Raw genomic sequence first — 144,179 nt, 5'->3', positions numbered from 1 at the left:
TCTGCCACTGGAGCTTGTTCAGCATCTCCGTAACGCTCTCGCGCTGACTAAATGTCCCCATGACGAATCGCGCTGCTTTTCGCTGGATCATGTCTATCTCTTCTATTAATCCAACCTGTTAAGGGTCCCATACTGATGAGCAATACTCAAGAATCGGACGAACAAGCGTTTTGTAAGCTACTTCTTTCGTCGATGAGTCACATTTTCTTAGAATTCTTCCTATGAATCTCAACCTGGCGCCTGCTTTTCCCACTATTTGTTTTATGTGATCATTCCACTTCAGATCGCTCCGGATAGTAACTCCTAAGTATTTTACGGTCGTTACCGCTTCCAATGATTTACCACCTATGGCATAATCGTACTGGAATGGATTTCTGCCCCTATGTATGCGCATTATATTACATTTATCTACGTTTAGGGAAAGCTGCCAGCTGTCGCACCATGCATTAATCCTCTGCAGGTCCTCCTGGAGTACGTACGAGTCTTCTGATGTTGCTACTTTCTTGTAGACAACCGTGTCATCTGCAAATAGCCTCACGGAGCTACCGATGTTGTCAACTAAGTCATTTATGTATATTGTAAACAATAAAGGTCCTATCACGCTTCCCTGCGGTACTCCCGAAATTACCTCTACATCTGCAGATTTTGAACCGTTAAGAATGACATGTTGTGTTCTTTCTTCTAGGAAATCCTGAATCCAATCACAAACCTGGTCCGATATTCCGTAAGCTCGTATTTTTTCACTAAACGTAAGTGCGGAACCGTATCAAATGCCTTCCTGAAGTCCAGGAATACGGCATCAATCTGCTCGCCAGTGTCTACGGCACTGTGAATTTCTTGGGCAAATAGGGCGAGCTGAGTTTCACATGATCTCTGTTTGCGGAATCCATGTTGGTTATGATGAAGGAGATTTGTATTATCTAAGAACGTCATAATACGAGAACACAAAACATGTTCCATTATTCTACAACAGATTGACGTAAGCGAAATAGGCCTATAATTATTCGCATCTGATTTATGACCCTTCTTGAAAATGGGAACGACCTGCGCTTTCTTCCAGTCGCTAGGTACTTTACGTTCTTCCAGCGATCTACGATAAATTGCTGATAGAAAGGGGGCAAGTTCTTTAGCATAATCACTGTAGAATCTTAAGGGTATCTCGTCTGGTCCGGATGCTTTTCCGCTACTAAGTGATAGCAGTTGTTTTTCAATTCCGATATCGTTTATTTCAATATTTTCCATTTTGGCGTCCGTGCGACGGCTGAAGTCAGGGACCGTGTTACGATTTTCCGCAGTGAAACAGTTTCGGAACACTGAATTCAGTATTTCTGCCTTTCTTCGGTCGTCCTCTGTTTCGGTGCCATCGTGGTCAACGAGTGACTGAATAGGGGATTTAGATCCGCTTACCGATTTTACATATGACCAAAACTTTTTAGGGTTCTTGTTTAGATTGTTTGCCAATGTTTTATGTTCGAATTCGTTGAATGCTTCTCTCATTGCTCTCTTTACGCTCTTTTTCGCTTCGTTCAGCTTTTCCTTATCAGCTATGATTCGACTACTCTTAAACCTATGATGAAGCTTTCTTTGTTTCCGTAGTACCTTTCGTACATGATTGTTATACCACGGTGGATCTTTCCCCTCGCTTTGGACCTTAGTCGGAACGAACTTATCTAAGGCGTACTGGACGATGTTTCTGAATTTTTTCCATTTTTGTTCCACATCCTCTTCCTCAGAAATGAACGTTTGATGGTGGTCACTCAGATATTCTGCGATTTGTGCCCTATCACTCTTGTTAAGCAAATATATTTTCCTTCCTTTCTTGGCATTTCTTATTACACTTGTAGTCATTGATGCAACCACTGACTTATGATCACTGATACCCTCTTCTACATTCACGGAGTCGAAAAGTTCCGGTCTATTTGTTGCTATGAGGTCTAAAACGTTAGCTTCACGAGTTGGTTCTCTAACTATCTGCTCGAAGTAATTCTCGGACAAGGCAGTCAGGATAATGTCACAAGAGTCTCTGTCCCTGGCTCCAGTTCTGATTGTGTGACTATCCCATTCTATACCTGGTAGATTGAAGTCTCCCCCTATTACAATAGTATGATCACGAAACTTCTTCACGACGTTCTGCAGGTTCTCTCTGAGGCGCTCAACTACTACGGTTGCTTATGCAGGTGGTCTATAGAAGCATCCGACTATCATATCTGACCCACCTTTGATACTTAACTTAACCCAGATTATTTCACCCTCGCATTCGCTAATAACTTCACTGGATATTATTGAATTCTTTACTGCTATAAATACTCCTCCACCAATGGCGTTTATCCTATCCTTGCGGTATATATTCCATTCTGTGTCTAGGATTTCGTTATTGTTCACTTCCGGTTTTAACCAACTTTCCGTTCCTAATACTATATGCGCACTATTTCCTTCAATAAGAGATACTAATTCAGGAACCTTGCCCTGGATACTCCTGCAGTTTACCAATATTACGTTTACTTTTCCTGTTTTTGGTCTCTGAGGACGGACGTTCTTTATCAACGATGATAACGTCCTCTCTGGTAAGCCGTCAGGTATTTTATCGTTTCGCCCAAGGGGGGGTCCCTCTAACCTAAAAAACCCCCGTGTGCACGCCACACGTACTCTGCTACCCTAGTAGCTGCTTCCGGTGTGTAGTGCACGCCTGACCTGTCTAGGGGGGCCCTACAGTTCTCCACCCAATAACGGAGGTCGATGAATTTGCAACCATTATAGTCGCAGAGTCGTCTGAGCCTCTGGTTTAGACCCTCCACACGGCTCCAAACCAGAGGACCGCGATCGACTCTGGGCACTATGCTGCAGATATTAAGCTCAGCTTGCACTCCGCGTGCGATGCTGGTTGTCTTCACCAAATCAGCCAGCCGCCGGAAGGAACCAAGGATGGCCTCAGAACCCAAGCGGCAGGCGTCATTCGTTCCGACATGTGCTACTATCTGCAGCCGGTCACACCCAGTGCGTTCAATAGCTGCCGGAAGGGCCTCCTCCACATTACGGACGAGACCCCCCGGCAAGCACACCGAGTGCACACTGGCATTCTTCCCCGACCTACCCGCTATTTTCCTAATGGGCTCCATAACCCGCCTAACGTTGGAGCTCCCTATAACTAATAGGCCCGCCCTCTGTGACTGTCGGGACCTTGCCGGAGAATCGGCCACTGGCCCAACAGGCGAGGCATCCTGTGGTGGCTCGGAAACGATGTCATCACCACTAGGAAGCACCCCGTACCTGTTGGAAAGGGGTAAGGCAGCTGCCACGCGGCCAGATCCCACCTTCGCCTTTCGGCCAGGCACGCGCGAGCCCACCACTGTCCGCCATTCACCCTGGAGTGATGGCTGACCGGTAAGATGCTCACTGCCGGAAGACGCAGCGACATCAGGGGTTCCATGCGATTCCAAGGCCACCGAAGTAGGCATAGGTCTCACCACAGTTGCCCCAACGCCACTACGAGCCGACGCCTGCGCCTCGAGCTCGATGAGCCTAACAGACAAAGCCTCCACCTGCCCCCGAAGAGTGGCCAATTCTCCTTGCGTCCGCTCACAACAGCCACAGTCCCTACACATGACTATGTTTACCCTACAAGCGAACGGTGTACTCGCCTTATTAGCAGCAGGAAATCGAAGTGCTCTCTCACTGACGGTCTAACCGACACTGAGCTGTTCTAACCAAACAAACAAAAGCCTGTACGATACGAGGGTCGATAGCAACGGCGATAGTGTACACTACACTGTTATTAAAATAAACGGTTGTGTCTAGTAGGCACTCAAACACGCAAGAAATTACAAAAATAAAATAGTAACTACCCAGATAACTGAAAATAAGTTGTACCTGTTTGAAGCTCGTAAAAATGTGTAACAAGCGAACGGTGTACTCGCCTTATTAGCAGCAGGAAATCGAAGTGCTCTCTCACTGACGGTCTAACCGACACTGAGCTGTTCTAACCAAACAAACAAAAGCCTGTACGATACGAGGGTCAGTAGCAACGGCGATACTGTACACTACACTGTTATTAAAATAAACGGTTGTGTCTAGTAGGCACTCAAACACGCAAGAAATTACAAAAATAAAATAGTAACTACCCAGATAACTGAAAATAAGTTGTACCTGTTTGAAGCTCGTAAAAATGTGTAACAAGCGAACGGTGTACTCGCCCTATTAGCAGCAGGAAATCGAAGTGCTCTCTCACTGACGGTCTAACCGACACTGAGCTGTTCTAACCAAACAAACAAAAGCCTGTACGATACGAGGGTCAGTAGCAACGGCGATACTGTACACTACACTGTTATTAAAATAAAAGGTTGTGTCTAGTAGGCACTCAAACACGCAAGAAATTACAAAAATAAAATAGTAACTACCCAGATAACTGAAAATAAGTTGTACCTGTTTGAAGCTCGTAAAAATGTGTAACAAGCGAACGGTGTACTCGCCTTATTAGCAGCAGGAAATCGAAGTGCTCTCTCACTGACGGTCTAACCGAAGCATATTTACTGTGGATGCTGATGGTGCCAAGTCCGTCAGATTCAGCAGAGCCAACGACGGAGTGCGTCCACCCGCACCTACAGGCACAGAAGACTTGACACCACGACGCTGGCGAGTATCTCATAAGTCTTTTACTGAAACCTCACGACTTTATGTTAATTTCAGTTTTGCGTTTTTGTGAGGTGACAAGCTTCTTTCAGTCATATTTGGTATCCTCCTTACCAGTTGTTACAAGACTGATATTTAGTGACCAGTTGGTCTTATTATCGATTTTAGCATGAGTTGGCACCATGTGTGATCAAAACTTGTATACCTGGAGGCCGCGAAGGCGCGAATTCGGACGCTGCATCTGCCGTTGGCTTGCCTGCGTCGGGCAACTGACTGTGTAACAAATCGTGACCTCAGCCTTCGCAGGAGCTATCGGCACACATAAGAGCTTTGTCTTATCACTCAATAGAGTATATGCACGGTGATTATTTGGGAAATTAATGGTATTATTATCACTTTCTTTTTAATCTGAACCGTGTGTATTCTAACTATATTGTAACTAAACAAGGAATGCCGTCAACTACTAATTCCGAACTAACTAGGGAATATAGAGGGTCGATAGTACATGTCCCTAACTGTAACAAAAGACACTGGCTTAAATGGAACTCTGCCTACCTTCGATATCTTTCTGATACTATAATTACGTCCACCAGTTAAACATCTTCATGTTGGAACCACAGGAAAAAGAGATGTTTGACTGACATTATTAATCTCCTCTGAAATTAATGTTATGATTGCGTTCTTGAGGTCGACAAACTCTGGAGGAGCTAATTTCATTTTGATTAACTCCGAAATTTCCTGTGAATTTATGAAGCAGTTCCGTTAACTGTGCTTTCTACTTACAAATGAAATACGGCATCAAGGAATAATGACAGTAACGCCACTTGCAGGCAGCCATCTTTAAATTATTTTTACTTACTTAATTACAGAAAATTGTTACTTGAATTATGAACTCACTTTCAGAAAAAAATTATGTCAACAAACGGAAAAGTAAATGCGACTAGTGCAAGTATTTTAGGTTTACAGCCTTGTAAATGAACTGCAAAATTATCAACGTCTTTTTCAAATACCAAATTTTCTGAAACAGTAATTTCTGAGAACATTTCTCGAGGAGAAACAGCAATCTAGCTAAAAATACTTTAAAACTGCATTAAAAACAGTCTCGGATCGAAAATTATTTATTTAGGTGGTAGTTGATTCGGCCAGTGTTTGACCATCCTCAGACACTTATACTATGATGGTAGGCGGTAGCCGTGACTGGAGCGGATGTTGAGCAGTTGACGGTCGTGGAATTACATCACGCGGGACTGTTTTGTAACGTATTTTTGATGTTTCTGAAAATGTAATTACGATACTGGAGATCATAAACCTGACATAAGTTATACTTCGTGCTTGAATGACAAATGAAGCTGTCAGGATACGCCGTGAGTCATTCTTGTGTAACTCAGCCTGTATAGTACTTGCTTGCGAAAGGAAGGGTCCCGAGTTAGAGTCTCGGCCTGGCATACAGTTGTAATCTGCCAGAAAGTTGCAATTTTAAAGTTGCTTTATTTCTATTATTTGTGGCTAGTGTTAAATCACTTTTATTGGAACATGCCAATTCCATTTGTATCGTGTCTCGTACTGAATGATTAATTTATGTCAATTAACAGTTTTTTGTTTTTGCTACAGGAGCGCCTGAGCATACGTTTGTTACTGAGAGGCATCATAAAGGTTGTAGTGGTGCTGTCTTTTGACCTGTCTCAGGTTTCTCTTTCGATATCACAGCCGACTTTTAGTGCTACCGACCAGCTTAAATCAGCACCTTGATGTCTGGACACAGGCATCAAACGCATTAGAAGAGTCAACCATCCTTTTAGGCTGCATGTGCTGAAAAAATTTTAACTCGGTTAATGTCAGGAATTGTTATAGTCAATCCCTTTAATTTCTGGCTGTGAAAGAATGGTGTCGTTCATTTTAATGATGAATGATGTTTTAAATTACCCGAGGTCCATTCCTTCCACTCAACAGAATTTTCTGACGCCGGCAGTTACCAGGCTATCTTGTAGTTGTATTTAGCGTACAATATGAATAAAAGTGCATCTTCACAACACACTCCTTTACGGTATAATGAATATGAATGATGTAAACTCTCATAACACAATCGTTTCGCTGCAAACAGAACGTCAGTTGCTTCATCAGTATCAAAAGGTTAGAAAAGAAATCATCTTCAGTACATCCATACTCGATTATTGACCACAGTCGAAAGCTAAAGTCTGTTGTAATGGTTTATATGGTTTCAACCTAGAGCCAACTGCTGCAGGGCAACACCAGGACGAAATGCTTGAACGCGTTGTGTAGTAAAATAGTTTGTCTCCCCGAAACATTTGCTTTTTGGGACATTACTTTTTTTGCAACCCACCGATCCATTTAACGTCATTCACACACTACTCAGAAAAATTTAAGGACGACATCGGTAAATTACTACAATAGGACTGTTGACATTTTTTAAAAAAAGTCAGGAATCCGAGATATCTATGTTTGAAAAGGTAGTACTCACGGCTCTATATATATGGAAAAATGTATCGATATATCGGCGGAAAAAGATCGATGTACCTGCCTATAAAAATATCGGCTGCACGTTGTAGATACACTGCCGGTTTTAGACTTGTATATTTAAGTATTGATGTATTACCAGATATTCTGCAACTCAACAAGCTAGCCGGCTGCCTATCCTCCTGAGAGTAAGAATTGAAACGAAAGCGATGCAAGCTAAAGGTTGGTGATAACCACTTTGCCAACAATGATAGCTGCGTATAGGTGGCACAATAAAAGGTGTTTAGTGGGTCCATGATTCGGTTTCGTCACATATAGCATTTGTCCGGAAAACTTCATGTTGACATCCCCGTTTTTTCATTTCTGAAAACGCCAGCGACTTACCAGTTGTAGTGTCAAAATTGCTTGGTGAAGTTAAACGTTGCAGTTTCTGTTAATGGCGCCGAGGCCGTTTGAGTCACCATTTCCTCTACCATGTCTCCTCCACCCTTAAAGACCAAACTTGTCATTTAGATTTTTATTCATCATTTTCAGCTCCTGTTTTTCAAGGATGTCGATGTGAAGAAATAGTACAATAGATGCGTTAAAACTGTTTAACGCAACTGTTATACTGTTCCCTCACACCGGAAGTCTTGTTCTTCCATCCACACTGCCCCCCACCCCCCTCCCCCTCCACTCGCCCAGTGGAGTTGTAGTTCTTCTTTTGAGCCGATGTAGCAGGACTATACTAAAATTGTAACTCTTTTTTTTGTTTCCTATTCGTTTCTTGATTGTCTCTTGATAGCCGAAGCTTAAGGCAGACGTGATCTGATGAACACGTTAAAAAAAACTTATTACCTAGTCTTGATCTGATTTTAATGTGTAGACATATTGTGGAAGTTCTTAAGAATTTCGGAGGATGGAAGTAGCAAAGTAAACTAAATTGCATACAGTATCAAGATGATTTTAATTGGTATAAATTAGTGATTCCTGGACGATTGCAAGATTTCGGAGCACACTTTTCAGGCAGAAATGAAGGAGATTTTTGAAGACCTGGACGCCGTACGAAAGAAGACAAGTTAACCTGGTAAAGGATGAACGCTTATCTACGCAACTTCCCTCTGTCAGTTACATTTTGGTATTCTCTGTTTCTTTTCAATAATTTTTGTAGTGGAAATTGGTTTAACTTTTGCTCAAAACCGCCACAAGGACCACCCCAACAATAGCATTTCCGAATCACGAAGTCCGATAGTTTTTCTGTAATACGAAGTCCGATCTGCATTTCTTTCTTTATTTCCCTTTTTTTTTACGGTCAATAACGATTTTTTTTAAAAAAAAACATTGTCACTTACGATTTCTTCCCACATTTTCAACCTTTTTCTTTTTCTTTTCTTCTCTCTTCTCTTTTTTTATTAACCACTACAACTGGCGACCGTGACAGGACGCAATTTTCGGATGTGTCGTTTTTGAGCAAATTTGAAACTTTATTTTGTATTTTTTCCCAACAGAGAATATCCAAAAATCCTGAAGTTTAAAGGGTAACGAAAACACCAACTTTATTGTACCTAAGCAAATGATTATACAACAATATTGTAAAGAATTTTTGTAACTAATTCAATCTGTTTTTCCTTTCATGGCATATACTGATGCAAAACGGTTATTTTGAGACCTTTAGGTGATTATCCGATGGAGAAGTATTAAGAAAATCCATATTTTGACGAATACGATTTACGCAGAAGTGTTTGACCAGCCGCTGCAGGACAGAAAATGTAATGGTGAGTCACACAATTATGTTTTATTCAAACATTCAATAGCCAACTGCAGAATCTATTTTTCCCTTTCCACGCATCCTGTAGTTTTCTTCTAGATTTTTCCTAAATTATCCATCTCTATTGTAGTTTGTGGTAATTATAGTATTGTTGTAGCATATGAAGATCGAGAATTTGCCCGCCAAACAGTCATTTGTTACGAAAAATTTTGTCCGCCCTGCTGCATCTTTCTCAACCATTGTTTGCAATAGAGCAATCATTTACATTGACGAGAAAATAATTCAACCTAAATTTGAGTCAAATCTTTATTAATCAGACTTATATTATTCCCTCTTTGACTTACGATTATACGTCCTATTAGAATGGAACGCGGTTACGTAGAGATAGTTTCGGCAAATGAGTTAAGTGAAGTAGATTATTCATCGTTCAACCAACAAGAAAGTCCGCGTTTCCCTCCGTGAACGAGTTCACAGATCATTGCAATGATTTCGCCTCAAACTCGCAACATTTGTGATAATACAGAGATGGCGACTTTAAATGACGAAATGTGGAATGGACGCGAGACTAGACCGTTAGCGCCATTCTTAACATCAATTTCAGAACCAAATATGAGACAAATTCAGCAATGTGACACAAATCGGACACAGGAAACTGACAAACGGGACCGACTATTAGAGTTATTGGCAGACATGAAACGAGACGTTAGTCAGAAAATTGACATGTTAAACCATACTGTGACCGAAAATTTTGAACGAACGACAAAACAGATGACAGAATTAAGTAACACCACTCAACAGCTCAGCCAGCGATTTGAGACATTGTCCGACCGAGTCACTAAACAGGAAGAAACTTTGGTTACATTCACACATGAAACAAAAAACAATATCACCCGATGTGAGAATCAGTTAACTCAAATAGTTAATGTGCAGCAGGAAGTGAACACCCGTGTGGAAGAGTTAGCTCAGGCCCACACTTCGGCAAGCTCCACCCAAGAAAAGCTGACTGAAGAAGTGGGAAATATTACCCAACAACTCACAATGGTAGTTCTTGAACAAACCCACCTCAAAGAAAAGATAGAAATATTAGAAAACCGAGCGGACCTCGCGTCACTAAACAACGACACCGACATGGCCGAGAGAACTGTACATGAATATAAATTGTGTGACGACTATCTGGACAAAAAACTTGAAACAATTACACAGGACATACTTTCAAAAACAAAGACACATGTTAAAGACGAGACAAAACACATAGAAGACGAAGTGACAAAATTACGAGACATTGTTGTGCCGTGTTAGGCGATTGGTGTAAACGACAAAACAGCTAAAACCAAGGCTAATGACACACAGAACACCTATTGTGGAATCACCTATTTCCAATCAAAATATTGCACCAAACGAGCAATATTACGATACGACACCTAGAGTAGCAAGTGACACAATCCACGTCAATACAGTTATGCCAACCGGCATGGCCGATGACACGTTTGTAAGGCATGGGTATTTCCAGACATTTTCCAGTGAGGACAAGCGCAAAGTCCACCTATTGTTAGATCATTTGACGGTGTTTTTCCACGTAGTTGGTCAGAAGTCGATAAAATCAGATACGTCACCAATCTCATGAGAGGACGAGCAGCTAAGTGGGGTGCCGCTATGAAGCGGCGGTGCCTTACGTTTGAAAAGTTCGAACAAGCCTTCTTGGACGAATTCTGGTCCGAGAATGAGCAACAGAGTCTAAGGAGAGAAGTGTGCAACCCCGAGGCCTATGACCCTAAAAAAGAGACATTAAGACTTTACTTTGAGAGGTACCTAGACAAGACACTGTACTGGTCCAAACCAGCCGACTTGCCAGCGATAATTGACACTTTAAAGAGACACTTACCCTTTCCATACCGAGACAGATTAATAAGAGTACTGGAGAATTACGTTAAGACTTTCTTAAACTTCTTAGATCAAATGGACGTAGTTTACAGAGGCGATTCACGCCATTCAAATTTTACTCATATTAGTAACCAAATTCAGCAACCACCCCCAAGGAACCGTAGTGACGGTGATTGATGGAACCATCCCTCCGCGCCGCGACGCAGTACGATGCCTGCGCGCGAAACATATTCAAATGGAAACGTGTATGACGGTAGGAACAACTGCAGAAATTCGTGGAATAATAATAACAACAATAATTATCACTGATATCAAAATGGTAACTACATGCAAAATGAAAATCACAGACAGTGCAACAACAACCGCAATGGGAGACGTGAGAATAACCGGTACAACCCGGGCGACTTTGACAGGAACATGCCATATAACAGACATAATTACCATCAAAACAATAACAATGCCATCAATCACCGACCGAATATGTGGAACACACAACATTGACGCATGACAAATCATAACCCTCCACGAAATCCGCCGCCCTTCCCCAGCACAGTCATGCACTCCCCGCCACGAAGTAGCAATAACAATTGCGGCACGCCATCAGCTGACGCGTGGGCGCCAACGGGCCAGAATGTAAACATAGTGGAGCTGGTCAATGAACCCGGCCAAACACAGGAGACGACGGAAAACAGTCGACGACCGAGCTAAGCGCTCGTGCTTCGGTCGTGAGGTGTTGTAAGAGCTGAGACGGTTTGTTTCCTCAGATACGACGAAAAAATGTCAGCAGAACAGGATTTAACAAACCTATCAGGTTGATGACCTTGTTATTTAGCGTTCACGTCCCAAGTCTACAAAATTAAAACAACTGAACAGAAAATGGCAGCTATTATATTCAGGTCCTTTCAGAATAGCAAGCATACCTCACCCAGGTTGTTAATCCCTAGAATACCCGTTATCTCAAAAGCCGAAGGTGCTGCATCCCCACAGACATTTGAAACCCTTTGTGTACTAAAACAACATAATATAATGATAACTAAGTTGAACATGAGCATGTTGCTGTGAGAATGAGATCATAAATATTTGTACTGAATATACGAACATTAAGTTATACAGCCTAAGAAAACAAACATTAATTTATGGAAATTATATACTGCAGTTACACTTGTACACATAATTATGAAGAGAATGTAAACCCAGGTGAGTACACTTACTGAATGAGAAAAGATATTCATATAGGAATGAGGTCTACGCAGGTTAAATTGGTTGTTAATTGTAAATTATAAGGTGAATCAACAGCTAGTTATTTCAAGGCACTATAATGAGAGGAAATAATAGCTATTGAGATCAGTAATCACGTAGGTATGTAGCAGAATGAATGAGGACGTGAGAATGAATGATAAGTATGAATGAGTTAATATTTGGGTTAATATAAGAAGGTAAGTTACTGTGAAGTAGTTGATGGAAAAAGAGATTATTTGAGGATGATGATATTGGAGTTGTATGAGAATGGAAGTGCCAGATGGCCCCACGTATGTGATATATTAATGTTTGATGAGGAATATGTTTAATTTATAAGGATATATATATATATATATATATATATATATATATATATATATATATATATATATATATTATGATGAATATGTGAGTAAGGAATGAGTGAGAATGTTTTGGTAATATTGTGCTACATAGAGAAGTGAGTAAGCAGTCTACATCTTTAAGATTACATAAGAATTTCAGTTTGAAAGAATGCATTTGTGATGAGCTAGAACACGTGAGTACAAGGCGTTAAAGGTGAATCTATTTACAGTGCCCTTGAAAATGAACGAATGCAAGAAAAGCAGAGCGAACGTAATGATGATTACAGCTGTTGAAAGAAGTGTAATAAGAATGTGACTCGGAAACACATAAGCTTTAATTTATTTCAGAAGTGTAACTTAGTAACCTTTCGTTAAGTTTTGTTAAGCCATTGTGCGGAAGAAAACATTTATAGTTCGTGTTCAGACAGGAGATCGATATTTTAAGGAACTTAAGTTGAAATATAGTTATTACACATCCCTCATGTGAATACATTTGTATAAATTTTTTTTTTTTACAAAAGTGAAATTTAGTGCCATGTTAGCCTTTATTATACTTACACACAACAGAAAACCCTGAGGAAGCAAAAGATAGGAGAGTTATTAAGGCTGTTTTAGCGACTCGTACAACACCTCCACTTAAGCGAACAGATGACAAAATTAACTCTACTTTGAAGACAACATTTGACTTTTCAGGTAACGCAAGGCAAGTGCAAAGGAGCAGTGACCACCCGTGCAACCAACGTCGAGCAACAGACACTGAGAAAGAGACATTTTACTGTCAATTATAATACTATGTTCTTTATTTATGCTTTATAGAAAGAAATGATATATATATGTATATATATATATATATACAACATACACGATGTTTAACCTTCATTAAAGTAGAAGAAAGTTCATGGTTGAACTCTTGAGAGAGAATTTGATATGTTATTATATGATACACGTTATGGGTGAGAGAATCTGTGTGAGATATATTTTCCATTTGTATTGACGGTATCCACAAGAAGTGGAGATATTGAGGAAGTACTGAGCAAATATGCGATTTACTCATGCTAGGATTTGTTAAGGTGTAATACACTAAGTCATATGAACAATCACAACACAAACAGAGAATCTGTCATGATGTTACACTACACAGACTTGACGTAAGGACACTTACATTTACCCATGATTTGGTAAATTGTAAGCACCTCCTTTCACACACCCCTTGAAGGTGATGCAAACATTATAATGTATTGTGTTCTCTTTTTATGTATTAGCTGTAGGATTTCGTAGTTTATAGGTAGTGAGTAGTTTCTTCCAGTCTATCTTTCTTTCGCCATTATCCTACCACCTCCTGCAGCCGGGTATTGTTTGTTTATGGAATGTAAGAATATATTGTGTGACAGTAAACTTTCAGGTATGAATAAAAAGGCATGAATATTGATGGCATTACAAGCCTGGTCAACCACTAGCCAGCCAAGATATGGAATCAAAAGAAATAAATAAATAATAAATGAAGGAAAGCCCGTGCTTTAAACGTTAAGTCTTATATCCCTTGGCACGCCAAAACCTTAATAAAGAAAATCAAAATGACCATTATCACCAACAAAAGAAAGTACCCAATGGGACTTAGTATAATTTTTAGTGTAAATATTTCTCATGCATATTCTCGCAAATTTTTATATATTTGTGTATGTGTTAAAACTTTGCATATTTTCAACATATTTTGAAATGTGACCACCAAATGTAAGCTTTCATAATTAACGATGTAAACATGCTGGGACACAGTGAACTTTATTAGAATGTAAATATTGCAAAAAGTGTTGCAAACTGTGTACGTTATAAAAGACGAAATTTGTGAAACTTATGGTGCATAAATCAAATAACAGTTTGTAAACCGATATAAACTGCAATTTACCTCGACGATAATGAGGATTTTCACATTGCAAATGAACGTTTGTTCGCAAGTGTAAACAACGTGATGAAACACCTACCTTTGCGAACATCGACGCCGTTGTTCCTGTCCGGCCTTCAGATGCTTTGGAGACAAGAAACTCAGCACCTGTTGTAGGCGATGTGGACGCTAAAAACTACATCGACCATATGTGCCCCGGGAACAATAGTCATGAAAACGCACAAGGACCTGGAGTGTTGTGTCGTAAGAGAAGACATAGACGTTGCTTCAGATCACGCACCCGCTCAATCTTACGGTGTCACCGGACTTAACACGCCATTTATGCTGGAATAACAACTTGTAATGAACACTATGTGAAAGTGAGTACTGTGCAAGATTGTCATAACACAGCGATTTTGAAACTGCCGCACGCGCAATTCAGTGATGCTATTGCGCATGCGCAAAGACTACGTGCTGCCAGAGATGCATTGGGAAACCAACGCTGGAAGCGCACAACATTAACTGCGCTGGCGAGCAGCTTGTTCAAACAAACTGTATATAAATATATATATATTGTGTAAAAAGGATCAAAACTGTAACAATTGTATGTAGCATATACACTCCTGGAAATGGAAAAAAGAACACATTGACACCGGTGTGTCAGACCCACCATACTTGCTCCGGACACTGCGAGAGGGCTGTACAAGCAATGATCACACGCACGGCACAGCGGACACACCAGGAAACGCGGTATTGGCCGTCTAATGGCGCTAGCTGCGCAGCATTTGTGCACCGCCACCGTCAGTGTCAACCAGTTTGCCGTGGCATTCGGAGCTCCATCGCAGTCTTTAACACTGGTAGCATGCCGCGACAGAGTGGACGTGAACCGTATGTGCAGTTGACGGACTTTGAGCGAGGGCGTATAGTGGGCATGCGGGAGGCCGGGTGGACGTACCGCCGAATTGCTCAAGACGTGGGGCGTGAGGTCTCCACAGTACATCGATGTTGTCGCCAGTGATCTGCGGAAGATGCACGTGCCCGTCGACCTGGGACCGGACCGCAGCGACGCACGGATGCACGCCAAGACCGTAGGATCCTACGCAGTGCCGTAGGGGACCGCACCGCCACTTCCCAGCAAATTAGGGACACTGTTGCTCCTGGGGTATCGGCGAGGACCATTCGCAACCGTCTCCATGAAGCTGGGCTACGGTCCGCAGACCGTTAGGCCGTCTTCCGCTCACGCCCCAACATCGTGCAGCCCGCCTCCAGTGGTGTCGCGACAGGCGTGAATGGAGGGACGAATGGAGACGTGTCGTCTTCAGCGATGAGAGTCGCTTCTGCCTTGGTGCCAATGATGGTCGAATGCGTGTTTGGCGCCGTGCAGGTGAGCGCCACAATCAGGACTGCATACGACCGAGGCACACAGGGCCAACACCCGGCATCATGGTGTGGGGAGCGATCTCCTACACTGGCCGTACACCATTGGTGATCGTCGAGGGGACACTGAATAGTGCACGGTACATCCAAACCGTCATCGAACCCATCGTTCTACCATTCCTAGACCGGCAAGGGAACTTGCTGTTCCAACAGGACAATGCACGTCCGCATGTATCCCGTGCCACCCAACGTGCTCTAGAAGGTATAAGTCAACTACCCTGGCCAGCAAGATCTCCGGATCTGACCCCCATTGAGCATGTTTGGGACTGGATGAAGCGTCGTCTCACGCGGTCTGCACGTCCAGCACGAACGCTGGTCCAACTGAGGCGCCAGGTGGAAATGGCATGGCAAGCCGTTCCACAGGACTACATCCAGCATCTCTACGATCGTCTCCATGGGAGAATAGCAGCCTGCATTGCTGCGACAGGTGGATATACACTGTACTAGAGCCGACATGTGCATGCTCTGTTGCCTGTGTCTATGTGCCTGTGGTTCTGTCAGTGTGATCATGTGATGTATCTGTCCCCAGGAATGTGTCAATAAAGTTTCCCCTTCCTGGGACAATGAATTCACGGTGTTCTTATTTCAATTTCCAGGAGTGTAGATTTAGAAAGTAAGTATTGACAAAGATAATCCCCTATGAATGCATGTGGCCTTTCCTAAGAAAATATGTATAATTGACATTTAGGTATATCTATTCTATTGTTTGCTATCCTGCCACTCTAAATGTTTTAGCGTGACAGTCGAGGGGGCGATGTAGCGGGACTTTGAATTTCACCGCGCTACACACGTTCTCTCAGATAAAAAATATCCCGTCGCAGCGGTATGAGCGCTCGACGGCAGAGAAAATATTAAAATTGTAACTCTTCCTGGACGATTGCAAGATTTCGGAGCAGACTTTTCACGCAGAAATGAAGGAGATTTTAGAAGACCTGGACGCCGCACGAAAGAAGACAAGTTAACCTGGTAAAGGATGAACTCTTATCTACGCCACTTCGCTCTGTCAGTTACATTTTGTTATTCTCTGTTTCCTTTCAATAATTTTTGTAGTGGAAATTGGTTTAACTTTTGCTCAAAACCGCCACAAGGACCACCCCCACAATAGCTTTTCCGAATCACGAAGTCCGATAGCTTTTCTATTATACGAAGTCCAATCTGCATTTCTTTCTTTCTTTCCCTTTTTTTACGGTCATTAACGATTTAAAAAAAAATTTCACTTACGATTTCTTCCCACATTTTCAACCTTTCTCTTTTTCTTTTCTTCTCTCTTCTCTTTTTTTATTAACCACTACACCAAATATACTTGGGCTACACAGGGTCAAACATTGGAAGTGATGAAAGCTCAAAACGTAGTAAGACTCCTTCACACAGTGAAAGTAGAACTATGGCCTGCTTCATCAACATCTTCACCCTCGTAGATACTCCTTACCATTTCATTTCCTTTCCACTCGCAAATAGAGCGAGCCTACGTATGAGCCCTAATTTCTCGTATCTTATCTTTGTGGTCCTTACTCGAAGTCTATATTGGCGGCAGTAGAATCTTTCGGCAATCAGTTTCAAATGCCAGGTGTCTAAATTTTCTCAATAGTGTTTCTCAAATAACAAGACAACCTCGCCTTCCCCCCAGGAATTCCCATCTGACTTCCCGAAACATCTCCATAACACTAACGTGTTGTCAGAACCTACCGGTAACAAATCTATCTGCCCGCCTCTGAACAGCTTCGGTGTCTTTCTTTAATCCGAACTGGTACGGATGCCAAACACTCGAGCAATATCAAATACACGTGGCACCAATGTCCTATATGCGGTCTCCTTTACAGGTGAACCACTCTTTCCTGAAATTCTCCCAATAAACTGAAATTAACATTCACCTTCCCTACCATAGTTCTTACATGTTCGTTCCACCTCATAGCGCTTTGCAACGTTACACCAGATATTTAAACGACTTGACCGCGTAAAGCAGGACTCTAGTAATACTGCTACCGAACATTACAGCTTTGTTCTTCTTACTCATCCACATTAACTTACATTCTTTCCACATTTAGAACCGGTTGACATTCATCACGGCACCTAGAAATTGTGTCTAAGTTGTCTTCTAAGATCCTACAGTCACTCAATTTCGACACCTTACCGTGCACCACGGCATCATCAGGAAATAACCACAGATTGCCGCCTACCCTGTACGGCAAATCATTTATTCATATAGAGAACAACAGAGGTCCTGATACACTTCCTTTGTCCCTGATGAACACTCGCTGTCGAGGACAACATACTGTGTTATGTTATTTAAGAAGTCTTCGAGACACTCTCATGTCTGTGAACTTATTCCATATGCTCATATCTTCGTTTACAGCCTGCAATGGGGCAACGTGTCAAACGCTTTCCGAAAATCTAGAAATATGGCATCTGCATGTTGCCCTTCATCCATAATTCTCCGTATATCATGTGAGAAAAGAACAAACTAAGTTTTTCACGAGCGATGCTTTCAAGAACCGTGGTGATTAGTGGAAATAAGCTTCTCACTCTCAAAGAAGTATGTTATATTCGAACTGAGAATATGTTCAAGGATACTGCAGCAAACAGACGTAAGGGATGTTGGTCTGTGATTTTACGGGTCCGTTCTTTTACGTTTCTTATAGACTGGAGTCATCTCCACTTTTTTCCTGTCACTCGCGACTTCGTGCTGGGCAAGACACTCACGATAAATACAAGCTAGGTAAGTGGCCTACGCCGTAGAGCACTCTTTGTAAAATCGAACTGGAATTAGATCCGGACATTGTGATTTATTTATTTTCAGATCTCTACGCCAGGCTTGCTTATTACTGTATCCTCCACACCTGAGTCTGTCCGATGTATGACTATATTTGTACGATTCTCCTGTATGAACGATTTCTTGAATCTGAAATTTAAAACTTCGACTTTCGTTTTGATATCTTCAACTGTGACAAAAAATGGTTCAAATGGCTCTGAGCACTATGGGACTTAACTTCTGAGGTCATCAGTCCCCTAGAACTTAAAAATACTTCAACCTCACTAACCTAAGGACATCACACACATCCATGCCCGAGGCAGGATCGAACCTGCGACCGTGGCGGTCGCGCGGTTCCAGACTGTAGCGCCTAGAACTGCTCGACCACTCCGGCCGACTCAACTGCCATACCACACCGGTTAACATGGGACTGAACGGAAGCCATAGACCCCCTTAGCCTTTTAACATACGACGAGAACTATCTCGGGTTCACTGCCAGCTCTTTTGCTTAGGTGTGACGCTGATAATTGCATGCTTCGCGCGTAGTTCTTTCCACAGACGCAAGAATCTCTACTAACCTTCGCTTGTCATCATTTATGCATTCCCTTTTGAACCGAGAGTGCAACAGCCTCTGGCCTCAGTATCTTCCGAATGTCGTTATGGAACCGTGGTGGGTGTTTTCCTTCCTTTATCCAGTTACTAGGCAGATAACTCTCCAGAACACGATTTAAAATCTGCTTTCTCTACATATATCTTAATGGGACTACAATTCCTGAGGATCAACTAGAATATTTTCCGAAAGTTGTGAAAAATATATAATATAAAATAAAAATATCTGCGCTCAATATTGGCGTATTGACATCGATATACCGATATAAGGGGGAAAGATGTTGCTCACGTGTATCGATGGTTTATAAAAAAAATATCGACATAAAGATATTTTATCAACAGGCCTACACCACGACATGTTAGCTAATCGTCTGAAGTGAATGAAAGTGCAGAAGCGTTATGTAAGAGATCTCGCAGTCGTGCATGGAGAGCTGACCGCCACAGGGTGTGTGGTTAGGTTGACTATAGAGCCAACTGATGCTTTTGCCACAACACGAGGCAGTGGAGGGAACGCGAAAAGGCAGTGTGTTAATCAGCGAGCAGTTATGGTGTACTGAGGTAGTGTTCTTAATTACTTCATTTCACTGAATCGCTTTTCGATGACTTCATCCTGGAAGAAGGACGAAATGTGACATGCGTAGTCCAGGAGTTCATAATTCCCCACAGCATTGTTTTATATGCTTGGGGAGCGTTTCGAACCACAGGAACCGCTGTCCGCAGCAGAGAAGATGGTCGGCCACGATCGGTGTACAGCACAAGTGACCACTACATTATCCGACGGGCAAGAGGCGACCCACGTCTAACTCCAGGTGTCGTTGCAACCATATTTATCAGGACGGCAGGACACGTAATATCGCACTCGAAGACGAGTACGTTGTTTTCCGTTGCCACCCGCACTTTGTCCACACCGTTCGCAATGGTCCCTGGAGTGTAGGGATTGGACCAGCGATAAGTGGGGGCGCGTGTTCTTGTCGGATGAAAGCAGGTTCGGTCTGAGAAGTGATTCTCGATGTACCCATATATGGTAAGAGGTGGGAACACGTAATGCATCCAGGAATATTGCCGATCGTGGTTGTTCTGGTGATCCAAGTGTTATGGTGTAGGGGGTTTAATGTTGAATGGGCGTACTAACCTATAAATCTTTGGACGTGGATCACTCCTGCACGTCTTTTGACTGGTGCATTCAATCCTAGCTAAATAATTATGGATGCCAATGCGCGACCGCACCTATCTGCGCAGGTCGAGGAGGTATGGAAACTGATTGGCCTGCCGGTTTGCCAGATTTAAGTGGAATGAGTTGTGGAGAGCTACTGTTGCATGTCTACATGCACCTTTGATCATCTAGATGCTATCAATCAAGCTGGTGGAGGAATGGAACGCCGAATCACGAGCATTCCTTGACTAATCAGGTAATCATCATACGAGCATGTTCCAGAGCATGCATTGTAGTCAGCGGTGATCACACACCCTATGGATGACCAACCATGTCCCGCCTTTCGATTAGTCCAAGGGACCATCGTAAACCACTTTGACTTCAGTGTTATTATTCTCTTTGAAGCAAACTGGTAGATATGTTTGTGTCATTGCGCATTTCAAAAATGGTTCAAATGGCTCTGAGCACCATGGGACTTAACATATGAGGTCATCAGTCCCCTAGAAGTTAGAACTACTTAATCCTAACTAACCTTGTAACCTCCCCACAAAAAAATTTAAAAGAAAAGACAATATTTAATAGAAATGAAATTTAAAGATATTATTTTAATAGAAATGGAGCCAAGCGTAACCTCTCTAGCAATTAAATTTAAGGACAATAAAAAATGAGAATCGCAATCTGACTCAAAGTATAAGCTGTCACGAAAATGATGAAAAACAATTCAGTGCTAATGAGATTTCAGTAACAATGAAAATTCAATTAAACCGAAATATCGGTCTTTGGCCCTGTGCAAAAATCAGATTAATTTCTTACCTCAGTATAACTGCATGTCAAATTTCTGCTCTCATTGTTGGCCACGGCTTGGAGGAAATGCATCGCAAATAATATATATATATATTTTTTTTGAAATTTAACTGAAACTTTTCTTTAAAGGAAATGAAGGAGATCGTTGGTTCAATTAAAAGGTTTCTTTTGCAAAAAATTGCTTTGAAATCAACATTATTATTGGGGCGATTATTGCACAAATTAGTTACAGTTAATTTACATTATTAGCTGAGCGCATTTAAAAATAATATACCTCATCCTGAATCTTGACCAGAATGCCGTGTCGACGCCCGCCGACTCCTCACACACAACTGCACTCGACTGCTACTACCGACATACTGCACTGCTCACAGACTGCCCACTGACAGACTGCTCGCAACTGTACTGCACGACTACTACTGACCGACTACTGGACGCAACTGCACTGAGCTACTGCTACCGACAGAGTGCTGCTCGTAACACTCGCGCGGTCAAGCGCAGACTAACTACGATAAAAGGCTCTCTGGTCAAAGATTTTATCATGCCTCACCATCGCTGCTACGTTACATACGTGTTTCATAACCCTCCACTGGGGGGGCAAAAATTTGGCAGCGATGGTGAGTCATTTGGACTTGCCATCGCAAGAAATTTTTACAATTTACAGAATATTCAGATGTAGTACATAAATTAAATGTGGTGCACACGCACCAAGCACAAAATATATCAGACAAAGACAAAATGTGAGTACAAAACATAGTAGCAAATCAGAAAAATGTATATACAAATTATTTGACAGATAACAGAGTGCATACGCACTGAAAAAATTCTGTAGCATTTTCAGAACAAATAAACATAATGGCAGAAAATCATGTTGACAAGTGACATGAGTGCACATGCACTGCAGTTGAGGACATATCAGCAAATGACGAAATGTATATACAATGAGTAACAAATGACATAAGTGCATAATGAACATATCAGGAAATCATAAAAGGTATACAGAATGAGTACAAATCATATTGAAAAATGAGAAAAGAGCACAGGCACTAAAGTTCAGTAGAAAACATATTAACACATAATATAAGTGCACATGCACTGTAGTTCAGAACATATAATCAAAATAAAAATGTATATACAATATAAAAGACAAGAGTGCACATATACTGTACGTCAGAACAAATCGAAAAAATGTTTTTAGCATTTTCACAACAAATAAACATAATGGCAAAAAATCATGTCGACAAGTGACATAAGTGTACTCGCACTGGAGTTCAGCGAATCGAAAAAAAATGTATAACCCATGAACATAAATGATGTTAGAAAAAAACTGATCTTCACTATGTGACAAGAATTAGGATAGGAAAGGGCAGGATTGCATCATGGTTGTAGCACTTTAGATTGCACACAGCTGTTCTGAAAGTCCATATCTTTCCACAGAAGTACAACACCAAGTGACACAATTTGAAGTTCTTTTCCCATCAGAATTTATCAGCGTGCCCAAGACACTGAACTGTCGTAGTAATGTTCCATGTTTTCATTTTGGCAGTACACTAGGTACACCAAACAGTGCGACCATAATAACGTCTTCATCGCTCACGGTGGTGGACAGCATGTCGTGTCAACACCACGCTCTTACAAGGCACACCAACGTAGAATTGGTGCAAGGATGGACAGGACAAATCGACATTGCAGTAATTTAGGGTAGTTAGCTCATAAGGTGAAGGATGTTAAGTCACATAATATTGAGAATTACAGTAGTAGTTTGTGGCATTCATAGCCTAGTTATTGAACATTTCTGTACCATGTATTTAGTATTACAGAATAATGTTCATAAAATTAAATTATTGGCATCATGGGTAATCGTATTACAATAAACAGTGGCAGTCCTTGGCCAGTTACAAAGCATATTTAGTATGACAGAATAATGTTCATCAGAAGTCGTAATTGAAAAGGAGAGTCAATTATTGGCCTAGCATTAACATAATACATTGAGTGATACAAATTATTGGCACTCATTGGCCATTTGCCAAAACATGAAAAGTCAACATTGAAAACAAGAGCTAATTAATGGCATAACTAATAACATAATTCATTTAGTGACATTAATTATTGGCACTCAATGGCCAGTAATAGAACATGAAAAATCATCATTGAAAACAGGAGCTAATTAATGGCATAATTAATAACGTAATTCATTTAGTGACATTAATTATTGGCACTCAGTGGCCAGTAATAGAACATGAAAAATCATCATTGAAAACAGGAGCTAATTAATGGCATAATTAATAACATAATTCATTTAGTGACATTAATTATTGGCACTCAATGGGCAGTAATAGAACATGAAAAATCATCATTGAAAACAGAAGCTAATTAATGGCATAATTAATAACGTAATTCATTTAGTGACATTAATTATTGGAACTCAATGGCCAGTAATAGAACATGAAAAATCATCATTGAAAACATTAGCTAATTAATGGCATAATTAATAACGTAATTCATTTAGTGACATTAATTATTGGCACTCAGTGGCCAGTAATAGAAAATGAAAAATCATCATTGAAAACAGGAGCTAATTAACGGCATAATTAATAACGTAATTCATTTAGTGACATTAATTATTGGCACTCAGTGGCCAGCAAGTATTGAATAGAATAAAACATTGTTCATCACTCAGTATTATTCAGATCATTAAGAAGTCATTATTAAAAATCAGTGAATTACAGTCATAGCATTAACAATCACGGGCATTATAAGTAGTCTCATTACAATAAACAGTGGCAGTTATTAGCCAGTTACAAAGCATTATTTTATATATATACTTTTTTTTGTCTCATTAAGAAGTCATTACTCAAGTGACATACTATCCAGAGCTTATCAGTATTATTCAGAATTATCATAAACTAGTGACATTATGTGGGACTGGTAATACATTTTTTTGTTAGCAATGCATTGCGTTGGGATCGATAATTAATTGCTGAGGCACAACAGTATTTGCTTTTGACCTATTGCTGCAAATGAGGATAGGTAACGTCATTCGTCATGAGTCAGCTGTAGCAAGGTTATGTAACAAGGTAGTATATGTGATCACATTTATAAATGATAGACACAAATGGGTAAAAAAAATAAAATAAAAATGCAAGTACTAGAACAGGTATAATAAGTAACAGGTTTAGTAAGTATCATGAAAAGCTTCTCCTGGAAAAAATACAAAATGGATTATTGACCTGAAAGAAGAAACGCATACTATGCTGAAAAGTAGTGAACTTCGAATTAACAGGTAGTGAAATGTGTATAAAAAATGTGTTCCATAGCTGTCCTTTCCAAAACTTTCCGTCATCCTACTATGCAATATAACACCTGCTATCAAAGCAAACTGCAACAAATACTTAAATAACTACATAGCATAAATACATAACTTCAACATTATCCTCATCTGTAAAAAAAAAACTTCATTATCAATCACTTCATTATCCATATTATCATAACTTCATTATTATCATCACCTATAAAGAAAAACTTCATTATTCATAACAGCATATCCTTCATCATTATTCATCATTATCATTATCATCTGCAAAAAAAAAAAAAAAATCACTTCATTACTCACTACACAACTATTCCTTATCTCTAGCATATTTCATCACTAAAACTAAGATGTGTAGTTCTGTCTGACAGCCTGCATCAATCACCTTGTATTCTGAAAGAAAAAATTAGTTAAGATTGCTATTCTATGATGAGTATAGTATATTCTTGTTAATGCTTGTTAATCTTGATCCATTTACTCTTCCTCATAAAGTTATTGCATCTTCTTTCGTTTATTCCGAAGGTGAAATTCCCATTTATGTTGAATTTATTTCTTACACGCATCATTTCTTTCTGAAATTGATGAACAAAGATTAATGTCTTGCATTTAAATCATATACCCACTAAATAATGACTGGCTTATGGTGACATAATTAACCATACAGCATAACATGACAGAAAACGTAATATGTCAAAGACATTGACAGTGTTCAGATGCAAAAATGTACAGGGAATATCACAATGCAGCAGCAAAAAGAAAAATGTAAAACAGTCACGATGTTTAGATATCATAGGGCAACAAAAACGTCAAAGTCAACTGGTGTGTGTTATATGTTAACTATTTCACAGTGCATACAAACAAAACTGGAATGCAATCATATACACAAAAAAAATGGAAAATGTGCACGGTCTGATGTGTAACGACAAGAAAAGCGACCTGCTAACCTTACCTTATCGGGCACTTGCCAAAAAAGATACGATAATCATCAGTAATTAGTCATGTGAATATAATTGCATAAGTGGTCATAAAAAAATTAGTAAATGGCATCATAGTGTGTCGAATCATAAAGTGTCTTCATTCAATAAAGGGTTTAATATTTGACCAATGGTGGTTGCCTTTCGATTTTCTGGTTCTCAAAGTTTCGACGTGTACAACATTGGGATGAGGAATGCTGCGAATCCGATATGGACCTGCGTATAGAAATTCAAATTTGCTGCACCTACCTTTTAATTTGCTGGATAAATAGTGTGTACGTACTAATATCTTCTGTCCAATGTGAAAGTCGCGGCGTGTACAAACCTGTTTTTGCTGTCTTCTCCGGCGCTCTGCGGCACGTTTGATGTTGTTCAGCGCAATGTCAATTATTTCGTGGTGTCTTAGTCGACGACATTTAGGGAAGTTTACTAATTCTTTAATTTTGTTTGGTGGTTCAACGCTTTTCAGTATAACAGACGGAGATAGCATAGTGGATTCATTTGGAATAGAATTAATTACATCTTGGAATGAGAGTATGTGTGTATCCCAATCAATATGTCTTTTGTGGTAGTATATTCGGCACAGCTTACCAATTTCTTTCATTAACCGTTCACAAGGGTTCCAAGAAGCATGGTACTTGGATATATAAATCGGAGAAAGGTTTCTAGCTCGTAACATGCGTGTCCATATGCCACAACGAAATTGAGATCCATTGTCATAAATTACTTTCATCATATGCCCTACATGAAATAGAAAATGTTTTACAAATGCATTCGAAACAGTTTTAGCAGTAGCTTTGCGTAACGGAGTAAAAGTAACAAATTTTGAAGTGAGCTCAACAGCGACAAAGATGTAACAAATACCTCTGTTAGTTCTCGGAATTGGACCAAAAATGTCTACTGCGGCCATATGTCTTAATTTAACAGGTACAATGGGATATAAAGGAGGAATATGTGAAGTGGTGTCTGATTTAGCTTTCTGGCAAATTTTACAAGACGCTAAAACTCGTCGTATACGTTTCTCCATGTTGGTAAAATAACAGTTCTGTCTCAGTATAAGAAAACATTTTCGTGCTCCGTAATGTGCGTAACTTAAATGAGTGTACCAGATTAGTTTGTTAACCAGTTCGTCAGGAATGCATAATAACCAATTGTTGCTGTCAGGATGAGAGCGGCGAAACAGAATGTCATTGCGTACAGTGTAATGGTTTCTAATCGTAACATTATTCTTATTTTGCCAAAGGTGTTTAATTTCTTTCCACACGTTGTCTTTATTTTGCTCCTTTGCTATGTCCTGTAATGACGATGAAGTAAAGTTTTCAAATGCAACTTGCTGAATGTACATGATACTGAAATTTGCTTTGCAGAAGTTGGTTGCTACGTCTTGCTGATTGTTGCTCAGAGAACGCGATAGTGCGTCTGCTGTAACATTTTGTGTGCCGGGAATGTGAGCTATTGTAAAATTAAATTCCTGTAAATAAAGTTTCCATCTACTTAATCTGTCGTGAGTAAATTTGGCCGAAAGTAAAAATTGTATCGCCCTGTGGTCTGTTTAAACGGTGGTATGTCTGCCATAAAGAAAGTGCCTAAATCTCGTGAAAGCCCATACAACACATAATGTTTCCAATTCTGTAACGGAGTAATTTCGTTCAGCAGGTGACAGAAGGCGGCTTGCAAATGCGATGTTTTTAATTACTGTAGAGCCATCTTCCTCAATTTCCTGAAAAATGTGTACGCCTAAAGCGGTATTGGAACTGTCGGTGGCAATGAAATAATTTCTAGTAAGATCTGGGTGCGATAAAAGTGGAGCATTCAACAAAGCATGTTTCAAATAACATTCTCGTGAACAAAATTCTGCGTGTCAAAAGTAATGTTTGCGTTACTGGAATATGAAACCTGTACTGTATATGGTCAAATTCTATCGTACGTACTGTTATTTACGGGAGAATGTTGTGGCATATCCACTATATGAACTGCTCTCTTATTTCTTCCTGACGTATTATACTATACATACCACCTATTGCCTGGTTCATTCATCATAATATGTTGTTGCTGATGTTCTTGTTGCTGAAAAGATCGACTGTTATTAAATGTACGCTGAAAATTGTGCTCATCATTTTTACGTCTGTCATGATAGTAATTTCTATACGGCGCATTGCGATACGAGTTGAAATAATGTGTTGTCTGTACGTAGTTATTTCTTTGCTACCATGCGTTACTATTTGTTGGAGCTGGGACTATACGTGCACGCGGCGAAACATTAAAGTTTGGTTGACCTTGTAGACTGCACTGTTGGTTACGTATGCTAAGCGGCTGACTTTCATGCTGTTGTGGTGAAAAACGTCTATTGTTACCAAAATGTGCTTCCTGTTACTGAAAATTTTGCACATACTGATGATTACAATTTTATCTGTTATTAAAATTCTCGTGATTCTGGAGTGCCTAATGAAAATTGTCACTTTCGGTAAAAATTTGTCATATCCGGTTTTCATTACAACGTTTCTCAATTCTACAAAGAGCAATAGTTAAAGAGCAGTTTTGATAGATATAAAGGATAGTAGAAGATAAGTCAGCAGTGCAGAAAACTAAAGATGAAACAGCACTACTACAGCTCGGGGCCCTATGCTCGCTACGGCACATATTCATTAAAGCGTAATGAATCCCCTGAGGTCAATTACGCACTGCAAATAGATTTTAGCTTTTGCGTTGCAGGCAATGGCGGTAAAAATCCAAAAGCAAATTGTTGTATTCTTGCTAATTCAAGTTTCTGCATTACAGGCAATACTGATGAAAGTACAATAGCAAATTGTCGTAACAGGTTCAAAGCTCGTTTCTGCATTACAGGTAATAGCGGTGAAAGTACAAAAATAAATTGTCTTATACAGTGCAAATCGTGTATCTGTGCTCTGTCATTATTAAATTCCTTAGATTTTGTTACAAATGCAAATTGCTTATTATTAACGTTCTCGTCACTGAATTTGAGAACACGTTCAGGTTTGTGTGTGAATCTGTTCGCCTGTGTCATTTCGGATTTCAAGTTGCGTAGCTTTTCAGATTTTAAGTCACGTGGCTTTTCGGATTTTACGTCTCGTAGTCTCTGTAAATTGTTCACATTATACACGTTGCGCCAGTCTGACAAATGTTCGCAAAGTGGCGTCTGCTGTGATGTGTTATTAACTGAAATACTTTTCATCTCTGTTATTTCTTGTTGTAAACTTGACAACTTTCTACGCAACGTGTTATTAGACGAATCGATCTCATTAACTGTCTGCTGTAAATTTTGAAATTCAGGTGTTTGGTTAAATGAAACCGGTGCAGTATCGTCTGATTTATTATCATTATTACTTTCAATAGCATCAATACGACTGGCTAATTCATCATATTTTTCAGTCAGTATTTTTGCCTGATCATCGGTTTTAGAATCGGACACATTAATCTGTTTTTGCAACTTACGCGTAGTTTCACTCAGTTTTTTAACATCAGCTTTGATGACATCGCAATCTTGTGTTAGTTCTAATTGTTCGAATCTGTCTGTCACTGTTTGAATATTTACTGTGTGTGTATCTGTTTTTGATTTAAGATCAGAAATTTCATCACGTAATTCCGCGTTCAACTGTTCTATGGTATTAATTTTGTCGGACACTGTAGTAATATTATTGTCTACATACGTCTTCGCTTTCGCGAACATTTTACGTTTGTCTTCTTGTCTTTGTGCAGTGATTGTTTCCATGACTTGTCGTTTTACTTTGTTTTGATCCTGAATAAATTTGCGGAAACGCGTATCACTGTTTTGTATGTGAAGATTAAAGCGTTCGTCAATTTGAGAGTTCTGTTGGTCGAATTTCGCGTCTATCTTTTCATCCATTGCGCGCGAAAGTTCTGCAGTCATTGTTCTAAACTCATCACGTAATTGTGTAGCCTTTTCTGAGCATTGTTTAGCGACTCCGTTAATTTCATCTCTAAGTGTTTCTGTTGCGGCTGTTTGCATTTCCCTTAATTCCTGAGCAACAGACCTAATTTCTTCGCTACTTTTTTTTGAACAAGCCTCAATTTCCACGCGCAATTGTTCCTTAGTGTCATGGCACTGCGCAGCCACGGCTCTAATTTGTTCACTAAGGTGTCTGGAATTGTTATCTAATTTTTCATTCTGTTGTCTGACCTGTTCACTAAGTTGTTTGAGATTCTCGTCATTATTGTCAAGTTTTTCATTTAAGTGCTGTTTGAGATTTTCGTTATCCTGTTTGATCTGTTCACTAAGTTGTTGTTTGAGATTTTCACTCTGTTGTTTGTAATTGTTGTCTTGTCTTTCATTCTGTTGTTTGAAATTCTCATTAATTTGTTGTAGCAATATTGCCATAATTTGATCCAAGTCATTATTGCCTACTCTATTCACTGTGCTGTTTAATGGTGGCTCTGGAATTGTCTCGCTTTCTGTAACCATTTGGTTATTCTGAGATTTACAAAAAGATTTGCCAGTCGAATGTACACTGTCGGTCACTATTTCGGAATTAAATGGATCCGTCGTACTTTCAGTACCCTGTCCATTTTCATTAGAAAAATTTGTCTGTACGTTACTTGAATTTTCCAAACCGGGTGTGTTAAGCTGGGTATCGCTCATTACAATAGGGTGTCCCGCGTCATCAATTGTCGTCAAATTAACAGATGAGACAATTGAGTTCGTTTGTTCATCATTAAGATAAAAGTCATCACTAGTGGTTGGAATGCACTGATTGTCAGTGAACGCAGGATTGTCATCATTACACTGCGTGTCACAAGTCCTATCGGTAAAGTTGTTTGAGTCGTTAATTTCATTCATAATACCTCGCGATACACTATTCACAGTCTTTCGCGGCATTTTTACAGTAGTCAATTATTCACAAAACAAATAATCACAAATGCAAAAGCAACACACAAATACAACAGAGCAAAGAATTGCCGTTGACCCGTAGAAAGAAAGTCACAAGTTAGTAAAAGCGTTGCGCCAAATCCTAATTATATTTAAGCAAATAAGAGCAGATATCTGACTGTTTTTTCAAAAGACTCTCAACGAAATTCGATCCTGGACTGGGTGTCGCCAAGTGTAACCTCACCACAAAAATTTTACAAGAATATTATTTATGACTGCTAATGATCATTGAGGTAAGTGTAACCTCTCCACCGAAATTTTAAAAGACAATATTTAATAGAAATGGAATTTAAAGATATTATTTTAATAGAAATGGAGCCAAGCGTAACCTCTCTAGCAATTAAATTTAATGACAATAAAAAATGAGAATCGCAATCTGACTCAAAGTATAAGCTGTCACGAAAATAATGAAAAACAATTCAGTGCTAATGAGACTTCAGTGACAATGAAAATTCAATTAAACCGAAATATCGGTCTTTGGCCCTGTGCAAAAATCAGAATTAATTTCTTACCTCAGTATAACTGCATGTCAAATTTCTGCTCTCATTGTTGGCCACAGCTTGGAGGAAATGCATCGCAAATAATATATATATATATATATTTTTTTTTGAAATTTAACTGAAACTTTTCTTTAAAGGAAATGAAGGAGATCGTTGGTTCAATTAAAAGGTTTCTTTTGCAAAAAATTGCTTTGAAATCAACATTATTATTGGGGCGATTATTGCACAAATTAGTTACAGTTAATTTACATTATTATCTGAGCGCATTTAAAAGTAATATACCTCATCCTGAATCTTGACCAGAATGCCGTGTCGACTACTACTGACCGACTACTGGACGCAACTGCACTGAGCTACTGCTACCGACAGAGTGCTGCTCGTAACACTCGCGCGGTCAAGTGCAGACTAACTACGATAAAAGGCTCTCTGGTCAAAGATTTTATCATGCCTCACCATCGCTGCTACGTTACATACGTGTTTCAACCTAAGGGCATCAAACACATCCATGCCCGAGGCAGGATTCGAACCTGCGACCGTAGCAGTCACGCGGTTCGGTGCTGAAGCGCCTAGAACCGCTTGTCCACCGCGGCCGGCTTGCGTATTTCTGTCAGTTACCTTCTGTAATATACTGTAGCTGTTCCTTCTATATCTGATCCATTGCTCCATCGAGCTATGTGGCTTGGGGAGTGACACATTATGCGAAAGTTACTATCGTTCTTAAAATCTACTCACTAGTGTATGTGAGATGGTACAGTAATTTCTTCGTAATTAATAACGATGAGGCAATATTTAATGGAGAAAATAAGTGACAGTGAAACGATTTGAGATGTATAACTTTTATAAAAACTGTATTATAGGCTCAAAATATTTGTCGCCACCCTAAAAGCGCCCACTGGCCGCTTTGCAGTTCAACGGAACTGACACAAGTCCATCATGCGATGTTGTAATGCAATGATGCAGCAAGATGGACCGAATTGGATGCTTGCAAAGGAAACGTTTTTGATAATGCCCGTGGGCACAACGAGTATAAAGCTGCCGAATTTGTTGGTGTAACAGTTCGGACGCCTTTGTCCCCCATTTTCTCAGGGTCGGCATGGTTATGGTCTGAATTGGCTGGGTTACTGCAAGGGATTCCCATCCTGTCACCACCCACTTTGATTAGATGACAATGATGAAGATAACACAGAACCCAGTCCCTGAGCGGAGAAAATCTCCGACCCTGCTGGGAATCGAACCCGGGCCCCTTTGCACGGCATCTATGTAACATGGTACCATGTGCTATAATTAAAATTTAGCTACTCACAGAGCTGGACTGTAATTATCGCATGGCAGCGAAACTCGGTAGGTTTTTTAGTATGTTAATGAAGAGACGATTTACGCTGGAAGAGAATTAGTTCCAGTCTTGGCCACCAGGAGCAAATCTTACGCCGTACGCTATCGCCGACTGAAAGATATGAGGAGAGGTCCGCACCATGCAGAGCAATGCTCTAAACTATAGTTTCGTAAATTCTCAAATTTATTAACATAATTTTATTTGGAATAATGGAGTGCAGCTGATTCAGTGTCGCCTTTCCTTTCCCTACCCTGTGCTTTATTTCCTCGTTGCTTCTGCCTTTATCCGAAATGATTGTCTCTAAATATCATCCGTAGATAGATCCCTTCTTACTTCTTTACCTCCAACAACCAAGTATTCAGGCTCTTCGCAACTTCATCTCTTTAACGCTGTAGATTTCCCACTGCTCATATTCATCTTTAAGCTTCATCTCCAAAACTCCTTTCCATTTCCTTTAACTTCGTGGAAGTTACGGAGAACAGGATGTCATCATCTGCTGTAATTCCCAAGTTTTTGCACTTATCCAGTTATCAAGTGCTTCGTTCAAAAGTATTTTAAAGATGGCAGACGCCGAGCAACATCTTTTTCTCAGCTTTACACCTGGTGGCCACAAGTGGAACTAACGTTTTTCCACCGTAAACCGGTTTCGCACTAGCGCAGTAGAATATATACCACGTTTCCGTGGCATACGATAATTGCAGCCCATGCTGGACCTCTGTGAGCAGCAACCTTTAATTGTAACCACCCTGTAGAAGAATAGTTGTACAAAAATGATCGTAACAGTCAGGCACCGGAGATGAGTTATGGGCCTGTTCAGAAAAGGCAGGAATTGTTGCTTTTAGTGAATGTAGCTATATCTTAACCAGTTTCTGAGAGAACAGTACGATGGGACTGGCATACAGTGGATGTTTGGTGTCGTGTAACTCTCAGAAGGTAACACATCAATGAGACGTAAAAGCAAGACGTCTTCCATGGGCCAAACATTGCAGACACTGGCCAGCGGCTGACTGGAGGCATATTGGATGAGGTGGGTCACCCTGATTTCAACTGCTTTCAAATGATGCAAGTGGTCGAGCACAGCGACTGCCCAGTAATGCATTTCCCCTCACGTCACGATGCACGTCAGTACTTACTTCCGATGAACATCGCGCTAAATGCAATCTAGCAGTTCAGTGGTCTGACCCACTTAGAACAGTAGCAAACAGCTCCAACATCTGGCGACAATGATTTACTCTTTTTAAGAGACTGAGCCTTGATCTGAAATGTCAGTGGAAAAAAAATGTGACTCTATTAAAGTAATCATGCAAATGCCTCGGAGATATGCGCCAGTAGGCACCATGTACAACAAGCGCAAGAGGCGCCATGTGCAATAAAGGCAATGAGTAGAGTAAATATACCATCCGAAGTTCTCACTTTTTTGGCTGGGTAATAAAGGCAAATTAATATTCTAGGGGAGAGAGGAAATTAATTACAGTATAATATGGAAAAAGCATAATTAAAAAAGTCCACACGGAACTGCCATTTAATTAATAATCTCTCTTAACGCGCCATGTATTTTCTCACAGAGGAAACGTATCTATCATTGGACACCGAGCCAATCACGTTTCCAAACAAATATTTAATTGAATATTACACTATTATATATAGCACTGAAAAACATTAATTTTGCCCAAGACCTCGCCTCTATTAAAGAGAATGAACGTATTCACGTGCTCGCTACATCATGGCGTTCTGTGATGCCTCTCGAAAATAGCGCGTTTGTATCTACTTGTGTAGCCTCGAATAAAATTGAGATCCGCGAAGATGTTGTTAATATGGGAAGTAAACATGAAAAAGGTACATCGCAAGAGAATGGCATTGCATTACGCACATATGCCAAAATATGAAAATTCTGATTTATTCAAACTTCACATGACCAGATATATAACACAATAACTAACTGTAACATCTGTTGCATGGAATATTAAGGTTCCTATTCAAAATCGAACTAAAGTATATCAAGCAAGACACATTACTTTCATTTCTATTTTTAACAGTAGTTCAAAAAATGGTTCAAATGGCTCTGAGCACTATGGGACTCAACTGCTGAGGTCAGTAGTCCCCTAAAACTTAGAACTAGTCAAACCTAACTAACCTAAGGACATCACAAACATCCATGCCCGAGGCAGGATTCGAACCTGCGACCGTAGCGGTCTTGCGGTTCCAGACTGCAGCGCCTTTAACCGCACGGCCACTTCGGCCGGCTAACAGTAGTTCATTCTAACCACAATATATTCCTTAACTCACTATTGTCCATATAAATTCTCAATCTGACCGTAAGCCCACGCATTTTTAGAAATGGGAAAGGGCCTCATTTTTACACCTACAAAACTGTGTTGAGACCACAGAATTGCAGAACCTAGGAGGAAATACAAATGAATGCCGGGCTTTTAATTATAGTTAAACAAGGCAGTTCATATGACTATACTCCAGTTTTTATGCCCTGATCCATGAATGAATAAACGCAGTCCGACTGAACTTTAAGTTTAGGGCTGTCCAGGACTTTCACGCTGCGCAACTGTGGGGTTCAACCGGAGTTAACTAAGACAAAACTTAAATTACAATTTTCCTTTATCCCTCATCGAATAACTAACTACGCCTGTGAAGGAAGTGCATCTTACACATGAAATTTCTGTAATGTTAATGTGTTTGCTATCTGTGCCTTACAGTCAGGTGCCCTATATCACCCAATAGAAACATCAAAACCATGACCTAGTGTGGAAGCAGAAATTATCATGATATATCCTTCTGCGCAGGTTCAGTTCAACAGGAGCACACAGCTGTCTAGCTGAAAATTATATTTAATAAATCTGTAATCTCTGCTCAATGCAGTTTATTTCTTCACGGCTTCAACACAATTAAAATAAATCTAGTATCTTTCGAGAACGTGGTTTCTGAGAGCTTTTAACACTACCGGTTCTTACTAAAACAGGATTACACCGATAATGTTGCTCCTGTGAAAGAATTTGGAAACGATCGTGATTGTGTTTAATGGATAAGATACAGGACTAAATTTCGTTTCTCGGAAATATTACTGTTCAAAAAAAGCAATAATAGAACAACCGGGATACGAACTAAGTTTCTGTTAGTAATAAGTAAACTGCAATTACTTAAAGAGAATGGCAGCCAGCCTAACCAGCAAAACCGTACCCTGTACTTGCACGATTCATAAAGAAACTTTGCTATCGACATTTATTTTAGTTGATACTGACACACTATTTTTTATTATAGGACACGAGACAGCAGTACGCATCAGCGAATAACATAGAAGAAGTGGTAATACATTTTGGAAACAAGTGGCTCTCAGTAACACTGTTAGTATAGTAATGCACAAAGCTAATTATAATTACAAGTTAATGTTTATTATTGGTGAAGCTGTACTAACTAGCACAAGAGGATCATATATCAGTTTAATTATTGGGAAATACTGTCAATGAAGTGGTGTTCAGGTAATTGTATTCTGTATTCTGATTACTGTTTGCATCTTCAAGGAGCATTCAATTCCGTATACTATATAGCTCAAATGAAACATGTAGTCCCTAGATCTGTTACAGTCTGTACCATGGTAACCAGTTATGTATTATAAAACAAACGAGCTACAAGAATGGAAGTTGCACTTCTTTCGTACTGTTATCGTAATAGATACTGCAAAAGTGGCTCAACGACTGTCATGATTACCCAGAAAATATTTTATGAACTCACTCAGATGAGAACTGAACATTTTAGTTAATATACAATATGAGACACACTTTTAACTATATATACAAGAAAATGTAAGCACTGTTATTTATGAGAAACACATTCAACTATATATATACAAGAAAACGTAAGCACTGTTACAAGCCTGTACGATAATTATATCTCGTGCTGCCTCTCAAGTTTATTAGCTACTAAACAGTTATGAATGAACCTAGTTTTATTCATGTAACTTTATTACTGTACTGGGATCTCAATAAGAACAATATTTAAACAAGACTCTTTATCCTGTGCGAGAAATACGTGGAGTTCTTCAAGCATAAGACACACGGAATAATTATCAAATTTACTACTCCACAAAGTTTCGTAATTGTAGCGAAAGAAGATAATTACTTTTCAGTTAAATAAAATAATATACTCAGAAATATCGTAGCACATGGAATAGGACCCTGTCCAGATCCACGGTTAAGATAGAAATATGGTTGCTCATCACTAAATTAACAGAAAAACATATTATTGAATAATAAAACGCATAACTGATCCATACAGTTATACAGTGCTGTACTGATGCTTTGACATGAAGATGGTGTCAGTGTAGATGGGCTGTCGTTATTAAAAAAAGGCAACAAAGGCATCCATCACAGTTGTTGCTGTATAATGAGCTGCGGAAAAGCTGGTAAATTTACGGAGATAGCCGGATGCCCCCCCTCTCCGCGGGGTGGGGTGAATGTGCCCCATCTGTCTGCGTACGGTGTGGGCCATGGGGTGGTTCGAGCGTGTTAAGGGTGTCTGTGGGACGTGTGGCTGACGCGGGGATTGGTACATATCGTTTACGAACTTTTATTCGATGTTGGATCCCCAGGCGTAAAAAAAAAGAAAAAAACTATTAGTGTCTTTTGCAATGCAGAGCATTCGTGAAATAATCGTCTACTATAACTGTTCGGACGACGCGCGATATTTAGTCGTCAGTTTGTGTGTTCTAGACGTTCCCTAAGCTATTAGTTTGTTAGTCAGAAGATACCACATTGCCACTGTTTTTTCAACTTTCTCATTCTAAAAGTGTTTTCCAGAAAATCTTACGGCGACTGTGTGTACTTTAGTGGCCAAGAGAGAGACGGAGTCTTCTCCAACGTTGCCTCGCGTTCTCTGAGAACTGGAGAAGGAGAAACCTCCGACCGCCATTTCGTCCTGTACCTAATCCGTTCTCTCCTTACAGCAGCCACAAAGAAAACATATTCATCTACAGTGAATTTTTTTCCACGGATTTTTTTACTCTTGGACAGGAAAAAAATTAGTATGTATGCATCTAAGAAAAAGTATCAAAAGAGAGTTTAAATCCAGTACCTGTCTTATTTGTGTCAAAGACAAAAAGTCAAAGAGCCAGCATGTTAATTAATAATATTTTCCTTACGTCGCATTTCAATATGGAAGGTTGACTTGCACAAAGAGCAGGGCAAGAGATAATAAGCTCGTAAAAATCCAAAAATGTGCTCAGTGTAACGTATTGACCAATATCTGAGAAAAAGATAACAGATTATTCGTGCAAATACAACGTAGCGAACCACGATCCTTTATATTAGCACCGGATCCATTAGAGGTAATGACCAGGTATTAGTGTTATTGCCTCAAGCGTTACTGTATTACCGCAAGAGCAATGGGAAAAGCATTTTAAATCTTGGATAACTGAATATTGATTTGAACGTATTCTAAACATGCTGAATGCGCAAACAAAGACTTAAGAGATTCCCACATTAAACATGACTCCAAAATGTTTCGCGTGAGAACAATGCCTGATGAACATGCTCATTTCTCTGTCATAAGAGAAATGCTACTAATCAGAATTACATCTCATCACGGCAGCAGGAAGAAGAGTTTTTCCCCGTACAGCGACCCTGAGGCCTTGTGCAAACGAACTCTGCCACCTAGCTCCCTTTTTGGTCGACTGGTCTGAAAGTTCACATGGACTGTCGACACAAAACTTTGAAGTTCACTCGCAAAGACATGCTACCTGATTAGACAGGTAGGTGACTACAGATCTTTGAGGCCCATAAGTGTCTATGTCATACGCATTAATACGCAGCATGAAAGGTATTTCATACCACAACAAATACCTGTCAACAGTCAGTTGTAGTCGAGAATGAATTTTGACTATGAACCAGAGTGTGTGCTGATTTAAAACCTTCTGCCGGATTGAAACTGAATGCCGGATCAGGACTCGAACAATGGACCTATGTTTTTCACGGGCAAATGTTGTACCGTCATGAGCTATCCAAGCGTTACTACCGCCATTCACTCTTTGCTTTGCTTTTACCGGTACCTAATATCCAACATTCAGAACTCCTGCGTACCTTGCGGGACTAACAGTCGTCCAAGAAAAGGATCCCGCAAGAAATGGCTTAGCCACAGCCTGGGCATGGCTTAGCCACACCCTGGCGGGTTGTTTCCAGAATTAGTTTTCTCTCTTTTGAGAGTGAGCTTATTTCCCGTGAGGTCGCAGGTGCAAGTCTCAGTCCGGCACACAGTTTTAATCCGGCAGGAGGCTTCGAATCAGCGTACACTCCGTTGCAGAGTGAAAATTTGTTCCAGATTTCTACTAACTTTTGATAAGAGTCTGCTGTAGCGTGAAACACCACACATGCTGAGTATTCCGCACAACAAAGATCTACGTCAAAAATAATTGGGTCCCGGGTTCGATTCCCGGCCGATCTGGGGATTTTCTCTACCCGAGGACTGGGTGCTTCCGTTGTCCTCATCATTCCATCATCATCATTCGTAACAGAGGCTCGATTGAACTGTGGGAAAATATTGGGCTGTGTAAAATTTGGGATTTGTACGGGCGCTGATGACCGAGTACTTGAGCGCCCCAAAAAACCAAACATCATCATCAACTACATCAAAGATCCATAGTCTACCATCCTTCTGCTGCGGCAGTACGTCTCTGAGCGGAAAGTGCAAGGTAAGCCTTGATGAGCCGCGCAAATTTTGGTGGGAACCAACCAACAGCAGAATTCGTTTGCTCTAGACCTCGTGGCAGGTTGACAAAGGTACTCCATTCTTTCTGCTGCCGTGATGGCCAGACGTGCCGGTTTGCTCTCATAGAACAAACACTTTTCTTGTTATAGTGAAAAGGGCACTTTCGCTCAACTTCGTTCTGGATCCTGATGTGACCGTTGCTGAGTTTGCACGTCTGAGCTGCATTTATGTGACTGTATGCTACGTGGATTTTCAGATTATGAAGAACTAAAACTTGCAGTCATCTTTAACGCGGGGAATTTTATGCCTTTATTTGCTCACTTCACATTATTAGATCAGGTGAGTATCGATATCCAACTTTATTCATTCGTCAAAGGTTTCAAGAGACTCATCTGTTCCACGTGGCTACTTTCTTTTCTTGTATCCGGCATCAATGTAAAGACATAATTTTTCTGAATTTATTTGGAGAATTGTACCAAAATAATGGTCGGTACAAATGGGATTTTCGCGAATTTATCACCAACCTCTTTCCCCTCCACCCCTTGGGCTCATTATTTAATCTTCCATTCCTCCATATATGTTCACTCAAGAACCGCGTTCTTGAAAAGTACCATATTCATTTTCAACTGTAATTTAACATATAGTGAGGTAGCCTGCCAGAGGTAGAGGTTGCAGATTTGTTAGATAAAATTATCAGTTATACAGACAATTGTGTGTCTCTTTTCATCCTCGATATTAGTGCCGGAAGAGACGGAGACATTCAGATAACTTCAGTTAACGACACTAGTTCAGGGTTTCCTGATTTTTAGAGCGTAGAGCGCAGATGGTATAAGGATTAGCATTTTACAGATTGTAGCTGTTGTTGTGGTCTTCAGTCCGAAGACTCCTTTGATGCAACTCTCCGCGCTACTTTATCCTGCGCAAGCTTCTTAATCTCCGAGTAACTGCTACAACCTACATACTTCCGAATCTGCTTACTCTATTCATCTCTTGGTCTCCCTCTACGATTCCCCCAACACCCCCCATACTTTCCTCCAATACTAAAATTGTGTCATTTGAAGTTTCATAGTGTTTCCAACCTACTGATCCAGTCTTGTACTCAAGTTGTGCCACAATTTTCTGACCTCTCCAGTTCTATTCAGTACCTCCTAGTTAATTATGTGAACCACCCAATATTGAGCATTCTTCTGCAGCACGACATTTCAAAAGCTTCTGTGCTATACTTGTTTAAACTTTTTATTTTGGAAATTTGTGGTCAGACAACACACACACGCACACCCATGCCCGATGGAGGACTCTAACGTCCGATGGAGTGAGCCGAGTGGGCCGTGTCAAGACGCCTTAGACCGCGCCGATAGACCGCGTGGCCCAATTGTTTATCGTTCCTATTTATTGTTCCTATAAGTTGCGATATGTTTACGCACATAGTTTTGACGCAAGGGGTGTACGCTGAGATGTCACCTGTTCGGGATTGTGAACCATGATGTATGTCGTTGGATGTCCAGAAATGCCCGGTGCCCTTATTTGCTATCCAGAAAAACTCCGGTCGTATTTCAGAAAACAGTTGGTATGGCTGGCCTAAGACAAGTTGGCTGCTGTAGTTTTATGGATGTCATGGATCCAGTCTTGTTGGTTTCGTGCTCTTAATGAGCGCTCAGTGGTGGTACAAGTCATAACTACAATTTTTCTTTAATGTGTTGGTACCTCTCGACTCTTATTGTCCCTATAAAGAAAATTCTTAGTTTATTGAGGCATAATGTTACTATTAGAAGTATTTTCCGTGCATGTATATTGAGAGATTCATAGATTTATTTTACGCGTAAACTATTGTTGTTGCATTCTGTAATTTCTGTGGAAATCGTGGAGGTACATCGTTTTTACTGTTACATTCGTGTTGATTTTAATTGATTGGGCTTATGAATTTTGTTTTTTGTATTGGAAGTTTTCTGAAATAAAGCTGTAATGGCAGGCCGGAGTGACCGAGCGGTTAAAGGCGCTACAGTCTGGAACCGTACGACCACTACGGTCGCAGGTTTGAATCCTGCCTCGGGCATGGATGTGTGTGATGTCCTTAGGTTAGTTAGGTTTAAGTAGTTCTAAGTTTTAGGGGACTTATGACCACAGCAGTTGAGTCCCATAGTGCTCAGAACCATTTGAACCATTTGAAAGCTGTAATGCATATTGAAAAGAAGTATTACATCCATCTCAGCCTAGCCCTCCCACCCATTATTATGTTTCACACTTATTGCCTGCTGTAACTATATTATTTTTAATTAATGGAATGCAGCTATAAAGCGTTACCATGAGTAAAGGCTCCAGCAGCGATATATCGGTTGAGTAAGTAATGCTTTAAATGTTATTAATGGACTTTATGTATCTCGGCACCAATTTTGATGCGGAAATCCTCCAGTCTACAGTTGCTCAAGGACACAGTCTCCCACTGTCAGAGACATTCCCACCTTTGGGTCCAGCTGCCTTGACCAGCTGACATTAGTGGGGTACACAAACCTTCTCTCAACGACAAGGACAGCTGCACTAGTGCACTGTGTGTAGACAATAATCTTTAGTCGCGAGGTGGCACACACACTCCACACTATTTCTTGCATGTCGAAACATATATACACACTTCAAAACAAGTTTTGCAACACCCTGGTTCTCAGGAACCCTGTAGACAGACGTCGACTGTGGATATTGTATCAGAGACACAGCCCCTTTGATTGTTCAGAGATTTCACTAAACCATCCCAAAGATGTAAACAATGCTGCATGAGCAGCGCCTATTATACGGAGGGGGTCCGATATCCGACCAGTGCCAGTCATTCCACCAAGAAGGAGGTACATCGCTCTTGTTGTCTGTAGTTCAATCATGCTGCGGTTCGACAGCACCCGCATTGTTACTTTGTGCCAGGAAGAGCTCTCAACGAGGGAAATATCCAGGCTTGTCGGAGTGAACCAAAGCGATGTTATTCTGACATGGAAGAGATAAAGATATAAAAAGCGTTATAAAAGGTTTGGGCAAGGAGGTTTCCCAGGATGTTGACAGTGGCTCACAAAAAAACAAGAAAAACAATATGCAGCGAACTTTTGGAACAGTACGAGAATGGTGGAGATGAATTTCTTGGAAGAATTGTGACAGGTGATGAAACATGGCTCCATCATTTTCACCAGAGACGAAGAGGCAATCAGTGGAGTGACATCATGCAAATTCACCCAAGAAAAAAACATTCAATGATATGCCTCGCTCAGCCCGACTGAGGGCTACAACTCCAGTGGATGACCGCTACCTACGGAATAGTGCTCGGAGGAACCCTGACAACAATGAAACCATGCTGAATAATTCTTTTCGTACGGCCACAGGACGTCATGTTAGGACCCAAATTGTGTACAATAGGCTGAATGATGCGCAACTTCACTCCCGGCCCCCATGGCAAGGTCCATTTCGCAACCACGACACCACGCAGCGCGGTACAGATGGGCCCGACTACATGCCGAATGGACCGTTTAGGGTTGGCATCGCGTTCTCTTAACCGATGAGTGTCACATATGCTGGTCCCGGAGGGAGTTCGAGTCCTCTCTCGGGCATGGGTGTGTGTGTTTGTCCTTAGGATAATTTAGGTTAAGTAGTGTGTAAGCTTAGGTACTTATGACCTTAGCAGCTAAGTCCCATACGATTTCACACACATTTGAACATTTTTTGTCACATATGCCTTCAACAAGACAATAGTCGGAGACTGTTTGGAGACAACCCGGCCAGGCTGAACGCCTTAGACACACTGTCCAGCGAGTGCTGCAAGATGGCAGTCCCCTGCTGTTTTGGGGTGGCATTATGTGGGGCCGACGTACGCCACTGGTGGTCATGGAAGGCACTGTAAAAGCTGTTCGATAAGTGAATTCCATCCTCCGACCGATAGTGCCACCATATCGGTAGCATAATGGTGAGGGATTCGTCTTCATGGACGAGAATTCACCTCCCCCCCACCCCCACCCCCCCCATTGTGCAGACCTTATGAATGACTTCCTTCAGGATAACGACATCGCTCGACTACAGTGGCCAGCACCAACCACTCTGATGGATCTACGTCGAATCGCCGTTGAGGAGTGGGGCAATCTGAATCAACAGTGCCTTGGTGAACTTGTGGATAGTATACCACGACGAATACAGGCATGCATCAATGCAAGAAGTCGCGCTAATGGAGTTACCAGTGTGTACAGCAATCTGGACCACCACCTCTGTCTCGTATTGTTGTGCAACATGCAAAGCGTGGCTATAACGAGCAACAAAAGGGCGGAAATGATGTTTCTGTAGAAATCTATTGCAATTTGCTGCACAGGTTCCGGAACTCTCCGAACCGCAGTGATGCAAAATCTTTTTTGATGTTTTGTACTTGAAACTCAAAGAAGTGGAACAAAGTACCTGCACATGCTTAATGCATAAACCTGACGGAATCCATGGATGAACGCGCAGGGCGCTCCACCGCCCTCTGTTCAGCCAAACACGCGGCAAGGTGGTTCGGCCGCTACCGCGCAAACTACCGTTTCCGGCGAGGAAATCCCGGCTCTTCGGTGCCAATCGAAATCCGATCGTCTGCCTTTCCGTATTCGCCCGGCGCCAGCGCCGCAGAATAATACACTCGCGCTGCGGTCTGCGCGGGGTGTGCTGCGGGCTGCGGCCCCCCAGGCGCTATTGGCACCGACGCTACTTGCTGCCGCTTCCGCTGCCTCTGCTGCCCCTGGCTCCCCCACTTCCGGAGAGCCTGCGGTCTGCCGCAGCGCGCGCCGCCTGCGTCGTATTGGCACACACTGCCCGTACACGCCGTTAGAGTGGCCTCTTTCTGCGAATGCTACATCAGTCCTCATTCAGATGATGATGATCGATCATCCGAGAAACTGAAAATGTCGCACGAACGTTATTATTATGGAAAAGACAGTAACGCACTAACTTAATTGACTTTCAAGTTGATCTCTATTGTCTACAAAACCCGTCTCCTAAATCTGATACAACTGCAGGAACTTAAGCCACCCCCGAAGGCACAGAGCTAACATCATGTAACATCGCGACAGTGTGAATTGGGAGACGACAAGTTACAAGGGTCACTCAAAATTAAATTCACACTATTTTTGTAAAAATACAGTTTTAATTCTGCATGTGTGAAAGTCTTACAGTGTGTTGATACATCTTTCCCACATGTTTTCAAACTTAGTTCAACCTGAAACTTCCTGGCACATTAAAACTGTGTCCCGGGCCGAGACTAGAACACGGGACCTTTGCCTTTCGCGGGCAAGTGCTCTACCAACTGACCTACCCAAGCACGACTCACGCCCCGTCCTCACAGCTTTACTTCTGCCAGTACCTCGTCTCCTACCTTCCAAACTTTACAGAAGCTCTCCTGCGAACCTTGGTAGAGCACTTTTCTGCGCAAGGCAAACGTCCCGAGTTCGAGTCTCGGCCCGGCACACTGTTTTAATCCACCAGGAAGTTTCACATCAGAGCACACTCCACTGCAGATTGAAAATCTTATTCTTAGTTCAACCAGTTTCCGGAGTGGTGCCATCTCAGCATGTCTTCAAGATGGCTGCTACACTTAACGTTCCACAGAAGCAACGTGCTGTCATAGAATTCTGTGCTATGAAAACGAAACAGTGGGAAACATCCACAAGAGATTGAAAAAGGTGTATGGAGATACTGCTGTCGATCGCAGTACAGTTAGTCGGTGGGGAAGCAGGTTACGTGATGAAAGCGGGCACAGCAATATTGAGGATTGTCCTCGCAGCAGCAGGCCTCGTACTGCACACACTCCAGACAATGTGCCGAGAGTTAACGAATTGGTGACTGCTGACAGACGCATCACAGTGAACTAATTGTCACGCTACTTTGGGATAGGGGAAGGAAGTGTTTGCAGGATGTTGACAGTGGCTCACAAAAAAACAAGAAAGATGTGGACGAGCGGTTCTAGGCGCTACAGTCTGGAACCTCGCGACCGCTATGGTCGCAGGTTCGAATCCTGCCTTGGGCATAGATGTGTGTGATGTCCTTAGGTTAGTTAGGTTTAAGTAGTTCTAAGTTTTAGGGGACAGATGATCTCAGAAGTTAAGTCCAATAGTGCTCAGAGGAATTTGAACCATTATTTGCAGAATAATGAAAGTGTTGGCGTTATAAAAGGTTTGGGCAAGGAGGTTTCTCAGGATGTTGACAGTGGCTCACAAAAAAACAAGAAAAACAATATGCAGCGAACTTTTGGAACAGTACGAGAATGGTGGAGATGAATTTCTTGGAAGAATTGTGACAGGTGATGAAACATGGCTCCATCATTTTTCACCAGAGACGAAGAGGCAATCAGTGGAGTGACATCATGCAAATTCACCCAAGAAAAAAACATTCAAAACCACACCTTCTGCTGGACTTTTCCAGCTGCGGTGTTTTTCGATTCCGAAGGACTCTTGCTTGTGGTCATTGTGCCAAGTGGAACCACCATAAATTCTGATGCATATGTGACGACACTGAAGAAACTTCAGTCTCGACTGAGTCGTGTTCGACCATATCAGCAAAAGCAGAATCTTGCTGTTGCACGACAATGCACGGCCACATGTCAGTCAAAAAACCGTGGAAGCGATCACAAAACTCGGATGGACAGCACTAAAACACCCACCTTACAGTCCTGACCTGGCTCCATTTGACTATCATCTCTTTGGGAAACTGAAAGACTCTCTTCGTGGAACAAGGTTTGAAGATGATGACTCCCTTGTGCACGCTGCCAAACAGTGGCCCCAACAGGTTGATCCAGAATTGTACCGTGCGGGTATGTAGGCGCTGGTTCCAAGATGGCGTAAGACAGTTGAGAGGGATGGAAATTATGTGGAGAAATGAAAATATTGTTCCTAAAGGATGTATCTACACACTGTAAAACTTTCAAACATGTAGAATGAAAGATGAATTTAAAAAAAATAGTGTGCATTTCTTTTGGAGTGCCCCTCGTACTTTAGGTATATTGATGATTAATCCCTTACAACTACCAAATCACGGGGATGTTGACTACTACGTTTTACCAGCTATCTTATAGACTCCCAGACGTTTCCTATGCGATGAACTTCGGGTTCACGTTCACGATAATCTAAATGATCGGGGTCAAGGTGTAGTACGATTAACATTTCCAAAACGTCACAGAACGGCCCTAGACGTGGACTACAACCTCCATAGCATTGCGAGTTCAACATCGCACTGACACGCCGTCTTCCATATATTATAAAGGCAGAAGCACGACTTTTCCGACCTCGCTACCAGATACTGACACCCTGCCAGATAGTGTTGATTTCCTTGGTTGTTTGGCCCTACGAAGACTTGCAGCTTTACTTGATGCTCTGAGCAAAGGATTTTTATTAATAGAGAATTTTTTAACTAGGAAGGTTCTTCCACATGTTGCCCCTTACATCGCAGGTACTACTCCGAAGGTGCTGCGTAGGGCACCTCTGGTATTGAAGATACAATTTCGAGCTTTGGACACACATTACATTCTGCGCCACAGTCAAACATTTCATCAATGTGTAACACAACACCTACTGACGTAAACTACTTTTCTTCTTGTTATACCTAATTGGCAATGTGCTCTAAATTTGGCATATTTGGACTGCGTATAACACCTGGTGCATTTTCTTTGAAGGAGTCTTTTTGTTAATAATTAACTTGCTAATTCTGGATGATAAGCTGGTCTTATAAATGTTAATAATCTGAATTGTAATAAAACTCTTTAACTTTCGATTCAGATTTAAAGACGATACAAAAAGCCTTGAATGTAACGAATCAAGTATTTACTTATGCCTGAAAATCAAAAAACCATAAGGGAAAATAAATCGATAACGCGTCACAAATTCTACATAAGATACGAAGAGGCTACGATATGATCATCTTAGAAGAATTGGAAATTTATACACATATGAAAAAATATCCGAATGACATCCTTAAAACAAGCAGATGTGAAACATAAAAACTGCTTGGAGAACTTTATTGAAATAATAGAAAAACCCGCACAAAGAAGCATTCCATACGCCAATCCGCCAAAAAGTAAACAAAATATAATGTAACATTACGTAGAAAACACATAGAGATAAGTATCCAGTTAAGATTATAAAATCTCAAAAGGAGAACCTAAAAATGGCAATTCCACCGAAACGAGCCCGTTGTGAATCGATGTAGTCAACTCACGTGGAATAAAACAATTTACAGCTGACCTTGTACAGTGGAAAGAAAATGTAGTATTTTATGTACTTTGCTTGTACAATAGAAAAAAAAGATTACTGAAGTCATTAACCAACCGAACTAAAGCGAAATAATCGCGTGCATGACATCGCTTGGTATGCTCGTGATGATAGAGGCACCTCGGCATGGACAGAAGCTACGATGTGCACATCTAACTACACAGTGGTCTAATGTGAAAGCGCTGCCTGATATAAATAGGGAAATGCAAATGGGCGGTGGTACGTTTACAGTATTGAGACTGGATGCACCCACTTAAACTTCCTCGCACCAACGTTCCACAAATGCGCCGCCTGCCTATTGTTTCCGATCAGCTGCTAGGTTTCAGTTTTAAATATGGCTTACTCCCTTCATTTTTATATAGTGAAAATAACGAAAGAAATCAATTTACAAAACCAAACTTGTGTCCAGTCACAATGATTAATTCTTTAACAGAAGTAATTCTTCAAACCTGATTAGTCATTTTACAATCAAAAACTTCTAGAAAAACATACCAGAAAAGGCTATTAATTTCACTGCTACACCTTATAAAATTGTTGTTGTTGTGGTCTTCAGTCCTGAGACTGGTTTGATGCAGCTCTCCATGCCTTATAAAATTACTGAAGATATTTCGTGCTACCTTGCTATGTAAGCAATTTAGTTACGAACAGACATTCCAGCTTAGCACTATCGTTGTTAATCATTATTGTTGAAATACAAATATTAAAATAATAATGCTTTATAACTATCATATTTGTGTTAATATGATTATTATATTAACACAAATACGTCACTGGATGAGTCCGGTTTCATTATCGTTGTCAGTTGTATATCGAAGAACTACTGGATCTAATACAAGTGATTTCGACAGCGTTCCTTGAAAATACGGCGTACCAATTAACGATGATCCTTGAATTAAATGTGTTGCTTATTCTTTCCAATGAAAGTTTTGGTTTTCCTATTGTCGGTATATTGGTATTGTATTAGTCACGGAGGAGTCAAAATTGTGTTCCTTCTGCTATGCAACATTGCCTTATTAATCCTGTCCCTGACTTCTCCGATTGACAATTATTTTAGGCGTCTTTTGTAAGAGGAATGACGCTCAAGTTTGCCACTGCTCTCCGGAAATATTTTAGTTTGAGGCACGTTGTGGTTACGGCTTTCTGTGACGGTTTCCTACAGGCCTATGTTATCACTATTTCGTGTTTTTTTAACGTATAGTTTGTGTCTTCACATACGCAGACTCTTCGTATAATATGCCGGTTATGTCGGCCGAACAAGACACAGCCAGGGCAAAAGCATCACAGGCGCAAAGTTGCGAGCCTGTGCCAGTGCCATAGCGATTCGCCGCTTGCGCGAGATCCACCAGCGCCACTGGCGGCTCTGAGGATGAAGATATCGACTTCGCCTCGGCCAATTGCCGGACAAGTACAATCTGCCAATAACCGGACGACAACCGACAGAAGCCTACTCGAAAGAGAGATCAGCTCTCGCCCACTTGGTACAGGACTGACTTAGACAGGAAACGTCGAATAGTGAACTCTTAGAGGGAAGCAGGCATGTACTGTGAATTGCATTTGCTACGTACTGTGAAGTCTACCCACGATTATTTCCACTTAACCATTGAGGGCCTTTTTTGTGTTATATCACAAGTAGTGTTGCACACTTCACTTTCGTCAAGACACAGAGATAAGTAAACCTTTTAACTTAGTTGTGTTACTTTGTTACTAATTTCTTGGACTGTTCTAGAACCTTCGTTCTCCTATCCTGTTTCCTGCTCCTGGGCATAGCTGTGTAATAGCGATAGGGAGAAATTGTCTTAGTGGTGTACTGTCTCTGAAGCCGTTTCACGAACTCACAAACTCGGCGCACAGTAACAGTGGTAACTCGGCCTCCACGGCAGTAGCGACAAGGCCTCAACAAAACTGGCGACGAGGGCTTACAAAAAAGCCGGTAAGCAACTTCCAGCTGTAGACAAGCTTATGGTAGACAAGACTGTGATGGCGTTTGATGGTTTTTTAGGTTGATCCTCATTATCTTGACCTTCGTACTGGCTGAGTAGCAACCAGTTAAGTTCTATAAATTTTTCAGTTAGGTTAGAGAACCAAACTGAGTAGTAATTTTCCCAAAAGTCCATTTTAACTGTCGTTTTCTTAGGTAGTATACCACCTTAGCTGTGTTGCAAGTGATCAAAATCTAACGTAGAGGTGATACTGAGTATATGCATGCTGCAGATAACGTGATTGCTTAATTTTCCTTTGTATTATATCAATTTTGTACCAATTATGCATCATTTGGCTTGTCTCCTTCCCACTGCGCTGATGTATTCATAAAATTGAGTGAGGAAAAATAGCGAAGATAGTCGTCCAGTTATAAATGAAACCGTAAATATGATGATGTGACACTGTTGAAGGAAAGAAATAAAATTCTTCTTGCCACTATAGCTAACTTTACTGTTCATTTCTTCGATTAATTAGTTTGGTACAAATTCATGTCATGCATAGAAATATTCTATAAATAGCACAGTTGCGCAACTAAGATTCACAACAGATGATACTTTTTGTATTTATTTTGTTTTATTTGATCATTCATTTACATTTTGGTGCAATATCTATATCCCATCAAAATGGATTTTGGTCTATTTTGTTATTGTTTATCTTCATGGATGGAATCTGACAGTCATTCAGCTGTGTTTATTTAACATGCTGGTGTATGCTAGTCCATTCGGCTGTTTCATTGACAATATTTACTTCTCATCATCGATTTCAAAATACGAAATTTCACTTTCACTCGTGCTTCTGGCACTCGAACTCAAATCGAAACAATGAAGTACATAAAATGATCACCTAAGTAAACGCACTGCAAGATTGTAACGGTAGCATAAGATGAAAATAGCGCCAATTCTTGCGTGCACACAGTATCAATGACCACCATACAGTAAATGTATAGTCACACTTTCCAAACAAACAGTAAGTTTTGTTTGCGAGGATATAAAACTACGGTTGATTTCTATTTTTCGGTTGAGTTGGACTGCCATAACACGCTTTAAGATGAAATTGTATAATTTCGAAATTGACCAAGCGAATTTAATACCACCAGTAAAACAGGTGAATGTACTATCCATTATCAGCATTTACTGCCCTTTGAAGTGGTTTTCATTTCTGTGCAATAAAAAAATTGAAACATATCTGTCTTAATTAAAATTTAGCGCACATCAAGTAAAATAGTAAACTTTGATTTTTTACTTGATATGTTCTTCTAAATAACAATCATGTAAAACTTTCACATACTTTCAATATGATATTAGGAACGAGAGTATTCAGAAACATTAGCAATACGTTTTCGGAAATTTCCAGTGATCTCAGGCTTGGTAGTGCAAGTTAACACAAAAAACATTTAAGGAAATTAATTTCAGAAATACGACAGTAGGATAGATATTTATTCAATTTCCGGATTCATTCGTTGCCACAGGAGTGAGAGTATACGACAGATGAGACATTCTTCTTGTTGACTCGAAGTATATTTGCATGCGCGACACTTCTGCAAATTGAGTGCCTTTGTATATTTGCTTGACGTGAGTAGTATACTCGAGAATAGACGTACACAGTGGTTTTAGAGGAAAGGATTCCTCATGGATGACATTCATCCCCATCTAGCTTTAGCGTGTAGTAACAATCTTCGAAATGATATGACAGGAACATTTCATTTACTTGCTTTCTGTCCAGCTACCAGTCATCGGTGGCTTGTGTAATTACTGTAGGAAAATTAGACCACCTTACTTCAATTGAGAACATTGTAAGGCACTTTTTGAAAGCTTAATCTCATATAACGTCGATTACAAGACACCACAAGTAATTTCGCACATTTTCTTAATATTTCAATAGGCAAAGACGTTACGTCGAAGCAGGGATTCCCAACCTTTCTTAGACCATTACCCCTGAGAGCAATTAGACATTAGCCACTACCTCCTCCGACTTTCCTCCCCCCCATGTGCAGTCTGTTGCACGACATCCCGGGTTCAATTCCCATCGGGGTCAGGGATTTTCTCTGCCTCGTCATGGCTGGGTGTTGCGTGCTGTCCTTAGGTTAGTTAGGTTTAAGTAGTTCTAAGTTCTAGGGGACTTATGACCACAGCAGTTGAGTCCCATAGTGCTCAGAGCCATTTGAACCATTTTTGTTGCACGACACTCCCCTCCCGCACATTATCACCAACTTTAGCACCTAATTAAACTGTAGAATGTAAGACATCTCTTGGAACACTTTAGTTTCAAAATCATGAAAGATGAATGATAGTTTGTGTGTGTGTGTTTGTGTGTGTGTGTGTGTGTGTGTGTGTGTGTGTGTGTGTTTCTATTACAATGAATTAACTGAAGGAATTCGTGGTGCATCGCAACCTACAACTCCTTCTCAGTTAAGGAAGCTAACAATCCACAATGAGGGTAGACACTTCTTACAAAACCTACTTCCCCTACAATACTCCTCTCCATTGTGGCACTTTGCTGACGTGCACCCTGCAACACCTTTTAAAATCAACCAAGTTAAAATGTGTGCACTACACTTACTGTTCGTAAATCACTTGACTGCTTCACTTCTTACATCTGAACTGGCAGAAATTTGTAGACCTCAGGCTGTTAATGCTTCGTGTTTGATTCCAGCCAGTAATAATAATAATACTGTGTACAGCACTACAGAGACCGTTTGTAGTTACTGCTGTGTCGTGCTGTCAATTAATTCATTCATCTGTTTTGAAGCGAACAGTGAAGCAGTTTCTGTACTACGGAGAAGACATTTTCTTGATTCAATTAGCGTTTATTACGCATATGTCTCTCTTTTATCATCAGTAATGTACGGGAAAAAGCACAACACATGGGTATAGTTGATGGACTATGTGAGTAACCTGTTATCTCCTACGGATTAATGCTACTAATTGAGAAAAAGTAATTAAGTAACTTATATAATAAGTATTAGACTTATAAAGTTATAGTAATGATCTTTCAAAAATAATATAGTTTCGTGACTGAAACAGAACCGAGTCGTTTAGATTTTACCCCTCAGGAAATTTCATTTTGCTCCTCAGAGGGAAATAATCCCGAGGTTGAGAACCACTGCGTTAAAGAGATATCAAGCAATAATTTATTTACAATCTTCATCCATCTGAAGTTCGTCAATACCAAGTGGGACGACCAATTGACAGGCCGACTAATATATCTTTCTTGACCAGGACTTCTTTCTTGACCAGGACTCGAACCAGGCACCTTATCCTTTCGTGTGCATGTGCTCTACCGACATATCTTTAAAAGCATGGCTGGTTACCTGTTCACACAACTTAAGTTCCTCTGGCACCTCATCTCCTAGCTTCCAGACTTCGACGGATGGAAGTTCAGCGGTATGTGTCACAGATACAGGAGCTGTTGATGCAACTGAAGCTGGAATAAATGCCAGGTTTGCAACAGATTATTTCTATAGTTTTCTTGATGCCTTCATATTGCCTTTCCGGCGATGCTGATAAGTTCTTTTTACAACCTAATGTCGGCGACATAATCAACATCTGAGTGCAGATCCTGGATTTCATAGTCAAACGCTGTCAAACGATCCATCGCCTCTTGAAAAAGTCTAGTTAATTTGTGTTCAGAATCTATATCTTTGCTCGTGGCTCTTCATCAGTTGCCGTACTGAAGCGTGTTACTGGTGAAATAGGAGTCATGAGAATGCTGACGCAAGGGCGCTGATGCCACCTTCGTTTAGCGCCCTAAACCCCTAGCAATCGTCATCGTAATCATAATCATCATAACCATGTGCTAAATCTCTATTTTCTGTTTCCTTCTGAAATTTGGCAGTCATATTTCCTTATCTGTCTCACTAATAGTGTCTTAAACTGCAATCGCACGTCAACAATCAAAGGATGTAATACTAAGAAACGTGAAGCGTTGCTTTTCGTTTAGTTTTTTAACCATAGATCGATGCTATTTCTGTTATTAATTTTACAACAATAGCAAACGGAGTGTACAAAAGTCACGATGCTAGCATTGTTTAAAATGCGTCACATGGTGAAGTCGCATTATCGAGTTACAGTTGTACGCACTTTCCACCGCGTCAGATGTTCCCACGTTTAACGCGAAAGAAACCACGTGTATTTTTTTACAGCTTTATTTTTACTTGTACAGTCAAAGATATTGCATTCAGAGATAAATAATAAACAGAGTATATATTTATAATACTCAGCACTGCATTCCACTGGGGCAGTGTTCTTGGCAAGGTAATGCGTTATTTTGTAAACTAATTGTCGACGAATAAAACCGACGATTCAACCATGGTTACAGACAACTTTTATGTTATTTAGATATGTTTTCAAAACTGCTGCCATAACAGCCAGCACATTTAATTTAGAAGTGAGATTATCAAATAGTTTTATGATTGCCTTTTTTCCCTAGAGCAACACCTATAGTTTCTACAATCATCTTCAAATTGTGACTGGTTTATCACAAACTGACACATTTGGAGACGAAAGCAAACACAACACTAAGGTTGCATATTTCTGTCCAATGAATATATAGTTTCTAAATTTGGAATCGCTCCAGAAAATAATGTCATATGACGTTAACAATTGGAAGTCTGTAAAGTAAGTCATTTTTCTATTTCTTCCATTAAAAAAAGTCAGCAATCACAGTCAGGCGATAGGTTGCTGAATCCAGTCGTTTGATATAGTTTATAACTCACGCTGTGGAACTAAACCCTAGGGAGCTAGAGACCTTCACAGCCACGGATCTCATATAACAGGTCTCAACATACGAAACAATTTTTGCAGTATGTACTAGAAGTACGCAGCACCACAGATAAATGTGTTTCTAACGGGTCATTGCGTTTTATAGATAGGCAAGACGATGTTAGTTTTAATCACTGCTGTAACAATGTGTTCCGTAAGCTGTGACTCTCAGCGCCAATAATGACAAAAACTGTTAAAATTAGCAATTGACCCTAAATAATGAAAAGTACACATGAGTGCTAAACGGAATTCGTTAAACATTTGTTACACTATAAATCAGTCAAATCGAAAGGACGTAAATTCAACTAAATACCTAGGAATTACAGTTACGAAAAACTTAAATTGGAAAGAACACACAGAAAGTATTGTGGGGAAGACAAACCAAAGACTGCGTTTTATTGGAAGAATACTTAGAAAATGTAGCAGATCTTCTAAAGAGACTGCCTACAATACGTTTTTCCGTCCTGTTCTGAATAGAGCTGCACAGCCTTATACCCTTGCCAGACAGTACTAATGGAGTACACCGAGAAAGTTCAAACAAGAGTAGCACGTTATGTATTATCGAGAAATAGGGGAGAGTGTCTCTGACACAGGATTTGGGTGGACATCATTAAAAGAAAGGCGTTTTTCGTTGTTCTGAAATTTATCATGAAATTTCAGTCACCAGCTCTCTCCTCCGAATGCGAAAATATTTTGGTGACCTAGAACCGATAACCACAATAAAATAAGGGAAATCAGAGCTCGCACTGAAAGATATAGGTGTTATTTTATCCGTGCGCTTTTCGAGAATGGAATAGCAGAGACTTATTGCGAAGGAGATTCGATGAATTCTTTACCAAGCACAGAAATGTGTTTTGCAGAATATCCTTGTAGATGTAGATGTGGTATGGTAAAATCTTGATATTAATTAACTTTTATCTCTTGGTAGCGACTGACGTAAATATTCGTGAGAACTCTCAACAATTCAAAGAAACATTTGGAATCTTACACTAATCATTATCATGTTCATCTTCTTATTTTTCCTCTTCTTCCTAGGTCTTCCAAAAAATTAATCATCATATGTTGCATCTCGTTTTCAGTTATGAGTTTCTAGAACCATTTTCCCACTGGGATACTTTGAATTATTTATCAGGAACCTGAATTCCTTACTCTTCTGTCTATCAGATATCAGAAAGCAGTTAACAGTCAGTGGTGGCTTCCATGTAGATTTTCTAAAGGATTCAGATAGGAAAAATGGTCTGGAAACCTTATTTGCTTCCTACAATTTGCTCTCAGTAATTAACTTTCCAACATGGGTGTATTAAGACAGGGTTCCTAATTGATAATGTTTTCTTGATGAGGCACAAAGCAAGAAAATGGCTGTTTACCCAGTAACAAATACTCTCTCTGATCATGATGCACAGGTAGTCAGGATAAATGACGTAGTGCCTTACAGTGTGGATATACTTCAGTGGAAGTCAGTTACAATCATTAATGACTACAGGGCAACTATTTTAAGAGTGGTTTGCAAGAAACATCCTGGGAGGAAATTTATAAAGAACAAAATGGTAATGTAATATTTAACCTATTCCAGATAAATTCATATCAGTATTTGAAAATAGCTTTCCGCATAAGCTAGTCAGAAATAAATTTAAAATGTCATGTAAAAAACCATGGACCACTTTGGAGATTAAAGTATTTTGCGCAAGGGAAAGGGAAATGTATGTTTTGGCAAGAACATGTAAGGAACTTGCTGTAATTGTGTACTACAAAAACTGCTCAAAATTACTGTGAAAGGTTATTAAAAAATCAAGAAACATGCACTTAATGTTAAAAATCAGTGCATCTGACAACAGAGTTATGGTAATATAGAATATAATGACCCAGAAGACAGGACAACCAACCACAGAAGAGGCTAACATTACTACTGAATTGAATGGAAGGGTAATAATGACAAATCACAGGTAGCAAATGTATTTAATTATAATTTCTTAAACGTAGTAGAAAGCATAGGGACTAACAGTTCGAGAGAAAGATCACAGCAAAATGTCGAAGGCATAAAATTACGTCATATGAACGTACCACAAACCTATACTTCTGGAATTTAGATGGTCATACATTCTCTCAAGAATAGAAGCTCTTCTAGATTTAATGGTGTTTCCAATAGAGAACTAAAGATTTATTCCCATATGATAAGTCCAGTATTGTACGAAATATTAAATACATCACTAAGTCAAACCATTTTTCCAGATAGACTAAAATATGCTGTGGTTAAACCTCTCTTTCAGAAAGGTGAGAAGAGAGACGTCAGTAACTACCAATCTGTTTCACTAATGACATCATTTTCCAAACTTTTTGAGAAGGTGGTGTATTCTAGAATACTATCTCACCTTGGCAACAATAATGTCCCTAGCAAATTACAGTTTACGTTTCAGAAGGGTTGCTCCACTGAGAATGCAATTTACATGTTCACACACCAGATATTACAAGCATTAAATAATAAAATAGAATGGGCAGATATTTTCTGTGACCTATCCAAGGCATTTAATTATGTGAATTATGGTATACTTCTAGATAAATTGAAGTTTTATGGGATAGACATTACAGACAACCAATGGATCATGTCATATCTAGCCAAAAGAATGCGTAAAGTTGTACTCAGTAAGAGTTCAACCAACACAATCCAGGGACATAGTTCTGACTACAGGGAAATCATATATTGGGTTCCTCAAGGCTCAATCCTAGATCCACTATCATTTCTCATATATGTAAATGATCGACCGTCTAATATACAACAAGCAGAATTAGTTCCTTTTGCAGATAACACCTGTATTGTAATCACTCCCAGTAAACCTCTAGAAATGGAAGAAATGGTGAACCAAGTTCTCAAAAGTATCATTGACTGGTTTTCTACGAATGGTCTCGCCCTGATTTTCACAAAGACATATCATATTCAGTTCTGCACCTCTATGGGTACTGCACCAGTGATAAGTGTAACACAGACTTCAAAATTCTTAGGTGTCCATATTCATGACAATTTAAATTGTAGAAAATACATTTGGGAACTTCTGAAACTACTTAGGTCAGCCACATTTGCACTTAAAACCATAGCGATTTTGGGGAGAGAGAGATCATTATTTTCATCATGGCAGAGACAACAGAAACAGTTACGAAATTGTCTTGAATTAAATACAGCCCACAGTTGCACTAAATTCTGTTTATTTTAAACCTTGACCATGGTTTGTGCTATAATAATATAGCCTTCTTCAGAAGTCCTAAAAAATTATCAAAATAACAAGGGTTATTGGTATGCATTAATATAAAGTTGAAGCAATACGAGGCCATTATCACCAAGGCTCACAAGGGGAACACGGTTATTGTAGCGTATGTTAACGAGTATACTGACAAGACCATGCAATTTTTCAATAACATTGTACAGCTCGAGGTAGACCCCACAAATAGTTTGCAAAATGGTATCAGGGACGTTCTTGGTAACACAAAATGCCTTGTAGGCGAATTCATGAAGAAGATGTTAATTAACATGAATCCGAAGCCACCTAAGTTACGTAGCCAGTTTAAGGTTCACCAAATGGACCATCCGATCCGTCAGATCGTCGACAGTTCCCATAGTTCTCATCATAAATTAACGGGTTTTCTGCAGAATAAGTTAACGACGTTTTAGAACGTATATTGTGTTCGAACATTACGATTTACCTCGAAGGAAACGGCCTATTGACACACAGTCAACAACGGTTTAAAAATCATCGTTCCTGTGAAACACAACAAGGTCATTATTCGCATGAAGTTCTGAGTGCTATTGACAAGGGATTTCAGATCGATTCCGTATGCCTGGATTTCCGGAAGGCTTTTGAAACTGTACCACACAAGCGGTCGTAGTGAAATTGCGTGCTTATGGAATATCGTCTCAGTTATGTGACTTGATTTGTGATTTCCAGTCAGAGAAATCACGGTTCGTAGTAACTGACGGAAAGTCATCGACTAAAGCAGAAGTGACTTCTGGCGTTCCCCAAGTAAGTGTTATAGGCCCTTTGCTGTTCTTTATTAATATAAACGATTTGGGAGACAATCTGAGCTGCCGTCTTCTGTTATTTGTAGATGACGCAGTCGTTTATTGACTAGTACAGTCATTAGAAGATCAAAACAAACTGCGAAACGATTTAGAAAAAATATCTGTATGGAGCGAAAAGTAGTAGTTGACCCTAAATAAAGAAAAGTGTGAGGTCATCCACATGAGTGCTAAAAGGAACTAGATTAACGTCGGTTACACGATAGATTAATCTAATATAAAAGCCGTAAATTCAACTAAATAGCTAGGTATTACAATTACGAACAACTTAGATTGGAAACAACAGACAGAAAATGTTGTGGGGAATGCTAACCAAAGACTGCGTTTTATTGGAAGGACACTTAGAAAATGTAACAGACTTACTAAGGAGACTGCCTAAACTACGCTTGTCCGTCCTCTTTTAGAGTACTGCTGCCCGATGTGGGATCCTTACCAGAGAGGGCTGACGGAGTACATCGAAAAAGTTCAATGAAAGGCACCACGTTTTGTATTATCGCCAAATATGCGAGACAGTGTCACAGAAATGATACAGGATTTGGGCTGGAAATCTTTGAAAGAAAGGCGTTTGTCGTTGCGACGGAATCTTCTCACGAAATTCCAATCACAAACTTTCTCCTCCGAATTCGAAAATGTATTGTTGACATCGAGCTACATAGGGAGGAACGATCACCGCGATGAAATAAGGGAAATCAAAGATCGTACTGAAAAGATATAGGTGTTCATTCTTTCAGGGCGCTATACGAGATTGGAATAATAGAGAATTGTGAAGGTAGTTCGATGAACCCTCTGCCAGGCACTTAAATGTGATTTGCAGGGTATCCATGTAGATATAGATGTAGATGTAAATAAGTTAATGTGCCCTTTTTCATCTTGTAGCTTGTTACCGCACTCATGCACTAGGGTGCAAGTCGTAGTAATAATGTTGGTAGTCTGGCTATGTACAACGACTACGTTCGGCTGGTAGAATTATCCATATAAGCTATTAGAACGTATAATGTAAGCTGAAGTTACATTTGCGTATGATAGTCTCGTTCCTGAATCATTCATCAAATAGTGATGCGACCAACTTTGTTATATGAAATTGTTAATGTTCTACTACTCTAATGTTCGTATGCAACGGTATTTCCTCTGTTTGACATTCGTATTAATAGTACATGGTTCCTCATTTGCACATGTAGGTTTGTTATTAATTTACTGTCGTACATATTGGCTAGTTGATTGATAAACGGTGCGACGTAGCTCACTATAGTGAGCGCCACCTCTGGTGCGCGGGGTGCAGCACAATTGGCGACCGTGCGGCCAGTATAAAGCCTAGTTTACACGACGAGATTGGGTTGCGCCACTCGTTGCGTGGAATGAGTAGCACGCAAGTGGTTTCTTATATGACACGGCGACACGAGTATACACTTTAGTTTCGTCGTTTTGTGGGTCCCTGAGTCGTGTCTGATATGAAACTTTTGGCAGCTGCACGTCGCACGAGTTGTGATGGAGTTAAAGCTTGTTGCATGGAATCGCTGCATAAGAAAAAATTTAGAAACGTGTTTCTATTCGTGACTGGATGAAGAAAAGACGTCAGCTCGGTTGCTCAGCATCCTTGCTGAAATAATTTATAACGGAAGATCGAAGAAGTTCTTTTAATTATCTTACAATGCCACCAGAACTGTTCACATTTCTTCTAAATAGATTTAATTATGCGATAAGGAAAAGGTACTGTAACGCATGAAGCACTTTCGCCAGAACTGAAATTACTTATCTTACTGCGTGCATTACAATCGAGGACACTCGGCATACTACAAGATTCGGTTTTAGTTGGTGATAACGTTATTTCATTAACACAAATAATTATAAACATTAACAGTAATAATTATTAATATTAACAACAATAATCATTCGAAGGAGGCCGCATTAAGAAGAAAATGGTTGCAAACTACTCTCTTGAAGATAGATCTGAACAGTGGCAATATTTCATAATTCTAATATATGTGAATGGGGAGCACTACAGCGACGCTTTAATAGATGAATACTGATTAAAGGATGCAGATACTTGAATTTGTACAGCCTTCCCTCCTCTCATCCATATTCCTTAACAAAGAGTTGGTCAACTCGAACGATGGGATTTTAGTCTTATAGACGAGAGCATTCCCTAAGCTGGAATTACACTTGCCTGTAATTGTCTTAATTCAGTCGTATATGTGCTCCTAACACAATAACTTTTGCCCTGCAGCTCAGATATTGTCAAACCATCTATGTTGTGATCGCACATAACGGTATCAGCGGCAGCACTATGCTGCTTATTTTTGTAATCAGCATCACTGAAATCCCACTAACACCTATGCAAAGCATAGATGTCCAAAAAGCGAACATTATTCTCCGTTCCCCACTTCATTATTTCAAATTGTCTACACTCTACGGACACACATAACCTCAAAACTCGTGCAACAAGTGTCACCAACGTTGGAACACGCCGAAAGTGTTTACTTTCACCAACGAGTTGCGCAAACGCCCTTCGCGCATGCTAATGCCCCGTAGCTCAGTTGCCTGCAACCTAGTGTCGTCGTGTAAACTAGGGTTAATAGAGGTAGTGGCGGAGGACAAAAGTTACCATATGTAATTTTACGTATGTTCGAAACAGGATTATGTCTGCTGAAGTTATTTTATTGGCCTTGACGCAGCCGCTGATCTAAGGCATTTTTCATTTATTAGTGTGTACGTAAGAAATCTGTTATCACTTACCTAATTTTGAAGTTTATGTCTAGATTGTGTCATTTCTCTAGATGTTATTTTGATCATTTTTAGGACTCCTGAAGAGTTTAAAATACACATAATTTTGTGCAACTGCTGTCTATTTTTCATTCGAGTCAGAGAGAAATCAGTAAGTTGACATGTTTTGGTTATTTTCATTCAGTAATGTCATATGGAATAATGTTCTGGGGTAATTCATCTTTAAGAAAGAAGGTATTTATTGCCCAAAAACATGCTGTTAAGATAATATGTGGTGCTTACCCGTCATCATCTTGTAGACATCTGTTTAACGAATAGGGCATCTGACTACTGCTTCACGGTATATTTATTCCCTCATGAAGTTTGTTGTAAATAGTCGACTACAGTTCAAAAGGAATAATGAGGTACATAATTATAATACCAGAAGAAAGAATGACATTCAGTACTCAACATTTTAGCACAGAATGGGGTGCACAACGCAGCAACAAAAGTTTTTGACCACATACCCAGTAATGTAAAATGTCTAACAGACAGCAAGGTAAAATTTGAAAGTAAATCGAAAATGTTTCTCTTTGACAACTTCTTCTATTCCGTAGAAGAATTTCTATGATTGTAATGTGTACAAGGTGGTGGGTAGGAATTGCTAACTCAATTTTTATGTCTTGTTTTCATTTCAAAAAAAAAATAGGTATATAGTGATGTTGAGAGTACAGATATATGTACAAATTAATTTGCAACATGAATGTAAAATGACTCATTCCACATCATGACGATGTATCGCGTAAAATAATCCATGGAACATGAAAGTAATTATCTAACTAACCATCTAATCTTATTTGGCTTTTCTCCCTTCTGATGCGAATGAAACCATCACGTAATCATTTATTAGGATTACTGAAAGCGTGGCATGTCATTCTTTTACTTCTTTTTGCGACGAATATATAATGGCTTAGCTTCCAGTATTTTCTCATTTTATGAGGCCTAGAATTGAGTTTGCGAATTTCGTATCCATAACCATTGTTCTGTGTCTCCCATTCTCTTTTATTGCGCGCTGTCAAATAGTTGTACATTATCGGTAATATTCAGCAAAATTAAGTGTTGTTTATTACTGAAAAGATGTTTCTAATTCCCAAAACTACACTTCCATTTCTTATAGATAACTGTGCTCAGTCAATATTTGTGAGACTAGGATGAACATTTAAGCAAAAATGTGACACATTGCTGGTTCACAGAATTAGCTTGCACTGAGCTCGTGAAGGTCATTCGAAGGATATTATTTTGTTAGTTTCAGTAAATTGCACATTGAAAACGGTGAGTCGTAAACTGCATATGTACAACACTATTGTAAATGATTGAAGCCATTTCACAGATTTGCTGTAACTAGTTTATGTAACATATTGTCACAAAGCTTTGCACACACACCGAAAAATAAATTAAAAATTGTTTTGTTTTTTACAGATTCTCCGTATGTGCTCCCCAAATGATTCTGTAGATATCACGTCGAAAATCAGGTTCTTCCCACTTCAAATAAAACGGTTTTGGGTTTCCTTCGTAAAACACCAAAGCTTCTAAATTGGCGACGTTTCGACCGACTTACTGCGGTCCTCTTCAGAGCGGTTAACACAAAATGATTTTGTTCCATATGAAAATGGCTGTGAGAGCCTACGAACTTATATCTAGTTATTCCTGCGGTGGCTGAAGCGTTCTCGCAGTTATGGTAGGTTTCTTGGTATAAGGAGTGTAAACAGTGATTCTTTTACATAACCCCACACAAATCGCATGTGGTTAGGTGGGGAGAGAGTGGAGGCCATTACATAAAGTGCTGATCATCAACACCACCACAACCGACCCATTGGTTACTCAATTTCCTTGGCTAATAATTCGCGAACATTATGATGAAAGTGGGGTGAAGTACCATATTGTTGGTAGACGAACTCCACACTGTGATTTCCGGTTATGGCGTGAGCCAATTTTCCAGCATGTGCAAAGACACATGGCCTCTAACGGTCTTGTCATGTTACATCTACATCTACATGGATACTCTGAAAATCACATTTAAGTGCCTGGCAGAGGGTTCGGAAGGGAAAGTTGATGATTGGAATTTCGTGAGAATATTCCGACGCAACGAAAAACACCTTTCTTTTAATGATGTCCAGCGCAAGTCCTGTATCATTTCAGTTACACTCTCTCTCATATTTCGTGATAATACAGAACTTTTTCGATGTACTCCGTCAGTCCTATCTGACAAGGATCCCACACCGCGCAGCGGTATTCACAAAGAGGACGGACAAGCGTAGTGTAGGCAGTTACCTTAGTAGATCTGTTACATTTTCTAAGTGTCCTGCCAATAAAACGCAGTCTTAGGTTAGCCTACCCCCACAACATTTTCTATGTTTTCCTTCAAATTTAAGTTGTTCGTAATTATAATTCCTAGATATTTAGTTGAATTTACGGCCTTTAGATTTGACTGATTTGTCGTGTAACCGAAGTTTAGTGAATACCCTTTAGCACTCATTTGGATGACCTCATACTTTTCGTTACTTAGAGTCAACTGCCAATTTTCGCACAATTCAGATATCTTTTCTAAATTCTTTTGCAATTGTTTTGATCTTTTGATGACTATATTCTACGAAAACGACAGCATCATGTACAAACAACCTAAGATGGCTGCTCAGATTGTCTCCCAAACCGTTTATATAGATAAGGAACAGCAAAGGGCCTATAACACTACCTTGGGGAACGCCAGAAATCACTTCTGTTTTACTCGATGACTTTCCGTCAATTACTACGAACTGTGATTTCTCTGACAGGAAATCACAAATCCAGTCATAACTGAGACGATATTCCATAAACACGCAATTTCTCTAACAGCCGCTTGTGTGGTACAGTGTCAAAATCCTTCCAGAAATCCTGAAGTACGGATTCGATCTGAAATCCCTTGTCAATAACTCTCAACACTTCATGTGAATAAAGAGCTAGTGGTCTTTCACAGGAACGATGTTTTCTAAACCCATGTTGACTGTGTGTCAATAGATCGTATTCTTCGATGTAATTCATAATGTTCGAACACAATATATGTTCCAAAATCCTGCTGCATATCGACGTTAACGATATGGTCCAGTAATTTAGTGGATTACTCTTAATATTTTCCTTGTATATTGGTGTGCCCTATGCAACTTTCTATTCTATGGGTACGGATCTTTCGTCGAGATAACGGTTGTATATGATTGTTAAGTGTGGAGCTATTCATGAGCATACTCTGAAAGGAGCCTAATTGGTATAGAGTCTGGACAGGAAGACATGCTTTTATTAAGTGATTTAAGTTGCTTGAATACTCCGAGGATATTTACTTCAAAGTTACTCATATTGGCAGCTGTTCTTGATTCGAATTTTGTAGTATTTACTTCGTCTTCTTTTGTGAAGTCATTTCCGAAGTCTGTGTTTACTAACTCTGCTTTGGCAGCACTGTCTTCGATAGTGTCTCCATTGTTATCGTGCAGCGAAGGCATTGATTGTTTCCTACCGCTAACATACTTCACATACGACCAGAATCTCTTTGGACTTTCTGCCAGGTTTCAAGACAATGTTTCGTTGTGGGAGCTGTTATAAGCATCTCGCATTGAAGTCCGCGTTCAATTTCGAGATTCTGTAAGAGGTCGCCATTCTTTGGGATTTTTCCTCTGTTTAAGTAGGCATGTTTGTTTCGCTGTGTCAGCAACAGTGTTCTGACCCGTTTACTGTATCAAGGAGGATCAGCTGCGTTGTTTGTTAATTTATTTGGTATATATCTCTAAATTGGTGCCGATACTATTTCTATGAATTTAGGTCACATCTGGTCTTCACTTATATTACTAATTTTGAAGGACTGGATATTGTCTCTCAGGAAGGGGTCAAGTGTATTTTTATCTGCTTTCTTGAATAGGTATATTTTCGTTAATATTTGGTGGATTTGATGGTTACAGTATTCAATCTCGCTACGACAGCTCTGTGTTCACTAATCCCTGTATCCGTTTTGATGCTCGTTATTAAATCTTGATTATTTGTTGCGAAGAGGTCAAGTATGCTTTCACAACCGTTTATTATTCGCGTGGGCTCATGAAATAACTGCATGAAATAATTTTCAGAAAATGCGTTTAGCACAGTTTTAGATGATGTTTTATGCGTACTCCGTAATTAAACATGTATTTTAGCCCACATATCGAGGGGAAATTAAATTCACCAGCAACTATAATCGTAAGAGTCGAGTACTTGTTTGAAATTAAAGTTAAGTTTTCTCTGAACCTTTCAGCAACTGTATCATCTGAATTGGGAGGTCGTTTAGAGGATCCAATTGTTATTTGATTTTGGTTGACAACAATGACCTCTGCCCATACTAACTCACAGGAAGTTCCTGCTTCAATTTCGAGACAAGATAAAGTACTTCTGACAGCAACAATCACGTCACCGCCAACCCTTTTTAACCTATGATTTCGGAACACCTTTAGGTTCTTTGCAAAAATATCGGCTGAACTAATATCCGGCTTTAGCCTGCTTTCAGTGCCTATTACGATTTGAGCATGAGTCCTTTCTGTTAGAACGTGGATCTCTGGTACTTTCCCAAGAGGTCATCGACATTTTACAACTGTTATAGCGATGGTTCCTGTATCAACGTACTTCCTGTGTTCGGCCTGCACATTTTGTGACTAAAGACGTTTTTGTGTTTTGCCAAGATCCTCTTACCTAAGAAACTACCCAGTCCACGCCACACAGCTCCTTCTCCACTGTAGCCGCCTCCCGCATGTAGTGGACAGCTGACCTATTGAGCGGAACCCGAAACCGGACCACCATGAGGTGCAAGTCGAGGAATCTGCAGCCTACACGGTCGCAGAACCGTCTGAGCCTCAGATTCAGACCCTCCACTCGGCTCTGTAGCAGAGGTCCGTAATCTGTCCTGTCGAGTATGCTGAAAATGGTCAGCTCTGCTTTCATGTTGCAAGCAACACTGGCAGCCCTTACCAATTCTGTTACCCTCTCGAAACTAGAGAGAATCTCTTCTGATCCAAAGTGACACACATCATTGGTACCAACGTGAGCAACCACCTGCAGCTGGCAGCACCTTGTGCATTTCATGGCATCTGGGAGGACCCGTTCCACATCTGGAATGACCCCACCCGGTATACACACTTAGTGCACATTGGTTTTCTTTCACTTCTTGGCAACCATGTCCCTAACGGTCCCCATAACGCGCCTAACGTTGGAGCTCCCAACTCTCAATAATCCCACCCTATGTGATTGTCCGCATATGGCAGGCTGAGTGGTTTGCTCTGAAACAGGACAGGCGACAGCATCTGGCTCAGCGACAGTTTCATCCACAGACAGCACCTGGAACCCGTTTGTCAGACAAACCATGGAGGCCTTACGTGCGGCCGCCTGGGAAGTCTTTCGCCACCTGCTTGCCCGGGGCGACCTCCCACTCGACCACAGGTGAGGGGTCAACCTCACTGCGAGCTGCAACTGGGTTGGCGACTGGTGAGGACCGATCGGAGGACTCGGACGAGATGGACGTCCGTTGAACCCCAACAGCCGGTCGACAACAGTGGTGCCCATCCACTGCAGCCTCAAGCCATGACAGCCTGAAGCTGAGAGAGAAGGAGAAAGACCGTTAACTTTAAACCGTACGCTGCGCAGAACACATTACCGTTTGGTGAATACAGAATGTACTGCACGATAGTGTGGGGATTCTCTGTTCGCCTGATTCGGTCGTTGTGCCATTTCACTGTGCCGCTCACTAAAATGTTGCTTCATCGTTGAAGATAAGTTACTCATGAAACCTATCCCATAAGCTGTTGCAGCTGTGTCGAAAATTCAAATCACGTGACTTGCGAGCGTCAGGGCTTATTGCAGTTGCAGTCGTGAGGCTTCAGCTTCCGTCATTTCCTCAACCTCTTCCAGAACAGTCGGAGGTGGCACGTTCAGCTCTCCACTTGCTATCCTCGTTGACTTTTGTGGGCTGTGTGCGATTATCACCCGCACGTAGTTAATCGTTTCCTCACTCGTTTCAAGCTGAACCGCTGGTTTCCCCTTGAAGTGGAATCCAGAAGCTTTAAACTGCGCGTATCACCGTCGAGTGGCTCTGGGAGTTGGTGGATATTTGTTGAACTCTGAAGTGTCGTCGCACTGTTACGGCAGATTGATGTGAATTCATTACAAGCTTCAAGCACAATATACGCTTACTCTGCGTGTGTCGCCATCTTGCCTAGTAGCTCACTGCTGACCTCTCGTGGCAGAAATCTGAAGTCCGACTGCAGAATAAAACATTTTTTGAGGCTTTCTACGTGTGTTGAGTATTGTGTCAGTTATTGTATCCACAGTGAATTTAATGAAATCGCTTCAATCATTATTTATAGTAACCTTGTATTGTGTACGTCCTACCACCGACTTTACTTTTTCGCAATTTTCTTTCTTTACGTTGTTTCTTCGTTTGTGTATATCTCTTGCAGTAACTGAAAAAAATGCAGGTATCTCTTCCTTTCTTTATAAAATACTTCTTTGACCACTCGACCTGTCAAATGCCTTCGAATGATCTAGGAACATACAAGTACGCTTCTATAAGAATTTCGTGCAGCTTTCGTATGGGATTTCTTCGAATAAGAGCATTATTCATCAAGTACAATTCTCCATTGAATGTATCTTTTACTTGTAGCTACATCTACATATATACTCTGCAAGCCACTGTATGACGGGTGCATGTTGGAGGGTACGTTGTAGCAGTACTAGTCATTTCTTTTCAATTTCCACACACAAATAGAGTGACTGTAAAGAGGAATGTTTAATGCCTTCATACGAACCACAATTTCTCTTGTCATATTTTCTCGGCACTTGCGCTAGACGAATGTTGGAGGCACAAGAATCGTTCTGTAGTTAGACGCAATGGCCCGTTCTCTAAGTTTTCTCATTAGTGTGTCGTGAAAAGAACGTCGTCTTTCTTAAAGAGATTCCCATTTGCATTCAGAAATCATTTACCTAAAACCAACATGTTAATCGAAGCTACCGGTAACAAATGTAACAGCGAATATCCGAATTACCTCCCTTTCTTTAATCTAGCCTGATGGTGATCCGAAACACTCGAACAGTACTCAAGAAAGTGTCGGACTAGTGTTCTATACACGCCCTACATCATTATGATTCCTCGAAGTTCTCCCAATAAACCGAAGTCGAACATTCGCCTTCCCTACCACCGGCCACAAATGTTCGTTCATTCCATATCGCTATGCAGCTTTACTTCCAGATACTTAATCGACTGTACTGTGTCAAGCTGCACAATACGAATGACTTACTCGAACACCGAGCGAGGTGGCGCAGTGGTTAGACACTGGACTCGCATTCGAGAGGACGACGGTTCAATCCTGCGTCCGGCCATCCTGATTTAGGTTTTCCGTGATATCCCTAAATCGCCCCAGGCAAATGCCGCGATGGTTCCTTTGAAAGGGCACGGCCGACTTCTTTCTCTTTCCTTTCCTAATCCGATAAGACCGATGACCTCGCTGTCTGGTCTCCTTCCGAAAACAACCCAACCCAACCCCAACTTACTCGAACATCACGGGATTGTTTTTTCTACTCATCTTCATTAACTTAAATTTTTCTACACACCACGCGGTGATTAGCACACAGCCGCAGGTTGCTGCTCACGCTGCCTCTCAGATCGTTTATGTGTATAAAGAGCTTTAAATGTCTTTCCAATTTGCGAAGATGTTCCTGGGTACATTTTTCTTTTTTTCAGTATTACTTGTCTGATATCTCCCTCGTCATTTGTAACTAGGTTCACGTTGTCGAGCTGCATAACCTCATAATTTTGCTCAAGCTGGTGCTGTTACATGTAAATTCATTTGTGTAACTAGATTTTCTCTCAATCCTGATATCATGTTGGACTAAATGCTCAGATCAGTTACAGTCCACCCTATTCCTCTGTGACGTATCTAGAGTCATTCGAAGAAAGTCTACGCTCAGTAATGCGTAAATACCCAAATTATAGAATAAAATATGAAGCCGAAACAGCTTAGACCTTCCAGCTACAAATAGGCCGGACTTTATCGACAACGTTAGGATGGAAACGGGGATTACCGACCGCGATGTCATAATAGTAACAATTGTAACGAAAGTTAATAAACCACTTAAGAAAGCTAGGAGAGTGTTTCTGCTAGAATGAACGAATACGTAGTTGTTAGCGTCTCACTTGGACAGTGAACTGACATCACTTATGTCCAGTAAGATGGACGTAGAGGATTTATGGGCAAAAATTAAGCAGATCTCGAGAATAGTGTGCCTGCTAAGTGGATTAAGGTCAGAAATAATGGCCATGTTTAATAACAAGATTCGGAAAATGCTGAACAAGCAGAGGCTTTTGGACTCTCTGTTCAAAAGAGAGCTCGCGAATGGCGACAAGCAAAGATTAGTGGAGATTCTTGCGTCTGTGAAAGGATCCATGCGCGAAGTATACAACAACTACCACTGTCATATTTTAGCAAAAGATCTGGCAGAGAATCTCAGGAAAATCTAGTCCTTTGTACAATCGCGAAATGGGTCAATGGTCTCCATCTACTCACTTGTTGACTAGTCAGGTGTGCCAGTTGAAGATAGCAAAACGAAAGGCGAAGTTTAAAATTTCTCGTTGAAGAATTCAATTCACGAAGGACAACTATGCCAACATAGCGTCGTTTGACCAACGAACACACTCCCTATGGACGACATAGTAATAAGCATCCCTGATGCAGAGAGACAGCTGCAAGAGTTGGGAAAAAATAAGTCACCAGGTCCGAGTGGAATCCCAGATCACTTTTTCAAAAAGTATCCAACAGCATTGGCCATTATCTAACTTATCTCTATGGCGAATCTCTCACCCAGCGCAAAGATCCAACCGCACGTGACTCCAGTGCATAAGAAGGGCAAAAACCGGATCCGAAAAATTACAGACTAATGTCCCTGAAATAGGTTTGCTGCCGAAACCTTGAACTTATTCTCAGATAGAATAAAATTAATTTTCTTGAGGCCGAGAATTGGATTTGGAAAGCATCACTCGTTAGAAACTCAGCTTGCCTTTTGTACACCGCGGACTGTGGACGACGTGCAACAGGTGAGTTCCATGAGGGCAGACTGCAGCACTAGCAATGGAGGGTATTCAAAGCGTGTCAGGGGACGCGGAATGCACTGCGGTAGGTGTCGCAATACGTAAACGGAGCGATTTATCTGACGCCCCAAAGTGCATGATCAGTGTCCTTGGGCCAAGGTTAGAAGCCTTTCCGAAATGGCTAGATTTACTAACTTTTCGCATCCCGCCGTTAAAGTAGGGTCTGCGCATAATACCGTGGCTGGTAGAAGCGCAGACGGGAGGGTACTCGTGGGAAGTGCGGTTGTGGTGGGACCTACGGGCAAGCGCTGTAGGGGAAAATGACGCTATAAACTGAAGCCTACACTCACTTGTGTTGTAAATATTAAGTGGAGCCCCTCCACGTCCACAATTGCATAGAGTCACCTGAGCTTTGATTAGTATCTAAAACGAATTCCAGTAAAATTACGGCCAATTATTTTCGCTTAGCTTGTTAACCATTTGTAACTACATACACGAGTGGCGAATTCTGAGTAAAACCTACACATTTGTCTTTGTCATGTTAAAATTTGCTTCCTTTGCCAAAGCACAAATGAGTTTACACAGTATCGCCTCCCTAACATGATGTGGAGACGCAGTTGTGAGAGAATTCTGAAATAGTGGTTTCTTAAGTTCATTAAGTGAGGAACTGAGGAAAAGTAAGGTCAGTAACTTTTTACAAAAGTACGTCCTCGGTACAATATAAACGTGTGATGTCTTCGCTTACGTTGTTCCAAACCCGTAGTATTTCTCGCGTCAGCAGCTCTCGATGGCCCCTAAGAACTGCATTCTTTCATCGAAAAAGTCTGTAAGTAGTGAAATAACACGATAGAAAATGACGTTTTGGGTAATAAATGTGTGGGAAAACACTCTCCTCTTGGTGCGCTATCATTTGCCAATAGCTCGTTGCGATATTCCAGACCGTTTGTGAAATATGAGCAATGTTGTGGACATTTAATTCCGTCTTTATCGCTGGCGCGACGCTATCGCAAATCAGTGTGCCACATCAGGTCGATTTTCTCGAGATTGGTGACCTGCACCCAAGTATAAAGGAAAATTCGATGTGTTAGCTTAATTTTATACACAGCAGCTATTATGTAACAGGCACCAAACGCTAAATCATAGCGACCTCCATTTTCCATTGCAAACATTTTCCAATTTCGAGTACTGTGTTGCTTCCACGTAAATATCACAATAAGTATGATTCGAACTGACTCTGAGCATTATGGGATTTAACATCTGAGGTCATCAATTCCGTATAACTTGGAATTACTTAAACCTAACTAACCTACGGACATCACACACATCCCTGCCCGAGGCAGGTTTCGATCCTGCGACCGGAGCGGTCGCGAGGTTCCAGACTGAAGCACCTAGATCCGCTCGGCCACTGCGGCCAGCAATAAGTATGACCATTAACGAAATGATGGGCACATCATCATGAACCAGACACGTAAAGCTATAAGTAATGAGAAAATGATTTTTTTACCCAAGAGTTTCTGTAAAATCGTTTGAAAAAGACTGCAGGGCGTGCGCCTCGATACTGTCATCGCCAACCGGCCGAAAGGCGGCCACCACATTTCTGCCTCCCCTTCTGAACAAACGAATGAACTAGCCTAGGGCTTCGGACAGAAACTGACCACTGCGCATCGGCCGCCTCATCCTCCATGGACTCTACAGCGTGCTTGGCGAAATGGTTCTATTCAGAACCGGCGACGACGCAACTGAGGTGCACTACGGGCCCATAGATGACAGGGGTGAACCAGGACTGCTGAGGTGTGCACGGGCAGGTAGATGTGCTACTGTTGAGCACCTGACTGACTAAATGAACCAAGTGGGTACCAACAGCGTCTCCTCAACGACTGTTCAGCGACCGTTCCTGAGGTGTGGGCCGCCGCCACAGGCGTCTGATTCTTGCACTCATGCTTACATCTACATCTACATCTACATCCATACTCCGCAAGCCACCTGACGGGGTGTGGCGGATGTTACCTTGAGTACCTCTATCGGTTCTCCCTTCTATTCCAAGCTCGTATTGTTCGTGGAAACAAGGATTGTCGGTATGCCTCTATGTGGGCTCAAATCTCTCTGATATTATCCTCATGGTCTCTTCGCGAGATATACGTAGGAAAGAGCAATATACTGCTTGACTCCTCGGTGAAGGTATGTTCTCGAAACTTCAACTGGAGTGTATCTATCATCTCCGTAACGCTTTCACGATTACTAAATGATCCTGTAATGAAGCGCGCTGCCCTCCGTTGCTTCTTCTCTTCTATCAACCCTATCTGGTACGGATCCCACACTGCTGAGCAGTATTCAAGCAGTGGGTGAACAAGAGTACTGTAACCTACTTTCTTTGTTTTCAGATTGCATTTCCTTAGGATTCTTCCAATGAATCTCAGTCTGGCATCTGCTTTACCGACGATCAACTTTATATGATCATTCTATTTCAGATCACTCCCAATGCGTACTCCCAGATAATTTATGGAATTAACTGCTTCCAGTTGCCGACATGCTATATTGTAGCTAAATGATAAGGGATCTTTCTTTCTGTGTGTTCGCAGCACATTACACTTGTCTACATTGAGATGCAATTGCCATTCTCGGCACCATGCATCAATTTGCTGCAGATCCTCCCGCATTTCAGTACAATTTTCCATTGTTACAAACTCTCGATATACCGCAGCATCATCCGCAAAAAGCCTCAGTGAACTTCCGATGTCATCAACAAGGTCATTTATGTAGTTTGTGAATAGCAACGGTTCTACGACTCTCCCCTGCGGCACACCTATTACTCTTACTTCGGAAGGCTTCTCTCCATTGAGAATGAGATGCTGGGTTCTGTTATCTAGGAACTCTTCAATCCAATCACACACTTGGACTCATAGTCCGTATGGTCTTACTTTGTTCATTAAACGACTGTGGGAAACTGTATCGAACGCCTTGCAGAAGTCAAGAAACACAGCATCTACCTGCGAAACCGTGTCTATGCTGTTCATCGACGAAGAAAGCTGGAATGTAAGTGGCAGTACAGCAACTGGGCGTTCACTGAATGGTGATAGGAGGCATTTTCAGGTAAATATCGTTTTATGCTCCATGGGTGTGGCACGTCAGTTAGTAAACACCATGCCACAACTGTCGGGAGGGTCCAGGCTGAAAGACGGTGCGCTATGGTCTCGGGAACGTTTCCGTGGCATTCCCTGGGTGATCTCGTCATTCTGAAAGGTACGATGTACCAACACATTTATGCATATATCCTTGGGAACCATACCGGTTCCCGTTAGATTACCAAAGTTAAGCACTGTCGGGCGTGGCCGGCACTTGGATGACTGACCATCCGGGCCGACATGCGCTGTTGCCATTTTTCGGTGTGCACTCAGCCACGCGATGCCAATTGAGTAGCTACTGGGAAGAATAGTGGCAGCTCCGGTCGCAGAAAACCATCATAACGACCGGGGGAGCGTTGTGTGCTCCTGTCCGCATCCTCAGCTGAGGATGACACGGCGGTCGGATGGTCGGGATGGGCCACTTGTGGCCTGAAGACGGAGTGCTTGGGGACAATGTTCAGCCACAACATGCAGGTTATTTTTTTCTCAGTTCGGTGGAATCTACCAGCAGGGCAACGCAATTTGTCACGCAGCTCACCGTTTACGTCCGTGGTTTGAAAAGCGCCGGGATGAGTTTGCTGTACTAGCATTGCCACTAGACTCCCCGGATTTAAAGCCAACAGAGAATCTGGGGGGCCACCTCGATCAGGCTGTTCGCTTAATGTATACACAACCGAGAGGTCTAGAGCAACTCGGCACTTCATTTCAGTCAGCACGGCTCCACACCCCTGTCTGTACTTTCCAGAACGTTACTCACTGTCTTCCCAAACGTCTCGCAGCGGTCCTCGGTGCAAAATGTGATCATTCAGGCTTTTGACAGTTAGTTACCTTAATGTGTCTAGGCAGTGTAATATCCGTAATTCATACAGAGATAGAATGAATTATACACAGTGTTGACACAATTTTTTTTTTTTTTTTTTTTGGGGGGGGGGGGGGGGGGTCATCAGTCTACTGACTGGTTTGATGCGGTCCGCCACAAATTCCTTTCCTGTGCTAACCTCTTCATTTCAGAGTAGCACTTGCAACCTACGTCCTCAATTATTTGCTTGACATATTCCAATCTCTTTCTTCCTCTACAGTTTTTGCCCTCTGCAGCTCCCTCTAGCACCATGGAAGTCATTCCCTCACGTCTTAGCAGATGTCTTATCATCCTGTCCCATCTCCTTATCACTGTTTTCCTCATATTCCTTTTCTCTCCGATTCTGCGTATAACCTCCTCATTCCTTACCTTATCAGTCCACCTAATTTTCAACATTCGTCTATAGCACCACATCTCAAATGCTTCGATTCTCTTCTGTTCCGGTTTTCCCACAGTCCATGTTTCACTACCATACAATGCTGTACTCCAGACGTGCATCCTCAGAAATTTCTTCCTAAAATTAAGGCCGGTATTTGATATTAGTAGACTTCTCTTGGCCAGAAATGCCTTTTTTCCATAGCGAGTCTGCTTTTGATGTCGTCCTTGCTCCGTCCGTCATTGGTTATTTTACTACCTAGGTAGCATAATTCCTTAACTTCATTGACTTCGTGACCATCAACCCTGATGTTAAGTTTCTCGCTGTTCTCATTTCTACACAATGTATAATGTTAAAATTGTGAGTCGGATCGGGACTCGAATGTGTCTGTCTAAAGCACAGACGAATGTTGCTCAGAAAGTAGTACACCGAATCTTTTTCTTCAAAAATTCCATATTGAACATAATGAAAATTGCACACACGAAAGAATGCTGTTTTATCTACATACCCTATTTTTCCACGTAATCTCCATCCCACTGTAAGGCTTACCTCCAGCGCGAAACGAGGACGTGTATGCCCCGTCGCTGCCAATCCTTGACCTGGCGGCTGAGCAAGTGCTTCAGTGGGTGAATCACCCCCTGATCGTCCTCAAAATGTCTTCCACGAAGGGCATCCCTTAATGGCCCAAACAAGTGGAAGGAAGTCCGAGGGGGCTAGGTCAGGTGTGTCGGCCGCGGATGGTCTCCGCGATCGCTGCAAATCTTGGAGCTCCGCTAAACCGCCTTCTGATGGCCTCACCCTCCGTGCCCAGCGACTAACTGTACTTCTGTCGACAGCAGATGCTACATACCATAGACTTTGCGCAAGCATTTGTCAACATTCCCCAAAGTTTCTTAATCCGCAGTGAGAAATTCAATGACGGCACATCAGCTACAGACGCCATTTTGAAAGCGTCCTGTAGCTACGCTGTCTGTCGGCAGTGTTGGAAGCTTAGCGCGCTCGCTCAGGAGACTTCAAGTAACACATATTTAATGTTTAGCATTCGTAGCATTGTTTTCGACTGAGAAAAAAAATACCGTGCATTACTATCTGGGTAACCCTCTAATACTGGTTCTATTTCTTCCAAATAGTTTGTGGCTTTCTTACACTAATGATCTGAGACTAGCTCTTCCTCTATAATGTCGGCGTTTGAATTTTAATACCTACAATCCACATTTATCTGCTTTAAGTCACATTACGGTATGTAGGGGAATGCGCGCACCTATATTTTTAATGCATTTCCATTCCGTCCGCTAAATATGCGGAAATAATCATTGTCGGTATTATCTGATTTTACAGTCATGACCATTTCGCGAGAAACTGCTGGAGGAAGTTATATCTAGTTTGACCCTTCTTGGAACTTACGCTCTCAGAGTTTGACAGTAAGGCGTTCAGCATTTACGATGCCTCTATTGCAGCCGCTGGAGCTTTATATGAATTTTCGCGTGTATCGCTCCTTTAGTCACAGTGTTCGGAAAAATACAAGTATAGTTATCTTCCAGGAAAACTAGAGAGCAGCACAACACTCGCCACACCCATCCCGTGTGTCTTCCTTCGTCAGGGAGAACGATCCTGAGAACTGTCACTGTTGTGAAAGGAGCATTATTCACGCGGGGTAGCGCAGCCAACTGTGTAACATGAGAGCAATTTAAATTTTCATATAACTGCACACTATCGTTTTATTTCACTGGTACTTCATTTTATCGCAATGTATAAAATTCGACAGAAAAATGTGGCCTCGATGTATCAGTGAGATGCTCGTAACCGCGCTTATTAAATTCATCCTTTGCTCTCGACATATTTTGTGTCCTTTAAATTTATTTCAGATGATCTGTACTAAGTATCTGACAAATTTTTGACTGTCTTTTTGTCTATATAAAAATAATGTAAATAGAGAAGAGATTGTCCACGATTGTTTTTTTTTTTTTTTTTTTTATGAGTCATCAGCTTCTGACTGGTTAAACACGGCACGCCAAGAATTCTTCTCCTGCGCCAACGTCTTGATTTCAAAGTATCACTTCCAGCCTGCGTCCTAAGTTATTTTCTGGATGTATTCCAGTCTCTGTCTCCCCCTACAGATTTTATCCCCCACATTGTCTTCAAGAACCATTACATTAATACTTGTACCATACATCATGGAGACTGATCTCCGTGGGTTAGCTCATCTCCTGTCATCCTCTTCTTACTTTTTGTCATTTTTTTCCATATGTTCCTTCCTTCTGTGACAATGTGGAGAAACTCCTCTTTTCTTATCTAATCAGCCCATCTAAATTTCAACTTTCTTCTGTAGCACCAAACCTCAAACGCTTCGATTTTCTGTTCCGATTTATTTCCTGCTCCGATTTTCCGACTGTCCGTGATTCACTACCATACTCTACTGCGCTCTAAACGATCACTGTCAGCAATGTTTTCTGAAATTAAGATCTATGTTTGACATCACAAAACATTTTTTGGTCAGAAATGTCCTCGTTACCTCAGCTAGTCTGCGTTTTCCCACCATTTTGAATGTTTATTTTATCTCCGTCATTGCTCCTTCGATGGGTAGATTCAACTGCAGGGGTAAAAGACTACATCCCTGTCTTCATCATCGTCATATCTTATTAAGGATTATGTGTTTTCATCGCATGTCCGGTCTCTACTATCAATCCATCCATATCTTACGATGTATATCTACACAACTGGCCATTAAAAATGCTACACCAAAAAGAAATGCAGATGATAAACGGCTATTCATTGGACAAATATATTTTACTAGAAATGATATGTGATTACATTTTCACGCAATTTGCGTCCTTAGATCCTGAGAAATCAGTACCCAGAACAACCACCTCTGGCCGTAATAACGGCCTTGATACGCTTGGGCATTGAGTCAAACAGAATTTGGATGGCGTGCACAGGTACAGCTGCTCATGCAGCTTCAACACGATACCACAGTTCATCAAGAGTAGTGACTGGCGTATTGTGACGAGCCTGTTGCTCGGCCACCATTGACCAGACGTTTGCAGTTGGTGAGAGATCCGGAGAATGTGCTGGCCAGGGCAGCAGTCGAACATTTTCTGTATCCAGAAAGGCCCGTACAGTACCTGCAACATGCGGTCGTGCATTATCCTGCTCGAATGTAGGGTTTCGCAGGGATCGAATGAAGGGTAGAGCCACGGGTCGTAACACATCTGAAATGTAACGTCCACTCATCAAAGTGCCGTCAATGCGAACAAGAGGTGACCGAGACGTGTAACTAATGGCACCCCATGCCATCACGGCTGGTGATATGCCAGTATGGCGATGACGAATACACGCGTCCAATGTGCGTTCACCGCGATGTCGCCAAACACAGATGTGACCATCATGATGCTTAAACAGAACCTGGATTCATCCGAAAAAATTACGTTTTGCGTTTCGTGCACCCAGGTTCGTCGTTGAGTACACCATAGGAGGCGCTCCTGTCTGTGATGCAGCGTCAAGGGTAACCGCAGCGATGGTCTCCGAGCTGATAGTCCATGCTGCTGGAAACGTCGTCGAACTGTTCGTACAGATGGCTATTTTCTTGCCAACGTCCCCATCTGTTGGCTCAGGGATCGAGACGTGGCTGCACGATCCGTTACAGCCATGCGAATAAGATGCCTGTCATCTCGACTGGTAGTGATACGAGGCCGTTGAGATCCAGAGCGGCGTTTCATATTACCCTCCTGAACCCACCGATTCCATATTCTGCTAACAGTCTTTGGATCTCGACCAACACGAGCAGCATTGTCGCGATACAATAAACCGCAATCGCGTTAGGCTACAATCCGACCTTTATCAAAGTCGGAAACGTGATGGTACGCATTTCTGCTCCCTACACGAGGCATCACAACAACGTTTCACCAGGCAAAGCCAGTCAACTGCTGTTTGTGTATGAGAAATCGGTTGGAAACTTTCCTCATGTCAGCACGTTGTAGGTTTAGCCACCGGCGCCAACCTCGTGTGCATGCTCTGAAAAGCTAATCATTTACAGATCACAGGATCTTCTTCCTGTCAGCTAAATTTGGCGTCTGTAGCACGTCATCTTCATGGTGTAGCAATTTTAATGCCCAGTAGTGTAGTTCTCTGTTTCCAGTCTGTCTAAAATTCATTACCTTTTTAGGCAATCTATTATTTGTCACTCCATCAAAACGATCCTTAAGTTTCATTCTGTTCCCTTCTGTCTCGTCCTTAACTGGAAATATTTTTAAATCTGATCCTAAGTTTTCGTTCCTTATTTTATCCATTTTGTTACAGCCTCGTACGTATCTCATGAACTTCATCCCTGCTGCTTGTCTACGGATTTTTCTTTGTTTGTTACTGTCCATGATTCGGAACCATGTATCAAAGTACGTACTGGCACGACTTTATAAAATTTCATTTATGTTTTCTTTCCTTTTTTTCTTCAGAAAATTCTCCCAGTTGTTGCGCATGTAACTTGATATCTGTGAATCTTCTTTTCAGTGTCTTTGTCATATTTTGAACTAATATCTCATCCCAGGTAATGGAAGTGGGACATCTGTTTTGCACCAGTTTTAATCCGAGCACTTCATTCTTAGTCTTCCAGTTTATTGTTCCCACTTGGTTCTTGCACTTAATGATACCGTCTTGCCCGCCTCCGACTTTTTTCAGAAATGCAGTCTTGAACAGTTTAACACAGTCGAATGCTTTATGTAGGTGGAAAAATCCTAAGAGCGCTTGTTGTTTTTTCTTCACTCCAGCTTTCATTGTCAAGCGAAAATGCTTTCTTTCCATTTCTTAAAGCCCAACCAATCGTCATCTAATTGATCTTCAATTTTCATTTTCACTCTTCTGTACTTTACCGTTGTGAGAAACTTCGGAGCCCGAGATGTTAAGCTGCTCATGCGATAGTTGTCGCACCTGTCTGTTGTTGCTCGCTTCGGAAATGTGTGGATAATGTAATTCTGAAAGTCTGATGGTACGTTGCGACTCTCATATATTCTGCACACCAACCTGAAGTGTCATATGGCTGTCGAATGCCTCAATGATTTTAGAAATTCCAATGGAATGTTACTTAACCCGTCTGCTTCATTTGATCTCAAGTCTTCCACAACCCTTTTGAATACTGAGTCTAATACTGAATCCGCCAACTCTTTGTTATCGACTCAAGTTTTCTCTTCTACCAAAGTTCTCTCATTCCCACGCTCTTTCCACCTATTCGCTCTTTCCTCTGCATAGAGCAGTGGAATTCACGTTTCACTCCTAGTGTTACACCTTTGCTTTTAATTAGATTGAAGATTGTTTTGATTTTTGCGTATTCTGAGTCTGTGCTTCCGGTGATCGTTTACTTTCCTTCCTGCAATAATAATCCCTATTTTCTTAGTCATCTGTCATAAGTCTGGTTTCATGCGTCCCGCCATAACTTCATCTCCTGTACCAACCTTTCATATCAGAGTTGCACTTGTAATATACGTCCTCAATTATTTGATGAATTTATCCCAAACTCTGTCTTTCTTTACAGTTTTTCTCCACAGCTCCCTCTGGTTCCATGGAAATTATTCCTTGAAGTCTCAGCAGATGTTATAACATTCTGTCGATTCTTGTCAGCGTTCTCCGTGCATTCCCTTCCTCGTCGATTCTACGGAGAATCTCCTCATTACTTACCTTATCAGTCCACCCAGATTTCAACGTTATTCTGTTACACGACATCTCAAATGCTTCGATCCTCCTCTTTTCCGGTTTTCCCACAGTCCACGTCTCACTACCACACAATGCTGTGCTCCAGACGTACAATGTTAGAAATTTGTTCCTTAAATTGAGGCATATGTTTGATACTAGTTGATTTCTTTTGGCCAGGAATACCCTTTTTACCAGTGCTAGTCTGCTCTGTATGTCCCCCTTGCTACATCCATCATGGATTATTTTGCTGCTTAAGTAGCAAAGTTCCTTACTTCATCTACTTCGTGATCACCAATTACGATGTTAAGTGTTTCACCATTCACTTTCTGCTATTTCTCATTACCTTCGTTTTACTTTTTTCAATCAGTATTCTTTACTCATTAGATCGTCTTATTCAACAGATCCTGAAATCCTTCTTCACTTTCACTGAGGATAGCGATGTCATCAACGATTCTTGACATGGATGTCCTTTCACATTGAATTTTATGCCTACTCGTAATTTTCCTTTTATTTTCTTGATTGCTTCTTCGACTTACAGATTGAGCAGCAGGGGCGAAAGACTACATCCCTATCTACCACCTCTTTTAACCCATGCACTTGGTTCTTGGTCTTCCAACCCCGTTGTTCCCTTCTGGTAATCGTACTTATTGTGTATCACCTGTCTTTCCCTATAGCTTAACCCTATTTGTCAATGGATTTCGAACATCTTGCACCATTAGACATTGTCGAACACTTTCTCCAGGTCGCAAATCCCATGAAAGCGTTTCTTTCCCGTCTTACTTACATTATCAAGCGCAGCGTCAGAACTGCCTCTCTGTTACCTTTACCTTCCCTAAAGCAAACTGATCATCATCTAACAAATCCTCAATTTTGGTTACCATTCTTGCGTATACTGGTCTTATCAGAAACATGGATGTATGAGCTGTTAAGCTGATTGTGCGGTAATTTTCGCGCTTGTCGCCTCTTGCAATCTCGGGAACTGTGTGGATGATATTTCACCTGAAGTCTGGTGGTATGTCACCAGTGTCATACATTCTGCACACCAACGATAATAACCGTTTTGTTGCCACCGCCCCCAATGATTTTAGAAATACACATACAATGTTACCTATTCCTTTTGCCTTACTTGATGTTAAGTCTTTCAGAAGTCAGCTAAATTCTAACACTGGATCCCTGCCTCTTCCCCTATCGACTGCTGTTTCTTCTCCTATCCTGTCATTAGATAAGTCGTTCCCCTATAGAAGCTCTCAATGTAATCTTCTTACCTATCTTCTCACTCCTCTGCTTTTAACAGTGGAATTCTCATAGCACTCTTCATGTTACTGACTTTGCTTTTAATTTCACCGAATGTTCTTTTAACTTTTCTATATGCCGAGTCAGTCCTACAGGCTACCACGTCTTTTTCGACTTCCTCACATTCTTCTTGTATCCATTTCATGTTAGCTTCTCTGCAGTACCCATTAACTTCATTCCTAAGTGATTTGTTATTTCTGTATTCCTGAATTTACCGGAACGTTTTCCTACCACCTTCTTTCGTCGATCGACTAAAGTGTTTATTCTGTTACCCAAGGTTTCTTCGCAGTTACCTTATTTGTAGCTACGTCCTTTTCTCAAACTTATGTGATTATCCTTTCTACAGATGTCCATTCCTCTTCAACTGAACAGCCTACTGAGCTTTCCTTATCGCAGTACCTATTGCCTCAGATACTTCAAGAGTATTACTCCATTACTTAGCACTTCCGTATCCCACATCTATGGACAGTGACTCTTCCTGACTAACATCTTCAACTTCAGTTTACTTCTCATCCTTACTAAATTGTGGGCTCAGTCTGTACCTCCCCTGGATACGCCTTACAATCCTATATCTGATTTCAGAATCTCTGCCTGTCCATGATGTAATCTGATTGAAATCTTCCATTATCTCCCGACTTTTTCCAAGTATATCTCTTCCTCCTGTGATTCTTGAAGAGAATATTCGCTGTTACCATCCAAAATTTATCGTAGAACTCAATAAGTCTTTCTCCTCTCTGATTCCTACTACCGAGCCAACATTCCCCCGTAACACTTTCCTTTACCGCTTCCCCATCAGCCGTTTTCCAGTCCCCCATAACTTTTTGATTTTCATCTCCCCTTAGGTACTGAATTTAATACCCTCATATACTTTTACTATCACTTCATTAACTGCTTATGCTGCCAGCATACATACCTGAACGATTGTTGTCGGACTGGTCTCCTTCCGATTCTGATGAGACTAACCCTATCGCTGAATTGTTCGCAGTAACTGCCTGTCTGTTCTACCTTCCAGTTCAAAACGAATCTCTCGTTATACCATTCTTTTCTGCTGTGTGGTGTATTACGAATTGCTTCCCCTATGGGTAACAATCACAGCTGACATTTATTGTCAACAACTGAGCAATCCAAGAACAACGACCAGGAAAACTGCGTGAAGTGACGCTGCTCCACGGTAACACCCTTCCGCATTCTGCTAGACTGACCTAAAACACTATACAGAAGTGGGCTTGAGAAGTCATTCCGCACCCACCGTACTCACCTGAACTCACCCGTTCAGACTGTAGCCTTTTCCAGCCTCTATGAAATTAACTTGACGGAACTTTTCTTCCGGATGAAAATGCGTTCCGTACATGGTACTAAGTTTTTTTCACCTCAAAACCAGCTGATTTCTACGGCCGCGAAAAGAGAAAAGTTACCTCAGGGTTGTCAGACTGACGTAAATAGTTATCTGTATCTGTTGGATTTATTAAACTTATTGAAATACACTACAAATTTATGCACCTACCTGATATTATTCATGGAGCCCCGTAGTTCCCTACAGGAAAGAACTTCACATTCAAGGATCACATACTCATTAGGCAGATCAGAGGGCGGACAGCCATCTTTAGAAAATGAAACAGAGAGGGTCGACCTTGTACACCCCAGATATTTTCATCGCATGTATAATCAAGCGGAATTTTTAAGCAAGAAAATCCACTGCGAATAATGAACCAAGTAATAGTGAGGAAGAAAACTGCAAGCAGTTACACTATTTTTGAACAATCAACTTACTCCTCACTTACATCTCAGCAAACAGTCTCGATCCCGGGCCTGTCATCGCGCGGCGTCGATAATTTCCCCTAGAAATTTCCATTTTTCGGGAACAGTTTTATAGCATTATCAACTCCAGATGTACTTTTCCTGAAACCATTCTGAGTATTTTTTTGTAAGCCTAATACAACGTTGGTGATTACTAATCTGAAACAAAAGAGTAGGTCCTAGTTTTTAAACTTGTATGTCACTCTTGTTGCCAAGTAGATTTAACATTTTTTTAGGTATAACCTAAAGGGAACATTGGTTATGTCAGTTACCTGGATATATGATGCTTGAACTTTTATTAATGATCTTATCTTGAATACCGTCAAGATTACATTATTTTTACTTTTTAATTGACTGACAGTGTTTTGGGTTGGTATTACAAGGTGAAATAGGGGATGCAGATTTTTTCAAATTATGTCGCAATTAAGGCAATTTTGAAGCTAGAACTACAAAAATTCGTCTGACCATATATTCGTCTAACCAGAAATCTTTATCTTCTCTCCATTTCTCTTCACTCACACCCATTATATCTAGAATGAGTCCTAGCTTCCTTACGACGTTCAGTCTTTTGACATTCCACTCGTCGACTTGTAGAACGTTCCTTTCTTTGGTTTACAATTTTTTCTCGTGGTCATTCCGGCTGGGCAGGTCCCTCTCTGAAGGGAGTCTCCCATTCTGAGATCCGAATGGGAGACTAGCCCGAAATTTATTGCCTATAGAGAGCGCATCGTGACACTTTTTCGTTTCGCCCTACCTGCCCAATACTTCCCAATTATTTCATTGCTAAGGGATTTGTATTCCTTTATTCCCTCTTCCTCTGAACTTTTTTTTGTACTTCCTCGTTTCCTCACTCACCTGAAGTAATTATTCTGTTATATCATGTTCTTATTGGGCTACATTTTAATTATATCTTTTTACCAAAACCCGGCGATTGCTCTTTTTAGGAATGTCCACCCCTCTTCAGGTGAACTGCCTACGGTGATATTCCTTACCACAACAGCCACATCTGTAGTGGACATCAAACGCGTCTCATCGTTCCTGAACACTTCAATCTCCGACTTCCTTCCACAAGGATGCTTATAGACGATTCTCTTAAGGTTAAGCCTACATTTCATCAATACTAAATTGTGATATGCTCATGGATACGCTTTGTAATCCAATATCTGTTTCAGTATATTTGCCTGGCTATGACATAGTCTAAATGAAATCTTTCTGTATCTCCTGGCATTTTCCAAGCATGTCTTCTTTTCTTGCGATCGTTGAGTAAAGTGTTCGCTATTACAACTAAAATTTACTACGGAATTTTCGCTTCTCTAATTCTTACTGCCTAGCCTATATATTTCCGTATTCCTTTTTTCTATTCCGCCACGTACAACAGCGTTCCAATCAATCATTTTTGGATCAGATTTTCATTTCCCTTAACATAACGAACTACCTTTACAGTATCCTCATACACCTTCACTGACTTTATCTTCTGCTTGAGACATCGACATACGTACGTTAACTGACGTTTTCGATGCTGTTTTGCTATCGGATGTGATGAGAACAGACCTGTCACTTAACTTCACAGAAACTCACCACTGATAATGAGTCCTACTTCTGTTATAACATTTCCTTTCCATTTCATGTCACTGACCACCACTATATCTAGATTCGACATTTGCATTTCCCTTTTTAAGTTTTCTAGCTTTCTAGGGATAGATGGATAACATAAAACATGTACAAGAGCCAAGAGGGAATAATAAGAGTGGACGACCAAGAACGAAATGCTGGTATTAAAAAGGTTGTAAGATAGGGATGTAGTCTTTCGCCCCTACTGTTCAGTCTGCACACCGAAGAAACAATGGTGGAATTAAATGAAAGGTTCAGGGGTGGAATTATAATTCAAGGTGAAAGGATATCACTGATATGATTCGCTGATGACAATAGTACCCTGAGTGAAAATGAAGAAGGATTACTTAATCTGCTGAATTGAATGAACAATCTAATGAGTAAAGAATATGGCTTGTGATTAAATCGAAGAAGATGAAAGTAATGAGAAGTAGCAGAAATGAGAACAGAGAGAAACTTAACATCAGGATTGACGGTCACGAAGTAAATCAAGTTAAGGAATTCTGCTGCCTATGTAGCAATATAACCAATTAGGGACGGAACAAGGAGGACATCAAAAGCAAACTAGCACTGTCAAAGAGGGAATTCCTGGCCAAGAGAAGTCTACCAGTATCAAACATAGGCCTTAATTTGAAGAAGAAATTTCTGAGAATGGACGTTTGGAGCACAGCACTGGATGGCTGTGGAACGTGGACGGTGGGAAAACCAGAACGGAATTGAATCGAAAGATCTGAGATGAGGTGCTACAGACTAATGTTGAAAATCAGATGGACTGGTAAAGTAAGGAATGAGGAATGGGAGAGGAAATCAACATGTGGAAAACCTTGACAAGGAGGAAGGAGGAGAGACAGGATGATAGGACATCTGATAAAACTTCAGGGACTGACTTCCATGGTACTAGAGGGGGCTGTAGAGGGCAAAAACTGTAGAAGAAGGCAGAGATTTGAATACATCCGGCGTTCCCCAAGGAGGTGCTATAGGCCCTCTATTGTTCTTGATCTATATTAACGACTTAGGAGACAATCTGAGTAGCCCTCTTAGATTGTTTCCAGATGATGCTGTCATTTACCTTCTTGTAAAATGATAAAATGACCAAAACGAATTGCAAAATGATTTGTGTGTGTGTGAAGTCTTATGGGGCTTAATTGCCAAGGTCATCAGTCCCTAAGCTTACACACTACTTAACCTAAATTATCCTAAGGACAAACAAATACACCCATGCCGGAGGGAGGACTCGAACCTTCACCGGAACCAGCCGCACAGTCCATGACTTCAGCGTGCAAAAGGATTTAGATACGATATCTGTATGGTGCGAAAAGTGGCAATTAACCCTGAATAAAGAGAAGTGTGAAATTATTCACATGAGTGCTAAAAGAAATCCGCTAGATTTCGATTACGCGTTAAGTCTCACAACACTGAAGGCTGTAAATTCAACTAAATACTTAGGGATAACAATTACAGATAACATAAATTGGAACAATCACATAGATAGTGTTGTGGGTATAGCACACCGAAGACTTCGATTCATTGGTAGAACACTTAGAAGGTGAACATGTCTACTAGAGAGACTTCTTGCACCACGCCTGTCCGCGCTATTCTGGAGTACTGCTGTGCGGTATGGGTTCCGCATCGGTTGGCACTGACGGATGACATCGAAAAAGTTCAAAGAAGAGCTGCTCGTTTTGCATTATCGTGAAATGGGCGAGATAGTGCCACAGACATGATGCGTGAATCGGAGCGGCAGTCATTATAACTAAGGCGTTTTGTGTTGCGGCGGGATATTCTCATGAAATTTCAATCACATTTCCTCCTCCGACTGCGAAAACAAGTTGGCACTCACATACATAGGAAGAAATGATCTTGACGATGACATAAGAGAAATCAGGTCTCACACAGAAAAATTGAAGTGCTCGTTTTTCCGCCCGCCGTTCGAGAGTGGAACGGTAGAGACAGCTTGAAGGTGGTTCAATGAACCCTCTGCCAGGTATGTTATTGTGAATTGCAGAGTAATCACGTAGACGTAGAAGTAGGCACGTAGACGTAGACGTAGAATAATTGAGGGCGTAGGCTGCAAGAGCTATTCGGAGTTGAAGAAAGAAAAAAAAAAAAAAGCCTTCTACTCCGTTCAGACATGTGATACTTCCAGCTCTTATTCCGGCTTCGGTTGTACCACCCACCGTTTTAGGATTTCGGCGTTCACCTTAGAAGTCCCCTCCCGGAGATCCGACTAGGAGACTAGTCAGGAATCTTTTGCCGGTGAAACAATGATCAAGATATGTTTTCCAGTTGCGGACCATATTTCCTACGGATAGACGTTATGGATATGTAATGTTGGGTTTCCCTTGCTATCTGCAGTCTCATGTCGTTGAACGTCGCTGATTCTTCCAACTCTTAGGTGCTGTTTCCAACCCCAAGGGCAAGAAAGTGTCCCGAACTTGTAGTCTTTACTCCACGCACTTGGCCAAGGCCGTTAGCAGAGCGAGGGTGACTTCTCATACCGGATATTTTCCGACGTGATTGCTGAAGATTTTCATTCAAAACTTACGCAGTCGCTTACGATCCATGAAGTTCCGACAACTATTCAAACATGGCAAGCCTAGACATCGGTTTCATACGGAGCTTAAGACTCTTATTGGATAATCCACTGACAGACGAAGACGATGATCATCATGGAGGTGAAGCTTTTTACACAAATGTTTTAGTCGTGCTCGAGGAGAGATACGCAACTGTAGACGCCAAACGACGATGAGTGTGAATATTCTTTTCCAAGATGTAAGAACGATAAAACAGTGTAATCTTTGTTTGTGAAAAGCAGTTGCTCTGTATTTCACGAAAATAGAACAGCCAGACAAAATTAGCTTCCACGATCGATACATGCAGTGAAACGTGGATAAATGTTACAAGTAGTGTCTTACAAAACAACAAAAGATGCGCAGTCGACTGATCTGAGGTACAGACTTTCATATAGTTGCTCTTTGTAGATTCATTGTACAAATCAGGAAGAATAAACCTCAGTGAAACATTTATTTATTATTTTACTTTTTATATAACCCTCTCTTACACTGATCACCCAGAATGTTATGACCACCGATCTACTGTCGACATAAACCCGTGCAAGCGATAGCACTGTAACATGGCGAGGAATGACTGCTAGTCAGACAAACGCACGCTGCATATACTACCAGTGAGAGAGCTGGGGAAGGCGCGTCATCCATGTGAGTTTGACCTAGGGCAAATTGCGATGGACCAGAGGCTCGGCACGAGCAGTTGGGAAACTGCACGACTTGTCTGATGTTCCAGGAGGACTGTGGTGAGCGTCTTCAACACGTGGCGAAACGAAAGGTGAAACCACGTCCGGAAGTAATGGTGTTTGGCGGCAACCTCCCCGATACACATGTCGGACGTCGTACGCCGGCCATAGTGGTAACGAAGGAGAAGCGGCGAATTGTAGTGGAACTAACGTCAGATTTTAATGCTCGGCGGAGTAAAAATGTGCCTGAATGCGCAGTGCACCGGACACTCCTAACGATGGGCCTACGCAGCCGACGACCCACGCATTTGCCGATTTAGCACCACTTCGTACGCGTACACACTACCGGCGGGTATTTCAACGATCCTCTCAAAGACGTTAATTTGCCACGAGAGTCCATTCGTGTTTTCGTGTTTACTGTCGTTAGCAGACCCGATAGGCCACGTCACCGGCGTGAACAGGGTCATATGTTGCGTGATCACTGTTAAGCTCAAGGAGATGTAGGATACACGTGTCTGGCAGCATTATCAGAATCTGGCGCAGTTTGAAATGTATTTCATTGTGGGTCTCCACTTGATCGGTACGTCGAATCGTGGAGTATTCGGATTTGCAGGGAATTCGGGTGAGACAATGGCCCGAAGTTGGCTTTCATGGGAACGTGATGGCAGGCATATTCATCGTCAAGTTTCTGGTCGACCACGTTTGTCCGCCACTACGGAGGATCGCCATTATGGTCCAAAGCACATCACAAACCTTACACGTCTGCATGTATCTGCTACATTCAGTGCCAAGCCATCCGCTCCATTGGTAGAAGACTAGAGGCAGTCGGACTAAGGAATTACACCTCCAGGCCTATGCTGGCCGTACAACACAAACGACTGTGAAATCATGGGTCCAAAGCACAACAACACAAACCTTTCACGTCTGCGTGTACCTGCAACATTCTGTGCCAACCCATCCTCTCCATTGGTAGGAGACTAGAAGCATCCGGACTAAGAAATTACACTTCCAGGCCTATGGCCGTACAACACAAACAACTGTGTTTCGAGTGGTGTTGTGCATGCATTGCTGACGAATGGCGTCGGACATTGTCCAGCGATGAATCGCGGTCCTGCGCTATCCCGGATTACCATCGTGGGCGACTATTATGGAGACTGCGGAGAGGACAGCGATGCTACTCCTGGCATAATGGTGAAAGAAGTCACCGTGTAGAGCTTAGGATCATGGTGTTAGTGACTGAGGGAATGGTATGTTACAACTTCCGGTGTCCTCGTGTGTTATCTGTCATTAGTCTGTATAGTGATCCCATTTTCATGGCACGTCTCTCTATGAACTATCTGCAAGTCGTTGAGACGGTACCGAATTGGTGCACTGCTTCAGGCCTAAATACCTTGGAACCAAGTTAGACATGTCTTTAACGCACGATAAACGTTGGCTCAACACCAGGCTAAAAGTGTCAGCGCTAAGTAACATCATTCGGAGAATCACTGGCAGTAACTGCCGAGCCCACGCTCAGTTTAATAGAACCTCCACTTTGGCACTCTGTTTCTCTGCAGAGGGGTACATATGCCACGTAAGGTACAGCTCTGCTCACACAAGGCAAGTGTTCGTCGCAACGAGTGAGATTACACGATAGTCAAAAATATGTCTGAAAGTGACATCTACAGATAAAGTTAACTCTTTGGCAGGCACTGCGAGGGTTGATATACGTCGCGAAGTAGTTGCACACGTTGAAAAGAAAAAAGTTGAACTAAATCATTCACACTCTCTCCACTGCCATCAACCATTAAGGTCGACGTCGAAATCCAGAAGAAATTTCCTTAATACAGCGTCAAAACTAACTATGTTTCATTGTTATGCCAGAGAACAACTGTGGACAGCTAAATGTGACCGGCTTCAAATGCGAATAAATCCGATGAGTGTCTGTTACTTGGAATTACTTTTGATTGGTCTGCCTTGAGATCATTGAAATGGGTAAAGTCAGGTGTTGAGAAATCCAGGGACGTTCTCGTCAAATGGGGTCTTTCCGAAGGACCGATGCGACATGACTGCATACGGGAACCGATATTGGATCGCATTTCCCATTGTCCGTGCTGCCCTGAGTCAAGCAGTAATGAAAAGCTGATGAATGCAAAAGGCGTTGCAATTGCTGTTGTTCAACTCTGGGCGAAGATCATATCGTTCATAACGTTAACCATGCAACTTGTAAATTGTGGAAATTATTGTTCCAATAGTATCCCTTGATATTGTACATTTGTGTGATGTTGCTTTCTACGGCTTCTGAGTAAATAAATACAACAGTTGTGGGCTATTTCTTCTCTGGAGAGGACTCAACGGCTGTATGACACTCTCTCCTATAGAATCAGTGCGCTTATCGAGACCAGAGGGCCTGCCTCGTTGGCTCATACTCCAAAACGTGTTTGTATATTCGACTCTGTTTCATAATTACTATACAAAGATCATGTACATTCTCAACGAATGAAGTTTGCTCATAGCCTCCTGGTTGTTTTACTTCTCTTGCCAAGTAGTATATAACGTACTGGAACTTATAATAATAATTAAATTAAATAGATAATAATCAATTAATTAATTAAGAGGAAATGTAGTAAATGAAAAGTAAAATGAATTTAAATATTTCACTCGCACACACAATTAATTTTCTTAATCTTTTTTTACCTCTTGTGATGTTTGAAGTGAAGGTTGGTAGACTCTTGGCGTGCTGAAAAACGTTTAATTTGCTTTCCTATGATCTCATGGATATGATTAGCTGTCTCCTCTCCTCGCGAGAAAATTCAGAACAGTTTTAATTTAATTTCGTGGGTATCGCGCTAGCAACGTAAGATAAAATGTAGTAACGCAAAATCTGTAACATTTTATGAATTATGGATAGATGATCGTTACTATGAAATGAAAGCAGAAATACCAATTATTATTTCACAAAGTTAGTTTTTTTTCTTTTTTTTTATACATAATCTGATATCTCGATCTCTAAATCTCACAGTTTTGGACATAATAAGAAATCGTGCCGTATTGCGGCGAAACACGTAGAAATTATAATAATCTTAGCTCGGCTATGAAGCGAAAGGAAGAAAGTGTTCATAGTAAAGTCATATCGGTAATCGCAATTGGCGATAGTAATGGCACAATTAAACAAATTCCTGACAGGAATACAATTTCAGTTCATTTGAACAAAAATGGAAGAAAATAGGAGTCTGAAAGCGTAAGACGTTGTCGGAAAGGCGAGCGAATAGAGAAAAAGAAAGAAAAGACGAACGAGCGTTCTTATATAGGGAAAAATACAGATGATAATACTACGCCGCCCTCATTATCCTGGGCGTACATATTCGCTGACTTCCATCGCAGTTAATTGGCAACAAAGAATAAATTATATCTTTAACTTTTGACATTTCTATAGGAAAGGAAAATAGTATGTTATTACGTCGCGGGCAGGACACAACATTACAAACTGAATGAGCACAAATGAGTTACGAGTAATGAAGTCATCACAGTATGTAATAGACCCTCTCTCCCTCTGTATTTTCCCAAACTTTATGGTTTTTTACTGTACGCATTTTCGCTGTCTGCTTTGTTATTGCTCGCGTAACAACTAATATATTGATAAATGGATGAGATTAATATGTTGCTACGAAAAGAGCCCTGAAATACTTTTTGGGGATGCTGTTCTGTGACTTTCTTTGGATCATTAATTTTCAACAAAACAAAATATATTATGTTCTTATTATTCTGGATCTGGCTTTCTATAAAGGGAACATTGTTTCGTTGCTGTAACTCGCTATAAAGTTCTACATATCTTTCATACTTTACAGTTATTGGAAAGGTTACTGAAAATTATTTCGTTATCAATACTGATGTTACAGTGCACAATGTTTGTTCAACATCAAAATTTTTCAATGGATTTTTGTTGACAGTAAAACACCAATAAGTACCACGACTAACACGAGAACATGAGACTATTATCAGAGAGAAAAGGTTTTTACTATAAATTTGCCAGACCAGAACTACAGGCAGCAAGATTTCTTTTATGTCATGAAGGTAAATAATCTTTTTGCACTGTTAATAATATTACATCATCCACAGCCCGCGTCCACCTGTAAAACACATCATCATAAAATCTGCTGCTCTGCCCTACAATCCCGAAAGCGGAAAAAAATAATCTTAGTTCACTATTACCTGTCCGCTTCTTTGCGGTTGATTTGTTACATTTAATGTAGTTCGAATGCTCCGCGGCTGCGACTCGTTCGCTCGTAGCGCAGCTCTGCACCACGAATAATATTTAAATAGCTGAAAAGTCTTAAAAGGATGGGATAGAATACCAGGCAAGCTTATTACAAATCATAATGCAAGTTTTCACTAATTAACTGTATTCAAAACATTTAGACAGATTAAATTCTTTCACACCTTTACAATACAATGCCTGATGGCGTCCTTCTCCCAATCTTGACAAAAGAATGCTACACAAGCATACAATATAGCGTCACAGGCTCTTCCTACTCACGTAACTCCAAAAGGACGACAGATAAATAAATTTTTTGTGTAATATGTTACAATACAGCATCACCGGTATTTTGTGGTCTAACTCTGTTGGCGAGGCAGTAAATCTATCAATAGGGCAGTGACACTGCGTCTCTGCAATACACCTTGGAGGTGAGGCGGTGGGAATTGTAATCCCGTACCACCCTCCGACGGTGACAGTACTACATCAGTCAGGCAGAAAAATTTAGCCTAACGTGGGCAGGTATGGTGTTACAGTATTGGCCGTAGAATGGGGGCTAGTCCCGCCAAAGGATGCATCCGTGGTGGGTGTGCCAGGCCTATCGTTAGCCATGGTCGGAATCCGATTCCTCTAGGATGGTTAGGGGAACGGATGTCGATGCCAGCGGCGTGGAAGTGTGGTCCCAACGTGGAGTAACCCATGGACAGTATCCCGCAAGGCATCCACTTTCTCATAGAGCCACTGCGCGTTGTTGCGTATGGTCGTCTTGAGGGGACGATATCCGCTTCCTCGTGGAGAGTGACAATTCTTGTGAGTGGAGGGGCGTGCAGGCTCCATCTGAGCACCTTGTTCTGTAGGCGCTGCGACGTCGGCATCCTGGTGACACTAATCGTGGCCCATGCAGTGGTGCCATACGCGAGGGCAGACAAGATAACTGTTCTGTAAATGCGGAGCTTGGTATGCAGATTAAGTTCCCTATTGCAGAAGAGTGGGTACAAAGCCCGGGTCAGCTTTTGCCCCTTGTTGGCGACATACTCCGCATGACAATGGAAGAGCAACTTGTGCTTCATCTGGACCCTGAGATAGGTGGTTGTCGGGGACCAGGGCACCTGCACGCGTGCAATCGAAATACTGCGGCGGAGAACTGGGCGCCGTTTCATGAAATAGACTGCCCTAGCTTTGGCGGCATTGAGAGCTATTTTGTTTGTCCGACACCAGGTGATGGTGGCGCCTACCTGTCGCTGGAGGCGGGCGGCGACGGCATCAGTAATGCGGCCAGTGGTATATAGTGCTGTGTCGTAAGCATGTTGTGCTAGGTGGCACTCGGGGATGACTGGCATATCATTTACATAGATTTTAAAAAGGATGGGAGATAACACCGATCCTTGCGGAGTGCCTGCCGACAATTGGCGAATGCCCGAACGCATTCCCCGTTGAGCCACTAGAACAGTCCTCCTGCAGAGGAAGTCATCCATGATCTTGACATAAATATCCGGTAAAGGGGTCTGTGTCAGCATCTTGTGTACGATGCTCTCTTGCCAGATCTTGTCGTAGGCGTTTTGCAAATCCAGAAACATGGTAGCTGTCGACTTGGCCGTGTTGAAGCCTTTGCTGATGTGTTCAGTGGTCCGTAGGACATGAAGTTCGGCAGAGAGGTGCGAAGTGAGTCCAAACTGTTCAGGACGGATCGTCCCAGCTGACAGATGGGCCTGTCGTTGGTGGGGACCGTAGGGTACTTGAACCTCTTGGGGACTGCAATCAGCTTGGCTTGTTTCCCCTGAGGGGGGGGGGGGGGGGAGTTTCCACTGAGGAGGGGAGGGGGAAGGCCAGACGTGAGACAACAGTTTAAAATCTTGGTGAACAAGATGAGTGGTGTGCGGGGAAGGTGGCAAAGATGTTAATTTAAAATTTCGTCCAATACAGGGGCCGACCGGCCACGTTTCCTTCGAAGGATGCGCTGAATTTCTGCCATGGGCGTAAGGAGGGGAGCAGACTGGGGTGGAAGGTTGAAGAAAGCAGCAACAGCTGTCAGGACTTCATGTTCTTCCTGTAGTTCGTTCGGAGAAAGGTCCTGGACCAGAGGGCGGTTTTGGGCCTCGAACGCATCCACCAGCGTTTCCACAATTTGGAGGGTATCATACGACAAGCCCGCTGCCCTGCGAATAGGATGGGCAGTCGCTAGCATAGAATGCTTCAGGGTGCGAATGACAGCCCAGTCAGATTTTTGGTGGAGTAGGAAAGCGGACATCCTGTCCACCCATTGTTCGGACCTCCAGTCGGCGAGCCGGTGGCAGAATTTTTGCTGGAGGCGTCTCATTTGGCGTTTGTCCTGAGGGTCACGAAACTGCTTCCACCGCCGGCGGTAGCGGTTCTTCTACACCTTCAGCTCCCGTAACAAAGGGGTCAAATCGCCCTGGGGGGTTATATTCCGAGGTGCAGTGGAGGTGGAGAGTTTCACCGCTTTCTGTATTTTGGTGGTAACGTAATCCACCACATATACTATATTGGCCACTGTTGTCAAATGGAGGTCATGTTGAGTGGTGTTATTAAGTACCCTGGCAAACCTGTCCCAATTGGTGGGGGTCACAGTGGAACGAACAGAATTGTTGAGATGCAAGAGTCCTGGCTCATGGTCAGAGGCCAGTTCATCGAGAACTTCCAGTGAAAACTGAGCATTGATGTTTTTGAAGATGGCCACATACAGAACATCTGGTTGGCAGTTAGTACGGATTGGGATATAGGTAGGGTTCATGGGGGTCATAGACTGATAGTGTTAAAGTATCCTCCAGTTACAGGAGGAGATGGCCTTTGGGGTTAGAGACCTGAGAATGTCAAGCTGGGTGCTTGGCATTGAGATCCGCCCAAACGATGAGCCTGTCGAAGGATGCCTATGCGCAGAGATCTGCTTCCAGCAGTGGCTTGTTTGGGCTCAAATACGCTGCTGCAAAGGTAATGGCACCAAGGCGTGTGGAGATGGTACCGCTGTGGCCTCTATGTGTTCCTTTGGCTGGAGAGTCTCTTGGGTATGGACAAGAGCTTTGCTGAGGAACACAGCTGTGCCTCCACCAAAGCAGTCGAGATGGTCAGTGCGGTTACACACCATGTTGTGAAGGCCGAAATCGTCTGCCGGTTTGAGGTGTGATCCTGTGACCAGTAAATTGTCCACATGATGGTCATGGAGGAAGTCGTTCAATTCCCTCTTCATCCGTTTTCTGCCATTGGCATTAAAAATGCTGGTGACAAGATCCCAAGGGGGCTGGTGCTGGTGTGGAGGTCGATTCGCCATTAAAACAACATTTGACTAAGCCCTTCAACTAGGGCGATGACTTCGGAGAGCCCATCCTCCGACCGACGGATTTTTTGTGCAGTGTCACGAATAACAGCCCAGATGTGGGGTTTGGTGAAAAAGGAGATGATCTGGAGGACTTCACTCATGCCCACCTGAAAGGACGCATCAGTCTCCACCACAGGGGGAGGGTCCAGGGTGGTCTGATTGCCCCTGCGGCGAGCAGGTGCAGGTGTAGTAGTAGGCAGAGTGGGTGTAGGGGCAGAGGGCTGGGATAGAGCCACAGGTTGACTGGAGAGAGCTGCAGCTTGTGCCTGTAGTCGGTGAGCAGTGGAAGCCATCATGGAAGATGGACAATGAGGAGGAGACTGAGCTGCAGCAGCAAATGGGTGTCATGGGAGTCTGGGCAGGAAGGGGCACAGGAGCCACAGAACCATCTGGTGCCTGAGGGGCTGGTACCAGAGTGGCTGTTGATGGTGATGCACCAGGCTGACCCTGCAAATCATGATAGTTGGTCGTGTCCCGTTGCGGTGGGGGAAGTCGATTTGTTCTTGGCTTCTTTTTGGGTGGACAAGACTTCAGTGTCTTCTGGTAAACAGGGCACCCCCTGCAGGATGCCATGTGGTGGGGATTGTGAGTCGTTCCCAAACACCTGGCGCAGGTAGGTTACTCCAAAGCAGGGAGTGTGTAGTTTTCCACTAAATGTGGGCCAGCACACTTAACACACCGCATTGGCAGGTAGCAGTGATTCCCAGAATGTCGTAAACGTTGGCATTTGCGACAGATGGATGGCCCATTGCGGCCCTCGTACGATTCAATCCGGACTTTCGTGTACAGAAGATACCAGATTTGGTGAATCCTCTCTATGTCCTCCCTCTGGGAAAGGGAGACGACGTGAGTAGGGCAGGGTATCAATACCCGGGTCTCAGCATCCCTCTTGCTGTACTGGTGGACCAAAGGATCTTCGAAATGGAGCGAAGCAGTTCCTCCTTTACCTCCTCTGCCGCAACCTCTGGTGGCAAGTCCTTGATGACGATTTTCGTTCGGCGATTGACCGACGTCTGGTGGGTGAAGTAATGCATCGCCTTTGGTTTTACAAACTCTAGAATGGTAAGATAGTCGTCCCTATCGTCAAGCAGGTACTTCACATGATCTTTTTGGTAAACAACTCTCAACTCACCGAAAATGAACCGCTTGGGCGCAGTGTTCAGTTTTGTATATTTAGTGACATTAAATACCACAATAGGGGGTATCTTCTCTTTCTTCAGAGGGCTTGACGGGATCTGTTGAGAAGGAGGGTCGGGAGCAGGAGCCATTTCTTCATCCGCAGGACCATCCGGTGCGGCGTCCCCGGCAGGGGTGATCGGCACACGATCCGCAACCACCACAGCCCATGAGGGCGGAGGAGCGTCTGGAGCGACGGCCAGAGGACTTTCCGACTGGGTCATGGTGTCCAGAAGACTCGCCAAGGTGACGGGATGGCGTCGGAAGAGGTGCAGGTACAGCCGGGTGGTGGTCAGATAGAGCCGATGTGTTCGCCGCCTCACTACGAGAAAGATCAGTTACTAAACGGTCAGGTGAGTCGTAGGACGACGACGACACCGATGAACGGACCCTGACACGGGACGGTAGACAGTATTCATGGTGATCGGTTTCAGTGCCAGTGGCGGTTGGTGCGATTCAAGCGATCCTTCGCCAGTTGCCGGGATGAGCGGCGTTTCCGTCTTGGTTCTCCCCGCAGGGCGGCGGTGGAAGAGCCGTAGGGTCGCGATGGCTGCTGCGCGGTCTCCTCCGTGGTGGACATGGGTCCGCCTGACGTAGCCAGGGCCCGTCACGAGAGGGCGACGCACACCAAAAACTTCCCAGCTATCCTGGGGTAATAACTACTAAGATACCAACGCCGAAATGGCCGGTATACCAACACTGAATTGCGGTGCAAATACTATAACGATACGACAAGGAAACGCACTCGTATTAGAAAACACTATCAGGGATCCAACCTGAATCACAATCAGAGAAACTATTGCTCGGTCACTACTAATTACTCTCGGTTTGATGTAGTTTCATCTTTGTTTGATATTTAATAAAGTATCGTCTGTGGCGGTTTCAGTAGTCGCCGACACCGATATTATCTTTAAGAAAATCGATAGATAATTCTATACAAGTATAAAACATGACACATAATGGTTTCTCTTTATTACATTAAGTTCACACAGTCATTGTCCACGCAATTACAATCATCCAGTTCAATTATTCTTTTCTTTTTTTACCACATATAATACACTCCTGGAAATTGAAATAAGAACACCGTGAATTCATTGTCCCAGGAAGGGGAAACTTTATTGACACATTCCTGGGGTCAGATACATCACATGATCGCACTGACAGAACCACAGGCACATAGACACAGGCAACAGATCATGCACAATGTCGGCACTAGTACAGTGTATATCCACCTTTCGCAGCAATGCAGGCTGCTATTCTCCCATGGAGACGATCGTAGAGATGCTGGATGTAGTCCTGACGCTTCATCCAGTCCCAAACATGCTCAATGGGGGACAGATCCGGAGATCTTGCTGGCCAGGGTAGTTGACTTACACCTTCTAGAGCACGTTGGGTGGCACGGGATACATGCGGACGTGCATTGTCCTGTTGGAACAGCAAGTTCCCTTGCCGGTCTAGGAATGGTAGAACGATGGGTTCGATGACGGTTTGGATGTACCGTGCACTATTCAGTGTCCCCTCGACGATCACCAGTGGTGTACGGCCAGTGTAGGAGATCGCTCCTCACACCATGATGCCGGGTGTTGGCCCTGTATGCCTCGGTCGTATGCAGTCCTGATTGTGGCGCTCACCTGCACAGCGCCAAACACGCATACGACCATCATTGGCACCAAGGCAGAAGCGACTCTCATCGCTGAAGACGACACGTCTCCATTCGTCCCTCCATTCACGCCTGTCGCGACACCACTGGAGGCGGGCTGCACGATGTTGGGGCGTGAGCGGAAGACGGCCTAACGGTGTGCGGGACCGTAGCCCAGCTTCATGGAGACGGTTGCGAATGGTCCTCGCCGATACCCCAGGAGCAACAGTGTCCCTAATTTGCTGGGAAGTGGCGGTGCGGTCCCCTACGGCACTGCGTAGAATCCTACGGTCTTGGCGTGCATCCGTGCGTCGCTACGGTCCGGTCCCAGGTCGACGGGCACGTGCACTTTCCGCCGACCACTGGCGACAACATCGATGTACTGTGGAGACCTCACGCCCCACGTGTTGAGCAATTCGGCGGTACGTCCACCCGGCCTCCCGCATGCCCACTATACGCCCTCGCTCAAAGTCCGTCAACTGCACATACGGTTCACGTCCACGCTGTCGCGGCATGCTACCAGTGTTAAATAGTGCGATGGAGCTCCGTATGCCACGGCAAACTGGCTGACACTGACGGCGGCGGTGCACAAATGCTGCGCAGCTAGCGCCATTCGACAGCCAAGACCGCGGTTCCTGGTGTGTCCGGTGTGCCGTGCGTGTGATCATTGCTTGTACAGCCCTCTCGCAGTGTCCGGAGCAAGTATGGTGGGTCTGACACACCGGTGTCAATGTGTTCTTTTTTCCATTTCCAGGAGTGTATGTGTTTCGCCAGGAGACGTTACAGCATCCATCTTTTCTAATGCAATCTACACGTCTTCCATCGTGTTATCGTCTAGGCCTTTTCGTGTTGTCTGGAATCTAATAAAGAATTTCCGTCCTCCATCTGCCATCCATTCATCTGGCTGTAAGCTGTCTTCACCTGTATTTCACTTTCATTACAGTCATAATTACGCCGACCACCTCAGTCTGCTATCTGATCCATTTGTTCTATTTCCTCTTTCTCTCTCTTGCCAGTACGACGCTCACAGGCCTATAGTCTCTTATCCTTAATACGATATTGCAGTGTCTGTGTTGTTCTAAATTCCAAAGGAACCTTTCGTCCTAATTCAAAATAACACAGACACTAGAGTATCGTAATTATCGGCTAACACCGGGGAAGCGACTTTCTAGTAATGTGTCTCACCTGTACGGGAATGTACTTAATGGCTGTACGAGTACAGGTTGTAGGCGCATGATTGACGACATATGGAAGTTGGGGTCCGGCGGTGAGTCGTGCAGGGATAGCCAAATGGGAAGGCGATCGCTCGAGATAAGCTCCGATTCGGCACAAATTTTCATTGTCGTCATTCCATTCTACAGCTGATGGTGGGCCACAATGCGAATAAATTTAGTGTAGTATCCTTAACGTCGGTTTGCTGCAGAATTGTTGAGCATACTCAAAAGTTATAATGGAAAATGTTTTGCTTCAGATAGAAGAGTTTCTATCCACAAACCACCATAGATTTAGAAAGCATCACTCGTGCGAAACTCAGTTTGTCCTTTTTTCTAGCACTATATGCTATGAACCATGGATGAAGGGCATCAGGCATGTTCCATGATGAAGGGCATCAGGCATGTTCCATATTCCCACATTTCCTAATGCGTTTGATACAGTCCCCCACTGCAGACTTTTAACCTGGTTCTCAGATATTTAAGTGACTGAAAGACTTCTCAAGTAATGGAACTCAGTTGGTTGTGCTGGAGTGTTCATCAGAGATAAGGGTATTATCATGAATGTCTGACGGAAATGTAATAGAACCGTATATAAATAAACTAACTGATGTATAGGACGAGCAGCAGTCCACGACCGATCACTGCTGACAGTGTAATGTCGTCGTTGAGTGATTGTAGACGAATGTGGCCTGAATGAAACAGAGCGCAGCTTGCTCTAAACGTAGAAGAATTTAAAATAATGCAGGTAAGTAGGAGACACAATTCTGTAATATTCGAATGCAGCATTAGTGGTATGCTGTTAGACACAATCACGTCAATCAACTATCTAGGTAAAAGGCGCAAAGCGATGTGAAGTGGAACGAGCAACTAAGGACTGTAACAGGGAAGGTGAATGGTCAACTTTGATTTAGTGGGAGAGCTTTATGGAAGTGCAGCCTATGTACAAACGAGATAGCGAATAATACACAGAATGTTGGCGGGAGTCGATTACTTGCTCCCAGATGCCCGATCATTATGATGTGGTAGGGACGAACTACGGCGATCGTCCCTTGTGCTGCTCATATATGGTCCACTAGAAACTTGACAAAGAGTATGATCTCTGTCACTTTCCCATGAACTCCAAAATGAGGCCTCTGTCACATCCGAATGCCCAACAGATCAAGATATAGCACAATACGATCGGCCAGCTAAATTGAGACTTATAATGAGGCCACTTCAGCTCTTGCTGAGACTTATAATGAGGCCACTTTAACTCTTGCCGATAGCCGTGCTTCACACGAGTATACGGCACCTCCGTGTTCTTCGCAGTAATTACTCAACATCTGATGCGATTCTCACCAGTTGTATATACTACCAGAACTGGTAAAATCACTAAACGTGAAGAACACTAATGCAGCCTGGTGACTGTTGTCACGGAGAATAGCAACTGTTGTCTTTAACGTGCCCGCCGAATATGTATAAGAGTGTGAAGTTACATTGACATGCGAACATGCTTCCATAGGCCTTAAATTTTTGTAAGACAGTGTATTTCGTATAGCTTCCTGTTAAACGTGTTAGGAAGGCCATATACCAATTAGTTCTCCCTCACACTGAGATGCGAGCGTAAGGGCGTAGGCCAGGAAACCGACATACTAACTAACATCTTCACAGAGTGAAGTCTACAGCTGCATCAACCGATAGACCATTGTGCCTAAGCAATCTCTGGATGTGAGAACAGCAGGGACGTCACTTTGCAACTATCTTATAATGCTCCGTTATGTTTTTCACCATCTAGGGTCGAAACAAAGTAATTCGTTTAGCAGTTATACATTGCAACGCTAATTATCTTATTTTGGGGGACGGATCATCAGTTTTCTGACTGGTTTTAAATGAACCGCCACCTGTAATACCGTTGTTTTCTTGTAGCCCCTCACATGCTTCTTTTTTGCCTTTGCCTTCTGCATCGTCATATCGTTGATTAATGCCAACTGTTCTCTCTTACAAGGATACTTTCCAACTCCAGAGGGCAAAACTGAATCTCTTTCACCTCCTTCGCCCTCGTTGACAAGGCTGTTGACAGAATGATGGTGACTTCTACCGGAAGTCGGGATTCGTAATATATAGTAAGAATTAAGAAAGAAGAAGCTTAGAATGTAATATCTCTTTCCCAACATAATCATAGTAGGAGACTGCTAAGACAGAAAAGGACTGAAGATTATTTTGTGTTGTGTTAAACTGTGAAAAGAAACCGCGAAACAAGAATGTACCGAAGACATCTAAAGAGTTGAAACTAGTATCATTCTAGTACCATATTGGTTTAATAACTACTACACCTCGCTCACTAATGTCAAAAATAAATAATATTGTGTTTGGCGCTTGTATGAATCCTTGTCATAAGCGAGGAACACATAGCTACAAGTCTAGGCACCATACATCCACATATACATCTACATCTACATGAATACTCTGCAAATCACATTTAAGTGCCTGCCAAAGGGTTCATTGAACCACCTTCACAATTCTCTGTTATTCCAATCTCGTATAGCGCGCGGAAAGGCTCTGAGCACTATGGGACTCAACTTCTGAGGTCATTAGTCCCCTAGAACTTAGAACTAGTTAAACCTAACTAACCTAAAGACATCACACACATCCATGTCCGAGGCAGGATTCGTACCTGCGACCGTAGCGGTCTTGCGGTTCCAGACTGCAGCGCCTAGAACCGCACGGCCACTTCGGCCGGCCGCGTGGAAAGAATGAACACCTATATTTTCCGTACGAGCTCTGATTTCCCTTCATTTATCGTGGTTATCGTTCCGCCCTATGTAGGTTGGTGTCAACAAAATATTTTCGCATTCGGAGGAGGAAGTTGGTGATTGGAATTTAGTGAGAAGATTCCGTTGCAACGAAAAACGCCTTTCTTTTCATGATTTCCAGCCCAAATCCTGTGTCATTTCTGTGATGCTCTCTCCCATATTTCGCGATAACACAAAACGTGCTGCCTTTCTTTGAACTTTTTAGATGTATTCCGTCAGTCCTACCTGGTAAGGACCCCACACCGGGCAGCAGTATTCTAAAAGAGAACGGACAAGCGTAGTGAAGGCATTCTCTTCAGTAGGTCTGCTACATTTTCTAAGTGTCCTGCCAGTAAAACGCAGCCCTTGGGTAGCCTTCCGCAAAACTTTTTCTATGTGTTCTTCCCTATTTAAGTTGTTCGTAACTGTTACACCTAGGTATTTAGTTGAATATACGGCTTTTAGATTAGACTGATTTATCGTGTAACCAAAGTTTAACGAGTTCCTTTTAGCACTTATGTGGATAACCTCACACTTTTCTTTATTTAGGGTCAACTGCCACTTTTTGCACCATTCAGATATTTCTTCTAAATCGTTTTGCAATTTGTTTTGATTTTCTGATGACTTTATTAGTCGATAAACGACAGCGTCATTTGCAAACTACAGGAGACGGCTGCTCAGATTGTCTCCCAAATCGTTTATATAGATAAGGAACAGCAGAGGGCCTGTAAAACTACCTTGGGGAACGCCAGAAATCACTTCTGTTTTAGTAGATGTCTTTCCGTCAATTACTACAAACTGTGACCTCTCTGACAGGAAATCGCAAATCCAGTCACATAACTGAGACGATATTCCATAAGCACGCAATTTCACTACGAGCCGCTTGTGTGGTACAGTGTCAAAAGCCTTCCGGAAATCCAGGAATACGGAATTGATCTGAAATCCTTTGTCAATAGCACTCAACATTTCATGTGAATACAGAGATTACTAACTCATTGTAGAGGACAGTGTCTGCAAGTTACCTAATAGCTGTCTCGGCATTAGAATCACCAAGTTTTCTGTCTAAATATCCAACATAGAGTGAGTGAGCGAGCTAGTGTGTCTTTCCACATTTCGTCTTCCACCAATGGTTGCGTAGTATCGATACGTGATTGTGGAATTTTACATCTACATCTACGTGATTACTCTGCTATTCAAAATAAAGTGCCAGGCCGACGATTCAACGAACCACCTTCAAGCTGTATCTCTACCGTTCCACTCTCGAACGGCGCGGAAAAAACGAGCACTTAAATTTTTCTTTTCGAACCCTAATTTCTCTTATTTTATAGTGATGATCATTTCTCTCTATGTAGGTGGGTACTAACAGAAAGTTTTCGCAATCGGAGGAGAAATATGGTGATTGAAATTTCATGTGAATTTCCCATCTCAACGAAAAAGGCCTTTGTTTTAATTATTGCCACCCCACGTATCATGTCTGTGGCAAAGAACAATGGCTGAAGAAATGACGTCACAGCACATTTCCGCGGAAACCACGCTTAGCATTGTTATAATTCTATATAAGGAAAGACGCTGGTTCGTTTAAGCAGAGTACTTCGCGAGTAGACAGTATGCCGCAGGAGATGAACGTATTTCGACGACGGCGCCGCCATGTAGAAATATCTGGAATTGCGAAAGCCAAGGAGGTGGCGGTGTCGAAACTGCTTGCGAACGATACGAAGGTAAGCCTCAGTATCTGAGCACGTACGAGATCCCACTACTGGCAGTGAACTATTGCTCACGTATCTGCTTCTTTTTTTCTTTTCTTTTTTTCAGGGCCTAGCATTTATCTGAGTACGACAACGACGCCGCGGCCTTGTCAACGTCGCTGGAAGGGCAAAGTTTGAGAAAGTGGCGGTGTCAAATATGTTTGCCAACAGATCGGAGGTATACCACGGTATCTGATCTTTGCCAACAGATCGGAGGTATACCACGGTATCTGATCACGTGCCGTTCCCACGACTCGCAGAAAACCCATGCTCATGTACTGTTTGCGAACAATTATAAGGTATGCCGCAGTGTCTGAGCACAAACTACCTCCCACGACTCGCAGTAAATTCCTGCTCACGTACTTCCAATTTTTTTTTTCAGAACCTAACACTTATTTGACTACGACGACGGCAAAGGCAACGTGTAAAAGTCGCTGGAAGCGCGGAAGCTGAGGGACTAGAGGCGACAAAGTTGTTTGTGAACGATACGAAGGTATGAAACGGTATCTGGGCACGAACGAGCTCCCATGGCTCACAGTAAACTCTTGCTCACGCACTTGTACTTTTTTTTTCAGAGCCTGGCATTTATGCTGATCACGCTTGGTACAAGTCGCTGGAAGGAAAAAGACTGAGGAGGACGCGGAGGTGTCGACGCTGTTTGCTTACGATACCCTGGTGTCTGAGCTGTGCGAGCTTCCACGATTCGCAGTAAACTTACGCTCATGTGCCCTCTCTTTTTTTCAGATCCTTCGATTTATCGGACTACGACTACGATTACGACACGACGTCGTCGTGTACACGTCGCTGGAAGCACAAAAGCTGAGGAGTTGGCGACATCGTTTGCAAACAACACAAAAGTACATTGTGGTGTCGTGACAGCTTTTACCAGTAGAAGACAAGACATTTGGGGGGCGGCGGAGGAGAAGACTAACCGAACTTTACCCGACAAGCGTAGAAGGTGGCACGTGCGCGCTGAATTTATGGACTCAGTATTTTTAAATAAAACTGAAATAAGTAAACTCAGTAAACGAATTTTTTTCTTACTGCTGTAGCGGTATACAAGGGGGCGGTACCTCAATTTTCTTCAGATGCAAAAGTATTTCGTCTCGCGCTTATAAATAGTAGAGCCAGTACAAAAATGTTTTGAGTTACCTGCAATAGAGATAAACGAACAGTCTGGGACTCAGAATTTTTACCTTAGGAGCAAAGATAATTGCCTCGTGGTTATAAGAACCTACAGCCCCTACAAAGGAATGGATTTTATATATAACTTTCTGGCATGAACGTTTCTCTTAAGAGTATACAAAGCTTCATGTAGATCAGAAATGTATTGCCTGTAAACAGGGACCTATGACTACTGCTACATCTGCCTCACGCATTGAGTCCGTGTCTTCTGTGCCTTCCCTTGCGACACATCTACACACTGGCGCCACATTAACGAACTGCCCAGACACCACGATAAAAAGACAATTACAACTTCTTCAAGAGGCTCAGACGAAACGTAGTTAGTAACAACTAGTACAACCGATTGAAGAAGTACACCGCCATGACAATCGCTTTGTCGTGTTATGTGTACTGGGGCACTATGGTATCAGAGGACTTTCCACCAAGGCAGAGCTGTAAACAGATCGTCTCAGATTTGTGAAGGTAAATGAAGCTCTTGGAATAAGCGGCACCCACTACACCAACTTACGTAAAGGTATCGTGCAGATATAGTGCAGAACATCCCTCCAGCACAGAAATTCCTCTTCATAAATTTTCCTCTCCGCTGTGATCACAGCCCTGTCTTCTGCAATGGAATGAAACACCTTTGTGACCGTGGCGCGTAAAGGGAACACCCAACACACAGTTTTCCGCTGCCATTGCGGTACCGCGCGTGTGTGTGTGTGTGTGTGTGTGTGTGTGTGTGTGTGTGTGTGTGTGTGTGTGTGTGTGTGTGTGTTTTTTATGGATTGGCAAGACAACCAATCCACTAGGAGGAGACCGAAGGGCACGCGTTTAAGCTCACGCAGGCTGGCGTGAGGTCTGGAACAGGACACGGAAATGAGACTAGTAAAAAACGTACGTAGCTTGGTGAACATCGCTCTTGACGGTACATGTTTTACAGCATCAATAGTGACTGGTAATGGCGCCTTGCTAGGTCGTAGCAAATGACGTAGCTGAAGGCTATGCTAACTATCGTCTCGGCAAATGAGAGCGTAATTTGTCAGTGAACCATCGCTAGCAAAGTCGGCTGTACAACAGGGGCGAGTGCTAGGAAGTCTCTCTAGACCTGCCGTGTGGTGGCGCTCGGTTTGCAATCACTGATAGTGGCGGTGGCGACACGCGGGTCCGACGTATACTAACGGACCGCGGCTGATTTAAAGGCTACCACCTAGCAAGTATGGTGTCTGGCGGTGACACCACAGTGTGTGTGTGTGTGTGTGTGTGTGTGTGTGTGTGTGTGTGTGTGTGTGTGTGTCTGTCTGTCTGTCTCTGTCTGTCTGTGTCTGTGTCTGTGTCTGTCTCTCTCTCTCTCTCTCTCTCTCTCTCTCTCTCTCTCTCTCTCTGTCTGTCTGTCTGTCTGTCTCTGTCTGTCTGTCTGTCTGTCTTTGTAGGCCAGAGAGAAACCCAGAACTCTCCCTTTAAAATGTAAACCCAGCTGAGTGGAAAGTGTTGCTGAGATATAGGCTCACTCACTCACTTACTTACTTACTTACCCGTAGCTTGGGCCTTAGTGACCATACGTCAGCTCCACACTCCTCCTCGAGATATAGGCTCTCACGAATTTTAATTACATCAGGCTGACGTATGAGGCTGAGAGCAACAGTACACTCTCCCCTCAAAATGACTGTAACTTCCTCAACAAAGCATGTTTGTAAATTACAAGAGCTTATGTCCTAAGATGACACCTGTCCTTCGTATTAAACCGAAAGTAACCAACTAACTAGATCCCGTAATAACTAATAGCTGTCATCTGCTCATAACAATGTGTTGTTCAAATACAATTACTCTTGGCCTGCTATACCATCTGTCACAATTTGAATCCGATAGCTATTGAAAAACTCTCCCCTCAAGTTGATGTAAATTGATAAACTTCACAGGTGTGTCAGTTAACCTACGCAAAGTCGCTTCTGTCTTTCCCCTTTCGATACGCCATGCCAAGAACGTCGGCATCAGACACATACTTCTCCTCTTCCGTCCCCCCTTTTTGTATCCCGCCTGGAAGGCGGCGCGTGGGTCTGCTCCTGTAAACTGAAGGGTAGGCCGAATGCAGGAAGTGAGTAGGAGCAGGAAAAGGTGAAAATCTCTCGGTACTGCTCTTAGAAATGGTTTTACTATACCCCAGTACTAACTGATTACGTAATAACGTGAATACCTAACTTTGCTCTGAGGAGCACGTAGAGACAATCACTGAGGCACACGGTAAGGGCTACTAGTAGTGAGACGATCTATCATTGAAGTAACGAAGTCAGTAATGGCCCCTATGAAGTCCAAACAATGTTGCTACGTTGTCTCCTCGGAATCAAATGGGCTGAATCCGGAGCGACGCTCATAGAGCTCCAGGGCGCCGGCTAGAGGGCGCTGTCGTCGGTGTCTCGTAGTGCCAACTTATGAACTTGCACATACGCCGTTGCAATCGATACCACACCCCCGTCTCTCTCTCTCCCCTCTCTCTCTGTGTGTGTCTCTCCCTCCCTCCCTCCCTCCCTCCCCTGTGTATATTGTTACTACTGTTGTGTATCAGGTTGTGACATTAAGAAGCAGCGTGAGAAAGAATTAAGGCTTCTGTTCAGGAGCACTATTTTAGATAATTGATCTTTAAGAGCATCAGTAGTGTCATTTAATTTCTTTATCACATCAGCATTTCACTGAAACACGAAAGGCAGTATTGATTGTAGAACACGTATTTTTGAGAAATTATTTGCCAAAAATTTTCAAAACGCAGGCTCCACTGTCATACACAATTAAAGGAACTCCGTAAGTGAGTCCCGCTCAAAGGTGTCTACATGCATTCTGTGTAATGATACAAGGGCGTGGTGCCCTGTGGCGTCACTCACTTGTTCGATGACGCTACAAACAGCAAGGTGTCGCCCAAGAAGGCCACAGCTCAGAAGCTCATGCGACGTCTAAGTTGGGTTAAATGATGCCTCATTGGCAACAAAGTTTCACTACATTTCTGCTCACCCACACCGTGGACGAGTGACTCGGAGGGGAGGTCACGATACCCCCCCTCTTACCCACATTTTACCCCTTCTCTTGGACCTCTGCGATAGAGGTCAGAACGACAACACACTGCGTTGAAATAGCGCGTTTTTTTTTAATGGAAATCCGGGAACAAAACTTCAGATACACCGCTACTGAGATTAGATACGAATAGGCCTCAGAGTGTGAGCATCAACGAAACCACCACTATATTTGTGGTGTTGATTCCCGCACACTTACTGGTCTAAAACGACAGTTCTCAGTTGGCTGAGCTACAGGTCGAGGTCCTTGGCAATCTTCGACGGAACTTACGCCCCCCCCCCCCCCCCTTTCAGGTGGCAAACGCTCTGTACGGATATTGTCGGGCTGCATTCATTTGGAATCCAAAAGTACCATGCTACTGGTCTGTTGTACTATCTTACCATTGCTACTTCACAATGCAATTTGTATTTGTAGACTACGCTGTGACATACAACACTACAATCACTCCACTACTCAGTACTACACTTGGGCCTGCAGATATTTTGTCTGTAATCAAGTTCAGCTTGTGTCACATCTTCTGATTCCTTATTATTTTATACACCAATACATTAACAAAGACTATTCTATTCTGGCCTGAAACATCTTGTCTAATGGATTGCTCCACATCCACAAGTGTTTCTGTGTGCGTTGGCGTGTTTTCAGTAAGTAGCTGGGACATGAAGCAAGTGTCGATAGATAGTATATAACTTGAAACATTCAAACTCATTACAATTACGTGCCGAACAGGGACTCCAATCTGGGACCTTTGCCTTTTGCAACCAAGTGTTCAACGGACCGAGTCATACAAACTCGACTCACCACCCGCCCTCACAGTTTTACTTCCTCCAGTACCTCATCTACTCTGCACACTCCACAGAAATTTTCCTGGATGTCTTACGGAACTAGCCTTCCTGGAAGAGAGGGTATAGTGGAGACACGGCTAAGCCACAATCTGGGAGAGTTGTTTCCAGAGCGTTTGATCTGCCAACAAATTTCACATAAGCGCGCGTGCTGCTGCAGAATTAATATTCATTCGGAAAACAATGCCCCGAACTGCTGCTAAGTCTTGTCTCTGCAATACGCTTTCAGGTTTGGAAAGTAAGAGATGGAGTAATGCCGCAAGTGAACCTCTGACGACGGGTCGCGAGTCTAAATCAGTGCTCGCGTAGCTGCTGAGTGAGCACTCATTCCGGAGGCAAATATGACGTTCTTGACCTTTGTTTCATGTTAAGAAGGCACGGGTACGTACTCCTCTCCGTTTCTGCCCCGTATCAGATTTCTTGTCATTTTATATCAATATATGCCATTATTTTCTTCTTAGATGGGGGTCTAATGTCCAGTATCTCGTTTACCTTATCATACTCACGCTTTTTGAAGCAGTTATGTGCACCAGTATTTCTCACGGCTATGGGCTATGGTAGGAAGTCCTTTATCACTAGGAGCATCTCACTAGGCGTTTCTCTATAGCAGTGGTCGACAAACTGCCACCTGCGGGTAGCAAGAATTCGTGCAGCCGGTGGTCCTCAGCCGTATAGTTTCCATGCTCAGTAAAAAGCAAAAATACTCACAGAGGGTATAATGTTTGAAGACGTGCTTCGTTGTAATTGCCGTTGGTTCATTCGGCTGTGAACTGAGTGAAGTTGGCCGCTTATCTCAGGGTATAGGGATAAGTATCATAGATCCTGCGACGTTAGAGGCTGTGGTAGAGGGAATGTTTGCTTTTTCTCTTCCAGTATTGACAACTCCCGCGCGTGCGCGACCTTGCCTAGCAGCTGCTATGACATAAATTTTGACATGGAAGTAACAAGGATTCTTGAATACGCATTAAAGAGACGATCATCCTCACATGTGGTTCCTGTGTGTAGCAAGGCGTAAGAAGGTCAATTAAGACTGTTGGAATAAAATGCAAAGAAAAATGACATTGGAAACAGTTAGCAGACATTTGGGATCGTGTTTCATATTGCATGAAGAATTTAAATACAATACAGTTACTGTGACTAATCTGTTAATCGTACGCGCGCACAACGCTTCGTCAGTGTCACAACTCTGGAGTCGCTGAGGGCGGCGGAAACCAGCCGACACAGCGTGTTCCGAATGATGCCGACTTTTAACGGTTTCTGCTAAGGGGTTGGCATCCAACTTATCGCACGATTCCTGTAGCTATTGTTTTGACTCTTGAGCAAAAATGGTTGACGACGATTGCTCTAGTAGCGTACTGAAAGGCAAGTAATGTAGGAAAAGGAGGTTTATATATTTTAAGATAGAACCAAAGAGCTAAAACAATGATACAACTAGATTTTGTAAAGATGAGCACACAGAAGTGTGTGCTAGTGAATTAATACTAAAAAATGATTCACTTTTAATTGTAACTGTACATAGATCCATACTGAAAACTTTTAAATGTTTTGAGAAATTTCGATTCCTTACTAAGCTATCTGTCAGACATCAGCAAGCAGTTATGTTTGTGGTGACTACAGTGTACATTTTCTACTACTTTCTGACAGGAAAACGATCTGTAAACCTTATTTGGATCTTATAACTTGATATCAGTAATTTCCTACATGGATGGATGAAGAAAGTAACATTCTTATTGATAGCGTTTACTTTTTTAAAGCTTAAACCAAGAAAAAACTGTATATTCAGGAACAAAATCTCTCGGTTCGCGATGCACTGCTGCTTACATTTAAAAACATAGTGCCTTACTGTACGATTATTTCTCGATGTGCGGCGTGGCGCGTTATGAGTCGTTCTTCATTGTGTGATTGTTTGACCACTGTCTTTCGTCGTACTGTGCGCTACAAAAAGTTCCGCCCACCTCAGTACGGCGTCTGGTCACCAGCCCGATTCTCTGCATACATAGATACCGTTCAGACGATGTTAAAATCAGCGTTGAAGAAAAACATTGTCAATACTTATGTTTGTGAAGTCCGCCTAAACGCTGGTAGTAAGCTGTCCTGTAATACCTTATACCGGTTTTCTTCATTTTTTGCTTCATTCGTTTAGAGAAAATGTCAAAATTCTACAAAAAGTTCTTTACCTCTTTATGTTCAAAATTAAAGAATTAGCCAACAGCCCTTACTTACTTAAACGACTAATATCATTGTCTTCTGCTCACAGTTCACACAACGCAGTATACACGCAAGACAGCCAGAAATGTACTTAAGTCCGACCTGCATTATTACGTGATCTACAGTCGATGCTCTGCTACAGTATATGAGTTTCACATTCAGTCTTTTTTCTCAGTGGATTTCTAATAAAGCAACTGCTCACCAACTATTTCATAGATGAATACGAAACATGCAACGCGGAATTCTACAAAGGCCGAAAGTTCACACGCGTTTATCTTTCCAACTAAACACTTCAAAAAGCTCAGTTTTCCACAATCTGTCCGTAAATGCAACTGCTTTCACGGCAACACCAACCGGACGCGAAATACGAGTAACTTCTTCATTTTACTCATAACGTAGACGGACACTCCAACATGGACTACACGTCCGACAGCTAGCCTACGACTCTCTCTGCCGTTCATTCCAGGGCCTATAAATACTTGATACAGCGCGGGAAATTCTTAACTCTGGTTGGTTGTTCAAATCAAAACAATCTTTCGAGTTCTTTCTCGCACCAAAACTGTACTACTCCAGTCAATATTCACAAATGCATTTATGTCACTTCATCATGCAAAACATAATAAAATTATTAACAAAATCAAACGAAAAGAATACTAATCTTGAAGTGACTTTAAAAAATCGTTACTCTGCAAATGGCTGTTCTGTCTGCTGTCTTACAAAACCAAGTACCTATAGACATACGTCATCAGCATTGTAGGGAAATTACAGCTTTCATTGCGGCTGCATGCTACACACTTTTGCATGACATAGTTATGTAATGTTTTACATCAGATAACATTGAATCTTTATGTACTGGGTGATCAAAAAATCAGTATAAATTTTACAACTGAATAAATCACGGAATAATTTAGATGGAAAGGTGGAAATTGACACACATGCTTGGAATAACATGAGGTTTTATTCGAACCAAAAAAATACAAAATTCCAAAAATGTCCGACAGGTGGCGCTTCATCTGATCAGAATAGCAATAATTAGCATAACAAAGTAAGACAAAGCAAAGATGTTCTTTACAGTAAACGCTCAATATGTCCAACATCATTACTCAACAATAGCTGTGGTCGAGGAATAATGTTGTGAACAGCACTGTCAAGCATGTCCGGAGTTATGGTGACGAATTGCCGTCGGATGTTGTCTTTCAGCATCCCTAGAGATGTCAGTCGATCACGATACACTTGCGACTTCAGGTAACCCCAAAGCCAATAATCGCACGTACTGAGGTCTGGGTACCTGGGAGGCCAAGCATGACGAAAGTGGCGGCTGAGCACACGATCATCACCAAACGACGCGCGCAAGAGATCTTTCACGCGTCTAGCAATATGGGGTGAAGCGCCCTCCTGCATAAACATAGTACGTTCCAGCAGGTGTTTATCAGCCAGGCTGGGGATGATGCGATTCTGAAACATATCGGCGTACCTCTCACCTGTCACGGCAGCAGTTACAAAACCAGAATCACGCATTTCCTAGGAAAAAAGTCCCGATAACGGTAGATGTGGTAAATCCAACCCATACCGTGACTTTCTCGTTTCCACGACAGTTCTAGGATTTTCGGTAGCCCAAATTCTACAGTTGTGGGCATTGACAGACCCTCGGAGCGTGAAATGAGCTTCGTCGGTCCACAACACGTTACTCAACCAATCGTCATCTTCCGCCATCTTTTGAAACGCCAACACCGCAAATACCCTCCGCTTCACTAAATCGCCAGGTAACAGTTCATGATGCCGATGGAGTTTGTACGGATAGCATCTTAGGGTACGCCTAAGTGCCAACCAAACAGTAGTGTATGGAATGCCGGTGAGACGTGCGACTGCACGAGCGCTGACTTCCCCGTGCGTAGACGAACCCGCTACACTCTCCATTGCTTCCTGAACTGTCTCAGCAGCATTACGCCTTGTGCTCAGTGGGCCACTATGGGGTCTATCGTCGAACGTCGAAATCATTCTCGCCACAGCTGCATTTGTCAACGAACCTTTACCCGTTCGAATCCCCTTCCTATGGTGATAGGATCCTAACGCTTGTACTATTTCTGGCTTATTCAGCCATCACATTAGGCTCCAGGAAGCTATTCTCAGGGCAGTGGAAATGCAAGAAGCATAGAGATGATGCAATGTGGGATGAGGTACTGGTGACAAATGTTAGATTCGGTACCATTCCCGTGAGAAAGACCGCCTGCATGACGCTGCTGCTCTGTGATTGGCTGCTGTGTTCGGTGGTTGGGCGCCAAAGCGTTAAACCTGTCATTCAAATTACTTCATTTTTTTAAATAAACATCTCTCAATAGCCAGCTATCAATCAGTCATTTCAAAATTATTTAAATCAAAGTATTACTAAAACAAAAGACTGTCGATATTACTGCCGATGCACTTCGGTGGCGTTCGGGTCACGCCTTGCTGGCTTGGCGCGCGAAGTGTCTCGGGCAGTCCGACTCTCCAGTTCTGACCGTTCCAGTAGAGGGACATGTTGTCTGTTATAGCAGTATTTGTTTCACGCAGTTTTATTTACTACAGTTCCGACCGTCGCTAGGAACAGACATTTTGTCTGTAATAGTAGTATTTGATTCATGTAATTTTATTCTCCAGTTCTGACGGTTCCTGTAGACAGACATGTTGTCTGTGGCAGGATGTATTTCATGTTATTTTAGCCAGGTATAATGACTGTGGAAAGATATGTTCAATACGTTGTGATCAAGAATAGTTTCTCGTGCCCATATCAATAAAAACGCGAGTGGCATCCCAAACGAGTTATAGTTTACTCGTAGCTGCAGTTCCTCGTGAAGAAAATTTCAGCCTCAAGAAAAAGAATCCACAACCTGCGTGCTGTTTTCTGCGCTGGGGACATCATCATCGTGAAGACAGAAGGTTAGTGAAGTGTACAAGAACTTATGTATTCCACACAGGGCAGTGGAAGCAACTAGGCACCTCACGTGTACTGCATGCGCAGTACAAATGTGCTCAGTGACACGTCATCTGCAGTAATGCAGAGGAGGTAAAGAAGGATGAAAGTATTATCACTATCTCACTTTTATTCCTTTTTCTTTCTGTGCGCTGAACTAGCACATTCCCCATTCTGATAATATAGCTTCACTAAAAGCGCCTTGTCAGGTAACTTCAACATGCTGCGACTGCTAGCGCATCTGATTCTCTCTCATTACAGCTCCTTTTATAAGCGATTGTCATGCGCAGTCACTGACGTTTTGCTGTCCAACACCATCTGTCGGACATTTTGTGAACTTTGTTTTTTCTTTTGTTTCTTATAAAACCGCATGTCATTCCAAGCATGTGTGTCAATTTTTACCTCTCTATCTACATTATTCCGTGGTTTATTAAGTTTTCAAATTTATACTGACTCTTTGATCACCCGACATGTCCCACACATATACTCTCAGTCACTCTCATTTCTTCACACATAAAAACTGATAGTTATTAATAAATATTATTCCTTTCTGAATTTTACGTTACGAAAATGAAAAATAGTGAACGTTTTTAAAAATACAAAATCTAAATAAATAATTCTGCCATTTAGTGAACTTCAGTAATAATTCCAAATGAGACTAAAAAACAAACTGCTATGAATGCTAACTGACTTTAATATTATAAGAGTCTGTTTTTGGTGATTTATGTAATTGTCCCTAAATCTGAACGTATAAGTGCTGTATATTGACTTTTAACAAAATTGAATAATATTTAATAGTGTTTATTTAGAATCTTAGGGGCTTGAATATTCTGTCACTCGAACTAACACGGGTTGCACCTCCCATGGCTTGGCTAGCGACAAGTGTGAGTGAGTCACGCTAAGATACCAGCGGCTGTATATTGCCACCGCCAACGACTTCAAAGCTACGAGCGCGTACTTCAAAGTAGCTTACTGCAATAAAATGCCATTGTGTATTGACTCGCGACGTTACAAGTGGAAATCAGTTGGAATAATTAATGGCCCTAGAACAAAATTTTTTAAATTTAGCTTACAAGAGATGACCCAGAATTAAATCTGTAATAAATAAAATGCTGACATAAAAATTTGCCTGTTCCTTGACAAATTCATTCTCATCGTATCAAAATAACTTCCTCCGTTAGCTAAACAGAAATGTCTGTAAACAGTCATACAAAAAACCACAGGTAACTAGAATGAGGGAAATGTATCTGTTGTCAAGAATTTGTAGCCATCCTGCTGTAGTTGCACACTGTAAAAACTAATCAAAGTTACTCAGAAGAGTTATTTAAAAAATCAAAGAACACGCACATTATGTCAGAAATCAGTAATTCCAACAACACACTTCACACTTAACGGATTGTAGTGAAACGAGAGACAGAACAACCTGCCACAGATCAGGATAACACTACTATTAAATAAAGTGTAAGGGCTATAAATGATGAGTCACAGGTTTCTTAAATATAGTAGATAATGTAGGTACAAACAAGAAAGGAGATGTATGATAGCAGTGTGTGGAATAAGCAACGTTCATAAAATTCAATCACATGACTGCATCATCAGGTTCTCATTCTGCAATAAGATAATTAAATTTTCTCTACATATTACTATGGCTCAGTGTTTTGACAGTATATTACCTCTCCACAGATTTAAATGACTCTGTAACCATCAGAATCAATGGCGTTGACCTCCCAACAGCAAGGACTTCTAAGGAGAGTTGGAACGCCGTATGCTGACAATATTAAATTTAGTGACTCGCCATTCCTGTAAATCAGGAACCAGTGTAACCATTGACATGAAACTTTTATAGGACATTAAATAGTATGTTCTGAGTCCACTGAACTACAATAATTGCATTTCAGCCACTGTTTTCGGAAATACAAATTTTTAACTACACAGTTAAAATTTTGTGTACTTTTTTGTATGTTATCCTAAATAATTTTAATTAGACATAACATTATTCTCTTCTTTTAGTTCAATAGACTTAGGATTTTTATTTTATAGCTCCCTAAAAATTTGAATGCTCTACTCAAAGTGGTTTCTGAGATTTAGGGAAAAATGCAACAGAAAATGTAAATTTTAAGAAACAGCTTCTAAAGTTTCAAAAGACTGTAACTCACTTAATGTATGCTTCATTTTTTATTTTTAATCACTCAGAAGCACGCTGCACCATACTGTGATATCCATGACTGCTCCTGGGATGGAATGTTTATAGATGTATGAGTTGTTTGGGTACTGGGCATTGTGGTAATTGCACCATGACTCAGGTCCAGGAGGGCAAAGGTGATGTGCTGATTTTTCGTCAGTTGACAGTCTGTGGTAGAACGCAGTCTATACTGCCTGCTTCATTTTCAACAAATCCTCAGTGTTATTTCTAGTGGATATCCCATAATACTGCTGTAGTTCATCAATTATTTTGTCTGTCAGCCTGCCTCTTATGGTTTTACCATCAGAAAGTATCTTGTCTCTCAAACTTTGTTCCAACTTCCTCAACCTGGTGCTAATCCCCTTCTGGACATGACCAATACAAACACGTAGTTTAACCTTTCTAACACAGGAATCCACACCCTTCTATAAAAAAAATAACCGATTTTATTAGATCTTAATGCAGGTAAAAATTTTTGGATTTTCAACCGATGTAGAATGTATTTAAAAATTGAAATAAACTACTTCCCATGTTAGTTTGTAGTTTATATAATGAGATAAAATTCCGAAAGTGTGAAAAAAAATTCCCATTCTACGTCCCCTTATGTACCTAGGCTCGACAGTTGCTGCCGATGGGAATCTCAGTGCAGAATTCTCCAGCCGCCTTAGCAGCTCTTGGCTCAAATGGCGTTCCGTTGCCAACAGGCTCAAATAAAAAGTATACGGATCGGTAATCCGTCCAGTTTCACTGTATGGGGCTGAAGGGGCTCCGGAACGCCCTATACTTCCAATGTTAAAATAATGCTTATAAATTACATCTTTCCTCACAAAGTATTTGAGGTAGGCAGTTGAACTTTTTACAGATTATTTACTGGAATATGGGCTACAACTTAACACAGGGATTTTACAAAATTTTAGTTCAGTTATTAAAGATGATTTTTTTTCAATTGTAATGAAAATTCACAACATTTTTTTGCAATTTTTTATTTATATATTCAAAAATATACAGTTTTTTGGAAAAAGGCTGTGTTAAATTATGCAGAAGGTACTGTGTAACATTTAATGAAAGTTTTAAACAAATATGTTTGGAAGATCCTTAGAAAACATGTAATTAGTATGAGAAAATAAAAGTTTTGGGAATCGAGCGACAAAGATTGGATTAACTTTTTAGTGCATTCCAGGTCCATTGGATGGATTATCTTCATCCTCTGCAAACTCCTCCTCCAGAATCCTCTTGTTCCTCCTCCTGTTTACTCTTGCTTGTATTTCTAGACTCTTTACAGCCCTGTCTCCAGCCCGAAGGCGTTCCTTGTCTAAAGCAAGCATCGCTCGTACCATGTTAGAACCTACCTTCATTCCCATGTTTCTAAATACCTTGCACCTTACAATGGTCTCCTTTTCTTAAAAGCCTTCAGAGGATTTCTAATAACTTTACTTTTACTCATTATTATACTTCAACAAAACAGAGACTCAAGAAACAGAATTAATTACGAATATTTTCGAGATAACGACAGAGTAAATAAGCATGAAACAATCGACGATCACACCAGCGATATATATTGAACCATCACAGGTTAGCCACAACACATACTTTATCTCACATCACTAAAATGTACCTGATGAACACGGATGTTAATAATAACACCATTTGACAGCAGTTTAACAGCGCCACAGTGGGTCACGCCCATGTAGAACACATTTCAAAAAAAAATTAAAAATAGTTGTAGTCTTCGGAATTGAATAAATTATATATCTATTAAAAGGTAATAGTCTGCAGATTCAGAAAACGCAAAAAAGTAAAAATTGAACTTTTCATGATTTTGAGCCTTTCCGGAGCCCCTTAATTCTTTCCTTCAACAAAGGATGTAGATCAAAGGCTTGCTGTTAGGGAGACGAAAATGCTTAGGTGGACAACGGGATTAACACTGCATGACCACGTCACAAATAATGAAGTTCGCAGGCTATACGGTGTTGCACCAGTAGTAGACAAAATGAGAGAAAGCCGCCTACGTTGGTACACGCATGTTAGAGCAGAAGAGACAACCGTGGCAAAGACTAGTTTCAACCTAAATGTAAACGAGAAACGGCCAGCAGGACGAGCAAGGCAGCGATGGCTTGACTCCCTAATGATGACCTCAAGATCTCAGGCCTTCACCCTAATCAGGCACAAGATCGCAAGAAGTGGCGAAAACGAGCATAAACAGCGGACCCCGCCAGCATGCGGAACAAACGCTAAGGAAGAAGAAGAAGACATATTCTCTCAAAAAGAAAAGTTCACCTGGATTTGATGGTGTTTCCAACAGAGTACTAAAGAAGTTCCTATATAATAAGCTCTGTCTTAACTGAAATATATGATGCATCAGTAGCCAAAGGCATTTTACCAGAGACACTGAAATATATTCTTGGTAAACCCCTCTGCAAGAAAGGTGAGAAGCGAGATGTCAAAAACTACCGACGTGATACACTACTGGCATCATTTTCCGAGATATTTCAGATGATCGTGAATCCTAAATAGTATTCCACCAGAGCGACAATTATATGCTCAGTAAATCGCATTTCGGATATCACAAGAATATCTCTACTGAGGGTGCCATTTATTCGTTCATTCACCATATTTTACAAGCATTAAATAAAAACAGTTACAGCTGGTATTTTCTGCGACTTTTTCATTCAGTAATATAATGTGGAATATGTCCTGGGAAAACTCATTATTAGGAACGGAAGTCTCCATTCTTCAAAGTCTTTCTGTAAGAGTAGTATATAGTTCCCACCTACGACCATCTAGTAGATATTTGTTGAAGGAATTAGGCATTCTTACTACTGCTTCACAGTAAATTTATCTCCTCATGACCTTTGTTGGAAAAGGAACAAAGGTGTACATATTTGTGGCATCATAAGAAGTAAATTACAAGTATTAACTACAGTAAGGCTGTGTTTAGCACAGAAAGGATTGAACACTGTTGCGACCAAAATTTTTGATCATTTACCGATTGAAATAAAGTGTATGTCAGACACCAAAGCAAAATTTAAAAACAAACTGGAAAGTTTCTCTTTGACTGATCCTTGCATTCTGTAGAAAGTATTCTGTAATGTGTAAAAGGTGGTGTGGGTAGGAATTACTGATTTATCTGCATATAAGGTGGTGGGTAGGAGTTACTATCTTTTTATCACACTATATTTATGATATTGATTTGTACCCACCACCTTTTACACATTGTAATAACATACATTTTTCCACAGACGACAAGGACTTGTCGAGGCGAAACTTTTCCGGTTTGTTTTCAAATTTAGCGTAGGTGTCTGACAGCCATTTTATAGCAATAAGTAAGTAACCAAAAGTTCTGGTTGCAATAGTGGCCATTCCTTCTTACGCTAAACACAGATATTTTATTTTGAAGAATGGTTGTAAATCTTTAGCATGCAGTCGTATACACAAAATTATTTGTGAAGAGAACGTATTAGGTTGGTGCATAAGCACGCAGCGGTTTTCCATAAGTTTAAGAAACACAGCATGGTTTATGAAATGCGGTACACACATACCTCATTTTGAACCTTTCCCATAGCAAGCAAAAGTTGCATGATGGTGGAATGATCGCAGTTCATTACACTTGCCAGTGTCGAGTATAATGAGATGTATCATTGTGGAGTAACGCGTCAGCTCTGATTGAAACAGATCGACTCAGGAATGAAGTATATTATGAAATAATTTAACTCTGGTGACAGAAAACAACGTATTAGGGAAAATGAAGTCACTGCCTTTTTTCAATTTAGAGTTTTATTTCAATGTTTCGTTACGCGTTAAAGGACGTGCTACTTGGCTTTTGAAACCGTTCATATCAGAAAAAAATGGGTTTCCGAGGTAGGTGCCGCTGTATATAACAAATTTCTTCTATATGTGTGATGCATGAGGTAAACTTATTTGACTTAGACTATTGCAAAATGTTTTATACCAATAATTTATCAATTTATGCTGCTAAACTACCTGAAGATCCTTACCAAGTAATCAGTCATTGAAGTATTGATGTAGTTGAATGAATAATTTTACTGATTAAAATTACAGGGTGTAATGTTACAAATGGTAACGATGTTAACTACATCTCGTTTCTACAAACCCCAGAATATACTTAACATTCAAATAGTTTAGCATACTGCATATTAAAAGCCATTGTAGCCTACAAGTCGAAATGATAGAAGAATATCACCTTTATTGACAGCAAAAATTTATGTGGATCACTTGACGAAGAAACAGAAGTAAAATGAAAAATGAAATGATCAGTCTACTGGAAAATAGAATGTAGTCCCGATATTGTCAGTAAAATATGTGAAGTCTGTAGTGTATCCTGAAATACATAAAGCTGAACAATGGTTGCATTTCGTTCAACAATGAACTCGCTGGATTAAATAGCCAGGTTATATATTTCGGAATTAGAAATGACACGAGATGGTTTCTTCGAGCTCTAGGAAAAAAAATGGTTGAAGCCCACTTGTAGATGAAAAGACCTTCAAATCTAGAATTTAGTTAATCGCCGTTATATGGACTCGACAATATTCTAGGAACTGATGAGAAGAGAAGAGTAATCGAAACACGTGAAACATACAAATTACAGAATCGGTTAAGAGATGTAGATAATGCCAGAAGGAAACCGAATTTCGAATGACAAGATACGCTTATGACTTATGTAGTGTTCATTTGTCTTTCCAACAATGTACATCAATATGTAAAAATAACTGTGTGGACGATCCTTCAAACTTCAAAACGAACTGTGTTAATCACAGTGAATAATCAGTACCTCTTTTTGAATTAAATCTCATACAGAGACTGCTGTCATTGTTATTTCTGTTCGCTTGTGCACTGTACATCGTAAAATGAAGAATTAATAAGGTTTTATACAGTTAACTGTGCTGTTTTACTCCGACCAGAACCTACATTTAAGCATAAACTAAAAGTACTTCTCAGAGATGCAGCAATATCAGTATTTTACTCGGAAGTCGCGACTATAGGAGTGTTAGTAAACGAGCCCACGATGGAAAGTAATTTTTTTATTTTTGAAAAAAAATCCCAACATCATCTACTCATTATACTTCTCTAACCAGTCAAGCTGTCGATAGCTACTGAAAAATTCGTGGGATGAGATGCGGTAAGTAGGTTATGAAATGGTTCAAATGGCTCTAAGCATTATGGGACTTAAGATCTGAGGTCATCAGTCCCCTAGACTTATAACTACTTGTACCTAACTAACCTAAGGACATCACACAAATCCATGCCGAGGCAGGATTCGAACCTGCGACCTTAGCAGCCACATGGTTCCGGACTGAAGCGCCTAGAACCGCTCGACCACAGCGGCCGGCCTGGGATATGAGATGGGTCCATTAACCTTACCTAGGTTTCTTTCAGTAAACCTTTTTTATATCATCTGTCTTTCCTGCTTTAAGTTCCATGTTCGCATTACAAGTTTAGTGATTCAAGATGCACTTTCCTAGATATTTAACTATAGTGGTTGCTTGCAGTGATATCGCAAATGGTATAATGAAAAAGTTATTTGGTCAAACTGTCTAATTATGTCTGTTTATCACGAGGGTCAGTTACCAGGCCTTTCTGAGAGCTTCACCGCGCTGTAGATCTTAATACACTACTGAGCGTGCCACATTTTTAGGACGCTGTAACTTTTCCATAAACTCTAACATCCTCCTCAAGTGCACCAAGGTGTTTCCTGTTGTTCCACAAAGTCATTTGCCAAGATCGCAAATAGTGAATATTCAATTCGCCACAGAGTTCCTTCGTTAGTTCCAAATTACTCCATTTAGCTTATACCAGGGAAACAGTTTTAATATACCACAAGTTGAACAGGCAGGTACTCTGTGTACCGTGCGAAATACTTTGGTGTGCAAAACTTTAACATGAAAGTAACTTTCGCATAATGTGACAATGACAAGTCACAAGTCGATGAAACTGGGGATGCACTGCAACGTGTTGCCAAGCTGGCTGCAAGGTTGTGGTAGAGCGTTCCGTTCCTCTACCCGTGTGGTTCACAACTGCTGAATGATTGTTGATGCATGATGACGTACTTCAGTTTCTGCCCTTTTCGTATTCCACACATGATATATGGGAATAGTAACATGAGGGCCACCCTAGGAGTTCGTTGAAGAGCATGTTTCGGCGTCCTTGGTGACACATTCGGCGAATGTCCTGTTGTTCCAATACCTCTTCCACCTGTGCATTTCGGTGCCGTCGTGCATTGTTATTCACAATAATGTAGTCAGGGCCGTCTGCATGCATGAAAACATGTCCACCCAGTGGCGAAATATGGAACTATCGTTTTTCCAGCGTAAATCGATTCCGCATTAACCCGTTAGGATATCTACCAAGTTTCGTTGCCATGCGGGCTGTAGACCTCTTTGAGTTGCTGCACTTAAATTACAACCACCTAGTATGGAGGTATCTGTGCAGTTCACAAAGTAATGAAATGAAATGAAATATACACTTCCAGGTGGACGTTATTAAAAATCATGATGACACTTCTATAGGAGCACTGGAGGTCTATTTATAATTATTACAGAACTTACCTTTTCTAATGCTGTTTTTAAATATATAGATTTCAAGTTATTTTGTCTTTCGAAGTGCTCCCTTCAGTTATCCACTGACATCTCTCAGTGATTATCCGAAAATTCCATTCTTGATACTTCGTTTAGAAAGTCCTTGATTGCCGTCTTTATCTCAATCGCGAACCTTCAGTATAATCAAGTGTATCAAAACGGAATGTTATTTTGGATTTTTGCTTAGGGAGGAGTCTGGGATCAATAGTTATACTTTTAGCACAAAACTGGGTTCCTAGTAGTGTCAGAGACTTTGCCTTTGCTAGTGATAAAATAAATAAATAAATAAATAAGTGGAAACCGTGCCTCGCAACTGTTGTGGACTCGTTTCAAGAGTTTTCTCTGCCCAGTCTTTCCAAAATGCTTGCACTGAAATAACGATTGAGTAAAGTCAAAGTTCAATTAGACGGAACTTTTCCGTTTGTTTAGAAAATATTGCGAACTTCCCATCACGATTGCCGTGCTTTTTCTGAGCGTAGAAACACTTTACGAAGCAGATATGGTGACTGCACTTTCGTCACATGCTGTAGCAGTAAATATAACATTCGTTCCTGGTGCAGAGATATTTTGTATTTACGATATTGGTCATTGAGTGCATCATTATTCAAAAGATGTTCTTCCCCCTTTTCGATCTTAAAACGAGGCAAGCTCTTAGACGAAAACTTAAATATTCGTTTTCAATCTCACCACAGAAACCAACGGCGATTCCAGTCCATCCGGTAGGGACACCATTTGCTGTTCACCAGATTTGAATAGTGTTGAACAGTTCTTGGTTGGCGGCCGCCTTCATTCGATTGTCGATCGTAACTATCCAAGGAACCATTCGTGATATAGTCACTGACGTATGATACCATTTTTGTCAAGCTACTTCAAATGTTAATAAACGTTTCCCCACATTTGTGCAAAACTGAATAAATAAGGCACTCGTAAAATGGCAACGAGCACTCTACCACATTTCCCTCACATAGAAATAGCTCAAAAACTGAGATACCAATATTGACAAATAATGAGATTAGTCGGAAGCTTATGGAAACTGCAGTGACTGAAACGGCATGTCTCTAGAATGTTTAGTTTCTGTGCGAAAATGAAATGGTTTATCATTTATTAAACAGATTCTGTACTCATGGGTTGGGGATAGAAAACACATAAACCCACAACCAATATAACATGTTAATCGTGGTTTCCGTGAATTACTGCACTTCCAACACCATTCTCCACCTGAGACAGCTGCTTCTTCGCATATGCCTCGGCGAAAAAGGGAATTATTAACCAGTGTTTCATCCTTGCTATCCTTCTGTATGCTGTATAGTGCCATAGTTACTATAAGAGACAGCGGCCCTGTTTATTGCACCTTCTTCTCTTTGCGAAAGAGAAGTGTGTCACAGATATAAAAGCGGGCAGTGTTCGTCAGACTAGCGCTGCCGACTATCGGACTTCAAACCGCACGCGCTCCAGCGTCGTATGAGGGCGAAAGCTCTGCTTTAAGGCAGCCCGCTAAAGAAACAGCAGAGCCCAGCAAAGCCAGTTCAGATGCCGCACACCGACAAGAAAGATCAACATTAAACATGCCACAAAGTCCAAACAAAAAACACTGGACTGTGCCGCCATCAGGCAGTAAGGGTACGAATTTAAACGTATAAGACGTCCACAACATAGATACTGTGACATATTCTAAATTCGCTTTTGAAATTCCTGCACTTTAGACTATGGATTCGATACACCTACGCTTTAGACTAGACTCAAAACTTCCATGTACTGGCCTGCTGTGTTCCATTGGCTACCATTCTTAATTCGTTGATGATAACGAACGATTGCTCTGATCTTTTACACTGAAGCGCCAGAGAAACTGAGTATTCAAACACAGAGATATATAAATAGGCAGAATACGGCACTGCGGTCGGCAAAGCCTATATAAGACAACAAGTCTCGAGCAATTTTTAGATCTGTTACCGCTGCTAAACTGGCAGGTTATCAAGACTTAAGTCAGTTCGAACGTGGTGCTATAGTTGGCGCCCGAGCAATGGGACTCCTCGTCCCCGTGGTAGTAATGAAGTGGGGATTTTTCCCGTACGACCATTTCACGAGTGTACCGTCAATATCAGGAATCCGGTAAAACATCAAATCTCCGACATCGCTGCGGCCGGAAAAATATCTTGCAAGAACGGGTCCAACGACGACGGCAGAGAATCGTTCAGAATGAGAGAAGTGCAACCCTTCCGCAAATTGCTGCACGTATCAATACTGGACCATCAACAAGTGTCAGAGTGCGAACAATTCAACGAAATATCATCGATATTGGCTTTTGGGGCCGAAGGCCTACTCCTGCAGCCTTGATGACTGCACAACACAAAGCTTTACGCCTCGCCTGGACCCGTTAACTCCGACAATGGACTATTGATGACTGGAGACATGTTGCCTAGTCGGCAAGTCTCGTTCCCAATTGTATCAACGGATGGACGTGTGCGGGTATGGAGACAACCTCATGAATCCATGGACCTTGCATGTCAGCAGGGGCCTCTTCAAGCTGGTAGAGGCTCTGTAATGGTGTGATGTGCAAGCAGTTGGACTGATATGAGACCCCCGATACGTCTAGATACGATTCTGACAGATGACACGTACGTAAGTATCCTGTCTGATCACCAGCATCCATTGATGTCGATTGTGCTTTCCGACGGACTAGGGCAGTTCCAGCGGGACAATACGACACCCCACAATTCTATAATTGCTACACAGTTGCTACATGAACACTCTTCTGAGTTTAAACATTTCCCATGGCCATCAAACTCCCCATATTTACAGACTTTAAGCCTATGGGCACATTATCCTGCTTGAGATTGGAACTTCTCCGCTTTGTAGCTGGATACTCATTGTTGTACCATAAAAGAAACACCTATATCAGGCAAAAACTATGTTTTCAATCCGTTTCAAATACAACTGAAAAACCTGGTAGGCAGAGGCATGTATTTAGTGAGAAAGTGGAGCTGAGTGGCTGTACACCCAAAGTCGAACACTCCTTATTACATTCGTTTGCTAACTTTAAGCCTAGACGCATTTTAATAATTCTTGACTTAGTGTACATTGGCTAAACAACGAAAAGCGTGCCCTGCAATTTAATTTGTTTTGATAACGGCAATTATTAGTGTTTCCTTCATTTAAGATCCAACAATCATTAGTTAATCAGCTCCATCTTACACTGATATCCTTCTGTTTCGTTTTCTAATATTCACTTACAAGAGCTTATGCAAAGGCAATACCCAAAAAATTTAAATAACATTATTAAAACATCTTTTAAACTACCTCCATTGAACAAAGTTTCATTTCAATTGTTCAAGTAGAAATTTTAAAAAAAAATCTCAGACAATCCCAGAAGACAGTTCTTTTACAATAATCCATAAACTATAATTCCAGACGAACACCGAGCGAGGTGGCGCAGTGGTTAAACACTGGACTCTCATTCGGGAGGACTACGGTTCAATCCCGCGTCCGCTCATCCTGATTTAGGTTTTCCGTGATTTCCCTAAATCGCTCCAGGAAAATGCCGGGATGGTTCCTTTCAAAGGGCACGGCCGACTTCCTTCCCCGTCCTTCCCTAATCCGATGAGGCCGATGACCTCGCTGTCTGGTCTCCTTCCCCAAAACAATCCAATCCAAATCCTGACGAACGTTTTCCATTAAATTTCCACAGTTTAATTCAGTCTACCAAAAGCATTTAAGAGAGCACTTAATTACAGATAATTTAGCCAAAGCTCACGAGGGAAATAATCAGCTTCAGTTCTCACGCAATTATTTTTCTTGGGTAACCTAAGGAAATTCAGTCTGCAAAATCCACTTTATCAAGAACAGTTACCAACATATTAACCTGACAGCTCTCTACTATTTGACTGATGACCTCAGAAGTTCAGTCGCATAGCGCTCAGAGCTCAGAGCCTCTACTATTTCCTGTCATCCCTACACACCGCGCGGGATTAGCCGAGCGGTCTCAGGTACAGCAGTCATGGATTGACAGGCTGGTCCCGGCGGAAGTTCGAGTTCTCCCTCGGGCATGGATGTGTGTGTTTGTCTTTAGGATAATTTAGGTTAAGTTGTGTGTAAGCTTAGGGACTGAAGACCTTAGCAGTTAAGTCCCATAGGATTTCACACACATTTGAATATTTTTGAACATCCCTAGTCTGTGTCAGTACACACTATCCTGAAACAAGAAAAAACTCCAGTGTGCTATTCAACCGTACACAGGGAGATGTCACAGTAACAGAGAAGACTACCTTTTATCAAAGTAACTTGTACAGACTAGTCTTACTTGAAATTACTTAACGTCTACTCACGTCTTGGACCAGTCCTGCCTTTGTACTACTCGTACCACAGTTCTCATGCCTGACTACCAGAACAACAAGGATTTCTCGACCAGTACAGCAGGTTACAGTTCGTGCCTTATTTCCACCATGCCAAATAAAATTAATCGTTACCTGGGCTGATCATATTTGCCCCACTTATAAAAGATCACCTTCACAACACAGATGTACGAGGTTCTAGAGCAAGATCACTCCATTGGGTGAAACCGAAACGATTCCCCTCATTTTCGATGACTATGGCGTGCCGGCATCTTTCCCAGAAGTAGCGAAAGTCTAAGTATGTGCCTTCCTTCACACACGCACACTCCTCCGCTCCCAGCGGAATCACCACAGCCGTCCACTCGCTAGCCATTACGCTCGCAAACTCTTCCTACTCGTGCAGAGTCACTCCTCCTCTGTCTGTCTCTCTCTCTCTCTCTCTCTCTCTCTCTTAGGCCTCGCACGCCTCATTCCTACCACCAAAGACGTTCTTTGAAAACAAACCAGTCAATCGATAGCAGCAGAAATCTCGAACCAGCCAAGAGGGTTAAAAAATACCGACTGAACTGGAAAGACTATCTACATTGCAAGTCCAGTTAAAGTGACTAGTGCGAATACGCGGAATCGACCATGCGATGTGATTACATCTTTGCTATAACCCACAGTACGTGTTTATCTTCCTTGCCCAGAGGGAGCAACAACTCCCACGAGAAAGGCAGGTCGCAGAGCTTACGTCACAACACGTGATACAGCTGGCCTTATGAATGCCATCAGATGTCTCCGGCGGGGAGCGATTAACTATTCCAGACGAATTTAATAAATCTTGATTGCGTGTTTAAATGCAAGCAAGTTCTCGATAGCAGAATTTCTAATTAAATAGTGATTTGCCATACGCGAAGCACGGAGCCGAGCGTTCGTTGTGGCGGACTAGCCTACTAGTGTGACGTCACAAGTTCGTTGGAGGACCCGTATATCTCGTGGGCATCGGGTGACGACCGATGACGCATATTGACTTCAGCGCAGCGATCGGACTCGTTGGAGAAGGCGTCTGCAAGAGGAAGGAGGAGCACAAGCTCGGATTAGGGTAGAAAGGGGAAGGAAATCTAGCGTGCCATTTCAAAGGAACCATCGCGGTGTTTGCCTGAAGTGATTTAGGGAAATTACGGGAAACCTAAAGGAGGACGGCCAGACGGGTGTTCGAACCGTCGTCCTCCCTAATGGGAGTCCAGTATGCGCTCGTGGAAAGTGCAGACAGTTATCTCCAATCTCGGTTTAGATGTGATACTTGGTCGAAGCTCGGAGCGGGAGAATTCCACTTCATGCTTTTGTTTCTTGTGCGTTTCCGCCTGTCCGTGCTTGGCTGTTACCTTTGAGAAGAACTTTAACAAGGAAGTGAGTCCGAGTGTAATAACTTAGGCCTAGTACACCGACGGATATGAAACCTTTACTCCGGAAATGTCGCAGAGGAGAATCATTAGGATTTCAGGGGAGACTGGCATTGAATTTGAACTTGCGGCTGTCTTCCATGGTGGTCATTTTGTGTTTATGTTCACCTGCGTCATTTATTCTGAACGAAAATCCGTACTGATATTCCTCAGAGTCACTTGATAGTAGAAATCGTGAGTACCTTCTCCATATCATGCTGTAATTTTAAATCTTTTAATGCAATGCATTTTGTGGATACATATGCTCTTTCTTTACATAGATGTTCTTGACGGTCTGCGTGCTGTTATTGATTATGTTGCTTTCTTTCCATTACATTAGGCCACTATTTTTTACCTGTCCATTTGTCGCTACCATTCCTAGCCTGGTTACAACACCAGTGAACCATAAGAATAGTTCATTTACTGTCCTGGATCAAGAGTAATTCATCATACCCCTGGTTCAAGGTTTTATTGTTTAATAACTTTAGTGATTTTTAAAGAAACGGTTGTTAATCAGTTCATGTAACTGAAGGCTGCACTTCTTGTTACGTTCAGAGGATATTTATTTTTGCGACTGAGTTAAGTAAATAATTGTATGACGAAATGTGTAAATATGTTTGCAAAATTGATTTATATTTGTCTTCAAGTTAAAGAATACATGTACACAATAAAAATCGAAGTACATAAGTATACACTGAAGACCCAAACAAACTTCCTAATATCGTGTAGGGCCCCTCTAAGCACACAGAATTGCCGCAACCTGACTAATGTCTGAAGTACTGCTGGAGGGAGCTGACACCATGATCCTGCAGAGCTGTCTATAAATCCGTAAGAGTACTAGGGTGTAGAGATCTCTTCTCAACAACACGTTTCGAGGTATCCCAGATATACTGAATGATATTCAGGTCTGATGAGTTTGGTGGCCAGTGAAAGAGTTTACACTCAGAAGGATGATCCTAGAGCCACTCTGTAGAAATGCTAGATGTGCAGGGTGTCGCATTTTCCTGCTGGAGTTTTTCAAGTCCCTTGGAATGCTCGACTGAGATAAATGGATGCAGGCGATCATACAGGATGCTTACGTATGTGTCATTAGTCACAGTCGTATCTAGACGTACCAGGTCTCCAACATCACTCCAACTGCACACGCCCCACACCATTACACAGCCTCCACCGGCTTGAACAGTCATCTATTGACATGCAGGCTCCATAAATTCATGACTTTGACTCCATACAAGCACACGTCCATCCGCTCGATATAGTTTGAAACAAGACCCGTCCCACAAGGCAACATGTTTCTCGTCATCCACAGTCCAATGTCGGTGATGACGGGACCAGACGAGGCGTAATGTTTTATGTTGTGCAGCCATCAAGGTTACACGAGCCGGCGTTCGGCTCCGAAAGCCCATATCGATGATGTTTCGCTGAATGGTTCGCACGCTGACACTTGTTGATGGCCCAGCACTGAAATCTGCAGAAAATTGCAGAAGGGCTGCACTTCTGTGACCTTGAACAGTTCTCTTCAGTCGTTGTTGGATCCGTTGCAGGATCTTTTTCCGGCCGCAGCGATGTCGGAGATTTAATGTTTTACCGGTTTCCTGATATCCACGTTGCGCTAGTGAAATGGTCGTACGGGAAAATCCCCACTTCAGTTCTACATCGGAGACGTTGTGTGCCATCGATCGTGCGCCGACTATAGCACCACGTTCAAAATCCCTTTAATCTTGGTAACCTACCATTGTAGCAACAGTTTACGATCTAACAACTGTGCCAGACACTAATCTTATTTAGGCGTGGCCGACCGCAGCAGCGGCTTCCGCCTGTTTACATATTTCTTTATTGGAATACTCATGCCTATACTAGTTTCTTTGGAACTTCAGTGTAAATGTCGGTATGTATATTCCATATCTCCTCCTAATCTACTTGAGGGCAGGTTTGGGGTGAAAAAGCAGTGTAGCCCACGGTGCGCGGCCGGTCGAAGTGGCCTAGCGGTTCCAGGCGCTACAGTCTGGAACTGCGCGACCGCTACGGTCGCAGGTTCGAATCCTGCCTTGGGGATGGATGTGTGTGATGTCCTTAGGTTAGTTAGGTTTAAGTAGTTCTAAGTTCTAGGGGACTGATGACCTCAGAAGTTAAGTCCCATAGTGCCCAGAGCGATTTGAACCACGGTGCGCGAATACGCATACCTTAATGATGCAGTATTTGAGAATGAAAGCATTTAGAGCTTTGAAACAAACTTTATACATAATTTCAAACTTTACGAAACTCGTTCTCGCCGTTGCTGCTATCTCTATCGGCAACCCTTCTCGAAGATAAAATACACATCTCTTGATGACTGTAACTACTAAAATGTATCACTGTACTACATTTAGTTCGAGATCTGTTACGTCAAATACAAAGATTCGCGAAAAACTGCTGTCTCATGCATGACGTTTTAATTTGTTACTTCTTTACTACTAACTCTACTCATAACGCATGTCGCGGGTAGGATCCATATTTGCCTCTGAATTTATCTAGAAAACTGTATCATAGTATGACACACATTTCAGGAGATATGACGTCATAAATACCTAGATGGGAGAAAAACTGCTGCGTGGTGGATAACGTTTTAATTTATTACTTCTTTGCTACTGATTCTATTCATAATAAATTTTGTAGGCAGTAGCTACATATACCACTTATTACTGGACGTATCTGCAAAATTATATTAGTGTATATCATATAATTTAGGAAATACAACGTCATAAACATTGAGCGGCGTGAAAGTGAAACTGTACGAAAATCGCTAAAGACACAAGTGAAATATGTGTACAAATTCGTGTGAACTATGTTAAAAATAACTGAAATATATTTGACATGTGTGTACGTGGGCAAAGACAAGTAAAATTATCATCCTATGACCCTACAACGATTCCAACCAAATGTGGTGCACATATTCGTTACAGTCTGGAAAGATATATTGTGGGGGTAAGAATCACCTGTATACTATTGGGGTGAGAGTGATAAAGTGAGGAGAGAAGGGAGGGTGAAAAGGTAGTGAGGGGAAGGAGTAGATGGACACAGATATAGAGAAAGAAGTGATGGATAGAGAGAGGAGAAGGGGAAATGGACAAAGACAGGGGAGAGGAGGAGATGGACAGAGACAGGAAGTGGAGTAGATGGACAGAGATAGGGGTGCGAAGAGATTGGCAGTTGGAGAGGGAGCAGAGAAAGTGAACAGACGCAGGGAGATGAGGAAATGAACAGAGTAGGAGTGTAGATGAACAGAAAGAGGAGAGAGGACAAAGAAAGGAAAGCAGAGGACTTGGACAGAGAGGAGGAGATGGACAAAGGAGGGGTAGGAGGACAGGGAGGAAGGAGGAAGGAAAACATGGAGAAAGAGAGGGATGACAAGGATATGGAAGTAGAAGTGGAGAGTGAAATGGAGAAGAAGGAATTGGGAGGAGGATCGATTGACAGAGACAGGGGAAGGGGAGATGGTCAGAGAGAGGGGTGAAGGTTGAAATGGAGTAATAGAAGACTGCAATAAATACGTACTCCGACAACACCGAATTCTCAGCTAGTGTGTGAACAAAAGCACTGTGTTAATATCCTACATAAAATCGTACCCGCTGTTCGGGGTGGCCGAGCGGTTCTAGGGGCTACAGTTAGGAACTGCGCGACCGCTACGGTCGCAGGTTCGAATCCTGCCTTGGACATGGGTGTGTGTGATGTCCTTAGGTTAGTTAGGTTTAAGTAGTTCTAAGTTCTAGCGGACTGATGACCTCAGAAATTAAGTCCCATAGTGCTCAGAGCAATTTGAAGTTCGTAGCCGACACCTCACCACTTCACAATTTCCTGCCCCTCCTCCTCCCCTTTTCAAACAGATTAACTGAAGATGGAGTACAGTATAGTACAACACGAAAGGGTAATGTTGGACGTAAACTAAAGAGAGGCCGTGAAAAGTTACGAAGCAGAACAGTTATAATTCAGTTACATGATAAATCGCTCAAATCCAGAGGCTGTAATCCCAACAAAATACTCAGGGATAGTTATTACGAGTAACTTAAGTCGGAACGATATAGAGATTGTTGTGGGGAAACCAAAACAAAGACTAAGATTTATTGGCAAAATAGAAAAGTAACAGTTTCACTAAAGAGACTGATTACGCTACGCTTGTCCGCACACTTCTGGAGTACTGCTGTGCTATGTGGGATACACAAACGAAAGGATTGACGGAGGACATTGAAAACGTTCAAACAGGAGAAGATCGTTTTGTATTAATGAGAAACAGGGGATAGAGTACCACGGATATGAGACATGACTTGGGTGACAATCATTAAAAGAAATAATTTTTCGCAGGGCTTTCTCATGAAATTTCAGTCGCCCGATTTCTCCTCAGAGGGCGACAATATTTTGTTGACGGCCACCTACATGCGATGCAATGATCATCATAGTGAAATAAGAGAAATCAGAGCTCGCACAGAAAGATATAAGTGTTCGTTTCTCCCGCGCACGGGTACGAGAGTGGAACGGTAAAGACGCAACTTCAACGTGGTTCGAAGAGCGTCTGGCAGACATTTAATTGTGAACTTGTAAGTAGGCTGTTTATGTTTTCTTATTGGCAATGTTACATAGCGCTCTGTGAGAGAATCACTGGCTGTGCTGTGTGCAGTCTGTGGTTAGTTTGCATTGTTGTCTGCCATTGTAGTGTTGGGCAGCGGCAGCTGGATGTGAACAGCGCGTAGCGTTGCGCAGTTGGAGGTGAGCCGCCAGCAGTGGTGGATGTGGGGAGAGAGATGGCGGAGTTTTGTAATTTGTCATGAACTGCTATCTATATTATGACTTTTGATGATACTAAGGTAAATACATTGATTGTTCTCTATTAATATCTTTCATTTGCTAACTATCCCTATCAGTAGTTAGTGCCTTCCGTAGTTTGAATCTTTTATTTAGCTGGCAGTAGTGGCGCTCGCTGTATTGCAGTAGTTCGAGTAATGAAGATTTTTGTGAGGTAAGTGATTTCTGAAAGGTATAGTTTAATGTTAGTCAGGGCCATTCTTTTGTAGGGATTACTAAAAGTCAGATTGCGTTGCGCTAAAAAAATATTGTGTGTCAGTTTAAGCACAGTCATGTATAATTGTTCAAAGGGGACGTTACATATGTCGACCCTTAGCCGAGGATACCTCACTGGAATCTTCTGATTTTTTCTTGTAGTTTGTGTAATTAGTGTAGCCTTTGTTTATTGCTAGCGCGTAATTGTAGAGAGGATGTCCTTTGTAGTTGCAGTCTTTCATTGTTGTTGTGGCATGCATGTTAATGTGCATCAAGTATTTCGCTGCTGCGCTTGCAATTAACGAGATATTATTTTCAGTGCTATGTTAATGTGTTCTCGTATTGTTGCTCTTCAAATTGTGTTTTTCTGTGTTATCGTGTGAAATATTGTGACAATAATGGCGTGTGAAAAACGTAATACTAGGCTCCAAAGTAAACTGAGAAATGACAGTGAAGACGAAAGCAGTGTGTTAGCGCCACCGAGTAATGAATTAACTAATGTTCAAAGTAGTAATTTGGCAACTGTGCATAGGGAAATGGAGCGGGCTGCAAACAATGGTGTAGACAGTGAAACAGGTAGTGAACAGGGAAGCATTATCGATCGATCGCTCGGCAACAGCTCGCCTCAGGAATCCGAAATGACAGGACACAATTTTGCAAATACTGTAGATTCAGGTTTTGCGTCCTCACCGTTTTCGCAAATGAGTCAAGACACATTTTCCGCTTGTCAAAATGTGAATGTTGCCGGTGCCAATTCACTGCCGAAAAGCACTGAGGAACATGTTTCAGACACCAGTGCATGGTTATTACAATTAATGCAACAAATGGGCCAAAAGCTTGAAAAGTTAGACACAATGGAACAACACCAGAGACAAACACAGCAACAGTTAGACACAATGGAACAAAATCAGAGACAAACACAGCAAAAGCTTCAAAAGTTAGACACAATGGAACAAAATCAGAGACAAACACAGCAAAAGCTTCAAAAGTTAGACACCACACTTGAACAAACACGTGAAGATTTAACTACTGAGTTACATAAAATCGAATCGAAATGTCAAAAAGTCTGTAATGACGTAAAAACACAAATTTGTGAGCATTTTCAACCTATTTTTTCGCGGCATGAAAATGCATTACAGAATCACGAAGCAGCCATAAAAGAACTGCAAACTATTGTTCATGAAAATCATGAGACCTTGCAAGCTAAATTTGACTCAGTTGCATCTACCGATTCGGTTACGCAACTTGCAAAAACTCAGGAAAACTTGAAGGACACAGTAGATTCGATTTCAACACAAATGGACACTCTGAAACTTGGTTCAGAAAAACACACTGAGGAAATGTGTTCACTATCGGAGAAAGCAGCCAACCTTTCGGATCAGGTCACTAACTTATCTACAAAGGTAGATGATGATCTGAATGACACAAGACCTGTAGCCATCACTGACACAGAAGAGTATGAACAAATTAAGAAATTCAAACAAAATCAGAATCATATTAATACGCAATACAAAAGAGAAATCCGGGAAGTACAAGATCAGTTGGCACAAGTAATACAAAAATTTCATATTTCAGAGGACACTCGCGCTCCAACACGGGAAGGGGGACATAGATGTACGGAACAGCCACAAAATAATAACTCAGGGCACTTTGGAAATTATGAAAGAAATTGGCAAGGCACACCGAATTTTGAGATGGAACCACCGAAACAATGTAACAATGACCGATATGCGACTCGCCGAAACGATGATTTTGACTATAAGCTGTTCATTACCACACGTAAATTCAAAACATTTAAGGATTCCGGCAATGACATTCATCCACAAGCATGGCTCCACCAATTCTCTCATTGTTTTCCTCCCAACTGGTCGTTAGAGCACAGATTAGAATTTATGTGTGGCTACTTAGAGAATGAACCAGCTGAAAGAATGCGATCGGTCATTCACGATTGTCACAGTGAAGGAGATTTTTATCATGCCTTCCTCTCAGCATATTGGTCTCAAGCTACACAAGACCGAGTAAAACATAGCATCATAATGATGAAACATTTCGAACAATCTGAATTTTCCAGTCTTGTGAAATATTTTGAAGACATGTTGCACAATAATCAGTAGCTGTCAAACCCATACAGCCCCTCAGAACTCATCCGCATTAGCTTAATCAAATTGCCTGAACATTTGCGACATATTATTTTAGCAGGACGTTGCAAAGATGACATTGAAGCTTTTCAGGGACTGTTACAAGAATTAGAAATTGACACAGACAGTCGCGGGATGCAAAAACAGGAAAACAATCACTACAGGTCACATCCGTCACAATTCCGTGACCACAGAAACAATAACTGGACACGACAAGTCTATTCTTACAACGCAAATCGTGACCAAAACAGACACCACACGTATGACAACCGTTGGCAGAGTAGTAATAATTACAGGGAAAGATCACCTCTCCGCGGTAATGACTATCACAGAGACAATCAGAGAAACAGGCAATATGGGAACCAAAATAATTATTATCACGGGAGACAGAATAACTTCAGATGCAACGGTCCAGCGCGCAGTTACGATTCAGGGAGAAATTCTCCACCACGTGACCGACAAGAAAGGAACTATGGAATCTACCGACATGACGACAGACGATATGATCGTAACGACAGACCTGAATTGCATCAGAACTGGCGGGATTCAAACAGAGCAGAGCCCTCTCGACAAAGTGAATTTGTAGAAGTTAGGTCTCCAAACCCCAATAGCGACGCGCGCCAACAAAGACACAATAGGCAGTGACTCATACCGCTGGCAGCCACAAAATGTACTTATGAAACTGACGACGCAGCTGTCGTAGCTAGTAATTACGTAAAAATGGAAGACATTAGGGACATCTCACTCCAGGAACACGGCGTAAAACATAACAACATTGCATATCTTGTGATTCACATTACAGTAAATGACGTAAAATTTACGGCAGTGCTTGACTCTGGCAGTCCCATTTCAGTAATTAGTGAAACAGCCTTTAGCAAATGCAACAAATCGAACGATTGTCCCACAATTCCGTTACGTAAGATTAAATTACAAGGTGCAATCTTTGGAAAAAGTGTAGATGTACGCCAACAAACCAGCCTAGAATTCTTTTGTCAAAGCCACAGCTTCTCTATGAGCTTTCTTATTGTTCCATTATTGTCGACGGAAATTATATTGGGAGTAGACTTTTTGAATGAATACAAAGCAATCTTAAACTTTCACGATGCTGAAATAAGTTTAGAGAAGGAAGGTAAGTCAATAGCTTTGAAATTTGAAGATTGGCTCTCAAACCATGACGAAGAAATTAATCGGCTTTACCTTCTGTTGGACAACAGTTCGGAATTTTCTACGGAACTAGAGACTAACAATCACTCTGCAAGTACTGACAGGGATGATATCGACGGCATATTTGAAATTAATGAGTTAATTCAGAATAAAATTCAAACAATTGAGAATTGTAATGACACTGATAGGCAGGACCGTTTTAAGATTTTACAAGCACATTCCACAGTTTTTACTCATAAAACAGGAACAATCAAGGGATTTCAATACCAATTTCGTGTTCGTGAGCATACTAAATTTTGTGTTAGACCATATGTAATTCCAGCACATTATAGGGACCGTGTTAGAACAGAAATACAATCTATGCTTGACGAGGGCATTATTGAGCCTGCAGTAAGCTCATACAACAATCCATTACATGTTGTTGAGAAAAAAAATGGATCGATCAGGCTTGTCTTAGATTCGAGACAAATCTATACTATCATTATTCCTGAAACAGACAGGCCGCAAACGTTGGAAGAACTTCTTCAAAATTTTAATGGTGTAAAAGTGTTGTCTTCCATTGATCTCAGATCCAGCTTTTATCAGATCGAACTTCATCCAGAATGTAGAAAATACACAGCTTTCCTTTGTTTCGGCGTTTGTTATCAGTTTCGGAAACTTCCTTTTGGTTTGAACATTTGTTCAGCAGCATTCATTCGTGGGCTAAATTCCATATTACCTGAGTTCTTAAAACGTCACATCACCTTATATGTGGACGACATTCTAATAGCAGAAGCTTCATGGGAACAACATAATCGCATCCTCAACAGTTTGTTGCGTATTTTTGCAGAATCTGGAATTACAGTTAACTTGGAAAAGTCTGAATTCGGTATGTCAAAGGTGAGGTTTTTGGGACATATTATTTCTTCTGAAGGCATTCAGCCGGATCCTGAAAAGTTAGAAGCAATCAGAGCCATTCCAGTTCCATCCACAAAAAGACAAGTCCGCAGTTTTCTAGGTCTCGTAAATTTTTACCGTCGTTTTCTGAATATGCAAATTCTTGTTACACCAAAACTTTGTTCTCTCACTGGAAAAAATACTATTTGGAACTGGGACGAAGAAGCACAGTTGGAATTCAATTCTTTAAAAGAATCGCTACTTAACGCGCCAATACTAGCTCATCCAGATCTGTCACAAGATTTCTGCCTTAGCACGGATTCTTCTAAAGTCGGTCTTGGTGCCCATTTATTTCAAGAAGCCACAGAAAATGACACTACTGTTCAGAAAACCATTGCGTTTGCTAGCCGAGTGCTAACAAAATCTGAAAAAAATTATTCCGTTACTGAATTAGAAGCTTTAGCTATCGTTTGGGCATTTAACAAATTCCGTTTCTTTCTTTCTGGTAAGCACGTAAAAGTATACAGCGATCATCGTGCATTACAATTTCTTATGTCTTCAAAATTAAATCATGACAGGTTAAAACGTTGGGCATTGTTTCTGCAAGAATTCCGCTTCACACTAGTCTACATTCCCGGCAAGGAGAACATTGTTGCGGACGCACTGTCACGCGCACCGGCTGGGCTTGAGAAAAGTAACACAGAAGGCAACCTCGAGAAAAATTTCAGTATTCTTTACATTCAGAAAGTCGCCTTTGAAAACTTCATCACCACATCTTTAAAGGACATTGCTCATGAACAAGATAAAGATCCGATTTGGAAAGACATCAAGAGCAAATGGTATGAAAAGACACACACACAGATTCGGCATTATTACCTGGTTAGAAACAACATACTCTTCAAACGCTGCACTGTTGATGACAAGCTATGGGTACTTTGCATTCCAGACGATTTTGTTAATAAGCTCATTTGGTACATTCATTTCAGCTACGCACATTTTGGTCCACGAAAATGTTATCATATTCTTCGAACGACTTGTTATTTTAACAATATGGAAAAGAGAATTCGAAGAGTCTTGTCTATTTGTAAACTTTGTCAAAAGGCGAAACCATCTACTGTCTCACATCGCGCTCCGTTGTTTCCTATTATTCCTTCTAAATTAAAAGAATTTGCTGCTGTTGATCTCTTGGGACCGCTTGTCAGAACATCTAATGGATTTTCGTACGTTCTAGTCACTGTTGAACTTACTTCAAAATTTGTTTCTTTCACACCGTTACGTAAAGCCACTGGACGGTCTGTATCCAACGCCTTTGTTAAAAATTTCTTACGTGAAGTTGGACACGTTAGTAAAGTCATTTCAGATAACGGACCGCAATTCAGATCTGCTGTTTGGTCACGCATGCTTCGCAACCATAAAATCAAACCTGTTTTTATTTCATTGTACTCACCACATTGTAACCCCTCCGAACGAATTAATGAAGAAATCAATAAGCTTTGCAGACTTTATTGTCACAGAAAGCATCAGCATTGGGACAGATATTTACACTTATTTCAAAACGTGCTGAATGAAATGCCTCATGATTCCACTGCTTTACCACCTACTCTTGTACTAAAGAATGAAGAACCACCGAACAGAATCAGAGAGCTTGTACCTTTCCCGAATACACGTAAACTTCGACACAAAGACATATTTGATTTGGCTCTTAAAAATATAAAATCTGCAGCAGGCAAAAGGAGAAAACTACACGGTAAAGCAAATGCAAAGAAATTGTATATTGGTCAGAAAGTTGTCATTAAAGCTCATTCATTGCCACATAAGAAGAAACACTTGAGTCACAAATTCTTTCTAGTTTACAATGGACCTTACAGAATCCGACGTATACCACATGATAATTGTGTTGAAGTTGAAACTCTGCGTACTAGGAAGAGTAAAGGTTTACACCACATTTCACATGTAAAAGCGTTTATTGAAAGATAATCTGCTTTTTAACTTTGTCTTTGTCATATAACTTTTCACTTTACATTACTAGTATGCTTTGTCAGACTTAGAATCTGTTAATATGCAACAATGTTTGAAGTTAAATATCCAGTCAAGAACCTAGAGAACTTATTTAAACGGAAATTACGAATGCATTGTTATTGTGAACAGACGACACAGTGTTATTGTGTGTGTACATTCTTGCTTGTTAGTTGCACGTTTACGTAATGACTATAAGACTCACATACTTAGAACATTTACCAGTACTGCTAATGAGATTTTAATGCAACATTTTGGTTTACTTGAAAATACATTCTGGATTTAAAGTACTTTCTGTGGAATTAATGATGACTTAACATTTGGTTTCTTTGACAGCTACACGATTATATCACGACGCTACTAATGAGTGACAATTTACAATGTTGTTTTTGCGGTGTATCTGTTTTATATCCGCACAGTTTTTCTGAATTCTTCTGGAAAGCAAAACATGTTTTAGTAGTAAGCTACAATGTGAGAGCCTTTTTCGTAGCACAACAATACTTTACAGTATAGTACTTTCTTGATCACAGTAATGTACGTAATAACTATGATATCTATACACAAAGCATTTCACTTTCGTTTATGATGGGGTAAGTACATTGACTTCTGCAGAACTTAGCTTTCGGAGGACTATAATTACGACACTTCCACAGAATTATCTTACAGCAAGACGCACATTTAGCGCTACAGGACACGCATTTGAGTGATTAATTTTGTACTTAAAACATTTATTTTTAAAGATATTTGAAGTACAATGATACGAAGTTTTTCCGTGACACATTTCATTCCTTTGCTCTAATCTGTAGCACCTGAGGGTATAATTACATTGATCCTCAGGGGGGTACACGCTTACTTTGTGTACCATGTGTGTGGCAAGCACAAGGAGCTCTAGCTAATATGGTATTTGCTTATACAACTTTACACATCGGTACCATATTTCTCCCACACAGAATTACACAGCTACCTGATTATTTAACAGAGAAACAAACATTTTTTTTACTACATCAGTGACACATGTTTACGGAATTACACAGTTGAGTAACTTCACACTTATGAAATTGTATTTTGTCTGTACTTTGAGAAATGCTCATATTTTTCGGAACCATTGTGATACTACGAGAGCTTTGAATGATGTATTTGGTATGAGATCATGATTTTTAAAGTACGTTTGAGGTAGATGACATTATTGAAATGAGCAGAGAATATTTTTTAGGGTTTGAAATTATTGCAGAAAGCTACGACGTTTTTGAGATTTGACTGAGGTGTTATGATGTTATTATTACGACGACGATGTGTATTATGTTGTTGAGGAATGTTTATTATGCTACGTATTTCTCATGATGAAATATTGAAGAAGTTTCGATGAATATGTATATGTATAATGAGGTAAGGAATAATGAGTAGTGTTTAGGGACTCTGATTTGTGGAAAAGGTTGTTGGAAACAAAGAATCGTACTTTAAGAGTTATGAAATGTGTGTAAAGGTGTGAATGTATCACAATGCTGGCGAAAATTTTTTGGACTCTGTTATATTCACAGGATTTTGTTTCTACACATTTGTAACGCAAATTCTTAACCTGTGAATTTTTTTTACATGAGACTGTCACTGTAGCGGAAACTGGTGTCATAAATATTTCGGTAAGAAAGGTAAGTGACCGTGACGTAATTCGTCGTGAGCGGCCAGGTGTGCCAGCCGCCTTGAGAAAAAGCCATTAGGTGGTAGAAAAAAAGGGGGAGGCCATTATCCTCTCTATCGACATTCCTTTGTAGAAAGCATCGTAAATACGACACCCTAAAACTTGAAAACATGATTACACTGTAGAGTTCTTAATTTATGATATTTACTGAAACGAAATGATGAGAAACATTTTATGTCTATTGTCTTGCTAGTTGAAAGATTGTTTACTGCATTATGAAATGCCATATGGCTAGTGAATGACGTTTGACGCCTTGCTTTGCCTATTTTGTTTAATATTTAGTTCCTAGCTGCACTGCAGCATTGGTTATTATAAAATTTAATATATGTACTAATATCACGATTTTCTGTCTACAGACCCAGTAAAGAATACGTATATGATATACTTTCTTAGAAAAGAGAGCACAAATAGACATTTCCTTTCACAGGAATTGCATAAATAATTTTTTATTGACTTGGTAACTTTCTTGCAGAGTACGTTTTTGTGATGCATCACTCTAATGTTAAGATGACATAGGTATTAGACATGGCCATTTTTACTGTAATATTTTGTCTGCTTGAGCTTTGTCATGTTTAGATGCAGATGCTGTTTGCCAGGCGTAGTGCTACTAAATTTCACTTTGCATTACTCTTGTTTGCTGCTCATTGCCTTATATTAGTTGTAATTTATGCTGCTTGCTTTGCCTATTTAAATTTTTTGTCATTGCTGTTTGTGTTAATTGTTTTGTGCTGCTGCATTGCCTCGTCCCTTAGTTTAGCATCTGAGCTCAGTAGATTTAAGTTAGCTTAAGAGGGGGTAGAGTATATAAGAAACTGACTATGGAGAATAGGGGAAGAATGCATTGAGAAGTGATATGAAAAAGATTTGGGTCAAAATGAGTATTGTACAATGAGTAATAATAATTTTGAAAGAAATATGAATAGAATACAGGAAGGAGGTATAGATAGGACTTTTTGGGAATAATGATGAATGAAGGGAGATCTCCAAGAAGTTAAGAAAGTTTTGTTTGCAAAATACTGCAGTAAAACAAACCCTGTCCTTTCCTTGTGTTATCCCACTATGTTTTTGTGTACCCTTGCGTGTTTGTCTTTTTCCTGTCTTTATGTGTTTAGCTAATAAGATTTATGTTGTAGAATTTTCTGATAATATGTTATTTACTTTGTAAAGATGTTTAGGCATTATTTATTCTGTTTTGTTTTAATGCTCGTGTGTGAAATTAATGTTTCGAAACTATTCTCACTATTTTATGTATTTACTTATTTCATAATTCCTGTAACACTGATGTATATGTCTATTTCTATTCTTTTGTAACGCCTGTTTTACTACAAATGTTATCTGTATTGTTATGTTCTTTAATGATGTATTTTGTACCTTTGTTATTGTATTCTCATGTTATAAAATTGTAATTGACACCAGTTTATCAAACTAAGTAACTTGTAAGCATTCATTTCACTGCACACATTTCCGTTGGTCATAGTATATGGACAATATGTGAGAAGTAGGGACTGATAGTGTTTGCACGTGTGTTAATGATTCAGCAAGGGACTGGATAACAGCATTGCTGGTTCTAAGGACAATTAGAAAAAAGACTTTCTGAGTGCACAAGTGGTGGTTATGGACTTGCTATATTATCTGCAAGACTCTACAATGGTGATTGTGCACCTGCACAGTCGCAACAGATGGCTGCTGGCCGTCTCTACAAGGACTACAGTGGGTCTACACCTTTGATGACTCACCAATACCATTATTTCTACAAGGACTGCAGTGGGTCTGCACCCCTATACTGTAATCTCTACCAGGACTACAGTGGGTCTACTTTGTGATGACCTACCTACCACTATTCTTCAAAACGTCGAATGACTCTGCTGTGGGTTTCCTCTGTTGTGGCCCATTACCTGTCTGCACGTCGAGAGTCAACACTCTCTTTCCATTGGAAGAAGAACACTACTTCTTCAAGACTGCATGGAAATCCACTACTTCTGTGTGCATTTTCTTTTACTGCTCAGACTTTGAGAAAAACACTGCAATTTTACTGTGACGAATGATGAGGACTGTCTTTATGGACTGTGAGAAAATTTTAGCTTTTGACCAACATTGTATCAATAAGTGTGTGCCTTTGATTTCTTTGTTATTGTAATTCTGAAAAAAATTTTAACAAATATGTATTGGCCAGTGCCCAAAAAAATTTGTAAAATTTTTTGTGGGGAGCATGGGGGCTATGTAAGTAGGCTGTTTATGTTTTCTTATTGGCAATGTTACATAGCGCTCTGTGAGAGAATCACTGGCTGTGCTGTGTGCAGTCTGTGGTTAGTTTGCATTGTTGTCTGCCATTGTAGTGTTGGGCAGCGGCAGCTGGATGTGAACAGCGCGTAGCGTTGCGCAGTTGGAGGTGAGCCGCCAGCAGTGGTGGATGTGGGGAGAGAGATGGCGGAGTTTTGTAATTTGTCATGAACTGTATCTACATTATGACTTTTGATGATACTAAGGTAAATACATTGATTGTTCTCTATTAATATCTTTCATTTGCTAACTATCCCTATCAGTAGTTAGTGCCTTCCGTAGTTTGAATCTTTTATTTAGCTGGCAGTAGTGGCGCTCGCTGTATTGCAGTAGTTCGAGTAATGAAGATTTTTGTGAGGTAAGTGATTTCTGAAAGGTATAGTTTAATGTTAGTCAGGGCCATTCTTTTGTAGGGATTACTGAAAGTCAGATTGCGTTGCGCTAAAAAAATATTGTGTGTCAGTTTAAGCACAGTCATGTACAATTTTTCAAAGGGGACGTTTCAAACTACAGAGTAATCATCTTGATGTAGATCTGACCCGTTCTGCTGTTACTGCTTCGCCACTGGCAACAA

This window comes from Schistocerca serialis, chromosome 5 (genome assembly GCF_023864345.2).
Source record: "Schistocerca serialis cubense isolate TAMUIC-IGC-003099 chromosome 5, iqSchSeri2.2, whole genome shotgun sequence".
NCBI classification, from domain to species: domain Eukaryota; kingdom Metazoa; phylum Arthropoda; class Insecta; order Orthoptera; family Acrididae; genus Schistocerca; species Schistocerca serialis.
The sequence above is the reverse complement of the archived record's forward strand: the minus strand, read 5'-3'. Positions refer to the sequence as shown.